Source organism: Coffea arabica, chromosome 2c (genome assembly GCF_036785885.1).
Source record: "Coffea arabica cultivar ET-39 chromosome 2c, Coffea Arabica ET-39 HiFi, whole genome shotgun sequence".
NCBI lineage: Eukaryota > Viridiplantae > Streptophyta > Magnoliopsida > Gentianales > Rubiaceae > Coffea > Coffea arabica.
The window spans coordinates 22,999,831-23,104,062 of NC_092312.1; the positions used below are offsets into that span (position 1 = coordinate 22,999,831).

Sequence of the window (104,232 nt, forward strand, 5' to 3'; positions counted from 1 at the left end):
TCTAATTACTAATTTTTTTCTCATTCGTATTCTATGTCGCAAAATTACATACTATTTAATAATTAAACAATAAGACTATAAAATTTTGAACTTAGTACTCTGAACGTTAACATAAAAACTTAATTCAAAAACTTTGAACCCCTAGTATTTTTTCGTGTGTAAATTTAAAATTTCATTCTGAAAAGGTAGGAAAAGAGGTTCAAACTTGTCATAAATTGATAATACTGAAAAATGAGCAAGTTAACAAACTACGAAATAAAATAATAAGATAAAACCAATAAATAATAATAATAATGAAAAAATAGTTAATATTATGACAAAATGAAGAATATGAAAAAAAATGAGTAGGGAAGAGAGGATGCTTGGGGGAAGACAATTCTAAATGGGTTAATTGGATTTGATGGGTTACTCAATAAATACTTATTTATTAAAAAGGTATTATTGGGTAACTCATTTATACCCATATAAAAAAATTTAAGATATCCGCTTTCATTTATTCATGAACGGGCATGGATAAATTTAGTTAAATAAATTTGTTCGCCACCTAAAATATAAAAAGTAAAAGTTGCCTTTAAATTTCTTTTTTTCAGGTGGGAGATCTTCTCCTTACAATAAATACCTTACAATTTATCATCAAACTCAACCTTGTCCTAGAAAAAGATGCCTTTGAAATATAAAAGTAAAACCACCGAAAGTTTTCACCTTTATCGGCCCCCTAAAATGACCACCTCAGGTTGCTCTTTTGCCTTAAACCCTTATCGAGCAATGAGCATGCAGCACAATGCCTCTAATCTGACATTATATATAGAATTCACAATTCAAAATCGTAAAATTTTACTTCATTCTTGGCTTTAGAGAACCTCTAATCTGACAATAAAAGGTAGTGATAAAAACATGATGACTATTATATATCTACTGTATTGTCAGAACTTCCCTTCTGCATTAAATGTGTTGTTGAGTGGTCGCTTCTAAGGCTGTTGAGAGAGTTCTACAATAACTCACTCAAAGCTTTGAAGAAATGCATAGAGATTTTCTACAATAAATAAGCGACCAACATATGGATTAAGACAAAAACTAAACTATAAAAACGCTAAGAAAATGAAAACCCAATCCTGGAAGATATATTCACAATTGTCCGCTCCAGCATCTGATCAGATTTCATCAGTTATTATAAGTAGTCAATAGGAGAATAGTGAGATGGAAAACAAAAGAAAAACAGCTCACATCATACTACAAGGTCCACCCAAAGTCCTTTCGTGTTTTATCCTCTTTGACAGCTCCTCCCCTCGCCTTTCATGTATTGAACAGGTTCGAAATTCTTTGTAAGAATTAATTATAGAATCCATTAATGGTTAGGATCTAAGTTAACACCAGCCCAAAAAAATTGAATTTTAATACTCTCTAGTGTGTTAGCCCAAAAAGCTTCTATTTTCAATACTCTCTATTTTTTGCTAAAGTGGTGTTATTTGAAATAATTATTGTAGCATGCACTTTTTTTTATGATGTGATGTATGTGAGATAAAAAATAGTTAGAAATATAAAAAAGGTTCATTGGAAAACATGTTTACGATGCAAGCGAAATATTATTTAGAATAATTTGAGGATCCAAACACACTGAATGAAAATTATTATTTGAAACAGTGCATATAAGCGAAATATTATTTAGAATAATTTGAGGATCCAAACACACTGAATGAAAATTATTATTTGAAACAGTGCATATAGGATCGTATTATTTGAAACAGTGCATATAGGATCGTGCAGGAGTAGCCGGATGGATAAACTAATAGTAGTGTATTAAAGAGTGAAAGTAGATCGAAATTCAAATCACTCATATCACTATCAATCTGTTATTCAAAGTCACGCATCAGAATTGCTGATTTAAACAAGTGTTTGGCTAATAATGATGAGTCTGATCATATATTAATTAGTAGTTTTCTAGTAAGGAGTATTACTACTAAGTTTGGTGTGAATCGAGTGTACTAACATGTTCATTGAACTTTCAAAATATTAAAGTCCGAACTACTAACAGCAGACGAATAAGATTCAAATATCAACGTCTGAACTAATATGTATCTTAAGGAATAGTTAGTAGTATTTAGCAAGATGCTCTTAAGATGTGTTTTTATTAATTAAGAACTAAGAACATGCTAATGCTAGTGGTGTATCAAGCTGACTAATGACTACCCCTGTCCTGTCATTAACAATAACTGTAGAAGAGAAAGAAAGGATTGGTGTGTTTTAAGTAGATGGGACATCATCCTCCACAGGGACAGGGGTCCTCTATTGGGGGGTATAGCCACTTCCCCACCACCACCACCACCAACTCCATCCCTCCTTATAATTCTTCCATAAAAGCCTCACTCTCACTTCTACGACTACTCCTGTCTACTTCCACTTGCTCTGCGCATCAGCCCTTCACTACCACCGTCCACGGCGGTGCTTAATTCCATATCCTTTTTTCTTTCCGTTTATTTTTTTTTTTTTAAATAGTGTACTGAAAACTAGAGGAAACAAAAAGCATGGGGTGCACTGCATCCAAGCTGGACAACGAGGACACGGTCCGCCGGTGCAAGGACCGGCGCCACCACATGAAAGCTGCCGTCTACGCCCGCCATCACTTGGCAGCTGCTCACTCCGACTACTGCCGCTCCCTCATCCGAACCGGCTCGGCCCTCTCCACTTTTGCAGCTGGAGAACCACTCGCAGTCTCCGACCGCACCGCTCCGGTATTCCTTCGCAGTCCCTCCTCCTCCTCCACCACCACAGCTACCATAAAACCCCCTCGTCCCCCGCCTCCGCAACGCCACATCCCTTCTCCATCCCCATCCGCCTCCCTACGCCACCACCCTCAACCCCCACCCCAGCCCGAGTACTCCCCCTCCATTTCCTCCTCAAAACTCCCCCACATCCTCTCCTCCTCCTCCCATCAACAACGTCGGAAAAAACCCATCAAGCTCCCCCACATTCTCTCCGATTCCAGTTTCACTTCTTCGCCCACCCCGAAAGCCCCTCACGATTTTGACGGCAATCCATTCTTTACCTACAATGCAAAAGCGAATTCCAGCTACACGAACACTCCTTCCCAGACGTCGTCCGTTTGGAACTGGGAGAATTTCTACCCGCCATCTCCTCCTGACTCCGAATACTTTGAGCAATTGAACAATAAAAGGTCCAACCGTCCTGCTGCCCACAGGGACAATGGGAGTGACATGGATGAGGTACATGATGATGAAGATGAGAAGGGTTCAAGATATAGTACGTCTCATTCGAATTATTCGAACCATCAATCCCATAATCAGCAGCAGGGTATTAACAACAATAAGCAATTCGACTTTTTTGACGATGATAAGGCCTCTAGTTACTCTTCTTACTCGAGTTACTCGCGAAATGAGAAGAATGATTTTGGGAAGCCAGGTAAACTCGGTAGAAAAGTTGTTAGTGGTAATTCTCCGAGTCATCTCAATAGATGGGATAGTGAGGAGGAGGAGGAGGAGGAGGAGGAAGATAGGGAGACTGAGAGAGAGACAGAGAGGGAGGAAGTTCAGTGTAGTGAGTGGGGGGACCACGATCATTATAGCACAACAACTTCATCATCATCTGATCATGAGGAGTCTAGATCTGGGATAGGGATAGGGACCAGGTCGAATATGGGGTCGAAAAATGGAGCTGGAAATGGTGTTGCTGCTGATGCTAATGTTAATTCTGGTGGTAAAATGGCATTTGATTCGGGTGCGGAGTTGGGTCATGCTGTGTTTCAGGGTAAAGCCGAGAAGTTTTCGACTGCTAGCTGGGGGGATAATGGGAAAGGGGATAGAGAGATTGTCTCTGATAGGAGAATTGCAGTGAGGCACAAGGATTTGGCTGAGATTGGGGCTGCAATCAAGATGTATTTCGATCAAGCTGCAGCTGCTGGTGGGCAGGTTTCTGCGATGCTGGAAACCGAAAGAGCTCAGCTTGATCGGAGCTTCACCAAGCTTAAAAGTGAGTTCTTTCTCTGTTGCAATTACGGTTTTTCTTTTTTCCGATTTGTAGATTACTTTGAGTCAAATTTACCATTTGCTTCAGCTTTATTGGAATTGAACTTTTGTTTTGCTTTGACTTCATCATCTTCCGTTCCTCCAATATGGGTCTTCTTTTAACGTATTACTTGTGTCCTTGGCAAATGTGGGATTTGCCATTTGGATAATTAGACCTTCTTATCTTCTTGCCTGAGAAATGGAACCATTTTGCAATTGATTTTATTGGGCCTTGCAGAGACGGTTTATCATTCAAGTGGAGTTTTCAGTAACTTAAGCTCCAGCTGGACTTCAAAGCCACCTATAGCTGTTAAGTACAAATTTGAACCAGGCTCCCTCGAGGAATCAGGAGGTTCGAATAGCATTTGTTCCACTTTAGAAAGACTCTTGGCCTGGGAAAAGAAACTTTACCAGGAAGTGAAGGTGCTGATCCTTTCAATTATCTTTGTTAAGTTTGAGAACTGACTGGTATTTTAAGTAGTATTTACTTCAGTCTGCATTAAACTTTTTCTTGATCCATTTAAAAGAAAGTAGGCGGTGGCTTAGGCTGGACGCAACAGTTGACAATGGCGTAAAGTAACCCTTTTTCTGGTTGTATTTTCAAATGACGAAAGTGTACCAAGAAAGTTGAGAATCCTCTGTTGGGTTTGCATTATGCTTTGCTTGAGTGGTACTGTTGAACTTTGTGGTTTATGTCTATCCATTAGTGCTTGTGAGAAATATCTTTCTTGTGTAATTACTAAATTGTTTGGATACAATTGTCAGTAAAATGACAAATTTCATTTACTGTTTGGCGTGCAAGGAGTCAAATACAGCCTACAAACTACAATGCACTTAGGATGTAAAATTTGGACCATGCTGGTGGGTGGGTCTGCCTGCCTAACTAACTTAACTTTATGAAGGGGATAGAAACTCATGTAGCTTATTTTAATTAATTAATTAATTAATTTTAAACAATCAGTCGATTTCCTTTAATTTTGATCATTATCGATATGTAAAGGACAAAACGTGAGCTAACGTGTACATATGACACAACACGGTATTGTTTATGGGTATTAACTTTTGAAGATTCTGTCTTTTTCAAAAGAAAGAAGTAGATTCTAGGCCCTTTTCCGTTTTTCTTATTGGTGGTTGTTTCTTTTAGCCTTGGAGGATTTTTTTTTGTTGGGGGGGGGGGGGGGGCCTTTTTCCTTCTTTCACGGGATAAGTAAACTTAAAAACCATCTTTAATTAATTATTGTAGCTTGAATTTTTTTTTTAAAAAAAATTTTCCTATGTTCATGTTTGCTAAAACAAGCACTTGCAAATGCTGATTTGGTGAACATGAAAATATGTTTCTTGAGTTTTTTTTTTTCTCATTACTGCATTCAGACTTATTTTCAGCATTTTGAAGACATGTATTAATGTTGACTTGGTAAGTCATCGATATTGCCCTTAGGCTAGAGAAGGTGTGAAGATTGAACATGAAAAGAAGTTATCAGCGCTCCAAAGTCAAGAGTACAGAGGGGATGAGGAAGCCAAGTTGGACAAGACCAAGGCCGCTATCAAAAGACTGCAATCTCTAATTCTGGTCACATCTCAGGCTGTGTCTACTACCTCCACAGCCATTCTTGGTCTTAGGGACTCTGAACTTGTTCCCCAGCTCGTTGGACTCTGCCATGGGTTAGTATTTTCTTGTTCTGTTTAAATCTTGGTTAGCGATAAAGTGTATAAAATTGTTGGCTGTTTTTCACTAGAATGTCAGAGCTTATTGGCTGACAGCGAGGGTTCAGTTGTTTAGCTGAGCCTCTGCAAATTCAATCTTTTCTAACAAACTTCAAATATATCTTTTTGAAGAATGTCTTTTGGGGTTACAACTGGCTGCTTAAGACGGCCATATTAAAATTTATTGTAGAAATATTGGAAAGATGTTTCTAAAAGCCCTCAGGATGACGCTACGTTTTCTAGATTTTGAGCTGAAATTGATGTAGGTTCTCTTTCAACGTCTTGTATTTAAGATGCTAAAGTTCAACTAGTCTGTCCTTTGTAAATTTTTGTTTACTTGCAGTTAAAACCATACAAAGGTGACCACATGGAAAAAATTAATGGACTCTTTGTATGGGGGGTTGTTTTATCTCTTTCAAACTTTTCCTCTTGCTCATGTAAAACATGCTATACATCGTACACCGCTGGCTTGTTGGAGTGGTAGGTGAAAATATAATGAAGCTCTGGTTTTGCATGTGCATGAACCCAATCTCATCCCTCTGAGCCAGTGCAGCCATCCTTGGGGCTAATACATTGAGAACTTGATGACTTGAATTTACTAGCTTGTTCAATAGTAGAGTGGCCCACCATTGTGGCCTCAACATCAACATGCCTCTTGTAGATTAGATTGACCATGTTGAAGGACAAAATCAATTTCACTAAGAAGATTGTGATTTTGTTATGTTAAATTAATGACCAAACAAGTGTAAAATGTGGTGGCAACTGTGTGCCAGATTGTAAGAACTAAAAGTCCTGGCAAGCAAGCTTAATTTTCATCTGAATACTAAGGTTATTTATCTCTTGCATGTGATACGTGAGAAAATTAGGTTTTACAATCTTGTGCTACAGAGAAATGGTTTCCTTCGTTGATTGATTCAACACTCTTTTATCATTGATGTGGAGCAACATTCATACTACTTTAGCAATGTTTATTTTATAATTTTACCAGTTGCTGATATTACAATGAAACAGGTTCATGTACATGTGGAAATCAATGAACCAATATCATGAGGTTCAGTATGATATTGTACAGCAAGTCCAGGGCCTTGTCAACCGAACAACCCAAGGTGAATCAACCTCTGACCTGCATAAACAAGCAACACGGGATCTCGAGTCTGCGGTGTCTGCGTGGCACTCTAGTTTCTGCCGCTTGATGAAATTCCAAAGGGAATTCATCCGCTCCCTCCATGAATGGTTCAAGCTCACTTTTCTCCCTGTCAGCAGTGAACAAACTAACGGCAACAGGGAACATTCTGAAGTTTTTGCCTTCTGTGATGAGTGGAAGCTCGCCCTTGACCGTATACCTGACACGGTTGCATCTGAAGCTGTCAAAAGTTTCATAAACGTTGTCAATTCAATATCTTTGAAACAAAGAGAGGAGCTCAAAATCAAGGGGCGAGCTGAATCTGTATCTAGAGAGCTCGAGAAAAAGGCATCGTCCCTCAGGAACATAGAAAAGAAATATTACAACTCGTACTCCATGGTTGGCATTGGCCTTCCTGATACTGGCCCTGATAATGGGCATGCTTTGGATGCACGTGACCCTCTAGCTGAGAAAAAGCTTGAGCTTGCAGCTTGCCAGAGGCGAGTTGCAGATGAGATGCTGAAGCACTCCAAGGCAGTTGAGGTGACTCGGTCGCACACTTTGAACAACATCCAGACAGGGTTGCCCGGTGTTTTCCAAGCCATGACCAGTTTTTCTGCCATGATCGCTGGGGCACTTGAAGCAGTTTGCACGCATTCCTATGCTATAAGATAGATAAGATTCCATTGAAAAGCGCTACTATACTATATATTCCTTTATTCCCTGGTTCAGGTCTTGTAGGAACTAGAAAAGGCTTGCATTTTTCCACGGCAGGCTCTTTTCTTCTTTTGCAATTTTTTGGCCTTTTTGTCTCGTGGTGCTTTGCGTTTTGTGTCGTAAACATGTAGATATTTTGAATTTTGCAATTTTGTCACCGTTTTGTTCGTGGGAGGGGAACGAATACAGTTGTACAGGAAGGTGCTCGAACTATTTGTATCAGAGGTAAAACGTTAATAGCAGATGAATAAATCTATTTATTGCAATTTGCAACTGCCATTCTTAGTCTAACTTGTGTTTCTCATGCACAAGTCCTTCGTTGTTGCAGATCCACAAGGGGAAGAAATTCTTCTACAAAACTTTCATCATTTCTATCAAGTTCTAATACAAACTCCGCATTTCCAATCTGAATGCCTAGATATTAACCAACCAAATTGAAACTTTAAAAGGAGACATGGTGTCCCTAAAATATATATATATATATATATATATATATTAGAGGAGCGTAATGCAAGGCCATTTTTCTATTTTTGCATCATTGACAAATTGCTGGCGCTACGAGTACACTTCCAATGTGTGAAGATAAATTTCCAATTTGTGAGCTTCGACCAACAAGAAAAAGTTTAACGGGAAAACAAGACATATCTGTCATCATGAAAATTTCAGCAACAAAAGCGGTCGGAACAGAAAAAACACGAACAGCCCAGATGATAAGATCGTCATCTTCTCCAGGAAAAGATGAGAAAAAAGAGAGAACTGTGAGCATTTGGTTAGTTTCTGCATGCAGCAACTCCTGGCCAAGCTGTTACTACTTGCATTATTCAATTATATGTTCCTGTTTTCGAACTTGGATATGTATAAATATATATATACATGCCAGCCAGATCCTCGTCTATCATCATCAGTGGCTGTGTCAGATTTCAAGTTGTCGCCCTTAAACCCCGGCTATGAGCTAGGAGCTCTAGTCGGATACTACTAAGATTCAACGTACGTTGTTGCATTCTCAGAAGCTTGGTTTGGGAAACTGCCAATTCCAAACATAGCTAATATCACTAGTACATGGGAGTACAAGGAAAAAAATTGTTAACAACGTCCTTTACATTTTAGCATATAAATTTTTTGGTCTTCCACTTTTAGAATGGTAATTTTATGTCCCTAACAAATGCAAATAAGTAATTAATTTTGATCCCAATCTAAATTTGCAATTACTTTTTGACTTGAAATCACCATGTGATTCACGTGTAGTCATTTTTTTATATACACAAAAGTCATATTTCACCTTTTCAATGACAAAAATGAATATGAATTAAATCAAATATTACTTTTTTAGAAAAAAAATGAATATAATTCAGGACAGATCCTACTTTTTAGGGATAAAGATGACAGGGTCACTTGTTTAACTACAATTGAAGTCTAACCTTTTTTTTCCTAAAAGGCTAAAATAATGATCACGTGTGAATCAAGTAATGGGTTTAGGGTAGAAAGTGATCGAAAACCTAAGTTGGGACTAAATTTCACTAACTTGGTTTTGTAAGAGATATAAATATACCATTTTAAAAATGAGACGTGAAAAAATTTATTTAACAACATGTGAAAGACATTTTGAACGATTTTTTTAAAGTATAAATCACAAATTATTTCAATATTTACTGTTAACATTGGGCTTTGATTTCTAATAAAAGAAAAAAAGAAGGAAGTTTTGTTGGCACAGATTAGGCTTTGATTCCAAATATAGAAATATGACACTATAACGCTCAACCCATCAAACATAGGATTTGACTTCTACCGAAAGGAAAAAAAAAGGAAGGAATAAAGTTATGTTGATGGAGATTGAGGCAATTAGCTTATTTTCAGACGTGAACTCTGCTGTGTGCAATTTCATTATGATGATTATTGTTGATTTTCTGAAATAGCCAATGAATGGAGGATTGTACTTTGATTATATCTGTCAAAATATTTCACGAAGCAGCAAACAACCTTTTGTTCAAGGAGTAAGGACTAAGAAGAAAGGAAAGAAAAAGCTAATAAGAGCTATTTTTGTGATTTAAAATTGTTATCTTACTGCAGGGTAGTTTTTTTTTTTTTTTAAACAATGTGCCGTATACAACAAACCAAGAATTTTCCTTGGATTTCGTTTGGATTAGCTGTTTTTGGGGATACTTTTGAAAAATTTTCTTGTAACAGGATGGGAGTGTTTTTTAAAAACTAATTTTTTAAATACAATAAAAATTTTTAAAAAGTACTCTAAAAGGTAATCTAAAAATTAGTTTAAATTTTTTTAAAATTTTAAAAAATATCTCAAAATATATTTTAGAAACTCTTCTACTCTTAAATATCCCAAAATATTTTCTGAAAATATCCCAAAATATAATCTAAAAACTCAACTACAGCAAAATTTTTCAAAAACACCCCCAAAAACAGTCAATCCAAACGGATATATTTTGGGATATTTTTAGAAAATATTTTGGAATATTTAAGAGTAGTAGAGTTTTTAAAATATATTTTGGGATATTTTTTAAATATTAAAAAAATTAGACTACTTTTTAGAGTACTTTTTAAGAATTTTTGTAGTGTTTGAAAAATTGAAGGATCCAAACAGAGCTCAAATTATCGAAAACATCATGCCATTTTGACCAAAAAATACAGACATTCAAATGAAATCATGTCTCATGAGTTTTTAAAATATATTTTGGAATTTTTTTAAATATTTAAAAAAATTAAACTACTTTTTAGAGTACTTTTTAACAATTTTTATAGTGTTTGAAAAATTAATTTTTAAAAAATTGAAGAATCCAAACAGAGCTCAAATTATCGAAAACATCATGCCATTTTGACCAAAAAATACAGACATTCAAATGAAATCATGTCTCATGAGTGCAAATAGAAAATGGAATATCAAGAAACTGTCATGTATAAGAAAACATCAATTAAGGTCGTTAGAAAGTATAGGGGCCATTCCTATTTTAGGCATTGAATTAATCAATAAACCAATCTGATTAATTACTTTATGATAGCTATCATATTCATGCCTGCCTGACGATAGAACCATATTTAAAGAGTCAAACCATGCATGATGGAGCTATTGTTAGGAAAAATTTTATCAAAGTGTGTATGATGATGGATATGCAAATGTCCTCATTCTTGATGTAACAGGTGCAGCAGGAGTTGAAGCCTGCTTTGAGGCTAGAGGGGGGGACCGGGTATTGAATTATGAGAAGACAAAATTCAGTAAAATGCTACTTCTGCCCTCAATTCCCTTCTCAATGGTGGGTGGTGATTGTGTACAAATATACTACGTCCCTTAAAACATTGCATTGTGTAGGACTCAGCTCCTCTAAACAACTCATTTTACTAAGGTGATCGTTCAGCGCCTGGTTCAATCAAATAGTCCATGAATACAATTCGAGACCATGAATATAATGGCATTTGGCATGCATAGGTGATTAGGTATGTATGCGAAGCGAGCAGCTTTGTAAGCACTTATCGAGCTGCTTGGTCAATGGATTGTCTGGTCTTGATTTTGATCAATTTCGAGTCGAGCTGTTCAGTCAATCAACGAATCGTCTCGTCTTGACTTTAATCAAGTTCAAGTCAATCTCAAACATGTTCGATTGTCCTAAGGAGCCGAGTATGAGCAACACTATAGTATGTTCGATAACTCATCGAGTTTTATTAAGCATTAATGTGTATATTAAATAATTATATTTATATGGCTTAAATTACATAAGTGTTTAGACTTGATTAAAAAATTTCAACCCTTCCCTTCTATAATATAGCTAGTTTTATGGGTATTGGAATCAATTGTATCCCTTTAAAATTTTAAAGGAATAAAAAATGCCTAAAAGACCTAAATCGTAGCTTAATGATCGAGCTCAATTGAGTGAGTATGAGCTCTTTAATGATCTCATTGAGTTGCATGCGAATTGTTGCTCTTCTGCTCGATCGATCACAAGCCTGAAATTTTACAGTGGAGCAATTTTTAGAATCGATCTCGAGCATGGCACTGCTCAAACTCGTCTCGACTCGATTATACCACTACAGGTGATAGAACACACACATATACCTAGGGATAGAAATGTCTTTCATATTGATGATCCTGTTCCAAGAAAACATTTTAGCAAAAGCGAAATAACCTAAAATTGTTCGATTGAAAATATTGCAAACCTCATTAAAGAGAGACTAATTTTATAATGACCAATTATTGTGTATGGTAAATGATCATAAAAAAAAGTTGCTGACAATGATGGAATCGTGTAAAGTTGCATGCTGGTAGGGTAAATTTTCCTTCATTTCCATTCTTTCATCCATAAATCACCTTTGTGCCTAGTCCCTTTTTTCTCTTTTTCCTTTTTAGTGGACAGAATGGGATTAGAGGTGTATCGAGTCCCATCAAGAAAGAAGGAAACAGGTATATAATGCAACTTCTTGCAGGATATCTTCCTCCCATGGGCCATGGGTTGCCACTTGTTTAAGCGAAATGAAGAATTAAAAAGCCAGAAATTTCCACTAAAAGCCACAGACAGTCCCTGAAAGCAGTCAATCGGCCAAGGTTAAAAGGCATCTGTTGAATGCAATCATGGTTGCTTAATGCCAAATGGTCAGTCAGCAAAGCGAAGATAATTTAACTTTTTTAGTGAAGACAGTAGATGAAATCTATACATACATACATACATATATATATATATATATATATATAGACACATAGACACATACACTGTGTGTGTATATCTGTGTATGTGTGTGTAAAATTTATCTGAGCTGATGCAATATGGGTTGTAAAAGAAAAAAATATCATCAAATGATCATTAGTCTTTCTTCCTTTATGATCATGTCTCCCACTATTAGCCACTGATTTTCCACCACTGTGTTGTCGTAAATAATAATAATAATAATAAGGGGGAACAAAAGGAGCTGAACAAATGGTTAATGCTTGAGGCAACCGCTTCTGGACTGTTCAAGTCTTGGCGGGACGAGTGATCAAGGGGTTAAGCTTTATCTCCTACCATATATTTGTCACTGTGATTTTCCGTCAGCTCTCCATTTCCCTAGAATAGGTTAGAATAAATTATACAAATGTTATCATTACGCAAAAAAAAAAAAAAATTAATGCTTGATAGACATGAAAATATTGTCTGCAAATACGAAGTTGGGCTCATCAGGGTCAGTTTCATTTCAAATTAACAACGTAACTAGCCCAACTAAAACCACACAGATTCAACCATTTAAGTTTGATACCAATAACCAGCCCAGTTATTTCCGCGTGTGATTCGAATGGTCCAGTTCTTAAATCTTTAATACCCATCGCTGGGGCCTCTCTATGCTGTTAAGAAAAGAAAAATACACATGATTCGTGCCAGGAGAAAAAAAAAAAACCCACATGCTTAATTGAAAACCATGTAGTGTTTGAGGAGTAATATCTTTCTCTACAAGGTTTGAGCAGAGTTTGGTGTTAAGAAAGAAACAAAAAATGTCATTATTTGTTTTGCCAAATATACCTTTTCAATATTCACTAATAATTATCCACATCTTATTTATTAAACTTTCCACTCCTACATAACTACCACTACAATAAAATAGACACACACAAACACATACACATGCTCCCATCTTTTTTAGCCTAACAAAACTTCTAATGAGCCAACAACTTCTTTTCCCAAAAAAAAAAAGGAAAGATATAATTCTTCCATCCATATTTCTAAAACGAAACCTCCAACAACAACTAAAATTTTAATAAAATTTAATATATATTTTTAAAATTTTTCTTTTAGATCTGCAAGCATGCATATAGGGGGACTGTCAGAGAAGGTAATGTAAGTGAGAGATTTCGAGTTCGAATCCTCTCATTTACATTAAAAAAAAAAAAAAAAAAAAAACACACACACACACACAAAGGGTGTGCCATTCCCACCAGTTAAAGTTATTTTTGTGACATGAACTAGTAGATGGTTGATAAAGAACAAAAAGATACCAAGGATTCACTTAAATTATGTGTCGGTCACTTGACATTGATGCATGAAGTATGAGTTAAAAATGTCAAGAAAATTGACGTTTCTTTTGTATGATAATAATGGAATTTGCAATGGACATTGGACAGGAGGTGAAAGCAGCAGCATTCGGTAATTCTCATAAGAACTGGGATATTAGTTGTAGTACTTTCAAAACAAAAGTTGCACCGGTCAAGACTCCATTAAGAACTTGGGATGCATGCTCCTCTTACCAAGGATTCAAATCAGAGCTCAACTTGCTAAGTAGCAGTACAATTTTCATCAGATCCAATGTATCCTCTTGTGATACATTCTTCTTGAAACATTCTGCCTAGGATCTATCTGTAAGGAATTGCGTCTCCCTAACACGCTCAAGACTTATGGTCTCTCTCCAATCTCCAAATCTAGAGGACCACTGGAGCCTCAGCCCTCATACCACTTTGTTTGCTAAAATCTACTGTTTGCCCTTTATATTGCCGTGGTAAAGTCATGCTCTTCTTTCACAATTTTGTTGCTATTAACTGAAAGGGTACTTGTAAGATCTTATAGTAGCTGCGTCCGATAGGTAAGAAAAACTTGGTCCGATAACTTTTGTTTCTTGCTGTTAAGATCCACTGCTGATAGAAACAAACTGGTTCAAGAAAAGTTTCTCGAATTTAAACTAAAAGGACTTGGATTGAATTCCATTTTAGGCTTCAACAGATTCTGTCAAGTTTACAGAGTATCACTACCAATCAGCACAACATTGCTCAGAGTTGGATGCCGTTCCCCCCATACGATTCTTGCGGTGCTGAACCATTATAAATGGGAGAAGAGAAGAATCACATGGAACTGAGGCGGAAATTCGTTGGATGATGTAGCAGAACAACAGGAGTTATCTTATAAATGCACCAGTATGCAGGCGTCCCACTTCAATATCAAAAATCATTGTGAAACTTCCATCAGGAGAAATCATTACGAGCTAAAAACTCAAAAATCTAACAATTTTCCAGTGAGGGCCGGTTCCATTTACGAGGAAGACAGCGTGAAGCACATTAATAAAAGATACGGGAAACTCCCGTGGGATCAGATCATCGCCTGAAGGCTGAAGCACATTTCCAAAGGACCTCGTAACTCTTTTGAGGAATGGACCATTGGCGCCGATACAACAAGGGACTAGAATTCTATCTTACTTAACTAAAAGAACTCGAAGTCTAGATATTTACCCCCTGATTTCATCGCGTCTGTTCCTACAATCCTTTTACTGCTACTGCCAACCCCAATGGGGTGGTCAACTTTTCCAAACTTCACAGGAAGCTCGGCCTCTATTGGCCTAGGCACCTCTGGCGGTGTACTGCATCGTATAAGAGCCCAATTAACGCCTTCAAAGAAAGGATGCTGCTTGATCTCAGTTGCTCCCCTTTTTGTCCCAAGCCGATGTTGTGGCTCTTTGACAAGCAACCCACGGATCAAATCGCGACTAGCATAACTGGTAGCAGGAGAGTCGGGAAACCTTAGCGGCTGCCCTACTACGTTGAACAACGTAGCACGATTTCCCGAGCCCTTAAATGGGGTTTTGCCATACAAAAGTTCATGCAAAAAAATACCAAAAGTCCACCAGTCAACTGCACTGCCATGGCCCTCTCCCTTAATAATTTCGGGGGCTAAATATTCATGGGTCCCTACAAATGACATGGATCTTGCTGAAGTAGGTTCTGCAACAAGTTCAGGCAGCATGCCAGCAAGAAGTGCATTCTCAGCTCGCAGTTTTGGAGACTTTTTCTTGCTTTTCTGAGGAAATATCCGGGGAATGAAGCATGCTGGCTGAATACAAACGGACGTAGGCTCAATACAGGATGGCTGAACACAGAATGCAGCTCCTCTTTTGGAAGGGTCATCCATTGAGGAGGTTTTGATCAGAGTTGGTGAAACAGCACATCTTAGGGAAAGATCAAAGTCAGAAAGCATAATATGGCCATCATCACGGACCAGAACATTTTCTGGTTTCAAGTCCCTGTAAACGACTCCCAGCATATGAAGATACTCAAGTGCCAAGAGAACCTCAGCAGCATAAAACCTGCCAACATGAACAGAAAATGAATACAGGGATTAATCCCACTTGGTCCCCCAAATTACATAGGGACTTCTAAAAGTCATTATGACAGACAGTAAAAAGCTGATAAATGATAATTTGTTCTTTCTTTCTCTCTATTGCTCTCCTCCCAGTAGGGGTGTGGGACTACTAATCATGTAATCAATCAGCCAATAGATGAAGGAATGTATAAACCAAATACTCAATTAAAAAGAGACAAAATAAAATAGCTAAAAACTCTATTAGTTTCATGAATCACAAGTCTAATAAGTACTAGTATATCCAATGTCCAAGCACATCATCCATCCACAATTTTGAATTTTCTGTAGCACACACAGAGCTTAAATGCCCAATGACTTGTTTATGTTAAAGGTATGAGATGTAATGAACCATAGGCTATAGATTAGCTGAAGCACCATGTTCAAACAAAACAAGTCCTTGCCACACAGATCAGACACGGTAGCAAGCCAACTTATGAAACAAGGGAGAGCACTATCTCACGTTGCATGTAATCTTAACATAGTTCACTTACATGTTAGTAACTAGATGTTGAGGTTAAAGCTAAAAAACAAAAGCAATATATGCAATCAAGAGAAGGAATCATTAAAAAGCTATGTGAATTTGATGTTGCCTAGTCCAACTAAAAAAAAACTGCACTGTGACCTGGAAAACAGCAGAAGAACATCCATACCTCGCAGCATATTCTGAAAAATGCTTCCCTGGTTGTCGCTGCCTCAACGTATGCAGATCACCCCCAGGACAATATTCCATGACCAAACATGAAAATCTGTCTGTTTCAAAATGAGTATACAGAGTTGGCAAGAATGGATGATCAAGCAGCTGCAGGATATCTCTCTCCGTCTGAGCCCTGGTCAACTTTTTCCTGCTTGCAAGTGAAGCCTTATCCATAACTTTCATAGCAAAATAACAACGAGTACCACTCAGCTCAGACAGGTAAACACTGCCGATGTCACCACAGCCAAGTCTTTTCAGCAACCTAAAATGACTCATGCCCAAAATGCCATCTCGTGCCCGAATTGCAAGAATAGCCTTCCATCTTGGATCATTTCCCTTGTGAGGCTTATTTGCACTACCAGTTATGTTACTCCAGTTACTATCATCACTAAGGCCACTGCTGTCACTTGCTCTGCTAAGGCTAGTTTTGGCACTCTCAAGTGAGTCCCCTCGAGTGCTCATTTTTGTACTCTCATAATGCCTGTCAACACTAAGCATGCCATCGCTCATTATACCATCACTCCTGTACGTACTAGTGCAGCTATTCCCGATGCTCATAGCTGTTACAACTCCTGTACTGTCAATACTACTATGGGGGCTTACATTGCCACTTGGAGGCAAGGAAGCATCCCAAACACATTCTTTTTCCTCAGAATCTGGGGGGAGACTCACTTCTGTATTCTGCGATGGGCGAGGAATTGCAAATGGTGAGGAGACTGCCGGTAGGTCAATTGGCTCTTCTACCAGGCTCTCTGAAGGAGAAAGAACAGAGATGCTCGGTTTGATACCAGGAACGCGGATTGAAAGATCTTCAATGAAAGGTCCCTTTACGGATAGACTCTTCACCAAGCACTTACCATCTGCTTTGTTCTGTCCAATCGGCACATAAACTGGCTTCATCAAATCTGTATCAATTGGTTCTGGAGGATGGCTCACCCCATGAAATGAAGTAGAGCCAGGCTCCTCATACGAATCAACACTGCTCTTTATAGAAACAACATCATGCATAGGTTCCTCTATTTCCTGTGGACTATCCTTCCCCTTTCGAGTTCGAACAGAAGCACGTAAATTTGAATCTTGAACATACCGGAGACTAGGTTGAGCACTGGACTCCTCCCTCACCAAAGTGATGTGAGTATTTGTCACCTCAGCTACAATGGGTAACTGCCTGGGAAGTGGTCTTGATCCGGGAAACCTGTCCATCTCTTATGAAGTTTTATCATCACATGTAATTCCTACCCCAGCCAGACAACTCCACAAAAACCTGCAAAAAAATTAATAATTCACCATGAATGAGCTATAAAATACAAATCCAGAATGAAACCAGCCAAAGTCATCTGTTGCTTTGCACTGATATGTTCCTAAATAAAAATTAATCTGATTCACACCAATATTTCATCAACAAAGACCATAACGCCGATTACACCTACGTACACTTCGGGTTGATTCAATGTTAGAACAACTAAGACTCGCAGCTTTTAAAGAAACAAATGGAATTAAAAGGGCATCATATATCGATCAATTTATACAGCAAAGCTCGCTACAAACTTCAGTATTCTAAAAAAAATCCCATTGCTTTCCCTCAAAAGATTATGTATTCTAGTAAACCATAAATGGGAATAACCACCTCAGAGTTAACTCAATCCACCAAAAATCAACCTTGAAAATGAATACTAACAAAAGCCGCTCCTCTAGAAATGAAAAGTCCCCTGCACATCCTATTCTTCTGTTGCCATTTGGGAAAAATTTAGCTTTCTCTGTTCTGTTTATTTGGGACGGCGGGCCGGGGGAGACAGAATTACTTGAATTCCACGCAAACAAATTAAAAAGAGCAAAATAAGGGAAGAATATATTAGAAGTATCACGACCAAAAAGATCCCAAATGGTATCAATCAAAAGGGACCTTCCAAAATAAATACAGAGTTAACAATTTTCAGTAAGCAAAACTGAAAAACGCGTCCATACCCAGAAAAACAACGGGAATCCGGATCTAGGGTTTTGGCCTATCTCCCTCCCTTGCTTTCACGAGTTTCTCACCACAGCCCCCGCGCTCCTCTTCCTTTTCTTTTTCCTGCTTCTCCCTTTTCTTTAATCTGATTTGACAAAAACTAGGAACAATATTCGGAGAAATGGCAAAAACACAACTTCTGGAGCTCTAACTCCTCTTAAAAAACTGATAGCAACCCCCCACTGCGTGATTTGTGTGTTAGGGAGATAAAAAAGAAGAAAAGAACAAACAGCACAATCAAAGCTGAAAAGGGATTTTCTTGAACGTAGTAACGATACCAAAAAAATGGAAAATGAGTAGCAGCGAGAGCAATGCAGAGAGGAAGCAGAGGCAGCTGTGAGGAGAACACGAAGAGGAAGAATGATGTGTTGGGGGGGTGGGGGGATTGGGTGTATTTCTCCTTCTCTTTATTGCACTACTGTTGCTGGTCTTGCTTGGTATAGTACCGGTACTTTTGCTAGAATGGAATTGTTTAGTCCTAACTCCTTTTCGTGGTGGACTAGGGAACGCACTTTAGTCATGTGTCTTCACTGTGATCACTGATTTTTTTTTTCAACAGCCTGAATCAGACTTTTGTTGTTTTATAAACCTAATCCCAGAATTAACCTCAAAAGCCGGCAACTCTTGAGGCAATCCCAGGAACTTATATCCCAACCCAAACCCAACCCCAACCCCGATGTGGGACAAATGTACCTATAGGGGGGACCTGCTGGTAAGTGGGATACTACCACCCAATACCCTTTCAACCCTGAGACAATTTGTCTTTTTTCAACAGCCTGAATCAGACTTTTGTTATTTTATAAACCTAATCACTGATTCACTGATCATATTTTTAGACTTTGGAGACTGCCGAAGGTGGGAAGAGAAAGTAGAAAATAGAAGTAGGCAAGCATATACAATCTGCAGCGTGGCAATATGGCAATGGCGTGCGAGACCAGTAGAATTACTTGCTACCGAGAAGTAGGGGAGAGTATTTTATTTTGAGCAGAAAGAAAGAAAGAAAGAATATGCAAATCGGTAAATGATCGTGACATGTGGTATTCTATGCCTGGGTCAGATTCGTGTATATAAAAAGTTGAGCTGATGCCACACCGTAGGACGAGCTATTCACACACCAAAGGCTTGGGACAAAATTCCCATTTGGATTGCTATTTTTGAAATTTTTGTAAAAAAATAGAGTCAAAATAATATAATATATATGAGATAAAAAGATAATTGAAAAATATGTTCGTGAAAAACGTGAAAACTCTTACCTTGAAACTTGCAAACCAAATTGATTCTCTTTGTGCATAACATTACAATGGTAGTGTTCAAAGAGAATATGTCCATTTGCCAATTAATTTTGAACGGCCTGTCTATCTAACAAGTGTCCAAAATATAGTTCACAGGTTGATTTTTTTAAAAATAAAATGTAATAAATTGGATGTGATTTAGGTGTATTAAAATGCGCTCATTAATAAGTAGCACACTTCTTTTGAGTGAAATTGGTCAAAAATTGCTACTTTAGCTTCGGACCAAATTAAGATGGAATAAATGTTAATAACAAAAGCAAAATTGAAAGAACAAGTCTTACTAGATGCGACTTAGTTTAACCATGTCTTGGCATTCATTTTCAATAAGTATGGATTAGATTTAATGTTGATGAAATGATGGATTGCAAATTGTTGGTATTTAATGTTGTTGAATTGATTAATTGAAATTTTTTGGTATTGATCCCATCATTGCAAGTTAATTATAATGGTATAAAAAAATAAAAATTGAGCAATTAATTGAACTTTTATATGGTTTTAAACTAAATGCATTTATTTAAGGAAACAATTTACATGGTTTTAAACTAAAATGTAACTAATTTCTCCACTAGAATATTAACACATAACTAAACAAATTCTCTGTAGTATTTCTTAAGGTGATGTATTTTGTTAGGTGTATTTTAAATTTGAGTATTTCTTAAGGTGTTTTGTGCATTTTAAATATTTTTTATATTTATTTTGGGTGTTTAAAATAAGACAATTTGATAGGAATTCATATTAATCTAACACTCTTTTGTATTTTTTAAGTTTTTTTGTTTCATATAACTTATTTTTACAAACTAATTTAGTATTTTAATCTTTTAATTTTGACCCGTGCTATTGTTAGCTTCACTTTTATTTGAGAATCTTTTTTTTTTTTTTGCATGTATACGTATTTGGTACATATCTGAGACTTGGTGTGTGGATAGCAAAAGAATCGTACTTAAATGGCTAAAGAGCCTCCCAGGACCAGGAGGAGGTCAGTTTGACTGGCGGAAGGCTGACAAGTAACTAGGGCCTAATGGGGAGAGGTTGTGGTCCGAAGCAGAGACGGAGAAATGAGAAAAGTGGGGACCACTGGCGATTTCTCACCGTTGGATGGCCCAGATGTGGGACCTACCTCTGTTCCTTCTTTAGACTACACGTCTTTTCAAAAGCGGGCCGAAGCCTGAATGCATCATCACGTCGGCTGTCTTCTCTTTGCAGCCCGATCTGCACAAATCAATTCCTAACAGCCCCCGGATTAGGAATTTTAGTCTAGCATTACCACTCCTATTTTTTGACATTAGAAACAAGGGAGAAAATCCCACTAGCACCACTAAAGGAGATAAAATAATTATGATAGTGATTTGCAACTATATATATTTTGTATGGCGTCTTCTGTTTTTGAAAATTTTATTATAATATACAAAGATTCGTCTAACGAATGCCCAATAAAATTAATTAAGAAAAATTTATAAACGTACAGAAGGATAATAATTATTAATATATTATTCATAGAATAAATGAGTGTAAATTAAGTGTGTCAATGAGTGCTTAATGAGCATCCATAACCAAGAAAAAAGAAAAAACTCTCTGAATTAAGTCTGAAAATAGGGGATAGTGTATTATTTGAAATATTATTTCGACTAATTACTGTAGCACTTTTTTATGATGTGATGTATGTGAGATAAAAAGATGATTGAAAATATAAAAAGGTGGGTTAAAAAATGTATTTGTGATATAAGCGAAATATTATTTGGGATAAAAACACTATCCAAACAAACGCCTTTTGCTCAAAAGATATACTTGATAGTCAAAATCATAAAATTAAGTCTAAACTCGAGGAAATTGTGGGGCTTTGGAATAAGGGATATCCTTTTCTTTGAATATATTATACCTACCGAAAAAGAAAAAAAGGAAAAGAGGGTTTTTTCTGTGGTGGGCGGGCGGGGGGTTTTGACGAAATACTAGAGGACAAAATACTTATGTTGATTAAGCTATAGAGTGGGCTTGAAGTTTAATAAATAGAGAATCTAAAGGCTCACTAATTGGGGAACATGGGACCCACAAACCCGTGCTTTTTTGACACATAATTACACTTCCTTCTTCGCTACCGCAGGTGTTATGTAACCAGTGGCAATAAAAACAAAGAATTTCCGCAGTTGGTGGTCGGAATTCTTTTGCTGAAAATAAGAAGGAATACAAGTGGGAATTACTGAATATCACCGCTTCGCTTTACAACCTAAAAAGTAGAAAGTCAATTTGGGAATGTTGAAAATCATGACATGAATTGGAAGACTTGTTTTTGACTCGTAAATTTCCTAATACGTGTAATCTACGTATAAATGCTAGCTTCTCCAAATCGATCAGTCCTTTATGCCTGGAATAGAGAAGGTTGCAAGCGATTTGAGAGCTAGCTTTCAAAGATCTAGAATCCGGACAATGGTAAACCCCAATCTTAAATGCTAGTGCATCAATGAACATTATTGTAGGACTGTTGTGCTTTTTGTTTGGACTCTTGTCCGGTTACTGTAAAGTTTTTACGATAAAATATAAAGCTACCGTTCCGATAGAAAAAAATGAGTTTTTGACCGGCAAACTATATAGATACAGGCAATTTTGAATTCATTTAAATTGCTATTTTATGAAATTTTTATTAAAAAAAATATTCTAACGATTTAATATATACGAAGTAAAAAAATAATTAAAATACAATCGAAACAAGGCCTAAAGAATCAAGTCTTGATTTTTTTTTCCAAAGCCGAAGTGACTTTTTGGCATTTTACAAACCTAATTCCACAGGAAACCACAAAAGCTGGCAACTCTTGTGGTTCCTGAGGAGACTTATAAATTATCCCAAACCCCCCCCAACATTCGATGTGGGATAACAACCTTAAGCAGGCGAGCTGCTTCTAAGACCTAAAGAGACCTCACTCAATCCGGACTGGCTGTTGTCTTTTTTCCAAAGCCGAAGTGACTTTTTGGCATTTTACAAGCTGAAGTCTTGATGGCTCATTATACTATTATAACTATGATCTTGTCTGTATTGGTTAAGAAGTCACCTGTTAAAAAATGCTACTATATCTAATCTGAACCCCCCCCCGCGCCCCCTACTTCTCCGATTCAAGTAAAAATAAAATAAAAAAAAGTGAACAAAAGAAAAGCAGAGAAAACTCAGTAAGAAAAGTTAGTACCTGTCACAAATTCTTCATAATTAGTCAATAGAAAAGCAGGCTTCCTTCATACTATAGTACCCATACAATAAAAATGCAACAGAGTAAACAAACATTTCGTACTGCGCGCTAACAATACCGTTAGATGTTCCAGACACGCCTCTAATAATTCGAAAACGACATTCGATGCCGTGGATTATTGTGAATCTCAAGGGATCAGGATTACTAGAACCTACCCTTGCTTTAAGAAGGAAAGGGCAGTGGGGATTGATGGGGAAGGAGGGGGGGGGGGGGGGGGGCGGCGCAGTGGGGAGGAGAAAGGGAACTAGTTAATCTTGGTCAACATGATGGAAACTTGCACTTGTCAGAATTGGATAGACAAATACCCGTTCCTATTCCTTTTTGTTTGGTCATGAAAATGAAAAGATTAAAGGAGGAAGGGACAATGTCGATGTAACAATTGACAAAAGATAAAGGCAAGGTATTGACATTTGATACTTTGCAGTAAGCTGCCCCAAATGAAAAGGACAATATAATTATGTAACCTTGCTGATAATCATATGATATAGCATAAGCTTCGTATTTTCGAACAGCCAAAAAAAAAATCTATACATAAATCGTCCAAAGGCCAAGTAACTAAGAAATCTATTCATAGGCTTGGACGTACTATTTTGCCTTAAAGATTAAAAAGAAAAAAAAAAAGGGAACACAATCCCAGGAAAATGTACGAGCTGGGAAAATACCATGAAATTATTGGATTCGGGGACCCCCAAAGAAAACATGCACACATGCAGAGAAATGTCAATGAGGTGCAGAAACAAGAGCTGACAAAGAGGTCGAAACTTCAGAGCAGGAAATGGAAGAAAAAGACGTGTGAGCGTGCATGCTCCATCAGTATCCAGATAGTTGGTAGTCATGAGAGGACAGGACTTGTATATGTTGCTGTGACCATTGAAGCCCTGAATGAATATTAACCCTAATTCCTTAGGAACAATTGATCAAGCAGCTGGCAGGGATTTGTCGGTCATGCTACTTTGATAGCGTATGCATGGCTGCATGCATGCATTTGCATGATTCTATCGATCAAGGAGGGCTGGCTGGCTGTTTGGTGGTCACTGAAGTAGCCACTTGCGACAATAATGTCTTCGCTTCTCTCCCACCAGGCCAAGGGTCCGATGCTCGGCACCTAGCTTCCGCGAGCATCCAATACTCAAAGTCGCAAACTATTCTAGCATGGCTTGTTTTGATTTGCTCCATCATGCTACATACTATCATTATTGAAGCATAATAAGTTATAGTGTAGTATTCCCGCTTCAACTGCAGATTGATTGATTATTTTGTGCTAAATGAAGCAATGATGGGGAATTAATAGAGAGTACTGTAGGGATCCATGCATGTCACGTCCCGTCCAAAACAGTCCATGCCTTTTCTAGGACTAATAATTTGAGGAAAGGCAACAGTGAGGGAGAGGGAAGAAGAGAGAGAGAGATAAGTTTTGGCGATTTTGAGTCCTATAATCATGGGTTAATTTTGATTGGTTTGAGGAATTTACAACACTCTACGAGTATAATCTCGTAAAGTATCAAAACAAAAAAAGTAGTATTGTAAGTTAATATTGGCTGGTCTGGATTAGTATTTTTTAGAGTTTTTGGAGAAAAATATACTATAACGTTTTGATAAATGTAAGGTAAAAAAATTTTTGGGAAAAAATGACAATCCAAATATTGCTCAGCGAGATAAACTACAATTAGCCAACAGTTTATGGGCTACTGCAAAACGGAATCTTTTTTTTTTTTTTTCTCCTTTTCTTTCTTTCTTTCTTTATTTTAAGGTAGACTCTAAATCTTATAAGGGACAAGAATAGGGGATCTTTCACCTAACTACAAATTAAGCTGAGTTCAATTTGAGTTCCAGACACACACGTAACTAAATTAATATGGCCCTTTGCAAAGTCTTGGTTACTATAACACTGATTACAAAGCAAGAGAACCAAAATTCTTGAATACGAGACTTTTTGTTGAACCCAAATTCAAGGATGAACGTTGAAAGATTTAAGAGTGGTTACGACACATTTTTTGTTGTATAACACTCACCATATTGTGGCTGTTTTCTGGTCAAAACGTCAGGTTTTTCAGAGTTACGTGATTTTGTAATACTTACTTGATGTAATTGTCGCGTTTTATATCATAATTACTAATGACTGCCAAATTTCAGTCCAAATGATCCATTCTTTCAGTAGAGTGTAATTTTGAATGACATAATGTATCGAAGCCTTGAAAAAGACTTGTTAGACCAACAATGAGAGAAATCCTTGAAGAAACAAATAGTAAGAGACATAAATTAAGAAGAAATATGTTATTCTTAAGGAAGATAATCTTTGATTTTGATTTCAATGGTGAGTAAGACATTTGTTGTGTCAGCTTGAAAAGGAAACCAAGATTAAAAGTTGAAAAGATCAGGGGGAAATTCAATAGTTTATGAATGTGATCCTCCTATTATCTAATTTTTTTCTTCTTGTATTATCTGTGCCTACGGGAGAACTTGACTAAGATGAATTCCGTTCTTGTTTTATTGTATGTGTCGCTTATTTTGAGAGAGCCACCAGGTCAACCGATGGCTCAATCTATTCTCCAAAACTATCTTCTTTTTTTTTTTTTTTTATCATTTTACTACTTTAGATATCCTGCAATTGTACGTAAAACATATTAATCTAAAGACGACGGTGGGTTGCACATATTTAGATGAAAAAAATAATATACATGACATGCTACTGCGTTCGATAATAATATGAACATTATGAATTAAGATATGTACGAAGTCAGTGTCAAGTGTGACACTTATTTATGAAGCTTTTAAAGTCCACAACAGCTATGTTCAAATCTCCTTAATTGTTAGTCTAAATTCTTCTTCATTTCTTGATTCTTTTAGCTTCTTTAATTCGGTGGATAAGATTAAAAAAAAAAATAGTACGAAAGGAGGAAAGACTTAGCGTGTTAATTTCTTAAGGTAGAGAGGTTTTTTGAATTAAAGTGACAGCTTTTGGTGACATGTAGGCAGGGTGGGTAAAATTATCTGATCACTGAAAATTCGTCATATCCGATTCAAAAATTAGGATATCCGATCTATATTATTCGATCAGATCAAAAGAGGGTCGGATACCCATTAAAAGGGGGCAGGTTAGTGTCACATAATTAAAAATTCGCGGGTATCCGACCCGCCCCGCATATATATTTTTTTATTTTTATACACATACTATAAAATAATATTTTTATAACTAAATAAACAATTTTATTGAACAAATTACATTCTAAATATGAGAGACTATAGTTTATTTACAAGATTTATTTATAGAGGCAATGATCTTATATTTTATAGAAAAGAATTTAATTAATGTGGAACATATATTTAAAAAAATGTGTTACTTATTTCAAAGTTTTATTGATTTTGAATTCTTTTAAATTTTTTCCCTTTTTCTTGAATTTTCTTCGCATGCTTGTTTCTTGGTGGGAGACTTTCTTGAGAAAAAAAATCTTTATTAAATCTTAAGTAAATGTGTAAAATACAAAATTTAGTATAAATTATTTTTTTTAAAACAAATTAAATAATAAGTGGGGCGAGACGAGTACTCGTTGACTCAACTCTATCTTATTAGGTACCCTATAATTGGGGAGCTGCTGATATGCGGAGCGGATAAGAGTCAGAAAATGACTGGTCCATAAGGTGTTAGTCGGATCAATCAGATGACGGACGGAGCAGGCAACTGATCCACGCTCATGTCTACATGTAGGTGGAAATTTTTTTCGCACTTTAGTTAGATTTCATCGAGGGTATTTATGAGAACACGTGTGATCCAATTTAGGCTCTGTTTTGATAGCTCAATTAAGCATTTAAATTTAATGAGTTCAAATCTTAATATATTCAAATGCGTTTAATAACAAAAAATAAAACATCTAAATTAATTAAGTGACATTAAATTTTCTAATCAAAACTTACTCCAGAAAATAAGTGGTATACTATTCACTTATTATTTAATCTGATATACGCTCAAATATATTAAATTTAGTTTTTAACAATTTAATAATTTAATGGATTCAAATTTCAGATTTCGAATTTTCGAAAAATATGTGATAAACTATTCATTTATCATTTAATGTGATATGCGCTCAAATGTATCAAATTTAGTTCTTAAAAATTTAATAACTTAATGAATTTAGATTTCAAATTCAATTTTATGAAACGCACTTTTTAGCTTTGTGGTTCTAGAGAGACACCTCTTTTGTACCATATAAATAGAAATGATAACTAACTATAAAGTTTTTGGAGAAAAGACTAGGCCATCATGTTGTTCTAACAAAATTTAAAGCAAACACATATCTAGATGACAGCAGATGTGATAGAGAAATAGAATTATGATAATCTCATTGCTTCATAGGTTTTTGTAAAAGAGCATTGGAAATTATAGCTTGAACGGTGGATAATCATGGAAAACTTATGTCACCTCCTTTACAGAATTTGAGAAAACCATTTGCACTTTCTACCACGCACAACAACAACATGAAAAAAGGAAACAGAAATTGAAGAGAAAGAATACAAGCATTTGATCAGCTATTTAACAGGAGTAGTTTATAGAAAATCTTAAATTCAGATCAACAAGATAACATGCAGGAAGTAAACATTTGGAGGATGCTACATATATATATATATATATTACCTTCAAAAGTTTTTGTAATAAGATGCACATCTCGCATGGTACAATGGATCTGACTATGTATGCTGATCATAATTACATTGAGCTTTAAACTGTTGATGTGGACTAAGTATGTTAATAGCTAAGCTGATACAAATTGTCATGTGGGTCGCAAATCCCATGAAATTTGAAATTATAATGACCGGTGATTAAAATGATTAGCTCAATATTTTATTGCTGCTCATTAAGTCGCACCAGATTTCCCAAAAGCAAGGTGCTTTGTGGTATGGTACGTAGTGGGCCAATGGAAATACACAATTGCTCCTTGCTTTTTGAAAAGGGAAAAACAAAGAGGTCTTAAAGTCTGATGCAAGGGTATTGGAATTAGAAAAAGTGGTGGCATTCAAAGGTGGGTTCCCTCAATGATTCCTTTTCACTGTTACGGTCCATCATACTTCCTTCCTTTATAGTGTGTGATTTTCTGGATTTGTTTGTGGCTTGGTGGAAACACGAGTATATGCTTTGTCTTCAATTGAGATCGGAGTCTTGACTGCTAATTTAGGACTATACTTAGAGCTGTAAACGAATCGAATCGAACCGAGTATCTCATGTTTGAGTTCTGTTCGTTAAGCAGTTCGAGCAACGTTCGTGTTCGTTCGTTAATTTTCGAACTCCAAACCTGTGTTCGTGTTCGGTTCGTTAAGTAAAATTCGTGTTCGAGTTCGAGTTCGAGTTCGGCTCGTTTAACATAAACGTTCGAAATGCTCGAATCCAAATTATTTTATGCCTTAAATATGCCATGCAAATTATTAATCATTCTAAAAAATAATTAAAGCACTAAGTGACTAAATTCTATTATTCATTAACTATATAACTAACATTAACATAAAAACAACAAATAAAACAAAGAAATTTGCCCTCCAAATATAAAAGTCCAGCCATAAAATTAACCCTAAATTTGTTAAATGATAATTATGTCTATGTTCGCGAACGTTCGTTAAAACTCGCGAACATGTTCGTGTTCGCGAACGTTCGTTAAAACTCGTGAACATGCTCGTGTTCGCTCGATTATTAATCGAACAAAAAAATTCGTTCGAATTCGGTTCGTTTAAAATTTCGAACGAGCCTTTCACGAACACGAACGAGCCGAAACGAACTGAGCTACCGAACAGCTCAGTTCGTTTAACAGCTCTAACTATACTCAAGCTTTTGCTCCAATGTGCAACTCATAAGAGCTCCCCCCCCCCCAAACCCCTGAACACCTATCACCCCACAAATAATTTCAGACCAAGATTTGAATCCTAATCTATCAGGCGAAAATTCAACTCCCTGACTACTATCTCCCACAGTTAATAATTCATGAGAGTTCGTTCTTGTGGATTAATTAGTAGTAATACAGGCAATATGACCTTATTATGGTCATATAAATAACAAACATAATATGATCTAAAGTCCAAATTTTGACTTACAGAAGTTATGGTAATACACTTACGCAATTACCACATTTCAACCTGTCACTCTTTAAGGAATTCAAGAAGCTCAAAGCTCATGGTATGTAATTGGTCACACTGGGAGAAAGATTTTCTGAAGTGTAACTTGGTTAACGAATAAAAATACCAATTATATTCTTTTAACTAATGCAAGATGTATCTATAATTTGTCAAGATAACAGAAGAAATATAGGAGCATTTTTCAAAGCTTGAAGCCAGAATATTTTGCTAGACATGAGCCCACGCACTTCTACCCAGAAAATCTTCAGGTACGGAAGTCTCTGCTATATCCAGGGGATCATCCGAGAAAGAAAGAAGCTCGGACTGGGCTGAAAGCTGCTCATTATTGTGGTTTGTGTTAACAAGGTAAGGTGGATCAAAGAATTTGAGTGAAAGGGATGCGATTCACGAAATAGGCTGTAGCCCAAACGGTGAGGAGATTGGCGGGATAGCAGGCCCAGCTTTACGCCGAGTTCATAGAAAATGATGGAGGTTGAATTTGTCAAGGACATCATGCAAGGTTCCTGGAGAAATAAGTCAAGTATCATTTAATATATATATATAAATATACACACACAGGGGAGAAGAAGTAAGATTTAAAAAGGCAAGAGAGAAACATCCTAGAAATACATTTTGTGCTTAAAAGCGTTTACGTTTGTAAACACAACCCTCAAATGAGGCCTTAAACATAAAACTTCCAATTTTGGGATCTTCACTTTAGTCATTAGATTAGACTTCTCGACAACTGAAGTACTATTTTGTTACTCTACTATAGTCTTATACATTTGCTTTCAGTTGCAAACACAAATTGAGTTAATTGGTAAGGACGAGTCATTTTCTTACAAAAGGTCATGCATTTGAATTCTGCTGTTGATGTGATGTGTTTGAATCTAGCTATCGATGTGATATGTTGATTGGTAATCTGTAAAAACTTTTATAAGCAACCTATGATTTCGGAGAAATTCTCTGATCTCGCTATCAAATATCTCCATAAACAACTTATGATTTTGGAGGTATGCCCTAATCCCATCGCTAATGCAAGACTTGTATCTATAAGAACTTTTGTAAGCAACTTATGGTCCAATAGTTCCAGAGATTTGTGTTTGTGAACGATCTATAAAAGCTTTTGTAAACAACTTATGGTCTCGTAGTTCCAGAGGCATGTCCTGATCCGAGTCAAATTCACCAAAACTTCAGTTTATATACACACACACACATGAGATTCCTTTTGTATTTCTTTCCTTTCTATATATGTAATTCTTGTTCATCTTATAGTCGTTATTATAGCAATCAATTTTCAGGAAACAACTTACGGGGAGGAATAATCAAAACAGGAGAAAGAGAATGAAGCCAAGAGATGAGCATTGAATTTACATATGGATGATATGTAAGTTTCTTTTAGGAATAAGCTGATGTTAGAATAGCCATTTATCATAAAATTCATCGATACTGTCAGGAAGTGAACTTGTTGGACTGTTAAGCGCCGTCTCGATTCACATAGATGTCTTTATCTTTAACAACTAGCGTACTTTTCTTTCACAAATGTTGCTTACTTCAGATTCCAAAATCTGTCCATTTTAATCAACTGTTGCGTTCACTTCCCCCTAGTAGGGGCGGCTCCGGGGTTAACAACTTGATACTGCCCCTTGAGAAGAAATGAAGTTGTTCTCCTAGGAAAATGAAGGATAACAGGTTACTCTCAGTAAGCAATCACGAATAAGGCAACAAAAAAGTATAAAATGATTCCCTTCTATTTTTTTCCCATTACAAAAAAAAAAAAAAAAAAAAATCTTTTTTCCTGGTTTCAACCTTGGTTTCGTAGAAAAACTACTTGAGCCACTTCAATTTCCAAATGTAATTTACATCCTAGAACAATCTTTAGCTTATTTTGAAGGAAGAGATTTGATTGTTTCTTCATGTGCTAATCCGCAGTCCCGTTAAAACATGTTTTCAGAGAATCATAGATCGCTTATAATAATTTTTCCTATAGATCACACACTGATTGAGCCTACTCGTGTTGGCTCCTGCTACTAATGTTGATTGTGTAACGGAGCAGAAAACCATCTATCGAGGTAATTGTAAAATTAGTAAAATTTTAAAATTATAAAGGGTATTCATTTAAACGTTGCAAGTAGATCCGTGAGTTCCAACTTTTAACATGCCAGAGTTCAATGCATTTGTGTGCGAATGTAGGAGAGTAGTGGAATTAATTAATGGCAGATAGATTTTACCAGGCAGTCGTATAGACATATCCTCTCAAAGATTGAGATTGGAGTATGAGATGAATCTAGAAAAAATAATCAGTTAATTAATGCTACAAAAAAATTGCAAAGTTATAAATCATATAGATTCATGTAATTGCTATATTGCTTTTTTTTTTTGGTCAACACAGGGGGTGTCCGGGTTAATTCTTACGGGATTCGACTAATTTCCTGTGCCTCGGGAGAGGAGGCCTCACTCCACACCGAACACGTTAATAACGAAACTCGATTCTTGGACAAGCCAGGAAGATCGCCATACATTAAAGGAGGGAAAGTGGACCGCTCAAGCTATTCCGTGGGGGCAGAAGACCAGCCACGTAATTGACGTAGCAAAGACGGCAAGCCGCCTAGCCCCATCGACTTTTGTATGACTTGCTCCTTTGCTCCACCTTTCAAACATGCACTCAAAATTAATCCTCACATTCATCCACATAAACATTTTTCAAGAAAAATTTTAGTCTGAAGCAAAGTAGCAAAATAATACTCCATTTAACTCAAAAAGATCATAAAAACATAAAGAAGTGGCCCCAGTATTATATTTTTTGGTCAAAGTATACATTTTTTGTGTGCAAAACTATTATAATTCGTGGGATGAGTGATAATTTTCAAATATTAATAATTGATCCACTTTTTCTGTTTTATTGTGCTCATATTCTATCATTAGAGCACCAAATAGAAAAAACGAAGTGGATTATTTGTAAAAATTTATTTTCTTATATCATCAACTTATTTTTTAATTAATTAATTATTTCATATACATCATATTAAAAAAATATTATAATATATTTTTTAAAAGTTTTTTCAAACAATCTACTATCCAAACAGCTCTGCTTAAATGCCCAAATCACTGATCCAAATTTATTTTGTTCCAGAAAAGGAAAAATACTTCTAATAAAAAATTATTATTATTATTCCACTTAAAAGTAAGAAGGAAATTATAAAAGTTGAGAAGCCACGTATGAAATACGTCAACGTCTGTCTATTTTGCGGGAACTTGAAAGCGGTTGCCAAAGCTTTATTAAGAGCGCATTGCAGTTGTTAAACTTCCACTCTTCTACTCCCACCCGACGCTTGAATTCATTCAAGGTTTATCGAACCGACAGTTTCTCTCTCTACCTGTATATACATACATATATTTATATCCATCTGTATATATATATATACACCGCCATGGCGGCAGTGGCGTCGGAGAAGGTCGTGGAGCCCTCACTTACCTCGTCGCAGTCGCTTTCCATGAGCCGTACACCTTCACGACAAGCCTCCAATGCGACCGCCTCGGACCCCTCCTTTGCCGAAACACCGGATCGCCCTTCCTCCCTCGATAGCTCTCCTTCCTCTTCTAGACAGCTCATCGATTCTCAGGTTCAGATTCTAATTGACTTTGATCATTGCTTCAAAATTTAGCTCTCATCAATAATTCGCTTCCCGCGGTTTTCGTTTTTGCGTTTGATTATGTTGATAAGTAGCGATTGGTTGTCATGTTCTAGCGTTTTCTTTTATTTTAATTGCTTAAGAAATAGATTAAAAAATTCAGCTGAGGAAGGGTTTAGGAAGATGTAAATACAAACTTTCTGGCTTCTTGACCTTGGTATTTATATGATAGGGCTTTAAATTTGCGTGTTACTAATTTTTGCATGGTATGATTTTCTAATTCTTTAGCGTTGAAGTGCACTACTGCACTCTACAAATTGAAGCCAAGAATCGATCTTTATGAGGGATCCAAAAGCACTCAAGAGAGTCACTAGGAAATTCTCCCGCGGGTCTTAAGTGTATTCAAATTAATAAGGGACTGGGGACAGAATCAATAAATAGTCCAACAATGTGCTTGTGAGTTGAAAAGAAAAAAAGTGATTGTGAGGTAAAGAGACACTTTGTAATAAAAGATAAGTTGAGTCATGTATAATTAGGATAGTTGGGGAAGGTAAATGCAAGATATTCTTTCGAATGAACTGGGAGGCTAGAGAGTATATTGAGGTTTTGATCTGTTCAATTCTTGTGCTTCTATTTTCTGTGTATTAGGTGTTGGAAGGAAATGCGAGGAAGTATTAATGGCTATAGCATAATTATTAGCAGTTTGAATGCATCTCTTGTTAAGTCTTTTTCCCTGTTTTGGTACCAGAATCAGTTATTTTTGAGAAGTGAAGAGTACCGGCAACTGTTTCGTCTTCCCCAGGATGAAGTGAGTGACTATCTATGCCTTTTTCCCTGTCTTGCCGTGGCTTATTAATTTAACTGTTCCTCTTGTGGAATGAATGATTGTACTAAGCATGCTGGGAAAATTGCAAGTGAAGTTTTCCATATAGTGGTTTTTTCCTGAATGGGTGGAGTTGAACTTTATACTGCAGAGTATCTCATATTTGCTTGGTCTTCTCATTTGGTTGAGTAAACGCTATTTTCTCTCTCCTCTTCTTTCATGATTTTACTGGTCTTCTATTCTTCTTCTTCTCCTTTTTTTTTTTCCCCTGAGGTGACCTTATTTTCACTTCTTTTGGATCCACTCGTATTTTGTAATTGATTTAATTTATTTCTCTTGGCCCCGACTTTTGACCAGTTGTGTCTTTTCATTGTGGATGCTTAGATTCTTTCTTTTTTATTAAAATTTGCCAGGTTCTTATTCAAGACTTCAATTGTGCATTGCAAGAGAATTTTCTTCTTCAGGTAATTGTTATGTGTATCATGTTCTTTGGTTGTCTATTGTTTATTTTTGGGTGGCATTTGTGAGACAGCAAATGATGAAATCAAGTTGGCTGTTCTATTACACAGACACAAGGAATGTTGAAACTATTATTTTGGACACTTTTGGGCCTATGTGCTTGCTAATCCTTTCTTATAATTGTTAATTATTTGGGTGTAAGATACTGCTAATGGTTAATGTTATTTGTTGGTTGCAGGGTCACATGTACCTGTTTGCTCATTATATCTGCTTTTATTCCAACCTATTTGGATTTGAAACAAGGGTTAGTTGTCAATTCCTTATATTTTTTAAGAGTTAATGCTTGGTGTACTATACTAGGACATGGCTGTGGTTAGGGTCTCTTTCATTTGTTTAATATGTCAAATAAGAAGTCCTCTCCAGTTTTTTGTTGGTTCAGTTTTACAAATTCATCACTCAAACTTGATAGGAAGTTATTCTATATGTAAGCATTTGATAGTATAATGAAGGACTAGATGTGCTAAAACAATTCAATGTGTACTGAATCATGTTGGTAATGCAGCAAAGCAGAGAGCTTAAATGTATGTTCTGTTCTGATTGTTTCGGTGGGAGTCATTGGATGAATGAAGTTACAAAACCCATGTTAGATGGGATTGAACTTGCCCTGATACGTCCCATCTCTAATGAACTCAAGGCTGGAGTGTTAAGTACATTTTCTGGAAGAACTTAGTCACTTTTGTCATAAGTGAGTTGTATAATCTATCTCTCTCTCTCTCTCTCTCACATACAGTCAGACATAGAAAATCTGTTAAGGATGCTTAGGTACACAGTCAAAACAAACGTTTCACCGTCTCTTTCTCTCACAAAAACTCAGAGACTTGAAACTGGATATAACATATGGGTTGTAAGTCATTTGGTTTGGTAATCATTGTTTAAATAGTGAGGCAGCACGCAATGTAGTTGATTTTCAAGAATTAACAGATTGGGCAAGATCTTCTTTTGTTAATTCTATCTTTTGGTCTTTGAAGTGTTGATTTTTTCATTGGTGTCAAAATTCAACCTGCTTTTTGGAAGGAAACTTGAGTTCGTATATCCATTTAATAAGCAGTTGTGTTGGTGGTCTTTTTCTAAATTTTAACAATATTGGCGTTCTGTTTACATGTTTAGTGTCTGCAGCACTGTTGGAGATGGGCATCCTTTTATCTTCTTGATATGTCTTATGTTAGTGTTAATTTTATGGCCTGTGACTTTTCTATTAGACCTTATTTGCTTGATGGATTTGACTTTGCCCTTACTTTTAGAAAATTATCCCTTTTAATGAAGTCACATCTGTAAGAAGAGCAAAAGCAGCAGCTATTTTTCCTACTGCGATTGAAATAATAGCTGGGGGAAAGAAGGTATGGCTTTCAATCCAGACTTCAACTGCATATAGCGTCTTACAATTTGATGACTTCAGGAATCATGATATCTGACAGTCTTTCTTTTATTGCAGTTTTTCTTTACCTCTTTCCTGTCACGTGATGAAGCTTATAAGCTCATAAATGATGGTTGGTCTCAGAATAATAGTGACATCAAATCAATTGCAGATGAACAGGTTAATTTCCTTTTGTTTAGTAGTTACACTTATAATCATTAATCTATGGATGAGCTTGATGCATTTTGGGAGCTTCTCCAGGCTTTGAGCGTTTTATTCAATGCTGGAAAAATACTTAAAATGAGAGTAGTTCTTAAGTGTATTTTACCTACGTGTAACCAACATATTAGTCAAAAGAAGATTCATGGAAAAGTCACAATGTTGGCAGCCAAATTTTTAGCTGCTTAGGTTTTACTTGTTTGGTTGGATGTGAAGCGTAGATTTGCCTTCTGTTATTCCTCTATTATTTCTTTGAAAAAGTCCATTGCTAAATTATATTTGGCAGTACCAAAAGGGTTTCTCCTGCAGGAAAAAATTGGCAGAATTTCATTTGCCAAATTTTTAGCTGCATAGGTTTTACTTGTTTGGTTGGATTTGAAGTGTAGATCTGCCTTCTGTTATTCCTCTATTATTTCTTTGAAAAAGTCCATTGCTAAATTATATTTGGCAGTACCAAAAGGGTTTCTCCTGCAGGAAAAAATTTGCAAAATTTCATTTGCCAAATTTTTAGCTGCATAGGTTTTACTTGTTTGGTTGGATTTGAAGTGTAGATTTGCCTTCTTTGAAAAAGTCCATTGCTAAATTATATTTGGCAGGACTAAAAGGGTTTCTCCTGCAGTAAAAAATTGACAGAATTTCATTTGGCAAAGACTGGAATCAGGGATATATTTACCATGCACTTTCTGAATATGGAAGCCAAGTTTTTGGTGGTGAACTTTTGCTGGTTGATTGCATGTCTAGTTGAGTAATGCTTTCTTCGTTTTCATTGTGTCTTTTCAAAGAGTTGCATGCCTAAAATATTTTTTCTTCTGGCTTTGATTCTTTTGGTGGATAATTTTGAAACGCAGAATTGGGTTTATTCTTGTTTGAGTGGAGATTTCCCAATCACAAGTAGAACTCATATTATGTAGGACTGGAATTGGAATGGGTTTCCAAAGTGAATGACTTATACTTAACGTAGGTTGTGATTACATAGGGCAGAAAACCTAGATTTGGAAGTCCAGAGCTGGACTGATGATTTCCACTGCAACCTCGAGTAAAACTTCATATTGCACATCAAAAGGTTGAGAATTCTATGCATGTGAAAAATGCTGAATTGGTTCTTTGAAGGCGTCAAGTATCTCTCTGAAGCTTTTACATCTTTTTATAGGTTATTCCACAAAATTACCTTAAAACTATCTTCTTAAAGAATAGTGTTTATTGAAAAAGCTGTATAAAATTTGACAGCATGGTCCATTTTAAATGTTCTAAAAACCAAAATCTGTTTCACAAAGTTCTGAAAGCTGCATGTATGGTGGCTTAAGGATCATTTCCCCCCAAAAGCTTATAGTACTGGCAGAAGTATGCAAAAGTAGAAGAGAGGAATTGAAAACATTTTTTAGCTCTTAAGAAACTGGAATCCGTTGATTTTAAGCAGCATACCTGGATATTCTTGCCGAGGAAATCTATGGAATCCTTATTAAACTTGTTTGACTGATTCAGTTGTCCTTACAAAACCTTTTGATTTGGATGTAGGAGTCCACTACAGGGTCAAATAGCCTAGAGAATGGATGTGCGATAGTTGAAAAGGTAGAGAGCTCCAGACAATCGGTGGATGAGTCAAACCTAATAGAAAGGTACTGTCTGAGCTATCTTATACCACTGCATTGCTCTATGTTCAGGTAAGATTTTTTATGTTCAATGTGGATGCAAGACAGGGATAAAGATGGTTTGACACCAGACGATGTTGTACCCCAGGCTAATGGAGAGCCAGAAATTTTATCAACATCTATTCAGCAGCAAGACATTGCAGAAAACAATGTAGAAAATGTACAGAACATAGATTGTTCAGCATCTGGGAAGTCTCTGGCATGGGAGCTAGTGGATTATGATCCTCCACAGGGTTAGTCATATTATACATTTGTTTCCAAGTTGTAAAGTACCTTATGTGTCTCTAGTATTACTTGCTGATAATACAAGAAGATATTGTACTGAATAACTGTCTTCTGTATGTCAGGTAGTATTCTGTGTAGTAAAAAATCAATTTGGTCATGCTTTAGAAGTATAATAACCCAATTTAACAAGAAGAGTATAGCACATGAATGCTTTAATATACTGTGTTCATCAGTGAATTATGTCTTGCATGTTCATCTGTCTTTTCTGTGAGGGAATTCTGGCGAGATTTGATACTGAATCTCTGCAAAAACTTGCTATAATGATCTGGCAACAAATTGAAGAAAATGTCAGTTTTGGTGTGACTTGATGTTCATGCTGGTTGTCTTGAAGTAAAGATTACCTAATATGGCTACTATTTCGCCTCCTACGTCACCTCCATGCATGAGCTGTTACATAACTACTTTGTATTCTGCTTGAAGCCGTGTTCACATTTATCAAAGATATTTATGTTTTTATGTTATATTTGTTACTACTTGCGTTATATTCTCTTTTTTACCTTTTTTCTTGGTTGTTATTCATATAGGCTTCTAGCTCATCCCTTTTTGAAAAATTGAAAATTTGTACCAGCATTGTTATATTTACCAGTTTCAATTATTATAAGTCTGGTTGACTTCGTTTCTGCAGTTCCTGAGGGCTTTACAATGGTAGCTGATTCCAAGTTTCCGGTATTATAACTTCCTTGTGGACATACCATGTTCTAGATATCTGGTTCACTTATTCTTGCAGCTCAGACTGCCTAATTCTTATAAATTTATAACTGTGTTACTTTTAGGTCACAGTGGAGGAGTTTCTTGAGTTCTTTTTTTCCGATCAGGCTGTTGATTTTCAGGATTCTTTCCATAGAAAATGTGGAGATAGAGGTAATTGGGCAGTTGATGTGAGATTCTTGTATTTATATTTTTTTAAACTTACAGGTGAAACTTAGTGTAGATACTGATGTTTCCTTTCACTTGATTTCTAACTATATCAATGGTTGTCTTGTGTTGCTTCTTGCTTTAATTTTTTTTCTTTTCCAGATTTTAAGCAGACTGAATGGCGTCCTCATGAAAAATCTGGGTACACTCGTGATGTGTCATTTCAACATCCAATTAAGATTTATTTTGGTAATTCTTTGCTTTGAACTAAAAAAATCATAGATTGGTTTGTGTTTGTACTGCTTACCAGATTAGAGGAGAAATACTATTCGTGTATGCTAAATTTGGTTTTGGATCCTTTATAGGTGCAAAATTTGGTAGCTGCCAGGTAGTTCAGCAATATCGAGTTTACAAGAACTGGTGCTTTTCTGTTCATCAGAAATAAAATTCTCATTGCTTGAAATGTTGAGTTGTTACCAAGGCAGATACGCTGTGACTGTTTACTTGAGTTATTTCTCCTTTCTTTGCGAAGCATGCCTTTCTTAGTGTTTATAGTTTAGCTGTAGCACTGTTTTATCCTATATTCCCAGCATGCTCCCTGAGTTGCGCTTTCGCCTTATTGGACTTATTGTTATCATGCATTGGGTTAGTTACTCATCAAGAACTCGACAGCTTACCAGATTGTTTGTAGTAATTGAATCATACAAATTCTTTGGTGGTTAATATTGAACATGAGCCTAGTGACAAAACATGCTCCAAAAAAAAGAGTAGAACTAGAAAGCTTAGTTTTAGGTTAGATTGGTATTCTTTCATTGATGTGAAATGGGGTGACACGTCATTTAAATTACTTGTCTTGTGTTGAACTTATTAGGACCTTACCAGGAGAGAGAAACTCTGTCCTACTGGGGTGACATTGTCTGGCATGGCTCTGATCCTCCAAGAAAGTATTTGTATGCCACAACTGCTAATGAAAAAATTTTGAGACTAGCTGGCACGTTTTGAAAGTCTTGTTGGATACCACCGATCTTAGTTATGTTTAAATCTTGCTTCAACCTGATATTTTAAGCTGCTTGGGAGTTAGGGTATCCAATAACAACATTTAAAGGCAAAATCATTGGAGTGGGTGTGATTCAGTGATTGTCATGAAGACTTTTGTATGTTGGTTAGAGAAGCTAAAGACCAGTAATGTTGGATAGAGGCCTGGAAAGTGGGGGTTTTTTATTTTTTGGGAGAAGTGATGGTATTCTGTTTTGTATTATTTGTTAGGCACTGTGGTGGAGTATGATACTTGAATTTCTAAATTGTAGGATATTAATGAGGTTGGGAAGCGTTAAAAAAAAATGAGGTTGGGAATGGAGATTTTGTCGAGCAAAGAATCTTGTTTTATAAGCACTGGATTGCCCTTTGTTGGAGTTTGTTCTTGTGGTGTGATGCTCTAATTTTATAATGGAGTGGATACTTCTGCCTTGCTTACAGCAAAATTGTTGAATGTCCCTCCATTCATGGTCTCTAATCCAGGTTGTAGTGTATCATGGCTTACACTTCTGCTAGGATGTCCTATAACTCGGGCCTAGTCTGCAGGTTCTTAATCCCTTTTCATGACCTGCTTAATCTCTTGAATGGAGTGCGGTTGGGCAAAGGCTCCTGTGCTTGCTTAAACCCATTGTATGGATGTGTTATATCTTCCTTTAACTCAAGCTCAGCCTGCTATATTTTTCTCTATTAATTTTTTGGTGAGTCACGGTTGGTTAATCTTCCTTTGGTCATACTAAACAATGCTGTCTATTTACTTTTTGAGATGTTAACATTTGGTTATTGATGGTCCTAAGCTGAAAAAAATCAAGATAACTTGGTTTTTCTATATCCAAGAAATGCACATGTTTGAGTCATCTGGTGTCTTGACCATACACCTTCACTTTCTTTCATAATGACATAATTATGTGGTTACAATTGCCCACACTTTTGACTGTACTAATGTACGTATTACTTTTTCTTGATGGCAGTCATTTCATTCTTGAGACCTCCCAAGAGATTAGTGACGTGCCTTATGCTGACTACTTTCGTGTAGAGGTATGAATTTGCATTTTTTCTTGAATCTAACTTTTCCTGTAGATAGCATTTGTTTGCAATGAGAAGTGTGGGAAGGTGAAGGAAAGTAACTTAACTTTTCCTTTCATATTTGTTGGTTTGCAGGAAAGTGATAAACAATTCCTGCACTTTCCCACACATTCCTGATAAACATTTCCTGCACTTTCCTACGCATTGCTGCATCTTTTTTTCCTTCAGAAATTTTCAGGATTGCAATAGAAGGCATTGATTATGCATAATTTGCTCAATAACTACTACTAATGATCTATATTCTCTCAAATTTTCCTGTCAAACAAACATGCACAAAAAACTATTTTTCTCTTTCCTTTAGTTCACTTTCTGGCACTTCATTTTCCCACATAGCTTTTATTCTATTCAAACAGATCTGAAGAGTTCTTTTGTTAGCAGTAATATACGTGGTTGAATATGTGTCTTTGAGGTTTAACTGGTTGAGGTGGTATTTTGACCCGTTTTTCTTTCTGGGGTTGGGTTGGGTTGGATTGGAGTATTGTGGGGTTGGTTGAGGCTATTCATCTTGTATAGCTGTATTATTACAGGATGGTAGATATGGTTGATCATTTGTATAATCAAAACGATGCACAAGGATCTTGAATATTAGAAACTGGGAGTGGAGCATCCAGAAGATGGACTACAGGGGGATCAAGTTTTAGTTGATTAGGCTTCCTATATTAATTAAATGTAGCTTGAGGATGCAAGTTCTATGATTTTTTTTTGGGTGGGGAGGGGGGGGGGAGGGGGAGTCCTATATCGTGCCCTCAACCCCCCCCCCCCCCCCTTATTTAATTCAAACATTTTTTACTATGGATGAGAATGTCTTGTGTATCTATCCAAAAATAGATTAAAATAGATGTTTACTTTTTTTTTCAATATTATTTTCTAGCAGGGGAGGGGTGAGATAAGAAGCAGGGAGGGGGGGGTGTGGTGTGTGGTCATTTATTATAGCAATCATTGCTGCTAAGAAATTTGCTTTTTGATTTTTTTCTTGGCACTTCTCTGATTCTTTTATTGCACAGGGGCTTTGGCATGTCGAAAGAGATGGCGATGAATCTGAAAGGGGATGCATTTTAAGGGTATATGTTAACGTGAACTTTTCCAAGAAAACTATGTGGAGAGGTATGTGATGAGAATCTGACATTGCTTCCCTTTAACCTTTTGGTTACTTTCTGCACCTAATATATGGATGCTAACTGGAAGAATTTCATTTCCATTAGTAGTTTATATTGTTGGGTGCTGTGCTTTGAAATTACTAAGAGATAGACAACCTTATCTTAATAGTGCAGTTTTTTTTTTTTGCCACCATTATGTACAAGCATGATTTGGATATGGTTACTTTAGCTTTTCTAACTCCTCACTGCAAGCGAGTGTTTTGGTTGTTGGGGAAGCATGTGATTCGAGCCTTGGACTAAATTTGGGAAATAATAATTTGTCCTCCTTATTTATCACTGGTCGAGCTTTCTGAACATATCATATTATTGTACCTTCCACAAGCTTGGGCTAGGTGCAAGTTTCGAGTTTTGAGATAGACTTTACAGATACACGCCTTTTTCTCACATCAAATTTGAACTTCTATGGGATAAAATCTGGATGAAATCTGAAGCGGGGACTAGTCATTTTTACACTTTTGCTTCTCTATTTGTCTCAATACTCATAATATATGTATGTTGGAACAAGTTGTAGTGAGATGGATGTACATCCTCAGATATTAGACTCCTGTCACTACATTTTCTTTGAGGAATATTTTTCATCGGATATTTAGTTGACCAATCAATACCAGATTTTGGCATTTTTTGGCGTTTAGTTCTTTTGCGTGAGTGTTGCTTCAGCATCTCGTCTATCATGCTGTGTTTTTTGTTATTTTGTGGCTAAACAGCTTCATTGCTTTTTCTGAAATTGATGGTTGTTCTATTTCTTTTTGAATTATAAAAATGTGCTTTTGCTGAAAATGCTTCTTTGAACAAATTAATCATGGACCCGTCGTCTTTAAATTTTGTTTGAATGCCAAGCGTGCCAATGTTTTTGCAGGAAAGATAGTGCAGTCAACAATTGAAGAGAGTCGAGAAGCATATGGCACTTGGATAGACCTTGTATTCTCTTTTTGCTCCTTGCATGTACTTGAATTTGTAGATTACTAATTGTTGAAGTCCAATTTATGGGAGTTGTGGGCTTTCTTTCAGGCACATCAGTTATTGAAGCAGAAGAACCTTGAAGTAAAAGAAGGTAGGATGTTGAATACCTGACAAGTACATGGGATATAAACTGACAATTAAAACAATTCTCAGGTGTTTATAATTTTTTCCATGATCCCAATGGTTCTTTTTTGGTATGAAACAGGTAACCTGATTCAAAGTAATCAAGCTCAGGGGAAAAAGGAAGAGAGAAATGTGGGGAGTCTAGAAAAGTCAGATGAAGCAGTGGAAGCGAATTTCTCTCGGGCCTTGCCGATTTCAAAGGATGTGTACCAACATCCAATTGTTTCCCCAGGCAGGGGTCACCCTGGCAGTGCATCAGTCGCTCCATTTAGCGACTTACTGGTGAAGTTCTACTCAGCACTCAAAAATCAAAATCCCGTGTCCCTGTTTCTAGTTATTGGCATTGCTGTGATCCTCCTCCTAATGCAGGTGATGTTGCTAAAAACCATTTTGCATATTATATTAGTGCTCTTAGTAGCAAAACTTGTCATGTGGGGAGAGAACACCTATTAATGATAGTTCATGATTGAGTCCTATATATCTGAAGAGAAGAAAAAAACAAAAAAAAAAATGTAACCTTTGCTAGTCCTCATGCTTCAAAAAGAAAAAAGAACTTGTATCTTGTTAGATGGAAGCAGGCTCTTAAATAATACGAGGGCTACCCATTGTCGAATGTATGCGTGCATGGGGCGCGTGTATTTGTCAATTTGTATGTATAGGCTCCTTGGAGGGCAAGGGGGGATGCAGCACAGGTTGTCTAGTGTTTCATGTTAGACAGCAATTGATTCTTCTTTGGAACCGCCACTTGCAGGTAAGTATACTCACCTTGTTAAGCAGACCTCAGCAGATTCACGTGGTTCCACAGGCAGATTGGATGTATAGCATCAACAGAGGTGCAAGTGAAAGTGGGGGTGAAATTGCTTTGCTAGATAAGCAGATTACACATCTCAAGGAGGAGCTGCATATGGTTGAGACGCTGCTAGATAAGATGCAACATGAACATGCGCTGCTAAAATTAAGATTGAGTGATTTGGAGCGTAATAGAAAACGGCAGAAATAACAGAAATGTTTTTAATTCTTTGCTTCTGGGCAGCTTGATGATCACACCCTCTCTCCTCGATCTCCCTCGCTTAATTTTTTGTATTATAAGTTGTTCATAAAATTGCAAAGTACAGTAGAGAGAGGATGATTGATGTGTATAGTTCTGTAGAAACTAGAATGAATTCCTGACTTTTCATAAACTCGCTCTTGTATTCCGAGTGTGACCTCACATAACTGACAGTAACTGGCAATTAAAGATAAAGATGGGAAAGGAACAAGAGGAAGAAATTCCAGTTGCTTCTTTTTTGGCCTTTTACTTGAACTAGAAGAATGGTTAGGAGAGAGGGTCGTTCATTACATGATGAGGAAGGAAGCCGTCTATGTTTGGATTCCCAGATTTATCAGGAAAATAGAGATGAAGACTATTCCATGGCAAAAAATATGGAGGCTGAGAGCCTCAAGTTCACATGCAGTAAATGTATGAACAACGCATTTGCCGTTGCCTTGCCATGCATCGTTTTCCTATTTTTGGAAAATGTTTTTGACCATTGCATTTGTCAATTTTGACCTTAGCAATTTGAACAATTCAACTGCCAATCTCATAATAATTGCTCATTGCCTTTGACATTACACAGTCTATTTTTATTTTCGTTTCTTTGAAAAAAAAAAAAAAAAACGCCCACCGTGGGCATGTGCTTTTGTTTTGTTTTTTTTTTTTGCACTTTTTGCTTCAAAGTGAATTAACAAAACTTGCACCAATCCAAAGCAAAAAGAAGGTACAGATCAATCAGAGACGCATTGTTTATCTAATTAATTCATCGGGCTGGGTAAAATATACTATCCCATATTGATAAAAAGGAATCTGTTGTCCATATATACAAATGTGTCCTCGTCCAGCCTTTTAGTTCCTTATACTATTTGTATTTGGATATGATTAACGACTCTTACTTTTAGTTAGTTGGTATCAAAATCTCTACTTTATAAAAGGGCTGGGGTCTGATGAATAGTCTAGGGGTAATCCTCTAACTTGTTCTATCGTTTTTTTTTTTTTTTCAAATAAGTATTGTTTAAACCCATTGGTCATTTTGTCCATACAGTTACGTCATTCCCGTCTGTATTCATCTTTGCTGGTTTCCTATTTTGATATTTATTTTGTGTGTTGTGCAGTTCATCTCGGTTTTGACCCAAATCTATGCTTCTTGTTTTCTCTCTCTCCCTCTTTTTTTTTTAAATTTAAATTTAATTTTTTAAAATTGTCTGACTACTTCTTGATTTTAAAAAAAAAAATATTTCGGGCGGAACGGCCCTTTCATGCCAATTGACCTGCATGAAAGGATTGCATGATTTGCCTTGTATTAAATATTGAGTCCAGAGATTTATTATGAATTTCTAGGTTTTTTTTTTAAAAAAAATTTTGGACAAATGTTAGGGCACTTAGATTATACCTAAATTACTATACAAATATAAACATTAAAATTTATTGCACCCCGAATTGTGATGTTCCAAATTAACTACACTATTTTTAAAAGAATTAATACTTGAACTTTTCTTCACAAGTGTTTATTGGGCACTTGTTAACTAATTTATTTACGGTTTTGTTTTCTAAATTATCATAATTACTGTCACATGGATAATCAACATGCTTTGGACCAATTTCCTAGGTATCTCTTATCGTAATTAATGTCTGATCTAATTCATGTCTCTAGTTACATTTGCCATCCATTTACATTAGATAGTGATCAGTACTATTTTTTTAAGGAAAAATCGTTCAAAACGTCCTTCACATTTTATAAAATGACTTTTTTCGTTCCTTACAAATTTATATCGGTCAAATTTGATCCCTAACTAGATTTTCGACTAGTTTTTGTTTAGAATTCATCACGTGTGTTGCATGTGATCATTTTTTGGAGGTAAAATTATCAAATCAAAATTTACATAATTTATTTATAGTCCTTCACATTTCACAAAATGAATTTTTTATCTCTTATTGCTCGTGTGTACGAATAGTTTTTTTTTTTTAAATCTATGCATATCTCTATTTGATTTCATCTGAACAGTATGAATAGCATATAATATATCTCTATTTGATTTCACTTAAACAGACTAATTGTAATTGTACATATGCTTTTCAATAGATATATACATGGGTTTAAATATAATAGTTTTGTTTTAAACTCATATATACATATATTTGATTTCATCATGTGAATTCATTCAATATTTGTAATCTTTTCTATTTTGGTAATAATTCATTTATTGAGTTATGTAATAAGACCATCTAATTAATCAGTGTTAATTTGAATTCTATAGTCATGCTAATAAATTACAGTGTAAATTTGAAATTTTTACTCACTACCTTTAAGACCAACAATTAAATTTTTTACCTTATGATTATTTTAAAATTTGAAAGTATCAATCATTTACTTCTTTTTGTCATACTTTTCCTTTGTTTATTTTTTCTGTCCAAATTTAATTCGATATAAACACCTGATAATGTTTAAAATTAAATGTCTTCTTTATTTTCAATTTTTGAGTAAAAGGAATGAACATGAGTGAAAAACTAACAAATTTTTTTAAATCATGTATATATCTATTTTAATTTCGCCTGAACAGTATGTTTAGGTGAAATTAAATAAAAATATATTACACGCTATTCGTATTATTCAGATGAAATCAAATGGATATATATATATTAATTTTTAAAAAAAAATTATTTATATACATGATCAATGAGAGATGAAAAAATTTATTTTGTAAAATATAAGAAATGAAAAAATTCATTTTGTAAAATGTAAGGGACGAAACAATTCATTTTGTGAAATGTGAGGGATAACAAAATTCATTTTGTGAAATATGAGGGACTATGGATCGGATTATGTAAATTTTGATTTGATGATTTTGTCCTTTAAAAAATGATCACGTGCCAGGCATGTGATGGATTCTGATAAAAAACTAATCGAAAATTTAGATAGGGACCAAATTGGAACAATTTGAATTTGTAAGAGATGTAAAAGTACATTTTTAAAAGTGAGCGATGAAAAAAGATATTTTGCAAAATGTGAGGGATGTGTTGAACGATTTTTTCTTTTTTTTACTCTCAACTTTTCTCCATCTTTGTTATTGTTTGTTTAAGCTTTTACTTATGTGGACTACGTTCCTATTCCAGATTAGCTATTCTTTACACTTCCTACTTTAATGGTTGCTTCCTTGTTTATTGAATGTTTAGTTATTAATGCTTCCTTCTATTTCTGTATTTATTTCCATTTCTTTTACCTTATTTAGTTCTTTATCTTTTATCTTGTGCTTTTTTGACCTTGGATTTTTTTTTCTCTTTTGTGCTTCTCTTTCTTGCATATTGTACTTTATAATTATTGTGAGATGCAAGAGCATGCTTATACAAAAAGAAAAAGGAAAACAAAAGACTCTATACTTTTTTTTAAGGAATATGATACTGATTTTTTTTTTTTACATACAATTGGTATGGGAAAGGAGAGAAACCAAAAAAAAAAAAAAAACTACTCTTTAACCTTATATGGAATATGATACAAAAAATGCTTTTTTACATGCAACCAAAAACGGAAAGCAGAGAACCATTTTGCTTGCCTATCTTTGTATATATGACCACAAAAGTATTTGCCATTTTTATTCGTGATATTCCTTTTGCATGTATCCATTCATCATGATGTTCGTTTCATTTTAAACAAAAACACTTAAATATTTATATTTGCAAGTTTTTTTTTACTGACTAGTTCATATAATTTATTGCATGTCTTTATTGACTAGTTCATATTTGCATGTTTTTTACTGACTAGATCATATAATTTACTGACTAATTCATTTAATTTATTAAACCACCATATTATTGCATGTCTTACTGAACTAGTACATACCTTTTTGGTTTTTTCTCTATGAAAAAAGAATTTCGGGTTATTCTATCTATTTTCACTGTTAGGTTTACCAGATCTAAGAGCCATGTGAGTGACGAAACATAACTAGATCTGATAGACTTAATGGTGAAAATAGATAAAATTGTTCAAAATTTACACTTTTGATAGTTTAATGAATAAATACATACTTTTAAAAGTTTAGGGATTCAAAATTTAAGGGAGGAAAAAAAGAAGAACTTCATTACCATAAAGGGTTTATTAATACATCTAATCCCTGCCTGTTCTTTAGATCCTATCTTCCTCCTATTAGAAAATTTAAAAAAAAGGTTTATTAATATACAAGGAGAAATCGTTCAAAACGTCTCTCACATTTTATAAAATGATTTTTTTTCGTTTTGAAAAAATTCATTTTGAAAAATGTGAAGGATGAAAAAATTTATTTTGTGAAATGTGAGGGACTATGAATCGAAATATGTAAAATTTGATTTGATAATTTTGCCCTTAAAAAATGATCATGTGCAAGGCACGTGGTGGATTCCGACAAAAAACTAGTCGAAAATTTAGGTAGGGATCAAATTTGACCAATATGAATGTATAAGGGACACAAAATTACACTTTTAAAAATGAGGGACGAAAAAAGTTATTTTGTAAAATATGAGGGACGTTTTAAACGATTTTCCTAATATACAATGTTACCGTGTAAAGCAACATAAGCTTCACATGTAACTATGTGATAATTAAGAACTGAACGTAATCCAGGAATATGTAATACCTGATTCAGCAGATAAGAGAGATGGTTTTAACTTTTAACAAAGAAATATATTGAAGATGCAGTTTGCCTTATTGCCACCGACTGATCAGAAAGAAACTGTAGAAATGGCCAACTTTGAGGGACCTTGATGGGGATTGAAATTTCGCTTTAACAATGATGACGATAAGCAATATAGCAGTACAAGATATATACAGTACATAAAAGACTAGGAGCAAGAACATCCTTAGTGGGCTTGATGATTTTCTAATCATCAATCTCTTCTGCAAAAAAGGCACATGCTCTCTAGTTGGTGTTGCGGAATCTGCAATGGAAGCCAAAGGACTTTACTGCACTCAAAAAATGGCGTGATCAGAAGCACTGCAGATTTTAGATTTGGTGCTTTCCACGTTGCAAATTTTGCCTGCTGCAGAATGGGATTGCGCTTTCATGCATGTAGAAAAGGGAACTTGTGCCTCAAAATTGAGCAATATCGCCTTATGGGGCGGAAGGGAGGTGCGAGGGAGGGAGGGAGGCCCCTCAAGGATTTCAAAAATCTCATTTTCGTCCTCCTAAATGAATTTTAAAAAGTTTAATTTTTATTATTAGCGTTTATCTTTAGAAACTATTTTGATAACATTAAATATACTTGCCAGCCCGATTTGAGTATACAATATGCAGTAGACGTCAATGTTATACATTCTACTTTTCTTACTCAAAAGATTTCAAAAAATCTTTTTTCTAAGTATAAGATTTCACCTTTAAAAGTATATAAAAAAAAAACTATTTTGATTTAGGTCTCCCCACCCACCCACCGACCCCAACCCCACCTCCCAAACTTGAGAAAAAATATATGGTTTGTTAAGTACATTTTATTTTCACCCCCTCCAAAATGGAAATCATGATTTTGGAGGTGTCCCAAACTCCGAGTTTCCTACTCTTCTTCTTGCGGTCGTCCTCATATTTTGCATAATGTTTTGATAGTTTCGATAATAGGACTAGCCCTGAGCTTTCTTGAATTCATTTCTCACAAAATTCAATCAATTATCGACTTTAGTTATGCACAAGAATTGAAGTTTGAGTTAGTCAAATGATTGGCCTGTTCACCAGCTAGTGGCAGGATGGAACTAGTCAGTACCATGATGCTAAAGATCGAAGAACACCGTCTCCGTACTGCAACTGTTGATCAGAATTGACATATCAAATTTCAACGTCAAATGGTGAATGAGGAGATAAAGAGCAAATCTAGTGGAGCCCCGACCTGCTTTTTAAGTTACGAATGATCGTAACGCGCGTACCCAATGTTTAATTTCCTGTGCAGTTTCATTCTTCAGAGAGCGTTCGTTCACCAATTCTTGCGACAAAGATGAAAGAAAAATAGACCATATATTTCTTTTTCAATGAAAGAAAAAAGGATCCCACGTACTTGTTTCTCTTTATCGGCCTAAACTTTCAATGACACTCACATGTTTCTTGTCATGGTATATGATTTTATGAACCTAGTCTTACGTTGTCCTACCAAACCGGATGGTTTAAATTGAGCCGAAGGCAGCAGGTAGCAGGTTTTCAGGTCACTATATTGAAAGATCGGACAAAATCACTGCTATAAAAAAGAGTCGAGTAGAATTCAATGAACGCTCTCCGTCCAGGCATACTATTGAAGAACTCATGAAACTTATGTGGTTTTTGTGATAACTTAAAATACCCCTTTTTGTCCTTATAGTAGACCCTCCCTAGTCCCTACCCTCTGTATATCTCTTCTTATCTAAAGTTGGTTGAAGAAAGAAAAGTGCAACGAGAGCTAACGGTGGTGAGTGGGCTTCCCCACGACCACCCATTTATTTCTTCTTCTTCTTCTTCTTCTTCTTGGTTTAGATAAGGTTTTGTTTTTCTTTTACTCTTTTTTGTTGGGTATATGTAGTTTCACATGGTATATGTAGTGCTCAAATTTAACAAGTTTCTTTGATTCATACACACGATAAAAATAATATAAAGAGAGAGAGAGAGCTATTCCGAGAACAGCTGACGGATATAGATCGAGTTGACCAGTTATGATGATTTGAAATATGAATCGCCAATCTTGAAAATGAAAAATATGAATTTTCATTTCAAATGAACCGTTCAAATTGGCCAACGTAATATGGCCTTGTTCTCGGTTGCTTTAGATTTTAACTGATTACGGAGAATAATTAGAATCAACAAAATCTACTAGGTGATTATAGATTTTAACTTTTGTGTTCATTAAAAAAAAGTCTATGATCATAGTACAAAAGCGACAGAAAATAACATAAAACTGATTATTCAAAATCAGAATCTATAATCAATTAAAATCATCATTCTTGCATCAGATCTAGATCCTAAATCGATATTTACAGTTGTCGCTTGTAATTACAGAAGAAATCCGTTATTCAAAAGATATATAGTACCACAACATACAAGTCAAGTAGATTGCATTGCACCATAGTAAAGACACATTTAATAGCAATCCTCCTTAATTTCAATTTTTTTTTTTTTGGAAAAAAATAATTGCGATTTTAGAAGAGTCGAACAAACAAGGCATAGGAGAGGACGGACGGAGTGTCGAGACAAAATGTCCGCATCATAGAGCCTCAGCTGCCACAACAGCGCCGCAAACCAAAAATGGGTGCATATGATATGCAATAGACTATGAATAGGTGGTGGTGGTGGACTCGGAGTTTTGATTAGCTGTCACAACAACAACAACACGCTCTCTCATCGTTGACGACAAACCGGCCGAATGTTCCTATGTTGCAGCCCATTCCTACATTCCACACATCACAGCCGCAAGCCGCAATTCGTTACCTCATCACAACCACAGGCCACAATTCGTTACTCGTTAACTTAGAAATTCTAATGATATTTCGGGTGCATATGATAAATGAGACACAATATCACATACCTTTGACTATTATGTTTCTTTGCTTTAAATTGTTTTTTTTTTTTTGTTACTATTTTGAACTTCTTTTAGAAGGCGAAAACGAAGCAGTGGGAAGTTAAAAAAAAAAAAAAAGATGTAAAATTAATTTTAAAAAGTGTTTAAACATAGGAGAAGATAGATGTGGATATCCATATTTATACAATAAGATATGTATAACTAGATGTAAATAGCTGGTGGAAAGAATCCATCTACTATTATGGTATTTAAGAAACTTTTTTGGGCATGTAGATATTTTTGGAGCAATTTTCTAGGAATTTTAGTTATAAAGTTATAATTTGTACTTCACCGTCCTTATTTGGATTGCTATTTTTTCTCACAAAATTTTTATGTTTTCCCTAAGTACAATTTTTTAGTCATCATTTTATTTTACGTACATCAAATTGCCGCAGTATATCTTTATATAAAAATTTCAGGAAATAGCAATCCAAGCGCGCTCTAATAAGAATTTTGACGAAGAAGTAGGTTCCATGTTTGAATTTCCTGAGAATTTTACTTACAGGACGCGGCGTGGTGTTCCCTGCTTGCCTCAAAATGAGGGATATGGTCTCCTCTGGAATTCTAGTCGTTGTTTCACAAATAAATTGGTAAACTTAGAAGAGAACGTTTTATCACGGCAAGTTTGCTGCCACGTTTTTTCTGAGCAATAAAGGGCAGTCAAATCGTGTAAAATCTTATAGGGTTAATAACAATTTACGCCCTTAGCTTTGGGTCTAGTTACACTTTACTATCCTCAATCCTAAAAATACACACTTCACCCTTTGAGGACCGATCAACTTTGGAAATCTTAACTCCTTAAATAAATTAAAAAAAAAAAAACCAGTGAGTGTTATGATAACATTGTCCCGTTTTGCTGAATTTTCTATAGTTTAATGCTATTTTCTTGGTTTGCCAAAAAAAAAAAAAAAACCTAGATTTAATCTTTATTTTCCTCCTTCAAGTTTAAAAATAAGACTTTTCAACTCTTTTTAACAATTTTGGTTAAGTTTTTAATATTTGACTAGTTTGATAAACAAAAAATGACCATAGTGTAATTTTAACTGTTTACATAAACTAATATAATAAAGAAATTTTTTAAAAAAAAAATAACAAATTTAATATTACTTTTGTTTTTTCAAATTTTTTCTAACTCTACTTATTGTTATTAACATATTATTTATCCTTACTGTTTGATTCGAAGCTTAATGAAGTGAACATATTATTTATAAAAGTGAACATTAATCTAATAGGAAAAACTTTAAGGATAATAAACTAAATGCAAACTTTTATTTTAACATTAATTTATCATTTGACATTTTTCTTTAGTAGATACCATTGAGAAAATGTGTATTATTTAACATTAGAAGGGAAATAATAGCAACTTTTATATAATCTCATAAGTAAAAGGGCAATAACATCATTGTGCTCACATCTTTTTGGTGTATTTTTAAGCTTGAAGAGAGTAAAGTATGACTTCTGCCTAAGTGTTATTAACTCTAAAATCTTATGCAAGAATTTATACTTTGAAACTGCTTGCAGAATAATTTTATAAGTACGTAAAAAACGTACTTTTTAGGTGATAACAAAATTTTTTGCATTTTTACCCAGTGACAAATCTAGTCTAAGGATATTAGCACTTAAATTTCATCTTAACGAGTGCCCCAGTGAACACTCATTTTATTAGACAACATTTTTTTTTGAATTTTTCTGAATAGAATTTTCAATTTCCACCGTTCTTAGATGTGAATTCAAATGGTCCATTAACTAACCAAAGATAAAGTAGGATAATGCGTAATATAACATGCTTGCTTGCTCGCTCGCTACAAATTATCCCATATAAAGAATGTTGAGGCTCTTAAATATATACTATGAAGTACGGTAAAACCAAGCGTTTGTATTTTTATATGCATCTAATTACCTATACATGTCCAACTAAAGATATGGCACCTTAACTGCGCTATAGAATTCCCACTAATATTTATAAGGGAGTTTTGAGCATCAGTAATGCCAACAGAAAGCAGATAAAATACCAGAAAACCTACAAGAAAAAACAATTGCTTTTGTTTAAGTGGACTCCTACGAGTTCGTGTGGTTAAATGTTCGACATGTATTACTAAGGTGGTCTTGCACAAGCTACAATTTTCTTCTTCTCTCTTTGTTTATTAAGTCCCACCTCTTCTCTCTGTTGGAAAAAAAAAAAAAAATCTTTTTGCTATTTCTTTTATGTTAGTGCTAATTATCTATTCAATTTTGTACCACGTTTCAACATTTCATAATGTACTAATTAACTAATGATACCTTGATCTACTCATAAAGAGTAACCAAAATTAAAACCTAAAATTGTAGCATTACCGTTATAAATTCAAATCTTACAACCTATACATAGTCTATGATCAGTTTTAGTCTGCCACAAGTCAGGGTTTAAATTCTCTTACCCCTCTTTGCTTCTTATTATGTTCCACTTCTTCCTTATGAATTTTTTTTAAAAAAAATCGGATTTGTAAATCTAGCAGCTCTACCTTAATTTTTTTTTTTTATTTAATTTTTGTTTTTCCCATCGTGTATGATTTACTATCTTTTACACTCTTGTTGTGGTCATAGTAGAAGGAAAAAAGCTTGGATCTTTTTATTAATTTATTTACAACCGGCGGCCTTTCCAAACTACAAGAGTCGTGACTTGAGGATCAATCTATAAGGTAAACCAACGTTTTTAGGGAGGCACGAGTTACCAAACTCTTGTTAGTTCAGTGGGTTTAGGCCACTCATTTTAGCTTGACAAACTTATTTTCTCCGACATGTTACACGAGAAGTAGTCCACTATATTGACTTAGTAATAACACATTGTAATATTCCGACATTAAGGAAGAAAATAAAGAAAAAGGCTTGAACATAATGTAATATTTTGACTCACTTTGTGTGTTCTTACAAGCAAACCATCATTAACTGATGAGAAAGTACTATTCCCAAGGATGCCAAAAGTTTCATTTTCGAATTTGACTACTGTTCTTGAGGAGAAAAAAAAAAGGATTGATCATTGTTCATAAGCAATGATAAGCCTGATCTAAATTACAATGCTAAGTTTCTCACTCAACTATATATCCCGAACCTAAGTGGGGTTTTTTTTTTTTTTTTTATAAGATTTCAGGGACCCATGATAGTGGTGGAAGTAATATATATAGACAAGCTACAACTCAAAGTAATCTACAAATGGTGGGAATAACAACTACTCGAAATCACTACAAACTTAAATTTAATCAAGAGAAAAGATGACTGACATTCCAGCCACCTTTGAGCTTGGCTACAACCTTGCATGGTTGAAAATGAAATAATGAGAATGGTATTAGAAGTTAGAACCAAAAGCAACCTAGCTATGGTGGTATAATATACATATGTATAATTCTAAAAAGGAACATAATAATAGTTCTTGGTTGTGACTCGCGGGGATATGCATTAGAAAGTGCAAAGATCTTGGAACTTTATCTTGCGGCCGGTGTGGTGCATCTAACAAAAATCAAAGGGCTGAAAGTTCTTGCTTTTACATGAATTGTTCAACGACTAAGGATGGCATCGTGAGGTTGCTATCAGATTGTACTCTGTACAAATCAGTACATATTTGTATAGCTCTCGATTGGTCAACCCGTATAACGTGTAAATCTCGGTCAGCAGTCATAGCTAGGGCTCTCTGACTTTGGGCGCCTTCGGATTTGGCCCTGATGATGAGGAACTGAAAAGCCAATTAATAGTTAGAAAGAGCTGAATATTCAAAGGGAAATCAACTTTTACATGTGGTCCTTCAACAAACTGCTCCTGGGAATTGGAAATCGCCTATTATACCCTGATCTTGCATGGACGGTTTGTCATTAATTACAACAACGATTATTCACACTGGAATTGGACATAGGAGTATTGATGAGTTAGTTATCCAGCAAAATTGGATATCTTATATTACACGTCAAAGTTGTGTTCCACATTGCAAGAACTCCAGACCTGTCAACAAGATTTAGAGCCACGCGAAAATCCACCTCATGCTGATCGTCAACGCTAACGTGTTTCCCTTGCTCTATCTTTAACGAGAATCAGCTAATTCAATTCTTCTAAATTGGTTGCTTAACGAAATCAAAAGTTTGATTACCTAAATAAATAGTATGCCTAAGTCATGACGATCATGATCACCCTGAAAAAAAAAATTAGAAAAAAAAGAAACTTGATTGCTTAAATAACACACCTAAGAAATTCCTGTACTTTTGATGATACATTTCCTTTCGGGGTTTTCCGGTTCTTGCTTTTCGGCTTCTGAGATTAGGTTTGGCAACAAGATTACGACGGGAGACTGTCATCGAGGAAATTAGACTCGCGGGCCGAGCAACTCTGTAGCCTAATTTTTATTTATTTATTGGTACTTGCATGGGTTGCCGCAAAAATGTGGGATAAGCCATCCAACTTCAGACCATTTTCTTCTTCTTCTTCTTCTTCTTGTTTCGATTTCATCAGCTTAGCTGGCCACTACTACTCTTTTCCGTTTCAATCATTAACTGCATTATGCTGGGAGTGGAGTGAGCTTTTATAGCCAGAAATGGCTTGCCCATTTTTGAGATGCTGTACGTTTAATGTGACATTTTGATGTCCGAGGCCCTACACTGGAGATTTGGTAGCCAATCAATTGAAGAATTGAAAATCAAGAAACTATCTAGTCAAGTTAATTACACGGGAAGTTTTAATAATTGACGTCAAAAATACATGAAGCTTTTTTCCTTTAGATCAAATGGCTTTTCAGAATCTCTAAATGATCTTCGATAATGAAGAAGTATGTAGGTGGTTGTTGTCATTATCTTAACTCCCCACCATTACAGAGATGAAAAAGGTCCGGAGCAAAGTTTCTTACAGCACCATTTCCATCGATTAGATATCTAACCATCAACGTGCAATTGGCATACGCTTAGACACGTACTGCTAAAATTTTGACACGAAATATCACATCAAACAATCACATTTACCTAATCATGATTAGTACCATTTATAGAAGTATTTAATTTGTGTCCTACATTGTTTCGAAAGATGGAGAAAAAACAGTTAATATATAAGTAAGAATTTGATATATACCTAACAATTTAAACTATAGGGTCAACGTTGAATCTCTTAACTTATATATTCGGCCTTTTTGGTTGGATCCATTGGGTGTTTCTTTCTAATAAGTGGTATCAAAACTTTTGATTACGAGATTCCCTAGCAAGTGGTATTGGTATTAGAGCTTTGGGTCGTGAGACTAGGCTACTTACTGACAAGTGGATTTTTTTTGGAGTTGGACCAGTGAAATTATCTTCTTAGTTTTGGTGGTGAATTAAGTGCCAATTTGGCAGGAAGTTCGATTGGTGTTAGATTAATGAGAGGTCTGAAATCTAATTTGGATGCTGAAGAAGAGTAGATTCATGACTGGGAGAACATGTGAATTTGAATATTAAAATGAATTTGCGTTGAGTATTGCAGTGAATTGAAACTTAACAATTTAAGTTTTTTGGTCAATATTGGATTTCTGACGTACATATCGAATCTCTTTGATAACGCTCTCTTGAGTGTTTCCTCCTTAACGATTTGTACGGAAATTTACTAGGAGTATTTAAAAATTCTTCCTTTGGCGGCAAAATATACATGATTAAATTATATCCTAAATACAAGGAGCAGAAAAGTTTGTGAGCACATCCATGCACGAGGGGAGTGCATCAACAAAAGCCTCCCATCAAATTGATGATGGTGCCTTGGGTCACTTGCAGGTGTCATATTCCTACTGTACATTTTTATGACACATTTCCTCCAAAAGGCTCTACAGACTAACTCATCTATGGTTAATTGTTAATCTAAACAAGAGCTGTTTCTCTAGCTTGATTCGTTCTCTTTAGAACCCTTTTAGCAGTGGCTCTAAAAGGACAAGTTGAGCTCACAAAATTGTTAACCAAGTGTAGATACGTCTTCAAATCGTGGCACGTAGCAACATCTCCTTTACTGAGCTGGGGACAATCCCTGCTACTCAACCTAAGCTCTTTGCCTATTTCAGCATAAACCCATTGTGTCCCCTCCACCCTCCTCTGAAGCCACGCTGGCAGTCCGGCTGCCACTTGTACCGCTCCCTTTTTTGCCACGTCATTTTCGTCGATGACGAAGCCGGGCACCTTTGTGATGACATCATCTGAGTTCACAATCCGGAGTACCTTGGTACCATTTCTTTCCAGGTGCTTTCTGAAGGTCCTGTCTCCCACTCGAGGCCCCCCAAATGATACAACTGTGACTATGGGTGCATGACTGAATGTGTTTGTTATGTCATATGCAGTAAGGGTGGCCAATGCTGCCCCTAAACTGTGTCCTGTGATGGTTATGCTCAGGGGCTCATCGCAGTATTTTTGGAGGATTCTTCCAATTTCTTCCCTGACCATTTGCTGCAAACTCGGACGGTCGTCCGTACTCGATGTGTACAAGCTCAAAAATCCGCTCTGCACCATCGGGTCACAATTTTCGGGAGCCATGTCATCAGGGAGGCAAGTCAAGGTGGCGCGGAGATTCTCCAGCCACTCGTGACAGGTGGCGGTGCCCCTATAGGATATCACCACATCGCGGCGTCCCAGCCGGGAAATCTCCTCCTTGTCATCGCAAACTGCCACGTAGCCTATCCAGCTGGACTGAGTCGATACCCAGTTAGGGAGCCTCTCGATCCACCGTGGCACCTGGACGGAACACGTCGCGTGTAGGCTCTCGGTGACCTGGTACCCGCTGGTGCCGAGGCCGCATTCAGCCAGCATTGATTCCTTGGCATGGCCACACTGGGCGTATGTTGGCGAAGATGCATCAAAGTCGAAGCAGCGATAGGCAGCATCCACGAACTGACCGTACCGAAGGATCTCGCTTCTTAAATCATCATCGAGGGGATCAAGCAAGCCTTCCCAGTTCTTGATCCCTTGACATTCCAGCCACTTGTCGCGCAGTTTGGCAGCTCGGATGCCCTCAAAGCACTGGATTGAGGTGCTCAACGAGTTTGTAATCTTCAGCTTTGTGCTTTGGCTGAGAGAAGAATGTGAGGCGGAAGCGGCACAGAGCTGCTCTGTGACGGGAAGATTTGAGATTGAGCCTTGCCACACGGTGCATGGCCTCACCATCCCAATAGCTAGCCTCATATTTATATTCATGTGAGCTTCAGTTTGTGTCACTGTGTAGTAATACAGGAAGTAAAGAGTGATGATGAGCAATGGAGTGTTTTGCGGGAGGTTCAGACTATTGCTCTGCTCTAACTTGGTTAAGACAACATGGGGGGAGGGGGGCTCTTCTGATTTATAGTCAAAAAGTTTGAGTGTGTGCATGTGTTGGCAAAATTTGGGCAAAAAAAGAAAGAAAGAAAGTGAATATTGAGTGAAAGTACTAAATACGTGAGGACGGTGGGATACATCATAGATGTAGTTCAAACTTGGACCTGTAGCATAGGATGGAGTGCTTTTTAGTTTCTATGCTCTAGCACTATGCTTTTGTGGGGACACAACAATCACCACACAAAGATGAAAGAAACTATAGAAACTGGTAAACGCCGGTGGAAGCAAAGTTATTAAACCCGGCCCGGCCCGACTATCGAACCGTTGACCCGGTCATTGGATCGGGCCGGGTTTCAAATCAAATCATTTGATCAAGGAGGCCGTTGACCGGATTAACTCGGAAACCTGGTCGGTTTTGTCCTTGAACCCGAAAAAAATTTATTGCCTTTGTTGAAGTTCAAACCTTAGACCTATGCCCAACACTACAACATACTTACCACCAAATTACTTCGAAATATGCTAATAAAATACCTTTATTATAATATATAAATGTTTTTTCAATTCTACCTTTTTTTTTGCTCTAAAACAAATATATTGAATCTTTTAATAAAAATTTATTACCCTTCAAACTCTATAAGTTATAAAATAGATTTCAAAAATAGCATATTATATAATTCATTTTAAAGACAAATATTATTTTAATAATTTTTTACACTTAAAATTCATAAATAAGTTAGATAATTACATTAAATATTGATAAAATTTTACACTTCAAGTTTGGTGTATTACTAAATAACTTTATATTGGATTGATTCTTATATGAATTAATTATTTTACAGCAAATTAAATTAAATGAGCTTTTGCTATGGCATTGTTTATTACAAAAAATTGTGAAATATAATATTTAAATATATTTAGTGACTCACCCACTGGTTGAACCACTCACCCACTGGTTGAACCTATAACTCGTTGACCCACCTCCTTCGCCGGGTTCCTTTCCGGGTTGGGTTTAATAACTATGGGTGGAAGTGATTTTAAGGATTTCATTCCCTTTCAAGTTCATATTCTATTCGTAGGGAAGCAGCCAGAGCTACTTTTCTTTGAAAGACAAATTTGCCCTTCAAGGCTTTCCCCCACTCTTTGGTTTGGTACAAGTATTTGTTTTAATCGACTTTTGGAACCCATTGTTTACAAATTTTGCTATGGAATGTATAAGCATCTCTTCAACTTGTAAGTAACTCACCCATCTTTTCTAGTTTTATTTGAGCATAGGGACATACATTCTTGGACATATTGTATCATTTGGAACTGAATATATAATTTGCCATACAAATAATTCAGAGAGCTAGTGGTTTAGATTGGACCAAATAATTTACCAATTTATTTATTTATTTTTTCCAAAACTTTACAATTTTGAGTATCTAATATGATAAATAATTTCTCAAAAATATTAAGTGTGGACCCATCAGTTGTATTGTGTTATTTTATTATTGTTGTTTTTGGCTTGCATCAATAACTGGTTCGTTGTCTAGTTGAATTAGTTGCATGGACATACATAGCCGCATATAACCATTGCAGTCCCTCGGAGGAGGAAAGAGGTCACTAGCTCTTAATTTTGGAATTTGGATGCTTGTGTGAAAGGAATGCGTTGACATTCTTGCCAGCATACATGTGGCTTTGGAAGCAAACGAGACTGTTCCTTTCGATGGATTGGAGGGTTAATGACACTACCGGTTTTCCAAATCAAAATTGGCCTGGTAGGACACCAACCGTTTCGTTCCTTTCTCAGGGGTACACTTGTCTTCAAAATAAAAATTGGCCTGGCAGGACGAAATTTGTGCTGGAAAGTATCGGCCGCCGTTCTTCAGAAGAGTAGGCGAGCAAAGGGAAAGGGGTCACGAAAGGGAGAAATCATCATATTAAGAGAAAAGCTTGAGTGGGACCCCGTAAACCGAATCGCATTTGAAACGAGAAATTTTCATCCTTCCGACCACACGTTACAACGTGCAATTCTCTTCGCAGTCCAGACGCGTCTCGCGACTATTCCCGCTGCAGCGGCGAGCCAAGAGGCCTTTAAAATTGGTGAGATCTCTGATACATGTGCTTTAAACCCCCCCCCCCCCCCCCCCCAAACACCATCCGTATTCTATTCTACTCTGCGCATTCTTCTTTCTCTAAAGGCTGAAGCTCCCATTCTTCGCATATCACGTATTTATTTTGTGCAATTGTACCGATCAGTCTTCTAGATGTATAGACCAATTAAATTCTCAAGTGCTGAAAGGGTATTTTTCTGGCACAGCACAGTGTTATCGACTAGTGCTTGGAAAATCGGATTGGATCGGTCAATTCGATCAGTCGAACCACGAACCTGTCTTGCCTCTAGTTCGATTCAACGAATAACTCAAAAAATTAATTGAACCGCTCAAATTTGGTCAAGAACTGGTTGAGCAGGTAAGAGTCGGGAGGTTCAATCGGTTTTTATTAAATTTTTATATTCTAAAATAAATATTTTAGTTTTATTTAAAGTTTTTAATACTAAAATAAATAAGTAAAAATTATTAAACCTTTGAATCGAGGTTCAATCGATTGAACCATGAATCGGAAGGTTTTTCGATTCACTCTCCGGTACGAATTTAACAACACTGATGTCCACTAGCATTGAAAGTTAAGAAAATTAGGATGAAAAGATAAAAAATCGATATTCCCTAATAGTGAGTGTTAATGTGAGGAGTGATTATTGGTTTTTTAACATTGCGGAATTCAACACTCTAATAGGACATGTAAGACTAATAGCTCATAGATGCAGAAAGAAATCCATCGAGGAGGTATTTGTCTATCTTGAGTAGGAATGTGAATCACAATTCAATTATGTTAGTAATCTGTTTAAACTTGTCCATTAATAAGTGGACTTGTGTATGTAATCAATTTTGAATGATTCTAAATGGGCGATTCAATAAAACTCATTTAATTGGTGGTTAACGGATTGACTCGTTCCACCCATTTAAAAATAATTATATATTTGGCAAAAAAGGTCCCTGTACGACCTATCTCCCAGCCGTGTTCCAGGACTTTCGCCTTTCCCTCTTAAATTTAATTTTTGGTGGGTGTTAATGGGATAAATTTGAATTTCCTACTAATCTAGTAATGGTAAAAATGTTATTATTTCTTGGCAAACAACATGCAAAATTTTTTTTTTTTTAAAAAAAGAGTAGAATTTCAAGTGAGTTATAAATGGGTAATTGGGTATATCCATACATATTTATTAAATGGATATAAATGGATTAATCCATTTTGACCCATATATTAAATGGGTATAAATGAATTGACCTGATTATGATCCGTCTAAATCTGTTTGAATCACCCATTTTGACATCTCTAATTTTGAAGATCTGTTCTCGTTTTTCATTTAGTTGCGTATCTAATTAGTTGAAAGTTAGGAGTTGACTTATAGTCTTATAGCATATGGCGAGGTATTGGATAATTTTGTCTGCACTCATTTGCGGTTGAGTTTGCTGGATTCATATGCTCTATTTGCAACTTAAATCCCTTGCAATTGCCACACACTTGACGTTTCCATTTTCTAGCTTCCTGCTGAAAAACAAGTTAGGTCATTCTTATCCTCAAACGACGTAATATCTTGTATGAACCATCTAAATGTTGACGGGGTCAGCAGATCGTGATAATTTTATTAAATGTTGGAGAAATACACACACACCCCTGTCAAACACTTTAGTTTTGAAGTTGATGAAATTCTCCAGTTCATGCTAATCTTCTTCTGAGTTGAGCATTCAAAAATACTAATCTTGTACCTCATCAATTGACCTGATCAGGCTCCAATATCAAAGTAAGAAGCCTCAGCAAAATTTGGAGAAAGCTTTTACATAGAAGATTTTCTCAAAGGGACGCATGTTAATATATCTTATCTTAACTTATTAGATGAGAGCAGAGATTCATGTTCATTTATTCCACTTCCAGATCCCTATCAGGCAAATCCTTGTATTAAAATACATATAGAGAATAAAGAACAAGATGTGTGCGCAAGCAAATCAAAGGCCTGCGAATTCTAAGGCTGCTATCATCCTTCCAAAGTAGAAATCATTAGGCCAATGACGCAATTTGGGTGGATTGGTACGGATACTTTGTATAATAAGACATCACAACTACACACTTCCATCACTTTACCTCTTTTACATGCTTTTTTGCCATCTTTTGAATTCAGTTTGGATTTGATTGACTTTCGATTTCGATAGCCCATTACATCCATATATGGAACCTGAATGACTCACCAGTCCATCATTCTTCACCGTCAAGGCAAAAGAGCATTTTCAATTCCAATAATATATTTCCCCTTATTAGCTTATCTTTCTAGCTAGGAGTTTCTAGGGTTATAACGTACGTGAGATGAAATCATTTGTTCAATGTCCGCACGCCTTGCGCGCTGAAAGGTGCTTCCTCTTTTCCTTTCCCTAAAGCAAAATAGAATCAAAGAGTAACATATATATATATATCCCTTCTTTTTTTTTTTAGGCGGCAACTGACCTCTAATGGCAACCGTACGTACTGAAGGTTCCTCAAAGGTAGTAGCAACCGCCTCCACAATAAAGAATATTTGATACTACAATCAAAGATAATTCAAGCCCATAATTATTATTAATAAAAGGGCTTAATTAGTTTCTCTAATTACTGTGCTTTATTTGTTGGTTAGTTTTGCACAGCAGCCATCGTTTTCGGAATCTACAAACTACACGCGTGAAGGTTCATGATCCCAGGAATTGAAGAGACTGTTAGATTAGGTGAACACTTAAGGCCCAATGATGGATTGGCAGGAATCGCTCGCGTCCTATGAATTTATTCCTATTCTCGTCTCTTATATAAAGATTCCATTATAGAATATAAAGATCCCATTATATTCGTAATTTTAACTGTCTTAAACCCATTGATTAATCTGTCTTTTACACGTTTTAATACTGATGAAAACTTAATGATGAGAACTTGCACTTTTCTTTAACTTTAGAATCCCCCCCCCCCCCCCCCCGGACCCCCTCCCTTTTTTTTTCAATCTCGACAGTTGAAAATATAGATCTTGTTTGGGTCCATCCTCTTCAATTTCATGCCTAATGTTGAACAATAGTCAATAGAAGTTGGTTTGATTACACTTTCTATGATCGTTTACCACGTCCATGCATGAATCTGTCCACTTACAATTAATGAAAAACCCTCTTCCTTTTCATACCATCTATCTGCTCACTGGAATCGGAATCCGGGTCCATCTCAAACAAATATGAATCGATCGTCCTTTATAGATCGATGGATATCCGGTTCTTGCGATAGTCATTTTCATGTTTACATGCCTAGTTAGATGGACGACTTTTTCTTTGGTCAGACACAAGAAGTGCAATGAATACTTTTTTTTCTAAAAACAAAAAATTGAAGGAACATGCAGTATTTTCAAAAGGACTGGCCAAGAAAATATTACATTTATTAGAGCTAAATCTTATCCTTTTTTTTTTGTTTTAATCTTAGGGTGCAGCTGCCAACCTTATTCCCCCTCTAGAATCATGTCCATGTTATCTGGGGAGACCAAATTGTGCAAAAATTCGTCATGACTCGACTGTAAATAGTGTAAATTAGAAATTGTGTATTCAGAACAAACGGATTTAGGCAAGGCAATAAATGAGTTTCTCTATTCTTAGGGTGACAATAAATGATTTCAAAATCTGAAGTAAAAACCTAAGGCATGAGGCATCGACAGCTGTTTAATTGCTAAGATGTTGATACAACTTGGAACATTTTAAATTAAAAAAAAAAAAATGATGTTCCCAAACTCGTGTTGAAACCAGGGCCTGTTTGGCAAGTAAGTTTTTTGTCAAGTTTGTCTGCTACAAGTTTTTTAACAACTTTAACTACAGTAATCTCGAAAAATTTCTCAAAATTTTTAAACTGTACACTTCAAAATATCCAAAAATTTACACATTTCAAAAATTTGTTCTACAACTTCTACAGTAAGTTACAGTAAAATTTTAGACAAACACCTAAAAAACTCATTTGCCAAACGGGATCCATATTTCCTTCAAAAAATAAATGTCGAGGTAAATCATTTACACATCAAAATTATGCATCAAAGTATCCGTTTGAAAAGTATTGGAGTATACGTTCTTAGGAAGATGATGAAAAACTTATTAAAAAAAAAAAGGGAAGAGAAAATCATGAGTATATTTGACTCTTGAGACATTTTGGCTTCAAGAGCTAAGCGAGTGCACATGTTCACAACAAAGAAAAATATTGGGAGATGTCATACGTGTAAATTGCTGGGGCACTTACTTTGATGGATCCTTCATGAAATGGATCCTTCATTCATGAAAGCCGCCATTTTGTAAAGCCAAATCGTAGGAGACAGTGGAATGCATTGGACTTGTTAAACGTGGCTCATGTTTCTCTTCAACCTGTATATCAATTTTCCCTTATTCCCGACTATTACTACAATATAAAATTATCAACAACTATTTAATTAAGTGTTGTTCAGCAACAATGCCGAATTGAAATCTTCTGTCAAGAGTAATATAGAAGCTGACAATATTCTTTCAATTCTGCATTTACCAATTAAACAGTTAGTCAGCAGATACAAGGAGGCCTACGACGTTTATGTTTTAACAACATGTTCATGGTTTGAAAGACTGAATGGTTTTGCAACTTCCACGGCCGGACTGCTAATCAATTTTCTTGGATTTTAGATGTCTAATTTGGAAATGTTACCAGTGGTATGTCTTTGTAACAGCTTGATTTTGAATTGCCATTGTAAATCATAGGAAATCAGACAAACTTGCACAAATTAAAGAGGATAAAGACCAATTGAACCGAGAGAGGTAACATTCTTAAAGATTTTGTGACAGAAAACATTCTTTAAAGTCCCTTGTTGCTAACGGCGATGCTCTTTGACCGAAGAAAAAAAAAGAAGAAAAAAGATGGCGACGGTCTTGGACATGATGCGAGAGGGGGTCCTAGGAATATCCTTTCCACCTGCCTGTGATGGCATGCTAGCGGATTTGAGCAAGAAACTGAAAAAGGAATGTTTGCAAGAAGCCAATTTTGGGGCGTTATTTCTGGTGAATCTTGAAGCTCTTCTAGGCATGAACAGCATTATTTGATGATTAATCATTTGACCTGATTTATTGGATCTTTCTTCTTTATAGCAATTTTCGATTGCAGAAACATAGAAGATTATTGACGGTGTTCAACAATACCTATAGCGGTGACAATGATTGATTGGAGGGCATCAAATTATCCCTTGCCAACTCTAGTCATTCATAACCCTATATAGTAATAGATTCTGAAAAAGCACGGCTTCACAAAAACTTTACCCACATTATTTGGCAAAGATTAAAGGTACAGAGCTAAAAAGGACAAAGCTATCATTAATTAATTTTGATACTATACTGGAGCACAGGGAACGACAGATATTTTCATGCCAATTAGGATATGCATTCGAATGTATTTGGACGGATACATGTTTGTGTACTCATTGTGGCAAATCAAGGAATATGATATATACATTTCTATTTGTGTGCTTCAAACTCAAAAATATCTTTGCACTAGTTAAAAAGAAAAAAAAAAGCACACAAACTAAAAGACTATACAAAATTCTCATTTCTTTATGTTGCAATTAAGAGAATACAAAACATATACACCTTCCTTATATTGGATTCGATGATAACGGAATTCACACTCCAGTAGGACTATTATCTCAGCCACCAGTTCACTCTAAGATCATTTCATCTTGCGCCAAGGACCTCAATGTATTAGTTACTTTTGGATAGCTCATATAAACTTTTCGTTGCCCTGTTGTAAACCTAGCATAATGACACATGAAGATAATTAATTTGATAGCCAAACAACGTAGAATACAATCCATAGATGTATTATATTGTCATGTGAAGTCCTATCGAAGTAAATCCAAGGAAAGAAGGATATGTCTCTTGCCTTGAGGAGGAAATTAATATTGCGTGAGAAAAGTGGATGCGACCAAATGTCTTCAATTGTTCGCTAAAAAAAAAATGAAGAAGTATTTAATTGTTCATTTAACTAATATAAACCCCGTTAAATCGTTTTGTTCAAATTCAAATGGCGAGCCCAGTTGCCGAAGAGCATGATTTAATCAAGTAAGGTCATACCAGCCAGGGCAAAATTATACAGGCAACCATTGTGATTAATATAGGCTCAAGGTGATAGCGGGCGCCTGGCAGCTATAGCAGGGAGCTTGTCAATTCTTTCCTATTTCCTTTTCAGTGTTCATAGCATTAGAAAGTGGTGCAGAACTGGACTTTTTCAGACCCTAAAAGATATAAAGCCGGATGGGATCAGTTTTTTGGGAAAAAAAAAAAAACAAATTCAGCAAGAAAGTTTGGTGAGATTCTGATGCATTATATGCACCATCAGTGAGACATTATACTATTAGTGAGATAGCTTTAATCCTTTCTTGTTTTCTTTCTTTGTCATTCTTGTGAGCACTTAATTGGTAGCTTGTCAATTCCGACTTATCTCAAAAGCCACAAAATTGTAGCATAAACTGCACCATTGCATGCCACCACGACTCCCTTTGTTCGGTGATTCTGTTTCCTTTCTATAATTATTGACTGATTTTACATGATTCATAACCAAGTGTACATTTACTGCACTTGCTGCATAACCAAGCTTAGAAAGTTCCGAAAATACCAAATAGTTAACAAAGGTTATACATGATGCATAACCAAGTATACATTTACTATTCGTGAAATTAAAAGGGGATAGTGCTTTCTAAGCTCTTTTTTTTTCTTCTTCTTTCAATCGTGTCATTGTTTGAGGAAGTCGCGAGTGATGGTGAAACTTTAAACTTTGTTCAATTCTCTATTTGTGATCATGCTTAGGGCAGCATCTTTTACGCACATTACAGATGGTGAAGCGGAAAAATCTTGAAATTACGCTTGGATTGAGGGATTTGACGAAAGGTTTGAAATGCTTTTAAATCTCTCTAATTATTTACATTTCTTTGAAGGTATTTGAATTCATAGATCACTAATTATTTTAGTGTTTAAAACATATTCTGACAATTGATGAATTACAAACCTAAATAGCTCTCCGAGTGAATTTCAAATCATTCATCAAATTCTATCTGTCCGAACAAAGCAAATTTTGTTGGCCTCATTCGTGAAGTTTATGTCAAGTACTTCTTCTAGGCCATGTACATGAGGTAAGGCGTCCCATCCCCTCCCTTGGAATAGTTTTGACTAAGGTAAATTAGATAAACACTAGGTCACAATCAGAATTTCATATCAAAACACTAACAAGAGTATTTGAGTTACACTTTGACTAACTCGGGATAATTAAGATTCATCAACAAGAAAAAAAGGAAAAAAAAATGTTGGTTCAAGAAGTTCCACTTCCACTAACTCAGTCAATTTGCTTACATTTTTCAGCTTCTTCGAGTAAGAAAGAAGGATATCCAAAAAATCATTACATAATTATAATTCTGAACAAGTGGCTAATGCCATTTCTATTCTACTCTACTCTATAGTCCATAGTCTGTACTAGTGTACAGAACTTCAAATCTCCTCCGGACAATCCAGGACCTAGTAGACCCCATACATAAGTGTACCTCGATTATAGGCCCATGTCTTGGCTGAACCAAGCCCAACACAGCCCATCGACCACACGAAATATTTGGGGAAGTTGTCTCCCGTTTTAAAAGCCCTTGACTGTATTATTTAGTAGTAACTAATATTTAAGTGAAGTCAAGTTTTTAGTAATTTATTAGAGTTTTCAAAGTCCTTGACATTTTAACACCTAAAGTATTTGTTGGCATATTAAATGAAGACTTGAAAAAAAATAAAAGTTTCTATATTACAAATTCAGTAATAATATTTTAGTCATGTCAAGTTTTTGGTAATTTATTGAGTTAAATTTTAGTTGTAGTTTTACTATTTATGATTGGATGTTTTATTACGTAATTTATTATAGTTGTTAAGACTCATTTATCAAGTTATCTAACCTATGACTGGGGATTCTTATCATTATGTCTCTTGAAAAGTGTGAAAATTTGATAGTATTTTGCCAAATATAGTTATTATGTGTAATTAAGGTTATATTGTTAATTTATTCTTTTTCTCCCATACATATTTTTATATGTGTAAATTAGCATTCCTTATAAATTTATATCTGAAATTAATTTTGTAATTCTTCTAATCCTGGGTTCAACAGTATTCAACATCTAAATATTTTATTCCTAATCCTGCCAATCCACTGTGATATCCAATTAAAGGGCAACGAAGGATTCTAACCATTTTATTTGACCAGAAAATATGTGTGTGTGAATAAAAAAACACATGCTCGGGCGCGCACACACTTTTTCTCTAGGGATGGCCACCCGCCCCGCCGGGGGCTAATGGAGTGGGGCGAGGGGGAATTTTTTCTCCCCATTTAGAAATGGGGCGGGGGGAGGCGGGGGAGTATACCCCCGCCCATCCCTCGGCCTGCCACCCGCTAAAAAAAATAAATATACAAATAAATAAATATATATGTATATAATTATATATATAATATTTAATTTAATTAGTTACAAACTTATGATAATGATATTATTAGTTATATGTATTATATAATATGTATTAGTATATGTAATATAATTAATATTATCAATTATACTAATCATTATAAAAATTATTAATTAGTTATACTAAATTTACTAATATAAATTCCTACTAAATTCCTAATTACACTTCATACAATAACACTTTTTTCTCAAAAAAAAAGAGTACAGGCACAATAATGAATTAGTGATTGTATTTGTGCAAAGAGTGAAAACTTGACTACTTTAATTGTATTTATTTCATCATGTTGGATTGTATTCGAATAACTTTTGTTTGATTATTTTTATGAGTTTCAATTATAAAATTACAATGAATAATAACTTGGTGATGTATTGATATTTTAGTACTTGATTATTTGCTAAAATTTAACTATAATAAAATTATATAACAAATTTTTATTAGTCTTGTGGAAAAAGCGGGACGGAGCGGGAGAAGAGAGGGGCAGGGAAGGGATCCCCCGCCCCAACACCGTCCCATTGCCATCCTTAATTTTCTCTGTATGTGTGTGTGTGTGTGTTCATTTAGCATTTACTGGATTCAAGAATGCACATTAAGGCACGCAATATGCCTATATTTTTGGGAGGGAATTTGTGTGGTTTCATTTGTTTTACTTTAATAATTAGCAAGCAATGTGCAGCCAATTTTTGCTCAGAAATGGAATTTGAGATAAAAAAAATTCGTTGTTTAGTTAATTCTTTAGGGTCCAATATATATCATTTTAAACTATGAGAGGTTATAATAATGAACTCCATAATCTAAGGGTCAACATTTTCTCAGATAATTTCCAGAATCAATGTAGCATTTCTTGTTAATGATGGATATCAATCAAAGATCCAATCTCCATTAATCTTGAAGATATTCTTCAGAACAGAAAAACTTTGATTTGATGATTTTATTTTCCTTTATTTGCATCATAGAAGAGTGGAGAATGTGAAGTGAGTAGTCTCTCATCTTAAAGTAGCTGGAAGACAGATGATGGTCCCGTTTGGTAAGTGAGTTTTTTGAATGTTTGTCTAAAATTTTATTGTAACTTACTGTAGAAGTTTTTAAAAAAATTAATTTTTGAAGTGTTTTTTTTTTGAATATTTTGAAGTGTATAGTTTAAAAATTTTGAGAAGTTTTTTGAGGTTATTGTAGCTAAAATTTTTAAAAAACTTATACAAACTTGGCAAAAAACTTGGCTGCCAAACAAGGCCATGACATTGATAGTTGAACCTAGACTCGTAGAAAACACGTGTAAGTTGGCGAAGAGAGACAAACTTCCCAAAAGTTCAAAAAAAAAAAAATCAATTTCCTTCCAAATTTTTGATAAATTAGTCTTAAACCTTAAGACGATTATTACTATATGTTTAGTTGAAGGGTGGCGGTTTTGAAACCAAGAACTTAAAAATTTTAGATTCAAATTTCTCTTCTCTCTTTTTGCTTTTTAAATTTCATTCTTTATTAGAAAAAAAAGATTTATTAAAAAAAGTTCAAAAGTGGTGGTCAAGAGTCAATGCTAGATCTCATAATAGAGTGTGTTTGGAATTACTATTAGAGCATCCACAATGGTTTATACTCTTTAGAGTGTAATCCACATGCCACGTCAGCATTTCACTTTCTCCTTTTTTATTACACTTCCAATTACAATGAATTACACTCCACAAGGTATAATCGCATGGATCCACAATTAAATCAAACATTTATTTTAATAATGCATAACTCATATCCCATTAATAAATAAAGTAATATTTAAAAATAATTTTGTTATTTTTAAAAAATAAAGTATTAACTTTCATTAAATTTTTTACATTTTGAATTTTTTATTTTCTAAAAATAATATTACTAATTTCTAAGTTTGAACAATATATCTTTTTCTATCTCTCAAAAATAATATATTGTTATTTTTTGAAAAATAATTATGCAGAACATTAAACAAATATGTGATACCTCAAATGCAAACAAATTATTAAGCACTCAAATGCAAAATGGAAAATTAAAAAATTACATTATTAACCATGAAATTAAAGCTAAACTAAGAAATATTATACTTGGCTTTTAGGATGGAACACATATGCTCATGAATTTTAAGCTGCTGCTCGGACATGCCTGTGGTATCCTTCAATAGGATTTCATAATCACTTCGGAAATTATAATTGTCTAACTTATTTGCTAAGTTTTCCATAGCTTGCAATTTTTCTTCTTTGTGCTCTTTCAACATGATCCGGATTTGACTAAGTTCTCCACCCACGTCTTGCTCATTCTTTTTTGATTTTCCCTTTCTCTTTTCCTTTTTTGCTGCTTTTTGACCAAGTGGACGAACTTCACGTACTTCACTGTTATCGATGTCAAAACTTGAATCCGTATTGGATGAAGAAGTGTATGCCCCACTTTCATCAGTCCTTACCTTTTTTGAAGAACGCTGCATAGGAGTATTTGCTTTCCATTTCGAATCATTTTTCAACAACACCCATACATGTTCATGTAAAAAATGCTTATTCTTATGCTGGTGAAAAAGCTCTCGTGCATGTTGTTTGATCTGATCATCATTCCATCCGCTATGATGTTCTTCAACCAATTTGTTGTAGTATTGGTTGAATTCATTGACCATTCGACTTAACCAATGCCAATGTGATTTCACAGCTTTATATTTTCTTGGCGGTCCAAATTGCCGATTCTCGTTAAAGTAGTCCGTGACTCGTTTCCAAAAACTCTCATTATATTGAGAATTACCCACAATGCTACAATTAGAAATTGTGAGCCAAGCACTTGCAAGCATCTTGTCATCATCCACACTCCATGGAATGCGTTTATAATCAAATTCTTCCATCGCCTCATTGGTGAGAGTAATGTTATCCACCCCACGTTGTGTTGAATATGGTGGAAATTGAGAGTCTGACATTGATTCCATTGATGCAGCATTTTCTTGTTGGCCGGCGAAGTCAAAATCCTTCCTTATCTCCGACGGAGTTTTTGAGCCTACACAACCCATACCAAAGTTATAATACCCCAATGTGTAGTGATTTTCCATATTTGAATTAAAATAAGTAGGTGGAGTATACATGGGAATTGGATATGAAAAATTTGGTAGATTTTGGAAATTTGATGGATGATTGGAAGTGGATAAATTTAGGGGATATGCATAATTTTGCACATTTGTAGGAATACTAGAAAATGGGTAATTTGGAAAATTTTGGGGATTTTGATTTTGTGAGGATGATGAATTTTCTATATTTGGAGCATTTAACATATTTGTAAAACTACTAAAATTTTCATCCATAATCACAAAATATTGAAATTTTAAAAAATTGTGCAAAGAGGTTGAGGAAAATGAGTGAGAGAGTAAAATAAATAATAGAGTAGAATAGTGGGCTATGGAAAAAAAAGAGTGTGTTGTGTGTTTATATAGATAATTAAAATATGACCGTTGGAAAAAAAATGAACGTTGCAAAAACATAACCGTTGCAAAAAATGAACGTTGAAGCCTTCAAGATTTCTGGGCAAAATTTTGTCAGACTGCCAAATTTTGACCCTGACTAACCCACCCATTACATGCATCATCGGAATGATGCGTGTAATGGGCATTACACGACCATAATGGTTGGCCATGTAATGGACCCATATTTTGTCAGGCATTGCACTCCTTATTATACTTCATTGGAGATGCTCTTATAATATTCAGATTTGTTTTCAGCTTCATGTCAATCATTTTTTATAAGATCAAAACAAGATATTATAACTGATTAAACTAACTTCACGATTGGTGAAGAAAAATAATAATATGCAATTAGAATAAATAATAAGCCGTTTTAAGCACATATAATCATCAAAAATGTTCTTTATTTCCTTTTTGGTTTAAGCTTCAATTTGATTAACTCATTTATATTAATAAGTTCATTCCAATTCTTAAATAAAAAATGTAGCAATTTATTATGAATAATTTCATTTATGCATTGTCAATTTATACATCAGCAGGTTTAGAAGCATGATATGTAATCTAATTTTAAAATTGAAATTCACTTTTTGCACAGGCGGTACACATCTATACTTGTTAGTATAAAAAATTCACTATACTAATAATGAATAAAAATTTAATCTACTCTACACTCCAAAGACCTGCTAGGGTATATATTGATAATGTATAAAAAATTATTCTTTAGTATTCCCGCTCTCATTTCGACGCTTCGAAATCTTGTGAGAGAAGGGACGAGTTGAATGATTAAAAAAAAAAAAAAAAGGGAGTGCAAATCCTGATTCGAGTATTTTCACTTAAAAAAAAAATCTCCAAAGTCCTGGCCAAGAGGCCTCTCATCATGATTGCCAAACTTGCAAATTGGATATGTAGGTGAAAGGACTACTAGGGGTGCAGAATTCCTCTGGAAGTCTGATGGCAACGTCAGCTACTTAAGACTCTTAGCTGGCATTTGGCAACGTCGGGTAGGGACGAGGGGCTGGAGGCAGTTCACGACCTGGATAAGGTCTCAAAAATTTGTGTGGTTCAGATCACATTTTGTAATTCGATTTTCACATCATGTGGGATTCACAAAAATGTTGTTCTAGTGTTACTCGCTGTTGTTCTATTATTACACCTTGTACAAATGATATTACATCATGTATAAATGGTATTATACCTTCCGGAGCGGTTGTCAGAACAACCGCATCCGTCAGGTAGTGTGTGAAGGATCTGTTGCCAGTGGTGACCTGGTGACGGCAGGGCATAAAATTATGTAGACATTCTAAAAATAATTAAAATAGTAGATGTAGCTAAAAATATAATAAAATTTATTTTATATTAAAATTATGTTAAAAAATTTATTGAATTTCATCATCTAGTTACATTAATGTCTGTATTTAATATGTAGTGTTCATATCTATCATAATAGTGAGTGTTTGGATAGAGGATTATTTAAAATATTTTTATGACGTGATGCGTGTTAAATAAAAAGTTGATGAAAACTATTTAAAAAGGTTAAAAGGTGACCAGTTGTTTGAATAGCTAAATTTTGTTTAAATAATATTTAATTTGTATTATAAATATATTTTTAATTCATAATATTTTATTTATAATAATAAAATAATATTAACGCGCAATCATCAAATAAAGACAAGAAACAAGACCAAGGACCACCTTTTGACGTCTCTAAATAGAAACCATTGCGACAATTATAGATAGGGTGATCATACCTCGTAGATAAAGGCCAACCACTTGCGGTAGTTCTACGAGGAGGGGTAGCCCGTCAAGAAGATCTATCAAGAACGCAGAAGAAGAAAACCAAAAACGTTCAAAGCCTGGGTATGTATATTCTTTTCGCTCCATTCATTTCCCCTTTTTCTTCCTTATCTAAACTCTATTGGATTATTTCTTCGGTTTCCCTGCACTTATTGCTGTCAAAAATCTAGCAAAAACTAAAACATGAGTTTAGCTGTTCCTCTAGATTGAATTTTTGATGAATGATATATGCATGGTGGCGGGGAGTTCTATTGGTCAGTGGGTGCCGTTTCATTGGGATCTGTTGGTTTTCCTTGGATATCACCAGTGTTTTTCCTGAAAAATTAACAGAATACATGATCAAGTAGCATGCACCCAGAACCATAAAATGAAATTTGGTAACATGCCTTGATTAAGGGAAAAGCAAGGGAAACTGAGGTCTACTTGTTGCCCGCAACTTACAAGTTCAGTTACCAGTTCAAATAGCTGCTGCTGCATGCGAAAAATTCTCATTGTTGTCTTTCTTGGCGAAGTGTATATCAGATGTTTGGCGGCCATAGCTCGTGCTTACCGCCCAGGGAGCCTGTTAGGGCAAGGCCACTTAGTCAGGAGTCAGGACTTGGGAGTTTGCAAAATGTACAGGTTAGTCATACATCTATGGCGGTTATCCCAGACACTAAGCAAACAACTATAAGCTGACAATCATGGAATAGCTGTTATTTGATAAGCTAGTTGTCCTTTGGTTCGACATTTGGATTAGATGTGATTGATTATCCCAAGAATTATGTAAAGGGTATATATTTATTTACTTGTTTTGGTTAGAGGGAAACTTCAAATCTTAACGGAAGAGGGGAAAGAGGATGGAAAAGGAGAAGGTTAGAGAGATATGCTGACCACTGACCACTGAAGTTTCTTGAATTAGGTTTTGGAAATGTGGAAAGGATACTTCGTGGTTGTGCAAAATAGTTAGACGGGGGCTTAATTATTTTTTGAATGAAAAAACAGTGGGTGAACTTGAATTAAGAAGGTATCTAACGCAAGAAGCAGCACACGTACATATATATTAAAGAATTAATCTTGACTATAGAGACCATTATATTTTATACACTAGTGATTTTGGGTGAATAACTCATCACTCACTTTGAATTTGACCTCTAAATTTTATACATGTGTAGCATGTATTCAGACCTGTTAGTGCCTGCTTGCCGAAAAAAAGTCAGTTCTACATGATTTGTTGGATCCATAGAAAGTCCACTGTATTACACGAAGAACAAGTTTTCATTCAACTCCTATTAGAAAAAACTACACAAGTTTTTCTTTAAAACTCAATATCTTTTCATCAATGATTTCCAAGATATGTACACAAGTTAAGGGCATTCCTCTTATGAAACACACCCAAAACGGAAACTAAGACTTGTAAATTCTATTAAGCAACGGTCAAAACTAGGTTTTAAATCTAAAAATAGGGAAAAAATTAATTTTCTCCAAGCTCTGTATGGATATTCATTCTTTTTTTTTCAAAAAAAATTTTGTAAAACAGTAACAACTCTAAAAACAATTTCTAAAATAATTCTAAAAATACCATTTCAAATACACTTACAAAAACAAAAAATATTAAAAAAATTCCCCCACCTTTTCTACTTCCACCTACCACCATCCCTTCTCTCCTCATTCCTCCATTGTCATTATTGGCCCTCTCCCATCCTTCACCGCCATCATCACGCCTTCCCTTCCTTCTTCTTCCTTCTTCCTCTTCTTCTCTTCCTCTCCTTTCTCCTCCTCTCTCTCCCTCTCTCCTCTTCTCCCTAGCCACTCCCCTCCTTCTGAGGATGCGACTTTCTTGTCGCAGCCAGAAGCCACGACTCCCTTTCCTTTCACCTTCTTCTTCGTTCTCTCCTCTCCTTCATTCTCCTCTTCTCCCCTGCCACCCTCCTTTTCTCCCCTGCCACCATCCTTCCCTTTGATGCAATCTCTAGCCATGACTTTCTTATTGTAGCCAAAAGCTGCGATTAAGGACGAAGGGGGTGATGAAGTGTGGGAGGAGAGACGAGGAGGAAGTAGGGAAAGGAGTGGTAGACTAGGAGGAAGGAGGAGAGAGGAGGAGTGAGGGGGTGGAGGGTGGTATTAGTTCCAATTTTCAAAAGATATCCCAAAAAAAATTTAAATTCTAAAAAAACCCCAAAATACATTCTCAAAAACACCCTTAAAAACACCTAATCCATATTCCATACTGGGCCAAAGTTATATCACTTTGTCATATTTGAACATTCAATTGCATCAATTTCAAAATTTTGGTACTTAAATTTCTTTAATCAAAATCAATTAGCAAATAAGTTTCAATTCCTTTTTCATTTGTAATATGAACTACACATGCCGATAGTGAAAAGATCAAAAATAACCATTTGTAACAGAGTTCTACCAACAGTTCTTCATTATGTCTCACCAAAAAAAAAAAAAGTCTAATTAAGAGTTGTGTCCATAGAAATATGTTACCTATAATGGTGATTTTGAAAACAAAACCAGGCTTCAAATATTTGGGGTTATTTAGGCTTTTTATCAATGGCATGTGCATTTCATGTTATGTTAGCAAACTCAAGAGAAGTTGAAACTTATATACTAATTATATTCAGTTGAAAAAATTATGTACTACAGATGTATGTGCCAAAAGGAGGAAAACTATTCTAGGGGTTACATTGATGTTTGAATATGTTTGGAGTTTTATGGTAAAATTTTTTATTAAATTTTCAAATTTGCAGTTTTTGTTGTCGTTCTTAGATTTTTTGTACCTATTTATGTCTAATGTAACTTCCACCATTAGTACAGATGTCATTAATGAACTTATGATGTATTTTATCAAAAGGGTGATCTATCTAGATCAATTGAGATAACACAAAGGGGGGAGATCTATTCAATTGAACATCCAGCAGCAAATTACTTTGCAGCCATATTTTTAAGGTTTAACAAGATATTTAAGAATTAACCCGGTAAACAATTATAGCTTGTTTGGGAGTTTGGGATACAAAAGAAAAGAAGAGAAAGTTTAGGTTAGAAAAGAAAAGAAAAGAGAAGAAGAGATTGTGATATCTCTTCATGTTGTTTGGGAGTTTTTGGAGAGAAAGATAATGAAGCAATTTTCCTTTATTTGAAAATAAAGAGAAATAAAAGAAAAGATTTAATTTTTCATAAGTACCCTTGAAACTTGAAATTCACATGACGTAAGAAAACGTTATTTTATAATCTTTATAAAGGCAAAATTGATATATTAAAATATTTACTTAACTCGCTTTCCTTTCTCGCACTTTCCGCCTAATTTTGGGCTGACGGTTTTCTCGTAGCTTGAAAGGGGGGGGGGGGGGGGTGTGGAATCCCTTCTTTTCTTTCCACTTCTTTCCCATTAGAACTCCCAAATGCTCTTTCCAATTAAAACTCCCAAATGCGAGAAAGATTTCACTTTCTTTCTTAATCTTTTCTTTTCTCACCAAATACGTCCTCCCACTCATTCATTAAGAACGTTAAGGGGAATCCCAGTTCCACATACAGCAGCAGAGTTTCTTTTTCTCTACCAGTTCTCATTGGACCAGGATACAATCCCTCTTAAATCTCTAAGGATCAGCCGAACAATCATCTCAGGAGAGTAGAGATTCTTGATAAGAATCTGCTTGCTCCTGGTGCACCACGAGTGGTGTACAGTTGCTGCATATGCATTTGTTCTCTCATGACTAATAAAACGGTCCTGAGAACAATGCTTGATTGTCGACAGGGGCCTTATTTCCCAATCAATAGGCTTTCTATACACAGGGAAATTGCTCTGTACAGTTAAACTATTTATAATGCACTAAAATGGTAATCATGCTTACTAGCAACAGGACCATTATGTGCTAGATCCTAGCTAAGATATAAGGATTAGGATGTTATATGATTAATAGTTAATTTGTACCAGATGTTATGCTTTTGATGCCTACAGGGTATAGTTCAATGGCCGATATGTGCGACTTGTTGCATCCTCTAGTCAAGTCAAAAGTACGCACAGTTATTTTGCTTTAAAAATCTTCGCTCAAGTCTGAACAAAGATTACCTGCAGCTGTTCAGCTCCTCTAGGACTGTTTTTGGCACTCCTCGTTCTGAATAACTTTTCTGTAGCTAATTTAACCAAACTCTGTTTTTAAATTAGTGTTTTGTGGTACCTTAAAATAGGAATAAATATCAACTGTTACTGTATGCTGCTCAGCTCTTCATCCTGCTAATCTAAGATCAGCCCTCTGTGAAGGAATGTGCTTCAAAGGCAAACAGAGATGCCCTACTTTAATTGCAGGAGGCGGAACTGAGAACGGTGAGTATTAGCCAGTCATCTTCTTATCTTTGGTGTTTGCAATCTGAGCGCTTCTCTAAAAAAAAAAAAAAAAAAATCAGACTTGTCTAGTTGTAAGTAGGTTGCAGAAAACAATTTTAACCACAAAGTTATAAATTGAACCCTATCTTCAAGGAAGATGCTCTCTGCTTTCATTCGACATTCGTGTCGTAACTTGTAAGATCACTATGAATCGTTGTTCTCAAAATTAGTTCAATGTTACTGGTAGTGGCTTAAAGTGCGAAATTATGGCAGGACTAATTAAATAAAGGTGGTAAATGTAATTGAAACTCAGAAAAAAAGTTTAGGTTGCAATTTTTCTAGCTGTTAATTTGAATCCTAAACAATCAAATGTGGAAGTTCAGTGTTTTAGAGGCTTAATGTGATATTCGTCCATGTTGTCATAGGCTTACCTCTTAATTGCCAGTTTACTGAATCGTGTATGTTCTTTTTGTTTTTGCCCTTGTACATTGCCCTCTCTGATACTGTTCTCGGGCTCTGGATCTTGTGATTTTCGGGTGACTGGCTGTTTAGAATCCTTTCTTGTTATTTTTGTTGACATTTCTACTTGAAATTGGAGCACGTTTAGAACTTGCGATTTTTAAGATAAAAAGGGCGATCCTGATCAGAATCCTAAGCAATAAATCTCTCGATTACACAATTTCGTGCGGCCAATTTAAGATCAATTGAAAAGCATTCTTGGAAATTGCTGCTACAAGACTACTTTCTTCTTGTTGTTGTTTAGACGAATGTAGCTAGTTCTGTACCTGGAAAATCAACTGACATAGAGCTAAATTTCGACCATCTTATTGTTAGGATTTTGAAAGCAAGACTTACAGCTCCCAGTCAATATAATGTCCTTCACCATTGTATAGAAATTTCTTTGGCAAATGTCTCCCTACTAAGACCTGATTGATTGGGGAAACCTTAAGGGAACTATGTGTACTAAAAGGTTAACAACTGGTTCCTGGGATGCCAAGAAGCCACATTTTCTGCTAGTATATCATGAGGAAGCGTGTCCTGAGTAATTGAGATAGTCATTTGTAGGGGTAATGCACCTTGACAGCCTAGAATGATTAGCTTCCTTGTCATCCAGAATTGTCCCAGGGACAGGGCCGTCACATGCGAATAATTAGGAGAAGTCCCTTGACCCATTTGAGATTAGTTCAATTTTCTTGGATTGACCCCTTTAATTGTCATCAATTGGCTGCAATGTTGTTAAACTCGGACAGAATAGCGACTCAACTAAACTACTCGGCCAAGGATCAACTGATTGGATCGGTCAGACTGTTTTCAAAAACCCGCCAACGTTAGCATGATGTTATAATTATTTTATATTTTTGTAAGATTCAGAAATATTGAAATTAAGTTCTTGGTTATATTTGGCCAATCATGAAAAATGTTCCAAAAGTATTAGAGTTGCAATCAAATATACACCTAATAATTATATACAAAAATGTAAATCCATGGTTAAAATATGCCTATTCTCCAAAATTAATTAAAAAACTAAATTAAAACAAATTAATGCAAGTTGGAATCACTGATGCTAAATTAAAGAGATCATAAGGATGAAAACATCTTGATTTAGAGATCATTTAGGAAAGCAAATAATTTTGATATTTACACTAAACGAGTGACGTTTTCTTATTCCTATTAATAAATGAAAGTGTTACAATTTAGGTAACTCAAATTATATTTGGAGAAAAAAAGGAAAAAAAAAGTTTGAGAATCGAGTCAACCAGCCGAATCGGGTTACTGGTTTATTTAGTTTTTGATGGTTTTAACTGACTTTTAACCAAAATAGATTATACTACAAATCAATTTAAAAAAAAAAAAAAAAAAAGGCCGAGTTACAATCGGATCGGTTGAACCAGCCAATTCGATCCGGGTCTAACAAAACTGCAATAGAGAAGCCTTCACAACCACAAGTGGTTCCTAGGAAATTCGTCAGAATCTCCCCTGTGGTTTAATGTAATGCACCTTTGAACATGCGTAAACTTTTGTCTCCTACAACTCTAACTGCAGGGGACAGGGTCTATCATGTGTTTATGGCTTGTCTCCTAAACTGGGCCTTGCACACTTGCCAACAAGTTATGAATTCCGAATAAAAATAATTATTTGTCAGTAGGATGTTAACCCATAAATGGTGACCCTTGGGACTATGAATCATCCGACTAACTATTCATATTTCTAGACTGGAACGCTTACTCAGACGGTTGATCATCCAGTTTCCAGAGAGTTATTGAACCCCCACCCCACCACACCCCATCGTGCCATGTAGCTTATTAATTTAGATTTTGTACAGATCTGCATATACCTTTATGTTGGGATCTTTAGGAAGAAGGAATTGGCTACCAAGGAACAAATGAGGCAACTGAGGTAACATTATTGTTTCCATTTTCCTGTTGCTTGATTTTCTTTCAATTTTCGTGCAGCTACATAGATGTAAGAAGGAATGTTTATCACTGAAGTCGAGACTGCCCTGTCCTAAAATTGCAGTATAGACGGTCTTGTAGTTGAGTGTATTAATCTTGGTTTGGGTAATCTGGGTCCATGTAATATTTGAGGCAGATTCTGCAATTCCTATTTGTCATTACATCCTCCGGTTGACAGTATTGTTGCATGATGAAACAAGTATTTCTAAAATTTCGATCGTAAAATTTCAATTATATTATTCTAAACCTAGACTCGTACATATCATCATTGATACAAACAAAATAAGGGGATGTTTCCTTACTGGAACCATAAAGATTCTGTTATTACGAAAAACTTCAAATTCTAATGAAATGAGAATTTTTGGAAGCAAACGTAGGGATTAAATCTACTTCTTAACTTGTATATAGATTTTGGTCGATTTTGAGTCTGCATTTATACCGTCTGATTATCCATCCCTATTGTCTGTCACCAAATGCCCTTGTTGCTAATGCTCATGGAAATGAACAAGGTAACAAAATAAATATTAAAAGAAAAGGAAATGGTGAACACTTTTTGCCCTTTCCTTGCTGTGGATAGCACACAAAAAAGGGAGGGAGGACTTCTACCATCCCTTTTGGGAATAAACTCTTGCCATGTCATTCAATAATTTAAATTTTAGAAATCATCTAAGGGTTGATATCTTTTTTTATACAATGAATGGTGAATTGATACGCAATGATATGGTATCCAAAAGCTACTGTAGAACTTCCCAAAAAAAAAAAAAAAACTGTCTCAGGCCAAAGTAGAGATAACAATATAGAAAAATGTTGGCCCTTTTGGATACTATATTCATGATTCTAGTGTGGTTATATTTTGCCATATCATTTAATGATTTAAACTTTTGAAATCATCTACGGGTTGATAACTGTTAGTTTACCTTCAATGGTGAGTTTTATCCCATTAGTACAGTATCCAAAAGGGACCGTAAAACTCTCCCAACAATAGATGCATTTTCATCATGACCTTTAATGAGAGAGTTTGTTGATGGAGCCAATGAATACGTAGGGATGGCAATTGGGACGAGTGTCCGCAGAGGGTTAATAGGGCGTGACGGGAGGTCATTTCTCCCCCTATTAAAAAATGAGGCGGCGGGCGATGGTATACCTACCCGGTCACCCGTCTAATATACACACACACACACATAAATATTTAATATTATTAATTATACTAATAATTATATATTTATACTAATATAAATTATTGATTAGTTATACTAATACATTTATAATAAATTACTAATTATATATTTATGCCAATTACTAATTATACACTACCGGCACCCGCAGGGAAAGTGATCGACGCTGGGTGGGTGGAATGTTTCCTCCCCATTGCCATTCCTATGAATATGGCTTCAAAGATCAGAAGGTGGTCTTTGAAGTGCTTGGTACTGCATCCAAAAATAGGAGATGAAAAAATAAAATAAAAATTTTAATGAGTGTTCAGGGAGCATTCATTAGTGTACTCAGTATATACCTAATATACTATGTGAATGTACAGATTTGTCGCATCCCTTCATTTAGACATTTCCTCACTTTAGTTTCACATTTGCAAAATATGGCATATCTCAACCATTAGCCAAACCAAAGAAAAAAAAAAATAGAGAGAGAGAGAGAGAGAAAAAAAGGGCATGGACTCGTGTAGATATTGGCAGTATTGTTGCGAGTCGTTTTCAACTTTCTGCGGCAATCTTTGTGATTCCAGCATTGATTGATCTCAAACTATTTGTACTACCAACTATCAAGCATGCCTGCTTTACCGGTTCAACTTATTCTTTTGGGGGCTTCCCTGTAGAATGTGCGGCTTGTGTTTTTTAATTCCAAGCATGTCATTCTAGAATATTTGAAGGAGGTGCCACATTTGGTGGGGGAAACTTCCTAATTCTGACCTCCGATTAGGAGACGAGTGTTGTTGGAGAATAGGATACTAGGAGGCGGTCCGGAGATCAATTAGTCTAGGGCACACCGACTTAATTGTGCAACTAATAGAAACAAAGATATTTATAAAAAATATATATATATATATAAACTTGAAGTATTAATAAAAAAAAAAAGCTGTTTGGCTGGAGGAGATTTAAAAAATACAAAAAAGATTAACTTTTTATACACTGACAGTCGTTTAAATTTCAAATTTGATTTTATTTTTATGTGTTGTGATCTAAATCTATTTTTACACACTAACTGTGTATAAAAAATATTACCAAAGAAAAGGTGTAAAACGGGAACTTTTAGGTCTTGCCCTAAAAATTCGATTGTTCGAATTCTATTGCAGGTGTGAGCTAGTAGAGTCTATGGCATGGCATTTGAAAATAAATGCAATAAATAGTCAGAACATGTCTCCCTAGCAGATTACAACGAACAATTTTCTTTTAGATTAGCAAAAAATACCACCAAAAAAAAAAAAAAAAGATGCAAATGACTTCTAACTAGGTTGAAGGCAAATTTTTCAGTCACTCCTAAGATTGGATTTCTTTTTTCTGCGTCAATGATTCATATCAATTTCAGCGTCCCGTATATATAATTGGGATTTAGCAATTCATCTCGGATCTGTTTGCACAAACTTGCGCAGTTGCATGTCATCTTTAGCTATTCTCAGCGCAATAGGATTTTTCTGGTCTCCGTATCGCCCCTTATTCTTGATATTTTCTTCGAAATGGAGGGGAAATTTTTTTTTTTTAAAAAAAAAAGACAAAGAAAAAGAAGTGAAGAAAGAAATTAAGAGAAAATTTTTAACTAATATATCACAAAAACTTGTGAACAACTGAAATTTTTTCTGTAGGGTACAATATTTAAGAGAGTATATATATTCACTACCAAAAAGAGATGGGAAAAAATGAAAAATGTTGCTTATTTCCAACTTGCAAATCTTTTTGCTTTCCACCACGGGAGTAGAGGAAAGTTATCTCCGTTAACAAAATCAAACCTAACTCAAGGAAGAATGACGATACCAAGTAGCGCTGTCGGTAGCTAACTGTGCTGCAAACGAAATCACTGTTAATGAAATAAGACTACGTACTGACTCATTGTCTCCATCATATGGTCCCTAAATTTCTCTTCCAGCACCACTATTTACCCGTAAAAAAGATTCTAGTTTTGACAAAAATGTTCAGCTTTCCATCCCAGTCCCACATTTCTATATTCTACCAACTATTTAAACGTACAAGTCACGTTGACGAGGAAACAAGTTTGGCATAATTTTTCTATCTTTTGTCAAGACGTTCATATCTGCATTTGGCGCTGTCACGAAACCTCTTAAATTCATGCTTCATCCGTCAATGCCAGAAGGAAAAAGGTAATATTGTACCGCCTAAACATCACTTTCATTATTATTATTATTATTATTATGATGATTTTTAACATCGCTCTCATTGATCTTTAGTCATTGAAGATTTCTAAAGAAGATCATGAAAGTGTAGTTTATGGTATAGTAAGTATCAAAGGTGGAAGATAACTATTGCACGTTGCTTGAAAAAAAGATGAAAATAGAGTATCATGCGCACCATCAAATAGGTTCTCCTGATCAAAACAAACAGTTTGGACGGTAATTACTATGGAACATACACGCATGCAACTTTATATCATTAATCATTTTCATCCTTTTATAGACTAAGATTTTGACGGTTCAAGTCTCAAATCCTTGGGGAAAATATGTCAACAAACAAGTTATTTGTATGCTTTGAATGCATCATTCGAATTTTGAACTTGAGGGTCCTCGAACTTCTATATTGGAGGCTAGCACGTTATAGCAGTTTTTAGAAAAACTGTTCTTGATATTTTTGTTAAATGAATTTTTTTATACCTCACTTTTAAAATGATAATTTTACGTTCCTTACAAAATCAAGTAGGTAAAATTCAGTTCCAATCTAAACTTTTGACCACTTTTTATTCTGAATTCATCATGTAATCCACACATGGTCATTTTTAAGGAGTAAAAAAGTTAGATCTCTCTTTTAGGGGGGCATAAATGTTAGATCTCATTTGCAGTTAAACAAAGGACTCGTTTTGCCTCTAAAAATAATAAGATCTGACTCCAATCATATTTATTGCTTCTTAAAAAAGTGAGATCTGACTTTTTTGTACATTGCAAATAACTGTAATTTGAATTTGTATGGGATGTAAAGTTAATTTTTTAAAAGTAAGTGACAAAAAAATTCATTTGATAAAATATGCGGAACATTTTGAATGATTTTTCCTTAGTTTATCATACACAAAAATTGTTTACATTAATAGGTGCAAATGTATAAAACATATCCTTTGTTTAAATTTTAAATTATATTTTGAACATATGCATTGTATCTAACCTTACTCGGATAAAAAAGAAAAAATCTTGGTAATAGTGATGGTGTAAGAGAGAGTATTCCAAATTTCAATTTACTTTGTTTTCTATTACATTTACACTTATCATGATGCCTTAATTGTTCATATCTTCGTCGGACATATGATATTTCTACTTACATCTCACCTCATATTTGCGTCAACTAAGACTGGTAATCTATGATCGGATATACAATCAAAAAACAAAGCTGAAACAAAAAGAAAGAAAATCGTAGCAATTGACGACTATGAAAACTTCTAAAATCGAGATATATGATTATTATGTAGTAAGCTAACCAAAAACCAAATTGCATGACTTGTGTGTATCGTTTAACTTCAGATGTAGCTATCATGTAGGTTGTATAATAGTTTCTGAGAGGGGGATGATAGACCATGAAGGTTTAGCAAAAGGAAAATGAGAAAATTTCAGAGGCTATGATATTTTTGAAATTATCAAACTATCTTTAACGATTAATTTTCTCAAACCTATCGCTATTTTTTCTTGTTATTCCTAAATTTTAGGCATCTCCACCTCTTCTTTTTTAGACACACATGCGATTTTTTTTTTTTTTTCCAAATCTCACGCGGTGGAAAGTAACAATTGAGATAGTCCAAGAACGTCAGTATCCCCACAGACGCATGATTACTTTTGTATCCATTCATGCTCAAATTGTTCTAGTTACTCTTTCCTTTTTGTTGGGATTCATGATATATCTGTTTGGGGCCTTTTTTTCCTCCGCACACACAAATTGTTTAGCCCCAGAATCGAAAGTGACATGATTGTGACTATTGTACCTCAACGTAGATCGAGCCACAAAATGTAAAGTGATTCTGATTATGACTCTCGTACCTCAACGTAGATTAATCCCCAACTGAAACGGAAAGCACATTATAAGAAGTCCCCACTCAATGATTTACAGCTTCATCCCTTCAGTTGGAATATCGTCAGAGTTATAGATTGTGATGAAATTGTGCATAGACGGCCACCGTCCATGGATCAATTGAAATTTGGCCAGTTTTGTTCTGTTAATGGGAATGGCTATCGCCATTCGCAAATTCTAATCCGGGGCAGTGTGAAAAGGCTTGTTGCGGCCGGGGCCGCACATGCAACAGTTCACGAGTACATGGCAATATGGCATTTGGACTGGGAGCCAACCATTTTGATCGTTTTGAGATTTGACAGTCTGACTATCAACTTCACTTCCTTCTCCGGCATGAATGAATTTCAATCCCCAGTGATACGAGACTTAGCTGACCCGTGATTCATCTCCGTGGTTTTTGACCAATAGAATAAACTTCCCAGAAGAAGTCTAAGAAGATTGAAGTTAATTAGTCACCACGCTGGCGATAGCTCCACTGACTATGGCTTGTGTGATAGTTACGTCGATAACTTTAGCCCACAACTGTTAGCTGGTTCGGTGACAAATTTGCCCTCCATTGAAGCCCAAGTTAATTTGACATTTGCTGCATAGGGTGACCAGTCTCTATTTATACATCAAATATCAAGTCCCTAAAATCCCCCTCAGCCAGTAGAATTATTAATTGGGAAAATTTCAAAAACCTCCCCTGAAGTTTACAAATTTACATTAATCTCCCCTGATAGAATTGTGAACCCAATTGCTTATATCGCATGGAGAGAAATTACTCATATACCTTAAGACATTATAAGTCTTATTGGAAACTAATATTTGATGATTGAGTAATTAGGGCACCAATTAACGGAAATTTTTGTGATTGATAGAACTTTACAATTTGATATACCAAATGGTGCCAAGTTATGACAGTTGTAACGTAGTTTTGTGGAAGTGGAGGAGAAAGGAGAGATACGAAAGGCAAAATTCAAAACTTTTTTCTGTTCAAAATCACAAAAACCATAGCAAACCTCATGTAAGAAAGACGAGTGTGTCTATTTTGTTGAATATTGTGATCATTTATTTGTGTTGTCTAATGTATTAAATGTAAACTTTTTGAATAGTGAAATATGTGTTAAATATTTTCAAGTTTTAATTGTTTTCATTTGTTTTTTTACTAGTATAACTTATACATATGCAGAAGAGGTATATGTGGAATAAAAGTTTCATATCTCTCATTAAAGCACTTTTTTAATGATACCTTTTCTGATTTGCACTAATTTTGTTACCAAAACCTTAACCGCAGCGGAGGTTAGTGTAATTTTACATATCTCAAGGAAGGCTAGTGAAATTGTTAGAAATCTCAGGAGAGATTTCTGAAATTATCCCTAATTAATTAGGTTAACGGAGTTTCTTGATACATCTCCCCAACCCGCTATTTTCCTCATTTCCTCATGTAAGATTTAAATTCTCTAGTGAAAAATAATTTTTTTTTTACCCAAGGTTAAATATTCACCATGTCAATGGGTGCATGTTATCAAGGCTAGTTGTCCCTTTCTTCTTTTTTTTTTCTCCGAAAATGAGGATAATGGTTTTTTTTTTTTCTAATTTTCTAAAATTACAACCCGTACTAGTATGGGGTTCTTGGCTATGGGAATTTTGTAACTTGTTTTTTCGATTTCCACTAGTAAACCTTGAAAAGAATTGTACGTCAGCACGTTCTTAGAATCTAAATGATGAGTAATTGTAGTCAGTTCATGACCCTTCATCCTTTTTCAATATTCTTTGCATGGTAGCGTCCCAGTGGGGTTGAAATCTTGACGTCTCAACTTTTCCACCTTAATACGACTCGGATTTATAGGACATTTAGATTGATCTTGTTGGTTGAACGAAAAGAAAGATCATACTTAAGAAGAAATAGTGATGAATTTGAGTCGTGATTCTTGACAATAATGCAGTTCATGTTTTACGACTGTCCTTGACAAGTAACCGACCATGGATACGACCTATACATCAGCCAGATCTGGATGCTACAATGGAGCTTGTGGCTTCCGACCAATAGTACTATGAACACAGCACCGAGAAAGCAAAAGTATCGACCACTTAGTTATGAAGGGACTGATGGGCGCTTCAAAGCTTATCCATATATATATATATGGCCCTAGTTTTGACAGGAAGTGCATTTTCTTTGTGTAAATCGTCCTATAATATCTGTACAACATGGACTTTGATGTAAGACACTTGGTTGATTTATTTATCTGTGTAAAATTGGTTCTTCATGTTATAAGATCGACGCTTGGTTGATTTAACTTTGGGATATCAACTCTTCTCATAATTACGTACTCTTGTTGGTGGTTATAGTGTTCCATTTGATATTTACATATCAGCACAATTGCTTGAGTGTGGTGCTTGTCTTCAAAAAAAAAAAAAAAAAAAATACTTTTGAGATATTTGTTAAACATCATCTCATTGAAGGTAGAATTTTTGGTGTTAGAAGCACCTCTAGCAAAAGTTTAGATTTGGTATTTTTAGAATAACTTTTATGTCTTAAAAAAATAAAAAATAAAATTTAATTATTTTATTCTATATTATGAACTTAATAAAGAGATAAACATATCTAAAATATTTAAAAATTACACATTATTCAATATTATAAACGCTTAATTATTGAATGAAGAAACATTGGTCTAGTGGTTAAATTAGAGATCCCAAGATTTAAAAAAGTTTTCGGGTTCAAATCCCCCTTCCTTCTCCGTGCTTTTTAAATCTCACCCATCAACTCCAAACTGACACTTAACATTATTGGTCAGACTTCAAAATTGGTGGCTCCCTTATTTGGATTGTGAGAAAAATTCTCTTAAAACGTTTTTCAATTACCTTTTCATTTTACACATATCATATCCCTATCAAATATTTTTTCTACGAAAATTTCAAAAACTTGCAACCCAAACAAGTTCGTTGAACGTTTCGAAGCCGTGCCATGGCTAAATCTTTGTGTTGCTTGATTGGAAAGATAATTGATTTTAGCTTACGTTGGTTGGATCATACATGACGTTGGTCTGTGACCGCTGTTTTCTTTTTGTTTTATCGGAGGTAGAAATGAATGATTTGGATGCTGTGAAAAGTCGAACATATCAAAAGAACAGATAATAAGTAGATAACCATGAAAGTGCAATCATGCGTGGGACTGAAACGAAAATGATATTGGCACATGCGAATCAAACCACTGGAAGAAAAATTTCAGTGCAAGCAGCAGTGTATTGGCTGGGTAGATCATTTACCTCAGGATGAAGCCAGGCATCCAGCAGGCTTTCAACCCAAATAAAGCTGCCAGGCCGTGAACTTCATGCTCTAGTCTTTGCAAGTAATGATATCAATCATATCTGGGAATATTCATGGTATAAATGATTCATTGGTTCTCAATTTAATTTATGCATCCTATCAGCAGACGACAGATATGGATTCTCTATCCTGTTTCACATTCTAGTATGTCTCTATGTCTAAAGCAGAATACCTATTTTTCCCCTCTCCCATGATGCGGAGGGGCTTCTGGCATCCACTGTTGCTTCCATGAACAAAAGTTTTTTCCTCTCTTAATAGGAATTGGAACTTTCGAAAAAAAAAAATATTTTGAGTTAAAATGAGATTCTTTCGAAGGACACATGACAATATGATAGATGGTAAGACAGAAAATGTGAGAAAATGCTGAAAACATAGATGGAAACTACAAAAAACACTTGCATGTGTCTAATTACTGAAAAAAAATGGATACAACTACAACCACTTCTTAGCATATGTATACATCATCCTCTAGATTGGTGCACTATACAAATGCGTAAACCGAGGTACCTCATATGTGTAACCAACTCCCTCAAGAGGAGTTGGCTACCACATTAATTATGGGGTGGGAAATCAAGGGTTCAAATTTTGCCTTCCATCAAGATGCCTCAATATGAGATTTGTTCTAAATCCATACAGATGTGTGGTGCACCCGTTTAATCTGATGGTGGTTTAGTCTCCGTCAGATCCCCCGACTCAATTGGGCTACCCCATAGAATAGGTTCCTCCGGTGGGCGTAGAAGTAGGTTAAACTAGATTAGATGTACTATTACGACCAAAAAAAAAAAAAAGTACCTCATATGTGTTACTACTACATATACAAGTTGCATCTCCAAATTGTGGACCAATTTTTGCCCTATTTGGGGAGACCAAGTCACAATTCTCACCTAGAAGCTCAAATATTTAGGGGTAAATGGAAAGATCTCATAAATAATTTTCGGTGGGTGGTTGAATATGTGCCTTTTAGCCAAGGCCTAGGATCAACTAAAAGACCATTCAGAAATTCACACTCTTAACACTCTTTCTCCGGGCTTTGTAACTAAACCATGAAATTAAGCCACCTAACTTTCGGTGGTTTGTGAACTCGATCACAGTCACCAAACTAGATGTTGTGTGGTTGTGCGGCCTCACCATTTTAAGTAGAAAGAAAGTAGGAATGCCAGTGAAGGACATCTTTGAATTGGCATTTGGATCCCCCCTCCAACATTAACTAGGCTGCATGATTGAATGTATTTCAAAGATTATCTTCTTTCCCATGTAAAACAAACTGGTGCATTTTAAGTCCGACAACCAGATTTTTTTTAGGTTTCCCCTGCACTTCATTCTTGAACGCAGAAAAATAAGGGAATTGGTTTGTGCAATTACACTGGTAAAACATCTTTGAATCCATTAAATCTAGCAAAACAACCTACAACTCGATGATCCAGTCAACAGAATTTGATTTACATATGAATGTAAATTTCTTTTTTTTTTCTCTTCCAAGAAGTGCATATATATATATATATATATATATATATATATATATATATTTCTGCGGTTGTAAATCCAAAACTTTGCAACTAGTAGGTTTCAAGTCTCCACTCTTTCACCGCTAAAGAAACTTAATTTTGCCACCCCACAAGTAGTAAATGAGACTTTGTCAGTCCTTCCATTAATCCAGAAAAAGTAGTACTTATGTTAAGTACCCAGAGACTTTTGGACCTTCCGTACAACTACCCCAAGGTCCCCAGCTCATGCATTTCCATGCTGAAAGAGATTTTCTTTAAATGTTATCTCCCTCAATGTCTGCTTTCTATCCTTTAAAAAAAAAAAAAGGAATATTCCCATTGGTTTTAACAGATCATGGTACAAGAGATTTGTTCATCAATTTTCTGGCCGTGGCTCTTATTGGACAATTTGAGCTGACAAATCCATTAACCAAGTGTAGATATGTCTTGAGCTCATGGCATGATGCAAAGTCGAAGCCATTCACATAAGGTGAATCACGGCTGCTTAGGCGGAGCTCGCATCCCACATCAGCATACACCCATTGGCTATCTTCCGCAATTTTTTGGATCCAACTCAAGAGTTTTACCATCTGGCCCGCCGGTGCAGGTTCATTATTATGTTTAGTCAAATTATCTTCATTATTATCGATCACAAAACCAGGCATCTTAGTTATTAGATCGTCTGAATTTACTATACGTAAGACTTTAGTGCCTTGTTCTTCAAGGTGACATCTGAAGCTTTGGTTCCCAACTCTTGGACCACCAAAGGAGATAACCGTCACAAGGGGTTCACATTTGAAGGTTTCTTTGATATCATAGGCCGCAAGGGTTGCAAGTGCTGCCCCTAAAGAATGGCCGGTGATGGTGAAACTTAAGGGTTCATCGCCATAAGTTTCAAGAATCCTGCCGCTTTCTTGCCTCACCAAATCTTGCAGGCTTGGGGATGTTCCCACTCTTGAAGTATATAGACTCAAGAAACCGCTTTCCACCATTGGGCAAGAGGAGTAATCATTTGCGCCGACTTCTGAGGCTGCATTATCATTGGAGAGAGGAGTTAGAGTTGCTCTTAGATTCTCAAGCCACTCGAGGCACGTGACAGTCCCGCGAAGGGCTATCACCACGTCTCTCCGGCCAAGCTTGGAAATTACTCTCTTGTCCTGGCAAACCGCGACGTAGCCGATCCAACTAGACCGCATTGAAATCCAACTGGGCGCCCTCTCAATCCACCCCGGCAGCTGGATTCCTGATGTGGCATGTAGATTCTCAGTAATTCTGTAGCCAGTTTCAGAAAACCCGGATTGGACTAGTAACTTTCTCTTGGAGAATCGGCACTTGGAATAGGAAGGTGATGAGGGCTCAAACTCGCATGATCGATAGGCAGCTTCGACAAAATGGCCATATCGAATGATTTCACCTCGCAAATTATTGTCAAGAGGGTCTAACAAACCTTCCCAGTTCTTCATTCCTTGTATATCCATCCAACTTGCGCCGAGGCTGCCCGGTCTTGTGGGCAACGTCCAAGATGATGAAGACGATGCTGATGTTGAGGCTGAGCCACTGTCGAGTTCTATGTAGTTTGAAGCTTGGACGTTGTCCATGCTCAGGCTTTTGGTAATTGATTTAGAAGGTAGAGTGGCAAGGCTACTGTTGCATGGAAACGATAATTTTGGACTTGGTTTGGAAATGCATGGGGTTGTTACTGGCTTAAGTGGGGATGAGAGGCTCATTTTTCTTTTAATTTTTTGATTGAATTGAAAAAAAGGACTTGGTACCATGTAGTGAACTGTAGTAAAGGAATTATGATAAGAAAATAAGCTGTGTGGGATTCATTGATTCTTTCCTAAGCTGTAGGAGGATTGCCAGAGGCTAGGGAAACTAAATGCTAAGGGTGGCAAAGTTCACTAGGTGATGTTGGTGCATTCTTTTCACTCTATTAAGGGGGCTTTTATAACTGGAAAAAGTATAGACATGGAGAAGGGCATTGTCGTATGTATATGACATGGCATTTAATCTAGTTATGGCATTGGTGAATAGTATTCATTAATACGGTCAGATGAAAGGCTAGAGTATTTGTATCTAATTTTGTATGTTGTAGGATTATCAGGCAAAGGAACGGAAAAAATGGTAGGGATGGAGAGGAGGGAAGAAAAGATGTATAATGTACGGTTGATGGAGACAAAAGATTTTTGTGTCCATAAATTTTATGAATTTTATAACTCAACTAGAATGATTGCATCAACACAGAGTTGTTTCGGTTGGTATGGACGGACGGATCACTTTTTCACAAAAGATTATGTGTTATCGAATCGATATGACGATTGTATTGGTAACTTATTTATAAAATTCATGTTCATAATCTATCATTTTGAAAATATGTTTTGACTGATTTATGATAGTGATTGAAATCGAATTTATTCAAATTTTTTTTTCAGAAAAAAAAGAAGAGAAAAACTGCATTATGGGTACTGGGGATCCAAATCAGAGTTGATGTAGGACTTAAAGTAAAATAAAATTAAACAACTTCAAACCAAAAAACGAATTGCCGTGGTGCAGCGTGAGTCACATCGGACGGTCTACATCGAATCCGCTATCTAGGCCGGAGAGCTTTGACTTTTGACCTAGCCGCAAAAATTTTGATGAGTCAAAATGTTTGATTGGTTAATTCACAGTAGCAAGCAGCAGACCACAGCCGACTGGGCCAAGCACCAGAGAGGAGTGGCGCGTTATATTTCCAGCCGTTTTTCCAAGTCAGTGAAGTAGTTCAGATTCCGCAAAATATGGAAGTAGGCTTCGTGTCTACCTAATTAACCACTCTCCATCTGAAATTATTTATCACATTTCAAGATTTCAATTTTTTAAAAATAGTGACTTGATAGTAATGTTAATAGATTTATTTTCAGAGTTACTCTCAAAAATTCAAAATTCAAATGTGAAATTAATATGGAATATAGATAAAAATATGGATAACATTGGAAAAAATATATAAAAGTAACTTTGATTTTGAAAAGATGACAAACATTATGAGATACTCCAAAATGAAAAGTATATCACTTTGAATAGGACGCAGGGAGTATTATCAGTATATATATATATTTTGTGTTTATTTATGTAGTGCATAGATTTTAATACACCAAACTACATTTTAAGACATAATTTTGATTTTGTCTCAAAAAAAATTAGAGAAAGATTCAAGTTTGATTTGACGTGTGAATTTTTATTTGGAATAAAAGTTTATGTCTGAAATGATATTACTCAAGTTCACGGAGCGAACGTGCTTTTAAAATGTAAAAGGGTTTCAGATTAATTTTCTATGCATTGATAATGTATACATCTTTACCGTTGAATACATAAAACACATGCACCTAAACTTAAAAATGTATATACTGTAAGTATGTACTATAAGATTAACTCAAGGGTTTTAGTTCAACTTTTGTGCACTTAGTCAATCGTGAAAGCTTAGATGACGACATCTTTGATTATTGTCAGCCTCTTCCCTCGTTTATGCATATAATACTACTTTTAAGTTAAAGCTTCCCCAAGGTTCACGCTAGCTAGAAGCTCAATGTTCTATTTCCAAACAATAATGTTCATCATTTTATGAAAACAGTTCTCATTATACCACCTAGTATGTATATATAAATAGCATACAATAGAGTAGGAAAGATATTTGGTAAAGTAAAACACACACACACACACACACACACATACATTCTAGGGTTTGAAAAAGCTCTTTTTTATTGGAAAATTCAAACCATATGGCTTCGACTGGGTGATGGACGCAAAAGAATTATTTTTAATCAAACGGTATACATAGAGTTTTGGCAAGACACGGCCTTGATCGGGCATTTTTTTTCAAGCAAATTAAAGGGCAATCGATACAAAGAAAAGCAAAGTAAATTGGACATCTTTCAAGCGAAGGGCATCGATGCACACATGTGGATTTGCATTTCCACACATGGCCACAAATTCAAACCATGGGTCGATCTTTGGGCACTAAAATCATATGAAGGCAACGATGCTGATCAGATGGGCACGAGACTGGTTGGGACGAACAAGGTTATGAAACATCCCTCTTTTTCATGGGGTTTAAAGTTATTTAACGCTATAATGCAAAGATAAACGAGGCTAAATGCCTCGTGCCAATTGTGCATGTGCTTTTACTCCACGTTTTGTATTTTGAACTTCTGTTTTTGGGGCAAACGCCTTATCTCTTCCAAAAACACTATTCATATAGGAGGCCAGAGAAGGTAAAACAAGGAGTTAACAAGCAATGTGAGGCAAACAGTAGCTTTCTCTGCGCGCGTTGCAACAGGAAGAACATATGGTACGTACTGGGTGCTAATTAATTGTCTTTTTGTGCTTCCTCATGCAATATAACTGGCACTTTAACATTGGGACCCCGGTGTCCTCCTCAAATATGTACCATATGTGAGATGGCTAATTCGCAGGATTAACGCAATATACATACCTTCTTAGAAGACATAGAATCCAATTTCCACAGGAAAAGCAAAAGATGAAGTACGGATCCTGATTTTGCACGCGAATTTCATGTCTCAAATGTGCATGTGCTAAATAAAGTTGCGATTTCTACATTTAGGGTTTCTGGGAATGATGTCAACGGACTTATACAGCTGGTTTTTTCAAAACTGGACTTCTAATTCTGTCACGTTTTGATTGCATGAATGAGTAGTCATTTCTATGTTTCCGGTCGATCGTATGCTTGAGGATCGAACGCACAAACACGAAGATTTGAACCACGGGGGCAATTGTCTGATGCTTTAAGTTTTTGTTTATTTATTATGAACAAGAGAATTCTATTTATTCAAGAAAGCTACACTAATGATATATAGTAAACACATGATCTGAAAACCCAATAACAGATAACACTACTGTCACGTATGTAGTTATTATGAAAATAATAATGATCGTTTAATTATTGTCTCATCCACCTGATCGAGCTGCTAGTAAGTGCATCATGGCCTTTTACTTTTGTTTGATAACAATATAGTAATCCTGTCTCGTTTTTATTTTGAAACTTGATGAAAATCTTCCAACACGAATGAATGAACAAAATGATGGGCGGCTTTCTATTAAGGATTCCAAACTGGTGGTTGATTTTGCATAAACAGCTAAACAACGCACCATCTTATTGGCATTCCAACGTGCATGCATGCCTTCTACTCGATGTTATGTAACCCACAGTGCATTATTGGAATCGAAAGTACAATCTTATTAGTGTCCCATGAGATGATGTTATACTTTCGATCTTATTAGTGTCCCATGAGATGATGTTATTTTAGACTAAATACAATAAAGCATCAGGAACGATTGCTCCACCACATAATATTGTATTCTGTTGGTCTTTGTATTTTTGTTGGTCTTGGTCTTTTCTGCTACGGGCACAATTTGAGAGGTTTAAATGTAGTGCTTTAATTTTATGGCAATCCTAATCTATATATCCTTCCTTGAAAGAACTTAAAATTACATATTATTTTCAAGCTAACTTGATCTATAACAATTTAAAAAAAAAAAAAAAAGTTTTTGAGAAAGAGAGGTAGAAATTCACTACTATTTTAGCCTAATTCACTCTCTTCCAATACTTTTGTAATTTAAATAACTAAAAAGCCCTCATACTTTGAAAACAATTATAGAATTGAAAATCATGAAGAAAATGGTGGGAGCTTATTTGACATTACTAAATTAGATCAACAAGATGGAAGTAATTCAACGAGGCCAATATAGAAGTGAACATATCACATTTCATAACACACACACACACACATGTATATATATAACTTTTGTGAAATAGGTGATTTCGATTACTTTTGACTTTCACTAATGGACTAGATTTTATAAACATAGTGATCTTTGGATGATAACAACTTAAAACAAATTGATCAACATATTCTTTTTTGCGCTAAAGAGAGCCATAATTATTGGCCTTGATGCCAAATTGGATGGCAATAAAAAGGTCAAAAAGGGCAAGCAATTAAAAATTCTTTAACGAGACTTTCATATGTCCAGTATTTTCGAATAGTTTAGTTTAGGATTAAATTGTGTTTTCCATTCATCTCCAATAATGACAACATAAAATAAAAGATACGATTCCCCCCCTCTTGTACTGAGTTCATCAATTAATAGAGAAAACACAATCTTAGCTCCATGTATTATATATTTTTTTGCACCTTAAATTTGTATCATTTTTTCACTTTACACTCTAAACTTCAACTTTTGACACTTTATACCTTAAACTTTCAATTTTAAATATTCTACATCCTAAACTTTTAAATTTATCGCATATAAGTCCAATCAATAAGAACATTAGCAAAATCAATTGCATAAAGGACTCTACAAATAAATGATAATTTACTGAAAATGGTCAAAAGAAACCCAAGGTATCACAGCTATGACAAAGTCGTATATATATATTGTCATTAATTTACACCGTCTTTTATCTTGTTAATTTTGCTAATAATATTAGCGATTTGTGACTACATAAATCAATGACAATATGTTAAAAGCAGTCCAAAGGAGTCAATGGACCATAGTTAGAACAAATTGATACATTTTTATTAATTTTTGTAGTCCTTTATCTTGTTAATTTTTGTAAATATTATCATTGTTGGGCATAAATGGGACAAACTTGAAAATTTAGGGTTTAAAGTGTTTAAAATTGAGCGTTTAGAATGTAAAGTATCTAAAATTAAAATTTAAGATGCAAAATAAGAAAGTGGTATAAATTCGGGTGTGCAAAATGGAATTAATCCTATTCTTTTCATCTTCTTTCGTTTCTAAAAGCTCAGCCTTATTTGGTGATGCAGATAGCAAGATCTCATAGCTCCATGTTTGATGAATAATCCGATACACTGCCCTCAGATTCCATGACGGCAAGGTGAGATTCGATGGGCTAAAAAGTTAAACGAATCAATCATCAAACAAATTTTGCAAAAACTATTTTGTGAGGATTGTGTCTTCCGGTGAGGAAAAGGAACAGAGTGTGTTTCTTGAAAAGCCAACAACTGCTTTCCAATCGGGATAATGAATTGAGTCTGTGGACTATATATAGATTTCCTTGAAAGTTGGCTTCTCGTTTCTACCGATTGCATTGAGTAGATCCATCCACGCACATTCATGAAATGGTCGCACTACTGCAATGCTCAATGAAACTGTACCACCAGCAACTCGCATACTGATTTGTTGTTCTTGCAAGTTGGATACACCAGAAGCACCAATCATGTTGTTGCTACAAACTACGTACGTGAGCTATACATATGAGTCAATGCTACACACTAGGCTATATGAAGATGGACCGGTCAAATTTCCATGCGATGCTCAGTTCCCAGTTTTCCTTGTTCTTCCGGACGCCATGTTTGCTATCCACCGCTGCACGAAACATGAGAGTTTTCAAACAGCAGAATGGGTAGCCAAAGAAAGGACGTAAAGAATGCCCCTTTGGCAACGGTAAAAGTCAAATTTAGTCGTACCTTCTTTACAAAGTACATATTCAAGGTCGAATAAATAACTGACTTATTAAGAGAAGAGAACGTCATTGAAAATGTTATTCACATTTTATTAAATCAAATGAATTTTTTCGTCATTCACTTTTAAAATAGTAACTTTACGTCCTAAGTTTTCAATTATTTTTTATTCTAAATCCATCACGTGACTCACACATGATCAATAATTTTTTAGGAGTAAAAAAGTTAGATCTCATTTATAGTTAAACAAATGAGCCATTTTTATATTCATTTTTGTTCCAAAAAATAAGATCTGACCTAGATCATATTCATTTTTTCCTTAAGAAAATGAAATCTGATCCAATTTATATTCATTTTTACTACCAAAAAAAAAATGAGATTTGACCTTTTTTTTTTGTACATAAAAAATAAGTGTATGTGGGTCACGTGGTGATTTCAAATTAAAAAGTAATCGAAAACTTAAGTTGGTTGTAAAGTTAATATTTAAAAAGAGTTAATATTTAAAAAGTAAAGAATGAAAAAATTCACTTAGCAAAATATAAAGGACATTTTGAACAATTTTTGCTCGAGAGAAATAATGTTCAAGCAAGGAATGGCCACAAAAATGATAACTGCATCACCGATGATTGAGAACTAAGATCATGTAGATATCCGACATGGTATGGGTAGATGCAGCTTGTTTTATCTGGGGGACATGCACACGAGGGCAGTAATTAATGGGCAAGTTAAATTTGGACAACTTGCAACCTTCCCCTCCCCCCCCCCCCCCCTTTTTTTTTGTCAATTGACACCATTTGTTTTATCCAGGGGACATACCCAATGGGAATCAAACCGGCGTATTATGCATCTATATGAATTTGGAGAAATCATATTGATCGATATATTATGCATTCGTATGAATGTGGAGAAATCATATTGTGATAAAACCAGGTAAGATTTGAACTCTTAACTTTTTATACCACCAAGATTTCAAGTCTTTGGTGATTGCAACAATCCAAACGGTTGTTGAATAACAACTCGCAGGCTATGAAATATATATCTTTTGGGTAAAAACAGCATCATTCATTAATTTACATTAATAATAGAAATTACATCAACCATACATGGATACAAACACAGCTGTGAATGACAGAACTAGATACTACAACCTAAAAGTCAAGAGAATATTACACTATAAAACTCGACGAATATTTAAAAGATAAAACGCTTACAGTCCCATGATCATGCGTGCATGCTTCCAAGCGCATCACTTACTAGAAATTTCTGTCATATGATGAAATTGCTGGGGGACATTTGCCAGCGCGAATTGGTCATGTTTTCCTCAGAAAATCAATATCCATAGTCAACCTTCTGGGAAAATTGATTTTTTTTTAGACTTTTCTCAAGTTCTTATGTAATTTGGCATCAAATGATGCGTATTGTGAAAATTAAAATGCACCCGATTCTGCGTCAATTAATGTTATGCGTACATTTTGTCTCTAGATATTTCCCTAACATTGTCGTTTTCTTTTTTCAACGTTTTCCCTCACATTATCACACAAACCATATTAATAGCTATTAGAGTTCGTCTCCTTCGGTTCGTGCCTTCCAAGAATTCCAGCTTACGGTGAGGGATCGATGTAGTAACAAATTTTCTCTGGAATTCATAAGTGGCTTTAACGTATTAATCTAGTGGCCGTTGTAGAAGAAACTTTTGCTTGCCTGAAAAATGCATCAATCATTGATGCAAATGAAAGAAAAGAAATCATTGATGCATATGCAAACGCAAGTGCTAATTTCAATTTCTGTACATCAGCAGAAAGAGAACGACAATAAAGAAAATAGCCAAATAGACCAATAAAGGTATGATCTCCCAGATATCAAACTTGGTTCATTGCGCTCCTCAAGTTAGGGCTTTTTTGGGAAATTGATTAAAGCATCATAGGATATATATATATATATATATATATATATATATATATATATATATATATATATTAGCTGAAAAAGATATATTGGAGATCACAAGCTGGGTTGAGCTTTCTTTTTATGTTCGCTCCCTTTTTCGCATTAAACCAATGAATATCTGGATTTGGATCTATTGCACGGGCCATTTCCATTGATTTTTTGAAGAATAATCAAATTATTTGCACGAAGCCTTTACATCATAAATATATTTTTCAACCTACCTTTTTATATTTCCAATCACCTTTTTATTTCACATACATCACATCACAAAAAGTGATACAGTAATTATTTTAAATAGTATTTCAAATAATACTCTATCCAAATAAACCCGAAAATCTTCCTTCATTTACTTTTTACCAAAAAAATCTTCAATCATTAGTTCAGGTCAATCATTTATGTCAATTGTGTCCAATTCCACAAGATGTGTATTCATTTCTTGAATGTGTAACTCAAAGAACAAATTTTGACAGATCCTATACGTGACGTTTAAAATGATGTACATACAGTGATTTGAATCTTATATATATATATATATATATATATGCACACACATACGTGTGTGTGTGTGTGTGTGTTGCCAATTCGTGGCAATAAACCTTTCACAGATCGTCATTTTGATAGCAGGGTGTCCCATTACACGTTTTCCCATGGGTAATTAGTAAATTGGTTATGTATTGCTGCTATATGACTTATATGCCGCCTTCATATTTCCTGATAATTGTTGATAACGTCTCATCAAAGGAAAAATAAATACATCTGAATGCATTGCCATCAACATTGTGTCATCTTTGAGTTGCTTAAAATCCATTGCTTCACATGCCAATGCTGAGGGCCACCAAAGAGATATATTTCCAACCATATTGCCATCTCATATAATACATCATCACCACAAAAAGCTCAAATAATCTAAGGAGTGTTTTTGGGAGAAGAAGTATCTCTGCATGTCAGTGCTAGTGTGCCAAATTTTGGCAATGTTAGGAAACTTGTTTTGGTCAAGGATGAAATTTTTTTTTTTTTCCTTTCTGTTGGAAAGAGTTTTTTTTTTTTTTTTTTGGGATGTTTGGTGAATTCATACGACTTCCCTTCTTGAACAATCAATACAAATCTAGCTTAAAAACTAAATCGCTCATAGACACTGCAAGGACCCTACTTGGAGATCTCAATTGTCAGAATGCAGCATTAGATGTAGATACTTCAGCTAACGATTAGCCCCAATTATTTATGCCGAAGCAACAGATGGCGATCGAAAGATCGAGAGAAATTTGATTCTGCTATGAGCACTAAACAACTTTAGAAGATGTTAGAGTGATCTTGCCCAAATATGGACTATGTGTTGAAAATGGCCATATCCGAAGTTGAATGGCCTTGAGTGGCTGGGTTTTCACACTACAAAAAACACAAGTCTTCCATCGGCTCTGATGCTTGCATTGCATGTCTGGTGGGGAAAACAGATCAGGGCTGCTGCGGCTTCTTGTGGCCCTGATTGCATCCAACAACAACCGTACACAGACTTTTTTTATTGCACATTTCAGGATTATGCAGGGGAAAAAATTTTGATTAGATTTTACTCTATATTTCAAGATCCTCTTTGTACATGATAAAATCTGACCATTATAAAAATTTATGTCAACATACATAATTGAGCCACCTAATTAATTGTGGGAAATTCTGCTTTAAATACTGGCCATTAAGCAGATTTGGATGTAGTTGACAAGATTCAAGAACGGCCTGTTCCTTTTTATCAATTACAAAAACTGGTTTGAAGGCTATTTTCCGGTCCGAGAGATCAACACATATATCATTTGTGGATATGCAATGCTGATTCGTTGGGGGATACGACATGGAAGCAAGTTGGTGGTCATCCAAAAAGTTGGTGGTCATCGATAGCATTAAATGTCTACAGGTGCTTTTCATCCAAAAAGTTGGTGGTCACTACTTTCTCTTGCATGATTAGCCTCTATATCTATCCATGCATTGGTTTCTCAGATTAGAACTTCATCTTCTGTGGAAATTCTGAAGCTTTCTGATGAAAGAAAACGTAGCAGTAAAAATTAATGCTAGAACTAATCAAAGTTTTAAAATAGGCTACTGAACAAGTCTTGAGTGGATTTGATACCATTATTTTGTTCATTTGTCAGATCAGATCTGTAATTAGAACTGGGACAAAAAACTGTCAGATTTTCTTTTGGATGTGAATTACCTACGCACACACACACACACAACTTTTGCACACATTGTGAGATTGTTATTATATTCTTTTTTTTACGGCAACAATAATTTTTTTATAATTTAATCTGTTCTAATGTACAGGAAAGGAGCTTAAAGAGGCTACTTTGGTACTCCGACACTTCCTTTGAATTTTTTTCATTGCAAGTAGGATTTGAATTTCCGAATTTTTGGTGGTCACTGAGATTTTGGCTCCGCGATTAGCTTGTTATTATATTCATTTCCCACTTTTTAGTGTTTTCAGTTATTAAAAAGCTGGAGGACCATGTTAAGAGTGCAAAAGTAAGTTAGTGCTTTCTAATTATATGGCAACAGCACGTATAGAAAAATAAAAGGACAAACAAAAAAAAAAAAATTTTCCGTGCTATTAAAAAAAAAAAAAAAAAGAAAACTTTGCTGCACTATACTATAGTATACTAGTATACTATACAGTATTAGGTATGGCCCAATTTTAAATTGTTTGCAGTTGGGTCGTTATTATGGACTCTATGGGTTGCTATCAACGGACCAATTGGACAAAGGTCACCTTAAATGCAGCATATATAACTGACTTACACCTGGAATTTGTGCAGCTTAATAATTCATTCAGGTTGTCTCTGCTCCATGAAATGCTTCCTCGCCATTCTAGCCAGGGGTCGGTCTACCCCCTAGCCACTGGTCCACTACTAAGAGTTGTATGAGAGGTTGTCGGTGCAATTAACTCGAAATTTTAATGATTAACTTTGGTCTAAATTCCATAATTTACACAGTTCTTGAAAATTTGAAGTTTCTTGTGCTAATGGTAAAATCGCAGTTGAAGCAAAGGAAGTAAAATCCTGCCCTTAGAGTCTTTAGCTTCGACCCCAATCAGAACATTATCTATTAAGTTGGGCCGAGATTAAATATTGAGTTAGTCAAAATGATAGAGTTAGTATCATATCTTCCTGCAATCCGAGTTTGAATCGCTCTTGGGACCTCCATCCGTCGTACAGGGATTGAGTTTACTCAATGCGCACTCTCGAGTAACGAGCAAGCACACTCTCGGATAATGGTTGCGGTTCCTTTGTCAACAAAAAAAATAAATAAATATTAAAGAAACAAAATCCCGTGAAAAATGACAAGAGATCAATCTCTCGCTCCACTGCACTTCGGGTTTAGGATCTTTCCACTCACTTCCATATCTACTAGTCATTACATTACATGAATTGTTGCCGTTGGAAGTTTTCATTCCCTTGTTGCTAGAAAATGATGACACCAAAAGTAAAAGAAAGCCACATTATTAATGGAATGGCAAAAAGAAATCAACTTCCATGCTTACATTATGGATTTCCTTTCATCTTTTTGGCAAAGATGCTACTAGTACTCTCTATATGGATGGACTTACTCTGCTGAAATCCAGAGCAAAATTTTGAACAAATGCAAATGCATGGATTTGAATATGATGCATCCTTCTCTATGGGACTTCTTTA

The 104,232-nt window shown here is 35.4% G+C and overlaps 6 protein-coding genes and 1 long non-coding RNA gene across 11 annotated transcripts; 3 read left to right on the forward strand and 4 right to left on the reverse strand.

Moving 5' to 3' along the window:
- The first annotated feature begins 2,276 nt into the window (after nucleotides 1–2,276).
- LOC113726876 (nitrate regulatory gene2 protein) lies at nucleotides 2,277–7,842 on the forward strand. The gene is made up of 4 exons (XM_027250787.2): nucleotides 2,277–3,984; nucleotides 4,258–4,442; nucleotides 5,458–5,681; nucleotides 6,735–7,842. The coding sequence occupies exons 1-4, from the start codon at nucleotides 2,523–2,525 to the stop codon at nucleotides 7,519–7,521; spliced, it is 2,658 nt and encodes an 885-aa protein (XP_027106588.2). The 5' UTR covers nucleotides 2,277–2,522; the 3' UTR covers nucleotides 7,522–7,842.
- Nucleotides 7,843–14,182: 6,340 nt separating this feature from the next.
- On the reverse strand, nucleotides 14,183–18,809 carry LOC113726877 (serine/threonine-protein kinase D6PKL1). Of its 4 annotated transcripts, none has more exons than XM_072075367.1 (3): nucleotides 18,640–18,809; nucleotides 16,310–17,617; nucleotides 14,183–15,603 (listed from the first exon to the last, which is right to left on the reverse strand). In XM_072075367.1, exons 2-3 carry the CDS (start codon nucleotides 17,554–17,556, stop codon nucleotides 14,724–14,726), a joined length of 2,127 nt encoding a protein of 708 aa, XP_071931468.1. In that variant the 5' UTR covers nucleotides 17,557–17,617; nucleotides 18,640–18,809; the 3' UTR covers nucleotides 14,183–14,723. The 4 variants fall into 4 exon arrangements, with proteins under 4 accessions (XP_071931468.1, XP_027106589.2, XP_071931469.1 ...); XM_027250788.2 differs by having other exon boundaries at nucleotides 18,319–18,807; XM_072075368.1 differs by lacking the exon at nucleotides 18,640–18,809 and adding an exon at nucleotides 18,013–18,262.
- A 13,457-nt stretch (nucleotides 18,810–32,266) lies between these two features.
- LOC113726878 (protein VASCULAR ASSOCIATED DEATH 1, chloroplastic) lies at nucleotides 32,267–43,958 on the forward strand. Its single transcript, XM_027250790.2, has 18 exons — nucleotides 32,267–32,605; nucleotides 33,363–33,422; nucleotides 33,851–33,901; nucleotides 34,135–34,200; nucleotides 35,198–35,293; nucleotides 35,389–35,490; nucleotides 37,045–37,145; nucleotides 37,227–37,411; nucleotides 38,089–38,129; nucleotides 38,237–38,324; nucleotides 38,481–38,567; nucleotides 38,684–38,738; nucleotides 40,322–40,388; nucleotides 41,441–41,540; nucleotides 42,450–42,511; nucleotides 42,602–42,644; nucleotides 42,759–43,045; nucleotides 43,428–43,958. Exons 1-18 carry the CDS (start codon nucleotides 32,414–32,416, stop codon nucleotides 43,674–43,676), a joined length of 1,932 nt encoding a protein of 643 aa, XP_027106591.1. The 5' UTR covers nucleotides 32,267–32,413; the 3' UTR covers nucleotides 43,677–43,958.
- A 12,938-nt stretch (nucleotides 43,959–56,896) lies between these two features.
- LOC113724081 (phospholipase A(1) DAD1, chloroplastic-like) lies at nucleotides 56,897–58,387 on the reverse strand. The gene has a single exon (XM_027247024.2). The coding sequence runs from the start codon at nucleotides 58,385–58,387 to the stop codon at nucleotides 57,080–57,082; it is 1,308 nt and encodes a 435-aa protein (XP_027102825.1). The 3' UTR covers nucleotides 56,897–57,079.
- Nucleotides 58,388–71,149: 12,762 nt separating this feature from the next.
- Nucleotides 71,150–72,145, reverse strand: LOC113724082 (glutathione S-transferase T3-like). Its single transcript, XM_027247025.1, has one exon. The coding sequence runs from the start codon at nucleotides 72,143–72,145 to the stop codon at nucleotides 71,150–71,152; it is 996 nt and encodes a 331-aa protein (XP_027102826.1).
- A 2,114-nt stretch (nucleotides 72,146–74,259) lies between these two features.
- Nucleotides 74,260–81,340, forward strand: LOC113722748 (uncharacterized). Of its 2 annotated transcripts, XR_003456817.2 has the most exons (3): nucleotides 74,268–74,407; nucleotides 74,867–74,965; nucleotides 78,518–81,340. It is a non-coding gene; the product is annotated as an uncharacterized lncRNA (long non-coding RNA). The 2 variants fall into 2 exon arrangements; XR_011839228.1 differs by lacking the exon at nucleotides 74,867–74,965 and having other exon boundaries at nucleotides 74,260–74,407.
- Nucleotides 81,341–91,268: 9,928 nt separating this feature from the next.
- On the reverse strand, nucleotides 91,269–93,013 carry LOC113724083 (phospholipase A(1) DAD1, chloroplastic-like). The gene has a single exon (XM_027247026.2). It carries the CDS (start codon nucleotides 92,906–92,908, stop codon nucleotides 91,487–91,489), a length of 1,422 nt encoding a protein of 473 aa, XP_027102827.2. The 5' UTR covers nucleotides 92,909–93,013; the 3' UTR covers nucleotides 91,269–91,486.
- Nucleotides 93,014–104,232: the final 11,219 nt, after the last annotated feature.

What these genes read in the sequence shown, in the direction of transcription:
- LOC113726876 (XM_027250787.2), top strand. Translation starts at nt 2,523, where the DNA reads ATGGGGTGCACTGCATCCAAGCTGGACAACGAGGACACGGTCCGCCGG. An exon ending in GAGCTTCACCAAGCTTAAAA is followed by an intron (nt 3,985 to 4,257) that starts GTGAGTTCTTTC and finishes TGGGCCTTGCAG; the next exon opens with AGACGGTTTATCATTCAAGT. An exon ending in CTCGTTGGACTCTGCCATGG is followed by an intron (nt 5,682 to 6,734) that starts GTTAGTATTTTC and finishes ACAATGAAACAG; the next exon opens with GTTCATGTACATGTGGAAAT.
- LOC113726877 (XM_072075367.1), bottom strand. Translation starts at nt 17,556, where the DNA reads ATGGACAGGTTTCCCGGATCAAGACCACTTCCCAGGCAGTTACCCATT. An exon ending in TTTTCAGAATATGCTGCGAG is followed by an intron (nt 15,604 to 16,309) that starts GTATGGATGTTC and finishes TCATGTTGGCAG; the next exon opens with GTTTTATGCTGCTGAGGTTC.
- LOC113726878 (XM_027250790.2), top strand. Translation starts at nt 32,414, where the DNA reads ATGGCGGCAGTGGCGTCGGAGAAGGTCGTGGAGCCCTCACTTACCTCG. An exon ending in CTGACTACTTTCGTGTAGAG is followed by an intron (nt 40,389 to 41,440) that starts GTATGAATTTGC and finishes TTTATTGCACAG; the next exon opens with GGGCTTTGGCATGTCGAAAG. An exon ending in TGATCCTCCTCCTAATGCAG is followed by an intron (nt 43,046 to 43,427) that starts GTGATGTTGCTA and finishes CGCCACTTGCAG; the next exon opens with GTAAGTATACTCACCTTGTT.
- LOC113724081 (XM_027247024.2), bottom strand. Translation starts at nt 58,387, where the DNA reads ATGAGGCTAGCTATTGGGATGGTGAGGCCATGCACCGTGTGGCAAGGC.
- LOC113724082 (XM_027247025.1), bottom strand. Translation starts at nt 72,145, where the DNA reads ATGGAAAATCACTACACATTGGGGTATTATAACTTTGGTATGGGTTGT.
- LOC113724083 (XM_027247026.2), bottom strand. Translation starts at nt 92,908, where the DNA reads ATGGTACCAAGTCCTTTTTTTCAATTCAATCAAAAAATTAAAAGAAAA.